This window comes from Pezoporus wallicus, unplaced genomic scaffold (assembly GCF_028554395.1).
Source record: "Pezoporus wallicus isolate ANWC-B61680 ecotype Strahan unplaced genomic scaffold, APGP_CSIRO_Pwel_v1 contig_3573, whole genome shotgun sequence".
Classification (NCBI taxonomy): domain Eukaryota; kingdom Metazoa; phylum Chordata; class Aves; order Psittaciformes; family Psittacidae; genus Pezoporus; species Pezoporus wallicus.
The window spans coordinates 447,732-556,750 of record NW_026642425.1 but is presented as its reverse complement, the minus strand read 5'-3'; the positions used below and the strand labels follow the sequence as shown (position 1 = coordinate 556,750).

At 45.8% G+C, this 109,019-nt stretch overlaps 6 protein-coding genes and 1 non-coding gene across 12 annotated transcripts; 4 read left to right on the top strand and 3 right to left on the bottom strand.

Moving 5' to 3' along the window:
• Positions 1-1,901: 1,901 nt before the first annotated feature.
• Positions 1,902-16,369, bottom strand: PSME3IP1 (proteasome activator subunit 3 interacting protein 1). Of its 3 annotated transcripts, none has more exons than XM_057430441.1 (7): positions 16,218-16,369; positions 12,742-12,887; positions 12,455-12,553; positions 9,976-10,102; positions 5,770-5,898; positions 3,696-3,760; positions 1,902-2,631 (listed from the first exon to the last, which is right to left on the bottom strand). In XM_057430441.1, the coding sequence occupies exons 2-7, from the start codon at positions 12,869-12,871 to the stop codon at positions 2,414-2,416; spliced, it is 768 nt and encodes a 255-aa protein (XP_057286424.1). In that variant the 5' UTR covers positions 12,872-12,887; positions 16,218-16,369; the 3' UTR covers positions 1,902-2,413. The 3 variants fall into 3 exon arrangements, with proteins under 3 accessions (XP_057286424.1, XP_057286422.1, XP_057286423.1); XM_057430439.1 differs by having other exon boundaries at positions 1,902-2,647; positions 3,697-3,760; XM_057430440.1 differs by lacking the exon at positions 16,218-16,369 and adding an exon at positions 14,619-14,683 and having other exon boundaries at positions 1,902-2,647; positions 3,697-3,760.
• A 12,661-nt stretch (positions 16,370-29,030) lies between these two features.
• Positions 29,031-56,151, top strand: RSPRY1 (ring finger and SPRY domain containing 1). 4 transcript variants are annotated; one of them, XM_057430417.1, is made up of 16 exons: positions 29,033-29,186; positions 30,666-30,790; positions 31,288-31,785; positions 35,541-35,593; positions 37,044-37,156; positions 39,868-39,994; positions 41,792-41,850; positions 42,200-42,266; positions 42,942-43,073; positions 44,334-44,449; positions 45,548-45,691; positions 48,444-48,555; positions 49,555-49,657; positions 51,782-51,934; positions 53,502-53,606; positions 54,620-56,151. In XM_057430417.1, exons 3-16 carry the CDS (start codon positions 31,439-31,441, stop codon positions 54,714-54,716), a joined length of 1,728 nt encoding a protein of 575 aa, XP_057286400.1. In that variant the 5' UTR covers positions 29,033-29,186; positions 30,666-30,790; positions 31,288-31,438; the 3' UTR covers positions 54,717-56,151. The 4 variants fall into 4 exon arrangements, with proteins under 4 accessions (XP_057286403.1, XP_057286400.1, XP_057286401.1 ...); XM_057430420.1 differs by lacking the exons at positions 53,502-53,606; positions 54,620-56,151 and adding an exon at positions 49,735-49,829 and having other exon boundaries at positions 29,031-29,186; positions 51,782-51,917; XM_057430418.1 differs by lacking the exon at positions 30,666-30,790.
• A 1,537-nt stretch (positions 56,152-57,688) lies between these two features.
• On the top strand, positions 57,689-68,848 carry ARL2BP (ADP ribosylation factor like GTPase 2 binding protein). Its single transcript, XM_057430445.1, has 7 exons — positions 57,689-57,699; positions 58,505-58,618; positions 61,143-61,204; positions 65,037-65,143; positions 65,797-65,882; positions 67,323-67,419; positions 68,542-68,848. The coding sequence occupies exons 2-7, from the start codon at positions 58,581-58,583 to the stop codon at positions 68,620-68,622; spliced, it is 471 nt and encodes a 156-aa protein (XP_057286428.1). The 5' UTR covers positions 57,689-57,699; positions 58,505-58,580; the 3' UTR covers positions 68,623-68,848.
• A 1,277-nt stretch (positions 68,849-70,125) lies between these two features.
• Positions 70,126-74,573, bottom strand: PLLP (plasmolipin). Its single transcript, XM_057430444.1, has 4 exons — positions 74,417-74,573; positions 71,389-71,562; positions 70,849-70,968; positions 70,126-70,770 (listed from the first exon to the last, which is right to left on the bottom strand). The coding sequence occupies exons 1-4, from the start codon at positions 74,519-74,521 to the stop codon at positions 70,657-70,659; spliced, it is 513 nt and encodes a 170-aa protein (XP_057286427.1). The 5' UTR covers positions 74,522-74,573; the 3' UTR covers positions 70,126-70,656.
• Positions 74,574-75,845: 1,272 nt separating this feature from the next.
• TRNAL-CAG (transfer RNA leucine (anticodon CAG)) lies at positions 75,846-75,928 on the bottom strand. The gene has a single exon. It is a non-coding gene; the product is annotated as a tRNA-Leu (tRNA).
• A 9,120-nt stretch (positions 75,929-85,048) lies between these two features.
• LOC130610493 (uncharacterized) lies at positions 85,049-90,142 on the top strand. The gene is made up of 3 exons (XM_057430457.1): positions 85,049-85,387; positions 88,076-88,196; positions 89,105-90,142. The coding sequence occupies exons 1-3, from the start codon at positions 85,321-85,323 to the stop codon at positions 90,099-90,101; spliced, it is 1,185 nt and encodes a 394-aa protein (XP_057286440.1). The 5' UTR covers positions 85,049-85,320; the 3' UTR covers positions 90,102-90,142.
• A 12,364-nt stretch (positions 90,143-102,506) lies between these two features.
• On the top strand, positions 102,507-104,131 carry LOC130610500 (C-C motif chemokine 5-like). The gene is given in 3 exon segments (XM_057430466.1): positions 102,507-102,757; positions 103,360-103,465; positions 103,841-104,131. Coding segments are annotated over 3 exon segments (327 nt in total). The 5' UTR covers positions 102,507-102,690; the 3' UTR covers positions 103,995-104,131.
• The last annotated feature ends 4,888 nt before the right edge of the window (positions 104,132-109,019 follow it).

Below are 109,019 nucleotides of genomic sequence, written 5' to 3'. Positions count from 1 at the left end.
AAAATGTGTTTTTTTCTTTCCACAGGAGAACCTCCCATGCAGCTGCACCAGCCAGCAAGCTCTTCTGCTAGTAGAGTGTACTTTTTTTCCCCCACCTTTGTGAAGCTTTAACAGCTAGCACAGACAACATGCCATTTACAAAGCTATCCCTGGGGAGGGGGTGAAGCACATACTATGCAGTCATGTTTTTTCCTAAATAATAAATCCACCACAGACTGCCGGCATTGCTGGAGCCAGCTCTTCTCCAGCACATCAGCCCTGGGGCAAGGTTACTGCCACAGCTGCTGATTTATCCTCTACCCCTTGCACTCCTCATGCCCCAGCGCGCCTCTCAGAGCCCTTAAGTATTTTATCAGATGACTTCTGACTGCAAGGCAAATGGGACCAACTGACAGAACAAGGAGCTGCGCCAGCTCTGCAGTTTGTTGACACAGGCCAGGCCATGAGAACAGCAGAGGTGGCTCACCCAAAGGTTTCTGTGAGTTCCCCAAATGCCTTATTCCTGTTTCTGGAACAAGAGGAAAACAGAGGGCTCCCACACCTGCTTTTACTGAATTACATCTCCTGGCTTTGCAAAGTCCAACATCCCCTCCTGATCTCACCTGCAGTCCCTGTGGACCACCATCATGACATCTGCTGCAATTGACTGGCAATTCCCCTGAAGAAGACATCCAAATCAGCCCTTTTCACAGCAGCTGTGTGAAATGTCACTCAGGAAAATGACCCCAGCATGTTCACAGCCAGGCCAGGCTGTTCCAACTCTCTCAATAGAGATTATTCATACAGCTTAATAATGCCAGGGAGACACCTTCATCTCTCACACCGACTGCTCAAGGCTCCTACAAATTCAATTTTCACGAGAAACAGGCATTTTTTGGTGCACCCTTTCCATTCCACTCCATAGCTAAGTACGATGAAAATCATCAAAACCAATGGATTAGGGAGGCAGCAAGAGCTCTAGCTGTGCCATAATTATAGTAGCTACAGAAGAGGTAGGAGCAACTGGAGCAAACACAAGAGGCGACGGGCAACCCAGAACAGGGGAGGAATTAGTGTTTTAAGGATCTGATTGTGGAACAGTGTTGTCAAATAAAAAGGGTGTTTGGCTAAGGATAGCTTCACTGTGAGCATAACTCCTCTTGTTTCCTCTGTGGAAGTTCAACACTCAAGCTAAGATGTCAATCCAACTAAAGGCCTTCAGCTTTCCCTTCTTTTATCCCAGCTGCTCTTACCAGTTGCTCAGCATCACACTCAGGTAACTCCTCACTAGTATGCACCCATTGGCTGTCTTCTCAGCATCACATACACCAAGTGCAGTACCAAGAGCACGACAGCTGTGAGACTGTCACAAAGGCATTTTCACCTCCAAGTGCCTCAGCTGAGCTGTTCCAACCCACTGACCTCCCACCCACGCTGTCTGCATACAGAGATTAAAAGGATGGGCCCTCAGCTTCCACAGCCAGTACTTCTCTACTCCTGCCTGGCTCCTTGGTCCACAGCACCCAGAAACATGCCTAAGTAAGGTTTCTTAAATCCAAAACAAATTCAAAACCCACTGACTGCAAAGGAATGTGGAGCTCCCAGCTTCTGCACAAAGAGATTTGGCTGCAATGGGGAATCGCACCTACTCTGGACTCATGCTGGTCAGGATGCTGCTGCATAAAAGCTGACCGACTTGTCAAATGCAGGTGCAGGAGCAATGGCCTTGGAGCAGAACAGTCAACTGCAGCTCCCACCAGTTCACTCGGAACAAGAGCTTCCCCTCACCCTCTGTACTCACATGAGGCTGGCTTGCACCTCTCCTGGAGGTTGGGTTGAGGAAGGGGCTGGTTGGGTAGTGCAGAAATTGATTAATGGAATGGGAACAATTATGAATGGCACAAGCCAAGATAAAAAAAAAATGCGTTCAGAATATCTTTAATCATGTAACACAAACTTCTTTACAGTGTCATGGCAATCTACACTTCACCATCTGCTTGAATTTTGTTCTTCCCCTATTTCTCTAATACAGAATAAAACCGGCATTTTAAAACAGAACACATGGCTCTTTCTACAAGACTTCACTGCTTCAAGTGAGTATTTTTTGCCTGTTAGTCTTGTGCAAACTTCTTAGATCATAAGAGCTCATTCTTTCTGTAAAAATTTTAAAGATAAGACTTTCTCCTCCCTACCCGCAGGCCTTCACTAAGTTACTAGGTTTAGGATTGCAGCCCTTCTTACAGGCTAAGTATACACCCCAGAAATGGAAAGGTGGTGGTGGGGGGTAAATATTATGAGTTATTTTAGGAGTAGCTGAGTGTATTAAAGTTGAGAGGTTAGCTATAAAGATTATATTTGGGGCAGAAGGATGCATCAAGCATCCATCAGGGCTTTAGAAGATACACTGCACTACATTACACACGGAAGGATTTCATTATGGACCATCAAAGAAATTGTTGCTACGGAAGACAGAAGAAACGATCTTCCCAGTGGAATTAATAGTGCCTTCACTATCTGAGCTGGACTCGGAGTCACTGCTGCCAGAGTAGGCGCCCAGGCCAGGTAGGATCCCAATGCACACGGCTGCTGACGGACAGTGGACTGTGGAGCCTCCCGCTGAGCTGCTCCCCAGGGGAACACAGGATGGTTTTTCTGAAAGAGAAGTACCCAAGTCAAAAATGAGAGTGCAGGAAAAGGGCTTATAATCAGCCTCATGTCAATCACCTGCTACTGTCACAGCAGTAGATGATTGCAGGATTTAATCAAAGCATAAGGCAGCTTTATGTTGCAATGAAGCTATTCTGACAGGAAGAACTTGCTGTCTCAGGGGATTTTTTATTCCCCCCCCCCCCATCACTCATTTAAGTCCAGCTCTATGCTGGCATTACAGATTTTCATTCTAAAGCTGTCAGTTTAATGCTCGTCAAGTACCAAACCCACTAAATGAGAATAAATAGCCCTGCTTTGTGTAATTGAGGATTTTTCTGTGATGTAACAGCATAGTTGAAGAAAAAGCTTTAGTCCATCATTCTGTAGTCAACATCTCTCATCTTCCACTGCTAACTAATTATTTCCAGTGTTCTGAAAGTATACTGAACAGACGGAGATTCAGGAAGCACCTTGGGTTGCTATTACACAATTGCAGCTCACCCTATTTGTGTCAGAGTATCTTGACAGCAGGCAACTGCAGCCCTGACAGCTAAGACTGAAATGCAACTCAATTTTCTTCTAATTAATAGCTAATAGTGGATATATACATCAAATGCTGCTGTGAACAGGAAGGGAATGATCTGTTCTCCACATTTCCTCTTGACAGAGCAAGCATTAGGCTCAAAATGCAGCCAAGAAGACTCCTATCAGCTATCAGGTAGAACTCCTTAAAGGTAGTATCAGTTAAGTATTAGAATAAACTGCCTAAGTAGGGTGAATAAACTCTTATCTACGGAGATTTAAGAGCAGCTATCAGGAATGGTTTAGACAGGGGATAGAATGATGATCCGTAGAGGTTCCCTCCAGCCCTATTTTCTATCAAGGCTGCTGTCAGCACCTATAGTTACTGTTTCTGCTGCTTTAAGAGAGAATATGCCAACTGCAGCCTGTGCTGTCTTGCATAATAAAGGACCAGACAAGCAATTCCTCTATCAGATTTAACACCAAGTCAGTTGCTGTTCAGGTGAGAGACAGCCAGCTTCCCACATGCAGAAATCAGGACATACCTTGATTCTTTTCATCATGATCAGTATCTAGTTTCAACCTCTTCACACTGTTACCACCATCTGAACTGTGGACAAAATAAAGTGTCTTGTTCTTCATAAGGTAACCATTTAATTACTGTGAAGTTAAAGTTGCATCTTTGCCTCGAACGCTATAACAAATGCCAGTGGGATCCCCTGATGACCATCACCACTTCTAACTGCTGTTAACTGGGGCTTCTCAGGGAACATGCAGGATCCTAGACAGAGCCAACACCTATGTTGCAAGTAGGTTAACCTGGGAAACAGACAGGGACTCTGGGAGTCTGGGAGTCGAAGTCTCCCAGACTTGGAGTCTGGGAGTCGAAGTCAGACCTCTTGCACAGAAACCCAGAGCTGCCTATTCATCTGGAAGTACCTTAAAGGAGATCAAGAATGACAGCCTGAGCTTCAGCCACCCCATATGCCCACAGGCTAGCTCATGCAGATGACTACCACAGTTGCTGGTGCAACACCTATGTCTCTTCCCTTCCAGGGTTTCCTTCCCCTCCTTTAAGCACCTAGAGAACCTGTTCAAAAACATCTGGAAGTCTTGCACCCAGTAAGAAGCCCAGAAGGGTTTGCAGCAATTCACAATGGCAGTGTCTGACCTAAAAAAGAAAGGGGTCCTGTTGAGAAAAGGAGCATGACTTCGACTTGGACTCTGCAGAGCTTCTATAGGTCTTTCTTGTCACTGCTCAGCTTCTTTTCCCCGCTCTTGCATGTTCCCAGTCCTAAGCCATTCACATAAACAAATGCTTCCCAGCTTCAGCTGTGATGAATCAAAGTGATGAAGCATGAGCATCCTTACGCACTAACTCTTTGCTGTCCTGTCAGAGCGTGCAGTAGAGATGAAGGTTTTAATAACAATACATCCTTTCCAGGAAACTACAAAGCTCAGAGAGCAGATGTTGATCTCATGCTACACTTGGTTTTGGACAGTTTGCAATAAAAGATAAGACAACAAAAACAGAACACTGCACACAGTGCAAGCCTGTGATGGCACTGACATGTCAGTTAAGCTGCTCTCTTCAAACAGATGCCACCTGCAGACTTCAGATGTGCCATTAAGCACATACCAGCTGTTTCTCTACATTCTACAGTGTTAAGTATTAGTAGTTACATGAAAGGAAAAAAAAAATTAAAAAAAAATCCAACCCCAAAACATTTTTGGCTGCTTGTTATCAGTTCAGGGCTTTTCTTTTCTGCCTTCTGAAAACCCAAACAACTACCCAACCCCACACATATTAGGTAGTGGAAGTGCTTACTTCAGTTTTCAGACATGCAATTACTGCTGTACAGGAAGCTAAACATCACCCTACAAGATAAACTTCTAAAATAATCTCTCATTCTCTGGGACTAAAACATTGACTGAATTTTGAGATGTCAGTAATCATCTGAAGTATTAGATGATTCATCTGTGGAAAATAAGCCTAGTCCCATGTGCCTAATTTTCCATAACCTGTAGCACACCAGCAGCTGCATTTGCAGACCATGATCAAAACAGCAAAGAGGTCACAAACCCAGCTGCCATCTCCCTGGTATGGAAAGGGTGTTGATGTATCAGTGCTAATCAGTGAGGAACAAGGGAAATTTGCCTGATGTCCTCAAGATCAAATTGGTACACCAACCTCCTCTCTTGTAACCTCCGTCTCCCTCACGATGCCCCCAGCAGCAATTATAACACAGATAAAATCAGCTGATATATTATGCAAACCTGAATGAAATCACATAAGTGAGCCAACACTGATATCTATAAATAGAGATGTAAAGTAGATTCCCTCTAGATCTCCAACGAGGATTGCCCAACCCTGGCAGTCTAGAATGAAGAGCCTACCCACTTGCTTTTACACATGCTTATCTATTTAAATTGCTTCATGTTTTTCCCACAGTTTGGGAGAGCCTATGGAAACAAGGCTGGTCTTTTCTTCTACCTCCCCCCTTTTTTCTTTAGGGCTAAGGTTCACAGCTCACTCTCTGAAGGCAGTTTTGGCCTGCCTCCCTTTACACTGCTTTCTGGGTTCTGTTCCTCATGAATTTATAGAGGTGTGAAACTAACCTTCTGTGTTTCACAGCTCCTGCCAACAGCTTTGCCTGAGAGAATTTGTTCTTGTTTTCCACTGACTTCATGGGCAACTTCTTCTCAGTTTCCTTCTTTGGGTCCATACTGACTCCCACTTTGGTGAGAGTGCTGTGAACTAAGGGTTAAGGCTCATCCAGGAAGGAATGGAGAGAACAGATACTTCCTCTCTTGATATATTTAGCCAGCTCTGCTGACAGCAGCAACTAAAGTTCATTCACATATTCTATCAAAATAACCTTATTTGTAATGACATTTAGCTGACACCTTCAGCCAAGACAGCAGAGACTTCATCCTCTGGGTTTGGAGCTCTCTCAGTATCAATACCATCTCTCCCTGAAAAGATGTTCAGGAAATGTTTTTCTGAAGGAAGAAAGGTGCAACACATGACACATCCAGCACCCATAAACATACCCAGCACCCTCTCTTTTCCTAAAGATCTTAGAAAAGCAAAAAGGTCAGACTGGACCAATGGGGGAAAGAAGAAGAAAAAAAAAAGGCAACACAATACTTCCCCCTTCTATGGGGATCAACACATTTGTAATTAAAGTTTGCTGCTTCAACCTCTAAACCCTTAAAAAAAAGAAAAAAAAAAAAAAGAAGTAGCAATATGTGGGCTCACTTTCACTCCTCCACCCCTTCTTTTGCTGAGCCCAGCAGACATCAGCCGGCCACAGCAAAACGGTTCAACTATCTCGTTGAACTTTAACTTTTTTCTTTAACTTTTCAGCTCATCTAAGGGCCACAAGGCTACTACTGCCAGTTTGAACAACAAACCCAAACAAAAGGAGGCACATCTGACTAAAGGTGCATGGGGCTCAAGATTCACCCAAAAAGACTGTGACAGCACAGAAAATCTTAAGTCACATAAAACAGTGTTAGAATGGTGGGACAGCTGAAACCTATAATGAGGTGGAGAAGCTTAAGCAGGTTCTCAGACAGGATAAGGAGGAGCTTGATCTGTTATTAAGGCACACTCACACTGCACACATACCAAACAGGTCTCCTTCTGTGCAGGACCTACTCCTGTCCCTGACAACTGTTCATGTCCAGCTGTTCCTGATGAAGCAATATCCTGTTTGTTAATGAGCTTCTGCAAAACTTTTAAACTGCAAACATAGCAAAGGCAAATCAAGCCAGTTTAAAAGGACATTTGTTTATAATCCTAAATCTAACCTGACCACAATTCTACAAGACATCACCACAAGCTGGAGTTTCACAGGTGCCCCAGTTACTGCAGACAAATTGGACAGTGAATTTCATATAAATGGACCATATATTTGACATCAACTTTTTTCCCCACTGAACATCTGCAAATCAAAAACCCCTTACAACTTCCTTTGAAGTGACACACTCAAAAACTCCAATCGCTTTACAATTAACAGCATTCAGATGCCATTCCTTATTGAATTTTCCTAAGGATACAGCAGTAACCTAGATTGCTCCCTACCTCAACTGAAAGCTGCCTCAGCCAAAACCCCTGCTCAGATTTATTTTAGCTTGCACAGGAGTGCCATCCCGTGGCTATCAAAAGCAGTCTGAAAGCTCATTGTGTCAAACATGGTTTGATGTTGCAATACATGATTCCACACATCAGTGATCAGCTTCCACGTGTCTGTTCATTACCTTGCTGTATTCTAACACTGCACTACAAAAGCCAGGCTGAGGAACCCAAGGACTTTTCTTTCCAATGATACCAAACTACAGGCTTTCCACTCCTATCCAGGAAGTGTTCTCCTGACACTCCTCAACTACCAGAGTCAACACCATGCATTTTTAACGGAGATCTTCTATGTGCTGCTGCCATTAGCAAATGTAACACTAAACAAGAAGCATTCCCTCTCAGGAAGTCTACATTAGAAATACACCTCCTGATCTTAAATATAAGTGCATTTAAAAAGCTGTTCTACAGTAGAGCCTGCTTCTTGGGAGTCGGACTTTTCCTACATTTGGACAGGATTTAAGACAAGAGAATGTTGTTCTCGAACACTTCTTGTGAACAGCTTAAAAAAAAAAAAATAATTAAACACTGTCAAACCAGTGGGGTCTGGACAGGGCAAGAAGTAAAAACCTCTAGTTGTTCATGTAGTAGAAGTAAAATTCCTATGCATCCATGCATAGGAATTTCTAATGCTTGAGAATGCATTAAAATATTCCAAGGCATGTTTATTCTTTAAGATACTAGATTTCATTTACGTTGTTTTTGCCCTGAAGTTAATGCCTCTGGGTAGCTTAAATTGGGTGTTATACCAAGCAAAAGACCAAATAATCAAACCCATGGCGTTGACATTCTTCTTACTGGTTTGGAAGAGCCAATTGGTTTGAGCAGTGCCTATAGATCCAGCACATTTACCTAGCATCGACTGGTTTTCATCACTGATAAACCAATACTAAAACCCTGAAGATATAAAAACGCCTTTTCTGTTTCAAAAGCATACTACCAAGCTTTCAAAACACAGGTGAGTCATTTTGCAAGTTTCCTTGAGGCTGCTTGAAATAGAATGCTTGAATTAAAAAAAACAAACAAAAACAAATGGAAAGGAACAAGCAAAACTCCTCAGTTCCTCATGAGATGAGGTGACTATAAAACATTCTCCCTATGCCCACTCCATCAGCAATAAGTTCTGCAGTTCAATTTACAGCAAGACTGCAGATACAAAGCCAAACAGTATTTCTAAGACTGCAAAGACTGAGGTTAGGTGGCATGTACATCTTGAACAGGCCCTGCTCAGTAAATTCAGGGATCCATGTGTTATGTGGCTAATTCAAGACAATGTAAGATTCCTTCTGGGCTGGTACGGTTCACCTCTGATATATGTGACCTAACTAGAGCTGTCAGCTGCTTCCACAGCACAATCTTATATGGCACATCTCCACACCAGCCAGACCTCCAAGCAACAATCGCCAAAACTAAATATATCCCACATGAACATCCCATCCTGCAAATCAAGAAAACATTCCAAGTCATTCAATCAACTACAGTATATTTCTCAAGTGAAAAAAATGCACAAGCATTGCCAAGTTGGAGGCGTCTTGGAGCAACCTGTCCTAGTGAAAAGTATCCCTGCCCATGGCATGAGCTTGGAACTTTAAGGTCCCTTAGAACTCAAACCATTTTAGGATTCTAGGATCATTGCTTTTTCATAATCACAGTGCTGAGGTAACTTAGGTGCTCTTCTCAGAACACATGCTCTAACTTGCACGTCATTAACAGATACAAGGTAATGCAGATCTTTGTTGCTTTGGTACGATTCAGCTTCACTTGCTGACTGCTTTTAGTTACCTCCTTGTGCCGAAAAACTCTTTCATTTATACTCAAGCATCCTGGAGAGCTTGTGCTTTGCTCACTGATGACTTAAAAGCAATGGATTTCATCAGGAGGCAAGACACCATCAGGTTCTGCACAGATTCAGTAAACCTCAAAAACCCAACACTTAGCTTAGCACAGAAATCCTCAAATCATTCCAACCTCCCCTAACTGGCATGCTCAGAGAGGAAAAGCATCTTGTATAATTTTCTAGCACATTTTCATGAAAATTTGGCATTTAACAGCAAAGCCAAGCCATCCTGCTCTTAGTACTGCCTGAAAGTCTGTATTACCCAAAGGAGCTGAGTCTCCATGGGCACTGACTTCCTAGAAGAAAGGTAGCACATCTGCACAGACGTATGTAATTTCTCATCCTGCAGTTATTAGCAAGGGAGAAAGTAGCTAAGACTTCAGAAAAAAATAACACAGACATTCAAACATTATTTCAAACAGCAAACGTTAAAAACAGCCAATATACAGTTAAAAAAAAACCCAACCAAACAAGGACATTTACTTTTCAATAAGAAGGCAAAACAAAAAGATTAGAAGTAATAGGCTGATCTTCCTCTGTGTTCTTTTTCTCTTTTTAGCTATGGTATTTCATGCCCTCCATAACAGGGAAAACAAAACCGAAATCCCAAACAACTTGGAGGGAGAGAAGAAAAGTACCAAAGATATGCGGGGGTTGAGGGGGAGGGAGGATCATCAAAAGTTACAGTGGGAGATCCAAGTTACAATGAAAACATTAAATGTTAAAAAGTCTATCACAGTACAGGTTCTCTAAGGCAGTTCTATAGAAACAATGTCTATCACAGAATAAAACTACTGCCCCATCTCTTCTCCTCCTCTATACAACCACCAGCCATTTTAATGTAAAGGATATTCTGTATTCGTTTAGTTCTTTCAGCTCTTCTTCTCTTCGTTGCTTTTCTAGTAGCTCCTGCTGCCGAGACACCTCATCAAGGAAATGTGTCTCATCTTCATCTAAGCCTCTTACCATATTTTCTGAGCAAAGGAAAAGCATGCATGTTGATAAGCTATAAAACCACTTAGGAAGCAGCTGAATTCTGCTGGATTCTGTAATTAAGGAGTAAAAATACTTCCCTGTGAATGATACTGGATGTTAACAAACTGAAAATCTTACACCTTCAAGCATATGAACTACAACAAACTAACACAGTTTGAACACAACACTATTACTACAGAGGAAAGCAAGACACAATTCATAGGAAACCATTAAATGCTATTAGACTTGCTGATACAACTAAGGAAAATCAATCACTGCAGGTCTGGAATGCCATCTGGAACAGCTTTCACAAAACAAGGAATAACCACAGTAAGCAATATCTTTATTGTTTTGGTTTCAGGCACCAAGTTTAAGCCTGTCTCCTCAGAATCTGTTCTTAAGCCATCAATAACTGGAAAAAAACCTCACATAACTCTCTCCATAAATCTTACCTCAAAATAGGAAGTACATTTCCTTAGAGCAAACAATTAGTATCTTCTCTGAGATTAACATCTGTGGTTTTGTTTTTTTTTTAAGTAGAACCAGGATAATTCCTAACTTCCAAACAAAACTAAATTCCTTAGCTGCCCTAAGGATAGTGCACGCTAGGTCTTTAATTTTCTGTCCTGTAAATGTTCAATGTCTTTCAATCAAACGATTTAGTTGAAAGGTAATAAAAAAATCTTTTTTAGAAAGACAGGCTTGCTGTCTGTAGTCATTATTCCCTACTAAATACTATACAGTACAGTTTGTCCTCCAGGTTACCAGATATGTTATTCTGCAGTGGTTGCCTTAAAGGGAGCAGTTGGTTTACCTCTCAGTTACTCTCTCTCAGGGATGCTTTTGATTCCAGTACTTGGCTTATAGGTTTCCTGAACCAACGGGAAGACAGTACAGATCTAATATAACTGGGCAAGGGTAACAATCAATTTAGACAGTTACCAGAAGTCTTTCCCATCCAGGTTGCCAGCAGTCAGTTTCCTGGTGGCTACCTGGACAAGAATTGCTTAGTCACATCACCAACAATGACCTGGATCAAGAGTTTGCTTCAGTAAACTGGAAACTCTCCAGCTGGAAAGAATCCTGTAGGTATAGTTGGCGACTTTGATGCATTCATGCTTCTATCTGTCGTTTACACTTTTCACCACCAAAAACAGAAATTACATTTGAGAGACAGGAAATAACTTCCATTTCTCCTTATTTTAGTTACATGATCATTCAGAAAGAAAATTTTGAAAGTTGCATTATAAAGAATGGAAAAAAATTCTTCCCTGTGAGGGTGGTGAGGTCCTGGCACAGGTTGCCCAGAGAAGCTGTGGCTGCCCCATCCCTGGCAGTGTTCAAGGCCAGGCTGGATGGGGCTTGGAGCAACCTGCTCTAGTGGAAGGTGCCCCTGCCCTTCGTAGGAGGTTCTACTGGATGAGCTTTAAGGCTCCTTCCAATCCAAACCAGTCTACAGTTCTATGATTACTCTTCATTTAAAACGCTGTTAACAGTCTACTAAGATTACTTTACTTTGAAAAGGAAGACACTCTTGTGATACTGAATAACCCAGCAGAAAGAACTGCTAGTCTGTGTACCGATTTTTATCTGCACAAAAAGTTTAGAGCGTAGCTAAATTTGCTTGTTTATGCAAACACAACTCTTCAGCATTAATATGTTTCTCCTCCCACATCCCATTATCAATTCTGACAGATAGGAATGACAGCGCACCAAAATAATTTTCTACTCTTCCAAAATTCCCACGGATAGAAAAATATTTTATGAACATTTTAAGGCAAATTCAAGCATATTAGCGGACAAATTTTGTCACAAGTGGCCAAACTGGGCTGAAATCTGATAATGTAAACTAGTGGTCCACAGTCAACCCAACACTGATCTTTAGTTAGTCAGTTCCTCCCACTCACCTTCTCCCAAAGAAATTTGGCTACAGGAATAATTCTAAAAGCATCTACTACAAAACAGAAAAGGCAGTCATGGTCATCAGCGCCATACTTGATAGCACCTGCAGGGGCTGGGAGCGTTACCTAACAGAACTCATATCATCCCACAGATAAAGATAAAACATGATTTTGTCACATCAGATATACAAGAAAAATTCTAGACAGGATCCAGCTATGCAAACTGAAGCTTAAAGAACACAATCATTTAAGGGTAAGGCTTCCAGCCAAAGAACCAAAATGGATCAGAATCCACCTTAAAAAGGACTTTCACAGTATCCTCCTCACTTCTCTTTAGATAAGAGCCAATAGCAATAGATACGTCCCTCAGTCAGATGTTGTACACAGCTGTTGCACACAAATACGCAGCTTGCTGGGGTTTGTTTCAAAATATGAACTACTGGTGCTTACTGAATTTAAACTGCTCCTCAAACTCCTGCTGCTTTTTTTCTCTCTGTTCCTGCAGTCTTTCATACAAGGAACGTGGGTCATATGCCTCCTCTGGGCATTCTGAAAGGAAGGAATAAATTGGGAAATGAGACCATATCTTAGGAATACTAAATCACAAACAGATCTTAGTTTTTTTATGTAGAAACCTTCTGAAATTGCAGAATACAAACTATTATCTTTTATTTCTGTTTTCCATGAAAGCAAAATATTCTCAGATCACCTTCCCATAATTAAAATCTATCCCATACCTTCTGGATCCCCAGGTTTTCGGACCTTTTCCCATTCCTCTTGCCTCCTCTTCCGTCGCTCTTCTAGCTCTGATTCAGACACAAACCTCTTGTTAATCACAAGGTCAGCAGTACCACCTGCCCCATCCATTATGGAACAGCCCGTCCTAAAAAAACAGTACAAAAGACATCAGAGGCCTGTTTTCACTTGTCAGTGAACAAGACATTACTACACTACATCCTGAAAAACAGACCTGCAGGACTTGCAGAGATTTCAGTTCTCAAAAGACCACCACACAGTAAGCACTGATTGAGATACCTACTCACTGCATAACTGCAATAGCACCACCTGTTACTCCTTCTTTACTTTTTTTTCCTAATTATGTCTCAGGCTGCTTTCCTGAAAGTCATATTTTAATGGACTTTTCCCCACTCCACTTCTGATTTACCTCACTTAAATAAATATATATATATACATATAAATCCCCCTAAAACGTTAAAACCCACCCCTACACTCAAAACCTTTCATTTCAGTTCTTGTAACTTTCTGTTCTGGAGAAAGGATTTGACACTCTGCTCTCACTTTTCCCAAGTTCTTTTCACCTACTGAGAAAGCTGGCCTGTTTCCAGTGTCTTGGATACATGTATTTACAAGTGGTTAACACTGAGATTTCAGAAGTTAGCAACCAATCTCTCTAACCTTCAAAAGCACGCTGCACCTCTTTGCAGCTCTGGGGTAAGCTAGGCTTGGACACATGATGCTGGGGGCTGTCTGTCAGGGTTACACAGAGCTTGAGGTAAGTGAAAGAGGGAACTCCCTTGGGCTAAAATGGAGCTGGAAACAGAAAACAGGAGCAGCCCTTGTGACCAAGTGAACACAGCTCCTTCTCTCTGCTTCAACAGATCCTAGTACTGAGTACTGGCCAGGTCCCTATTTCAATACTTGGCAAAGGGTGGAGATGCTCCAAGGAGTCATCCTAAGAAGGAAACTCAAAGTCTTGACAGCTGTAAGCCCAGGATGAAACAAACTGCTTCTGCCAGTCTTATGTGGCTTCTTTCAATATTTACCCTGAAAGTTCCATGCTATAGAACTTTCCTGTTTTGGCTGGAATAGTTACTTCTATTCCTAGTGGCTGGTACAGTGCTGTGTTTGGACTTTAGCCTCAAAACAAAGCTGATAACACACCAACGGTTTAGTTGTTGCTCAGTAGCACTCACCCTGATCAAGGATTTTTCAGTCTCACATTCTGCCAGTGAGGAGGGGCACAAGAGGCCAGGAAGCAGCAGAGACAGGACACCCAACCCAAACTAGCCAAAGGGGTATTCCATATCACAGCACATCATGTCCAGTATATAAACTGGGGGGAGTCACCTGGAAGGGACTGTTCACTCCTTGGGTCCAGCTAGGTATCAGTCAGAAGGTGCTGAGCAATTGTATTGGGCATCACTTGGGTTTCTTGGGTTTTACTCCTCTCATTCCCCCCTCCGCCCTTACTATATTTTACTTTATATCAATTATTAAACTGTTCTTATCTCAACCCCCAGGTTTTACTTTTTTCCAGTTCTCCTCCCCAGCCCACTGGGGTGTGGGCAGGGAGTCAAGAGTCAGTGAGCAGCCTTGTGGTACTTCGCTGCCAGATAGGGTTAAACCATGACAAGAATGGAGCATTAATGCCTATTTTTGCTTCTTACACCAAGCCTGTATAGGCAAGTACAAGGTAAACACAACCTAAAGCTGTTCATTTAAAGTCATGCTAATGCTATTTTCTTCTAGTTTCTTATTTCCTTGTTATAACTTCAGCAGACACCTCAAGGACTACAGACACTGCCAAGAATTATTCACTTAGGATATCAGCTGCCTGCATTTCAGCACTGGAAGAGAACCCAGGAACACCTACTCTTCCAGAGAGGGAAGGATGCAGTAATCCAGGTAATGGAAAGACTTAGTTTATCCCTCCTTTGTACCATCAGGAACCACTCCTGCAGGAAGCAGAGTCTCAAAGTTCCTACAAAAACTGGCACTTTTGTGAGGCACTGTTTACAATACAAATGACAAATAGACATCTCAGAATACATCCAGCTTAAGGCACTGGACAAATATTTGTTACACGAGGGGGCATTCTTAAGATGGGAATTATTAAGAGAAGACAAAAGGATCCTCTTAAATGTTAGGGAAAGGAAGGTCAGGCCAAGGACAATTATTTTTTCTAACTTTCTTTTTTAATAGTTAACAAAAATTCACCCAGTCCCTTTTCCAGAAAGCACAGAACACCCACACTTTGAGTGTCATTTCTGAAGGTGGTTCAAGCTGGAAACATATACAGAAAATGAGAACTGAATCTCCCTATAAGTCCTAATCACACACAGCCAACTTTCCTGCTCATGCGCTGTAAAACCAAGATAACCTGGTTCTCCACGTGTGTCACCTAAGCCAGTCCATTTAAAGAAGAAATAAAAGGTTCCAACGCAATTGTGACAGAAAGTCATAAAAAAAATAAAATAAAATGAAAAAGAAGGATTCAGCAAGAGCACAGTATCATCTCAGACTACAGCCTTCAACAGCAAACCATCTGCCTCCTGGATCAGCCGGTTCACTTAGACATTGTATTTTAAGACACCTAAAGTGGACTAAGGTTTTGACATACTGTTAGGATGTTTTCACTGCGGTCCTGGGAACCAGTCCCTGAACAAATGCATTTCAGCAAATAACAACTTAACTGACAACCACCTGCTGGAGCACAAAGGTGTGGGGGAAAAAAACAAACTTGCACTTAGGACTGTGTTCTAGCGAGTGACACCCTGTCAGGGTGAATGACAAATGTTCACGTTGCACCAGTGAACTGTTTCCAGGATCAAAACAAAACAGAACAAAACCTGTACAAACCTCGCCACCGCTAAGGCTGGAAGGGTTCTGGAGCCGTTGCTGGGTAACCCTGTGCAGCTCCCGACACCCTCCGAGCTCATTCAACAGCAGGGCCGCTGCCCACCATTGCAACACAGCCGGCGGCGCTTCCTGCACCCTGCCGCACATCAAACCCGGAGCAATGTGCCGAGCTTGGAGGCACCGCAGAGCCAGGACGAGGCGTTGTTCCCACCACAGTGTACCCAGGCCGAAACCCGCCACCGGGATCCGGCCTCGACGCTGCCGGTACCGCTCGGAGCTGGTGAGCCCCCCCCAGCCCAGGCCTGGTGTGTGGCGCCGAAGCGTGCTTCAGCCTCCACCGCCGAGCCCTCACCCCACCTTCCTCCCGCCGCCACTGGCTCCGGAAGTGGCTACCCCCACGGCGCGACCCGGCCCACCGCGCTCGCAGGGCCTGGGCCCGGCCCTCTCCACCCGTGCACCCGAAGGGCCCCGCAGCCCGGGCACGGCCGGCTTCCTCGCTCTGCCCGCACTGCCCCAGCCCTGCCGCAGTTCCTGCCGCGCCCGCAAGGACCAGGCCCTGCCATAGGTCTCGCCGCCACCCCCCGGGGCCCGGGCCGCAGCTGCCCGCACGTACCGCAGCCACCGACCAGTCACAGCGAAAAGCGCGGCCCAACCCAGCGCGCCGCCATTGATCCCCTCTTGCAGCCCGCCCCGGCTCGCTATCTGCCGCCGGCCGCACCGCCCCTTCCACCGGTGAGAGCCAACCGAATAAGCTCTTCTTTAAGCGTCTCCTCCCCTCCGATAGCCAGTACCCCGTAGCTCCTGCGGAAGGAAGAGGAACACGCAGGAGACAAGTGACATCAGGGCGGCTCCGCGCCCCGATTGGGTAAAGCACTCGTGCCCGGGGTGTGGCTGGTCGCCGGGGAGACGGCGGGGGGCGGGACTGGGAGGGGCGGGGCGGGCTGTGCGTCGCCTCCATCTTTTCGCCGTCCGCTGCCGCGGCACAAAGGAGCGGTGGAGGTGTGCTGGGCTGGAGAGTGTAGGTTTTGCTGCACTTTGTTAGTGCTGAGGTTAGCTGCGTGCGGGACTGCCGTGGGGTGGGGAGAGCCGCGCTCTTGGGCTGTACCGGCGGGGTGGAATTGTTTGCCTGCCTGCGGCGGGGCTGAGGTGGAGTGGGGCGGCCAGTGGGCTGGTGCTGAGGGGAAGGGGCAGCGCTGGGTTGGGCTGTGGTCGTGGCGGGTCTGGTATGCTGGAGCCCGCCTCGGGTTAATGGGGGGAAGGCGCGGTGCTTGTCCCCACTCCGCCCTCCGCCTTCCCGCGTGTGCTGCTGCAGCTGTCGGGGCAGGGTCGACGGGGAGGTTACGTTGAGGACTGCAACCTGGTGCGAGGTAGCGGCCGGGCCTGAGGCAGCGGTTGCGCTGCGCCTCCCTCGCTCTTGGGGCAGCGTGCTGCTTCTCCGGGGTCTCCCGTAACCCCCGGGAACGGCAGCCGTTGGGAAGAAACTGCTGCACGCCAGGTTCTTCTCGTCCTAGTCGGGGAGGCCCTGGAGCCGGTGAGATCGGGGCTGACGTGCAAGCAAAAGAAAGCAGCGAAACTGGGATGAAACGGGAGTTTGGTGGAATCAGGCGCCCCGGGCACGGGGGCGTTTGGTGTTGTGGCATGTGCCGAGAGCTCGTCCTGGAGCCTCAATGACTTGCACATCACGGGCTTTGTTGCAGCAGTCCCGGGCGGGCTGGGGGCGAGGTGACCCGCTCTTCCGGGATCTCCTGGGAGCTCAGAAGAATCATGTTGAGTCCTGGGATTTTCTTATGTCGAGGTAAAAAGTCAGAATCCTATAACTTTTTACCACTATCACTGTAAAAATACTGCTGCAGAGCAAGTTACGCTCTTACAGAGAAAATACGAAAATGTAGAGTGAACTACCACGTGCAGCCCTTTAACTTAGGGGTTCTGGTTTGGGCACTGGGTTGGGCAGCAGTAACGCCAGGGTGCTGCTTTGCCCTTAGTTCACAGTTTACAAAGCAGGTCTTTGCACCGCCTGCATTGTGCCGATATCAAGCATGTATTTCTCTTTTAAGCCCTTTGATTCTGTCCTGCTGATCACTGTTTCTATTTCGCGTATCTTCATTGCTCCTGTTTCTTTAATATTGCTGTTTCTTACCTTTTGTTGTGCAGGAGTAGGTGTAGAGTCTTAATGTCAAGGAGACATTACTGAGGATGACTGTAGTTATCCTGGGTTTCATTTTCTATTATATTATTGCAAAATCTTGCTCTGAAGCTCTTGGTATCCACCCGACCACAGAGCTGGTTCTGTTTGCAGCCTGCACTTGTCAGTGTTTCTCACGCAGGGGAGCTTTGCTCCATGGAAGCACCGACAAAAGAGCTGCCTTTTCTCTTCTGAACTTACTCAGCCTTGTAGATAATTGCACTGTTTTCTGAATGCTGGTGTGTTTGGTAGCTTGTTTTTTCTTTTTAGTTTTGTGTCAATGTTTGTTTTTTTCAACATACGAGAGGGTTTTTTTTCTGTTTAGCACTGGCTTTGCCTCATATTTTTAATTTTTCTGTTATTTGTCTCACAGTGAATGCATTTGTACAGGTACGGGTTTTTTTCTCTCATGCTGGTCCTTGATTCAGTTTTTCCACCTTAAAATGTTCTGTACATGGATCAGCAGTATGAGATTATTGTCACTTGGAGACCTGCATCCGTTTGATTGAGCCCCCATTTACTTCTCAGGCTTAAAACTTTCACTGTTTCCCTGCTGAACTGTAGAAATCTGTTCACAGTGGATGTTGTCAGCACCTACGCGCCATTGGAAATATTCACTCACATCTTGTCTCCTCTTTGACACCAGTATTTGACTGTGGGTTTCTGCAGGACTGTGCAAAAAAACAACTTAAGTCTCTTACTTTTTTAAGAATCCAGGATGCTGCTAAATGTGTTTTCCTTGCATTTATCCAAACGCAAAAATTGATCTCTTTGAGCTAAATCTGGCCCTTTCTTCTGCAAGTGCTTTTATATGTGTCTGTTCTCTGAGGAAGCCCACTCAGCAAACGAGGCCCCCTCTCTGCTGGCACCTGTTCCTGTGTCTCTTCCTTTAGGACGTTAACTGTTACTCCTTCGTGCACTAATCTCTGCTATTTGTTCTCCTAGGTCTGGTTGAATATACTGTGTATTTCTCCTGGTGTGAGTTTGGCTTATTGGGTTCTTTTTTATCAGATGCATGAAACTCTTGTATTTACATGAGCATTTCTTGCTGTCTCTCCCCTTTTCATCCAAATACTCTCTTGAGGTTTCTGCTAACAGAAAGTGTTCGGCATGTGCTGTCACCTGCCTGGGAAGCTCCTTCAGGATCTTTTACTGCAGAGTCTTGCATTCTGCACACGTCTTGCCGTTACTCTTACTATTGTTGATTGTTAGCTTAGTTTCTGTTCTCTACTTGCTCTTAGATTGCTGATACTCAGCTAGTCCCCATGCCTCCCTCAGCTTTGGTACTGATGTATGTTTCTGTGTAGGTGGGGTGATCGGTTTCCTTGAAGCCTGTGAGTTTCCTTTTTGTTGGCCTTTACCTCCTATTTATGGAGTTTGGCTGCAGTGCTTCATGTTGGTCACTCTGGTATACTCCATGGCCTTGGAATTCAGTGATCTGTCCATGGCTCCCTTCATCTTGCTGTTAACTTTGTTCTGTGCTTTTAATAATGCTCCTTTTTTTTTTTTTCCTCTTAGAAGGGGTGTGATAGTTTTCTGCACAATTTCAGTGCTCTTCCTTGGTTGTTTTTTTTTTTTTCAGTAATTTCACACTAGAGGTCTGGCTCTCTGCATGCTTCATTTGCTGTAAGCCTAAAAAATAGGCTGAAATAGATTACTTACAACATTTTGGTTCCCTCCTGTAAAGTAAGACATCTTTCATACTCTGTCCATAAAGTGATACCAATGTCTATTTCCCTCAAGCTTTCTGCTAGTTTGTGAAAATTAAGGAATAAAAGGTGGATATTTAGTGGTGTAAGCAATAAGTTAGTGTTATCAGTAATCAGTGATTACTGATAAAGATGGTAGTTTGTCATGATATGCTACCTCGCATTCTGTTCATTAAGCTTTGTTCAGACTTCCTTTCACATCCATCTCCTTTAGCTGCCAGCATACTGTGCTTTAAAATGTCTCCTCTTGGTCTCTAAGTCACTTCAACATGTGTTGCTACCTTCAGAGTGGAGCAGAGCTTATCCTATGCGCTGCTTGGTTTCCCTGTTAACACAGGAGCATCAAGCTAAAACGCTGTCACCTTGTAGTAAATTAAAGGCAAGCTAATGTGATAAAGTTTGTCCTGTTCTGCTGCATCGTCAACATGTTGTGTTCAGCATTTTAAACTTTTTGGTTTTGTGGTGGTGGTGTTTTTTGGTTTTCCCACTCCTGAGCTCATGATTGCTCAGTAGACTTTGAATTTATTCCTTGGTTTAATGTAGTGCAGGCAGAGGTACTGTGCTGGGATTTTGTCTTTATAATTCTAATTAAATTTGTGTTGTGTTGCTGTGTTTTGTGTTTCCTTGTGTCCTGCCAATTCCCAGTTTTTATGTGGGGGCTGTGAAGCTGGTGTGTCACAGCAGCACCTGTGCCAGCATAATCTTTATTGTATTTTCTATTATTCATTATGGTGTTGAGGTCTAATGGAAGTCAAATGTTCACATGTGACTGACTGATACATCGTCATCTCTCTTCAGCCCTGCTTGTAATTACTTGAAACCTTGACCTACTGTTACTGTGGCCAGACTTGTGCTTTAGAAGCACACCTCCTCCAAGGGAACTCTGTGTTTGATAGGTTTTATCCATTCTGGAGAAGAGAAGGCTCTGGGGAGACCATAGAGCAGCTTCCAGTGCCTAGAGGGGCTACAAGAAACGTGTAGAGGAGCTTTGGGCAAGGGCCTGTAAGGACAGGACAAGGGGGAATGGCTTTAACTTGACAAAGGGGAGATTGAGATTAGACATTATTCAGAAGTTCTTCCCTGTGAGGTTGGTGAGGCCCTGGCACAGGTTGCCCAGAGAAGCTGTAGCTGCCCCATCCCTGGCAGTGTTCGAGGCCAGGTTGGGCAGGGCTTGAAGGAACCTGGTCTAGTGGAAAGTGTCCCTGCCCATGGCAGGGAGTTAGAACTGGATAAGCTTTAAGGTCTCTTCCAGCACGCACCTTTCTAGGAGTCTATGGAGATACCTGACAGTTCAAAATCTGGGGTGCCTCATTGTTAATGTATGCTTATTAATGGGGGTTCAGCGGCTCACCATAATCAGTGACAGGTAGGCCATCCTTTATCTGATACATCTCTCCCTTTGGGAGAAGATGCATGCAAAACACTTGCAACTGTAGTTATTTTTCTTCCTTTCTGAGGCTTCTTTTGCCACAGGGAATACTTTACTCTTGCTGTTAAGTTTCTGAATATCTTGATGTTTTGCTAGGCATGAGGAGAAGGACAAGAACTGAGGATGTTTTGGTTTGAAGTATTGGTGTAGCTTTTGGAATTGCTTGCTTCAGTGCTCATGCACAAACTATTAATATAGCTTTAAACACAGGTTCGAGGATAGCCAGTGAACCACATGCTGGAAGGCTAAGCCACTAGTTTGTATTTTATGTGCTCTTACAGACAGTGGGATGTGCTAGAAAGCGATACTGCAAAATGATATACTGATGCTCATTTTTATTTAAAAGCAAAGCTGTCTGGTGGCATGCAAAAAGCTTAGAGTTCTTCAGTGCGTCAAAAAACATTCACCTAATGATGCGTGAAGAATCGTGTGTGTGTTTGCACCCAGACTCTGGTCAATGTATCAGTCCTGGAATGAAAGGTTAAAAAGTATTATGAGACCAATGGGTGAGTTCTCTTTAAATTTTTAACCCTCTGGAACACTTAGTAAAATAGCATCTAAGTGTAATTATCAAAAGAATTTAATCTTAATTCTCCTAGAAGTCCCAAATGATGGTGACTTTATGTTCCTTATGTAATTACAGCTTTTTGAAATCTGTTTAAATTGCTTTGTGCTTTCTTCCTTTTTTGATGTTCAGCAATAAACTAAATGGCTACACACTCTTGTTTAAGCTATTTTTTAGACTGTCTTATGAAATACATACGTGTTTGTCTTCATCCCCCTTCCTAACCCCTTTGCTCTTGTCCAAGTCTTGGGCAGTCAGTCCCCTTCCTCTTCTTGGCCACGGGAGCTGTGAAACCTATTGACCAACTTCCTCTGAGTTTCTACATACCAATGGAGGTCTTAGAACACTAAAAAAATAAATGCCCCAGCTCAGTGGTAGGAACAGGATACCTATGAGACCTGGAGTCAGTGGCTGTGCTGCTGACGGAAGCACTTGTCATGCATGGTTGGCTATTCCACATCAGGATCCTCCTGCATTTTGCTTGCCTGGTAGACTTGCAGCAGGGCAGAGAGAAGAAGTCCCCAAGGCAGAACCTGAAGAGACAAACGGGTAGAAACAAAACTGGGCTCTTTTGTGGGGTTTTGTTGTATTTTTTGTTTTGTTTTGAATGGATGAGATAAGGGGTTTCAGTGACCTGCCCAGAGCTGTGCATCAAGTTCTGTAGATTTCAGCTTTAGAAGCCCCAGACAAATTGGTACACCCAACACCAGATTGAGCCATCCTCCAGTGTTGCTTCAGTTAATCAGGAATAGTTTTCTTCAGCCTGTTTCCTGCTGCACTGTTAGGTTTTTCAGGTTTGATATCACCAGTGTCACAAAGTGACAAATTTGATGAGGCTGAGAATAGGAGGGTGTAGACATTGCTCTGCTTAGCTCTCCAAGGCAGTTGTCAAACAGCTGAAAATGCAGGCTTACCACTGAGGCATCACTGAATTCTTCAGCAACGTTATCAAAATCTTTCACACATTCAAAACTGTTTTCAGTGTTTTATGCACTCGTAGTAGCTTAGTCATGCTGTCTAGTGGGGTTCCTTTCTACGGTCTACAGCAGGAAGCTGTTCTGCCTTCTGCAGAGTAGTTCTGTACCTGACTTCCTTTGAAAACAAGCCCAGCTCTGACTTAGAAGAAACAAAAGCACTGAGATTAGTTTACAGACAAGAAACAGCTCAACTCTGGGCTGTCACTGTGCCAGCTCAGTTACATGAAGCTGGTGGTTTGCTGACAAGGATCTGCCCCTGCTTCCAGCACACCTTGCTTGTAGCAACTTTCTGTAGCCCATGGGATGATTACCTGGGTGTCAACCCAAGATCTAGTTTCCACAGCAGGACTACCCTTTGTGACTGTTTGAGCTGCTTGGTCTCTTGATTTGTCCCTCCAAAATGTTTTTATGGTTTATATTTTATTAATGTATGAGGTGCTTTAAGTATGTATTACTGCAGTTTACTACAAGGAGTTGATCTCCCCATAATTTGAGAGAACTTTCATTGGTTTTTGGGTAGTAATATAGGTAAAGCCTTATTCTTTCTGAAGACTATTATTTAAATTTACTAGAAAAAAACTTAAAAGCCAGTGGATTGTGTTTGCGGTGTTTATTTGTGATTCTGTGCCTCTCTTTGGTACCCAAAGACTCCACACTTTCCTCCCATCACTGTCTGTTCTGAAATGTCGTGATTATTATGGTTTTTTTTTCCCCTTAAATTTTGAATGCTGGTATTGGAGATCTTTTTGTCAATGTTTAGCTAATTAATTTATTGTTAAGGTCTGTAACTTTCAGGGCAACAAGAAAGATTAACTTGAATTAATTGAAGGATTTATATTTAAGCCTCGAAATGAATATGCCAAAACTTGATATGGTATAGCTTTCAATTTTATTCCATGTGCTTGTATCCCTTAAGGCTGTCAGATTACATCTGCAGGGCATTATCCTTATTCTCCTGCCACTTTTGAAGCAGTGCATTATACTCTTTCCTTGGGCAACTGCTGGGATCATACAGCTTTTCCACACGATGTCAGCCTGCTGGAGTCAACTCTTGTTCAGTTGCACCAGAGCTGTCAAATACCACTATCTGGTTGAAAGATCCTTATCTCAGAAGTGTAGTAATCTGCCTCAAAGCATAACACACCCCCCCCCCCCGCACACACACACAGAAGTTTGAGTTGGAAGGGACCTTAAAGATCATTTCGTTCCAAGCCTCTTGGCCTGGCCAGGGACACCTTCCACTAGACCAGGTTGCTCCAAGCCCTGTTCAACCTGGTCTTGAATGCTGCCAGGGATGGGGCAGCCACAGCTTCTCTAGGCAGCCTGTGCAAGTGCCTCACAGGGATGAAAGTCTTCCCAGTATCTAATCTAAATCTACCCTTTTTCAGTTTAAAGCCATTCATTCCCCTTTGTCCTATCCCTACATGCCCTTGCAAAAAACCTCCCCAGAATCAAGAGGACTGAAGCAGATGAACGGCTAAACTTTGAGCTTTGTCTCTGAAAAGAAATATAATGACCTGTGGACAGTTTGGGGAGATAAGAACCTGGAAGCATGACTGATACCAGCATTGAATGGGTGACTTAGACATAAAGCGAAGCTCAGGTTTTCTGGAGGCTGGGGTACACAGTTCCACGTAAGTAATTGTGAGGAAACAAATTAGGACTCTCAAATGGGGAAGCTCAGAAAGTGATAACTGCTTCAGTTTCTTCTTTGGAAAGAGCTGTAGCAGAACAGTCTCTGGTGCCTGTGGAGCCCTGAGCATGGGTGTCTCTGTACCCAGGGAAAACCTGGCCAGGACAGGAGTCTCTTTACTACGCCTGTTTTGGAGGTACCAGTTTAAGAGATAAAGTGAAGTTGACTTTAAATCCATGTTGCATTTTTAGCATTTCTGTACCAGCTTAATAAATGGATTTAAGGCAAGTAAAAAGACAAAGTAGTACAGTGTACAGGTGATGATAACCTCTGACTTTCACAGTGAGTCTACATAGGAAGAATCACAGAATCCCAGACTGATTTTGGTTGGAAGGGGCCTTAAGGCTCATCCAATTCCAGCCTCCTGCCAAAGGGAGGGACACCTTCCACTAGATCAGATTGCTCCAAGCCCCATCCAGCCTGGCCTTGAACACTGTCAGGGATGGGGCAGCCACAGCTTCTCTGGGCAACCTGTGCCAGTGCCTTACCACCCTCACAGGGAGGAAACTACTGTGGTGGTACTTGGTGTCTACTGCATCTTCCTCCTTTGACTGTTAAGTCAAATGAGAGATCAAATCCTTCAGCTACTTGGTGTTTCTGACCATGCTACAATCACCTAGAGGAGACTGCAGGAGTAAAGCCCTATTAAAGAGTAAGCCCTGCACACCCCTTTGGGGTTTTACTGACACATACCTTGGCAGAAGCTGGAAAGCTTCCAGAAATGATCAGTCTCTTTACCTTTACGTGAAACAGGCATAGTCAGTCTGCTTTCAGTTTAGGGTGCTCTGATTACAGCAGGGGAACAAATGATTGTGGTAATGGCTTTGTGCGTCAGATGGTGACATACCGCTCGCCAATAAATGCTGTCTCCCATTGAGTTTTTATACCAGCTCTAACCCTCCAGGATATTTGAAAAGAAATAGAGTTGAATTAAGGATTTGCTTCCAATTACACAATCCAGTGCTTGGTTACTGCGTGCACAAGGACTCTCACAGCATTTACTTGCTCCTCCTGAAGGCTGTTGTCCACTTACACGTGTGCTGTGTGATAGCCACGTTGGATGCCAAGTAGTTAACTTCTCTTTAGTTGCACAAGTCTTACAATTGAAAGGTTGACCTCTGATGTCAGTGTGATCTTCTGAGAGAGTCTCAGTTTCACACTATAATTACAAGGTCCTGTGCCTGAGTTGGGGCAATCCCAAGCACAAGCACAGGCTGGGGAGAGACTGGATGGAGAAGGATTTGGGGGTGTTGGGTGGGGAGAAGCTTCCCATGACCTGGCTTCAATGTGAGCTTGAGCCCGAATCTCCCCCATGTTCTGGGCTGCATCGCCAGAGTGGGAGCAGCAGGTCAAGGGAGGGGATTCTGCCCCTCTACAGTGCTGTGGGGAGACCCCCCCCCTGCAGTCCTTGTAGCTGTGTCCAACTTTGGGACAACAACACAAGGATTTGGAGGGAGTTTAGAGGAGGCCATGAAGATGCTGCGAGTGCTGAAGCCTCTCTGCTCTGGAGACAGGCTGAGAGGGCTGGGCTTGTTCAGCCTGGAGAACAGAAGGCTCTGGGAGAACTTGGAGCAGCTTCAGTGCCTAAAGGAGCTACAAGAAATCTGGAGATGAGCTTTGGATAAGGGCCTGTAGGGAAAGGACAAGGGGGAATGGCTTTAACCTGACAGAGGGGAGACTGAGATGAGATCTTAGGCAGAATTTCTTCCCTGTGAGGGTGCTGAGGCCCTGGCACAGGCTGCCCAGAGAAGCTGTGGCTGCCTCATTCGTGGCAGTGTTCAAGGCCAGGTTGGACGGGGCTTGAAGCAACCTGGTCTAGTGGAAGGTGTCCCTGCCTGTGGCAGGTGGTTGGAACTGGATGAGCTTTAAGGTCCCTTCCAATCCAAACCAGTCTGGGATTCTATGGTTCTATGATAATTGTATTTATTTTCCTGGAAATTCTTGGTTTTCATCACCTCCCCAGTCATTTCCACCCTGATATCCCTTCCATGTTCTAAAAGCTTCTTCTTGCAAACAGGCTTCTTCCCCCTCTGATTCCTGTATTGAAGACTATTATCTTGCAGCAGTTCATCAGCTATGTTTCCTTCTTGGTGTTTGAACTTTTCACCCGGTGTCGCAAGTATTTCCATCTTTTCCCTTGTAGGAGCATTGTGTCTTTGGGAAAGAAATCCTCAGGAAATATTTCTAATTATTTTATCTCTTTAATTGGAAGCTGCTGACCGAAACTGCTTTGCATTTGAAAACCTGTTAACTTCAGTATGTGGTTTGCTGACTGAGCTCCTGTGTTACTTTGCTCTTGAGAAATTGTTCATCTTATTCCTGTAACAGTGGCAGAAGCTGGAAAAGCAGTTCTGGTGGCTGAAACCTTCCCTATTTATTTATATGTGTGAAGTTCTTTTTGTTTGCTTGGCAATACACTCCCATTTCATGGAAAGGAAAGGCATTTTCCATCATGAGGCAGTATTATGATTGGCTGTAAGCAAATATTTGAGGGGATGAATCACTGGCTCTTGGACTGCACATTGCAGAGAGAAGGAGCTTAATGCCACTTGGAGCTGACTTCTCCATGGATGTGCTCCATGGCCTGGTGCAGAGGAGGCCTCCTTTGGGTTGGCTGGGTATCCTCACTGCCCTGCAGGTGCAAATCTGCTCAGCAGTTGTTCCGCTGGAGGATGAGCTCATCTTGCCCACTTGGGCTTTTTGCAGTAGTAAGCTCATCAGTCTGTGCAGATTGCAGCTCCTTCATGCATCCGTGTATGTGCTTGAGCCTTCCAGGAGAGCGGTTGCTTTGTTGTGGCAGGGATGCTCGCAATGGCTGGTAGCACAAGTAGCATCTTGTGATCATAATTCAGGGTGAATAGATGGCCCTGCCTGTTGGAAAGCAGGCGGTGGCTGCTGCTACCTTTACTGTTTTTGCGCTTCAAAACATGGGTCCAGCTTTTTTTTTTGCTTTTTTTAAGAAAATGGTGCTATTGCTTAGTTGAATCATAGCTGTCAGCTCACAACGTTTGGGTTAAAGTGTGTTTGGAGGGGATGTTCAAACATTCAAAGTAAATGTTGCAAGCCACACAAAATTCTCCGATAGCATAATTTATGAGGAAACTGGGACTCTTTGGTTAACAGTAGGTCATGGTCTTATCATGGAAGACTGCTGAATTTTCAGAGCAGTTGCAGAGACTCAACTGTGTAACTGCTGAACCCTAGGAAATTGCCTGTTTATTAGCATGTGCTTGCTGTTAAGCCTGGCTTTAAGTGTCTGCTGCTGGGTAGGATAGGAGGCTTTTCTTGGCCTCTCTTGATGCTGCTTTTGTAACATTCTTTCTTTGCTCCTTGAAATTTTTTTCTTCTTTTAGACAATGTCTTTAAAAAAACACTCATATTTTATTCTCACAGTATTTGCAAGTGGACTGTGAAGTATTTTTAGAATTAAAAGCCAAAACAAAACATTTTTGTGTCAAAATTTTACTGAGAGGAGAGATTTTTCAAAAATGAGGCTAGAAGTTAAATTTTAAAATTTCTTTCTATCTCTGTATGCAAAGATTGTTACATCATATTGAAACAATAATATATTTCATCTTTCATGATGTACAAAATGTTTTTGGTTTTGTGTGTTTGCAGTGTCTCTGAGCTTGGACAGAAGCAGAATTGTTCACTCATCACTTGCATCTCCCTCTCTACTGTATTTCCCCCTCTGTTCCATCCTGCAGCTGACCTGAAGTTTGATGCATTCATCATCTTCAGTTGGGGTGAGGGAATCAGGATGGCCTCTGGCAGCCAAATGATGAAGTTCATTATGTTGTAAAGCTGCCTGAGAAAAATGCCACAGCTCTAATGCAATCCAGTACATCACTGTTTTAAAAGCCTTCTCTTGGAAAGCTTTTCCTCTGCACTTCAGAACCTCTCCTCACACATTGGTACTGTGTTGCTCATTTGCAAGGCAGATCTGTAGCAGTCTTTTCTTCATAGAATCACAGATTGGGAGGGATACCTCCCACTAGACCAGGTTCCTTCAAGCCCTGTTCAACTTGACCTCGAACACTGCCAGAGATGGGGCAGGCACAGCTTCTCTGGGCAGCCTGTGCCAGGGCCTCAGCACCCTCACAGGGAAGAAATTCTGCCTAAGATCTCATCTCAGTCTCTCCTCTGTCAGGTTAAAGCCATTCGCCTTCATCCTGTCCCTACAGGCCCTTATCCAAAGCTCATCTCCAGCTTTCTTGTAGCCCCTTCAGGCACTGGAAGCTGCTCTAAGGTGTCCCCAGAGCCCTCTGTTCTCCAGGCTGAAGCAGCCCAGCTCAGCCTTCTACCTTATGTTCCTGATTACTGAGCCTCCTAGTTTGTCTGACGCTTTACAATTAACTCCTTGTACATGATGGTAAGCAACAGCCAAGGGAGCACTGTTGAGCTCAGTTTCTACTAAATAAGGGAAGCTTACCCTGTCGTTTCTCTCTTCCCCTTCATCTAATCAAGTTTTATAGTCTGCTTGCATTTATGTTCTGCTGTCCCTACTTGAGGGTGACCTGGAGCAGATACTGTTTTGCTCCTCTTCTTGTAAGCAGTGATTTGAAGTGAGGAGTTGGTCACTGCTGTGCACTTGGTGCTGTGGTGTCTGGAGTACCAAGGCTGTAAAAACGGATTGTGCTTTTCTGTAGCTGTGCCTAGTCCTAAAGCTAGTAGGTGGCAAACTGGTTTTTGAAGCCTCAGGAGCATTTATCTTCTAAGGCTGAATGTAGCTGAAAATAACAGCATGGCTTGATGTCATGGGGGGTGTAGGGAGGAGGTTGAAAACATCTACCTTAGAGGCAGTTTCCAAGTGAATTGTTTGTTCTTTTCCATCTGTCTTCAGGGACTCTTCAGCGTAGTTCCTAAAAGTGAAAGCAGAGTCAGCCCTGATGACTCACTTCTCGCCATAAAGGCTTACAGAGTGCTGCTTCCAGATACAACTGCATCTGCACCCTGAAGTACAGTCCACTCACACAGCTCTGTGTGAGCAAGCCCATCTGTTCCTGAGCCAAACAAACCTAAGGGTGAGTTGTCCAGAACCACTTGTTCTTATTCATGCTTTAAGTTGTTGACCAGAAAAAAATAGGTTTCACTTAACTGGTTTTGATCTTGTCTTATGTCTGTTTTGGTCCTTAGGTAGGTTCTTACTGCTAATCCATAAAATACAGCTTTTCCTTGCTCATTTTGATGAGAAGGGATTCACTATGTTAGTATTTTTTGTAAGCTACAGAACAGCTTAATTCGGATTCTAAATCTGTAACCGTTTTACATTTTAGTATTATGTTACTAAAATGCCCTTAAATGATCTAGATTCATAGATCCATGCATATTATTTTGCTTGGGAAGACATATTTCATGTTTAATATAACTAGTCCATTTTAAAAAATAACTCTTACCAGGTACCCCCCAACCTTTCAAAGTCATCTGAACCTGTTGTGATCTTGTACAATTCTGTTTAAGATCCATGCAATCTTTGTTGGCTCCCTCACATGCACTTTTGACTGGCTGACTATGAAGCCAACAGCTGTGTAGGCTCAGGTGGAAGGGCTCCTGAGCCTTGTGTCTCACCACTTGTTGTAGTCCAACTGCTTAAGAGAGTAAGGCAAGCACATTGTGGTGCCAGAACCCTTCTAATGATCTGTGGTTTAGGAATTTCTTGAACAAGTTGTCCAGATCTTGTAATTTTTTTGCAGTTAATATCCCTTGAGGGATTTTTTTCTTCCCTAGTTAGCCTTCAGTTAATTTCCTAATACAGAACCTTTCACTGTGCTAGAAGAAGTTAACATAGCTCAAACTAGAAAAGAGTCTGAGAGCTTGCTTGCAGTGCTCTCCAGTGACATCTGGACATCCAGAGACTTGCTTATATGACCAGTGTCTGGCTTCCCAAGTAATGTTGTTATGATCTTGTCCCAATGGCAGCCTTTCATGTTTGAAAGGTCTTTGCCTTTTTTTTAACTTTATGGTGCCACATGCATACTGTTAAATTATTTAATGATTGTATAATAATAATAACCTGTTACAGGATATTCAGCATGACTTCTACCTTAAATCAGGTTAAACGATTCTTAAAAGAGTAACATGTGCTTAGTCTTAAAGTTACTTATTTATTCTGGTATGCCTGAAGTGCTTAAGTAGTGAAATGATGTCTTTTGTAAGGTTTTATTTTAGGTGAAACTTTAATGATCTATAGAAAAACACCCTATGGCTTGAAAAATCACTTCTGATGAAATGGGGGTCTGAATCTTCTTGCTCTTACTAGCATTCTCAATGTATGGTTTGGAGAGACTACCCTACAGTCTTGGTTGCTAGTGGGCCTGTATTTGGTCCAAACCAGTTGAATAAAGAACAAAAGAATGATTGAATTAGTTTTTGTTCCCAAAAAGGGAAGATTGGTTTGACACTAGATCTGAGCAAGCATAAACCTGCATGGAAAACACCCTGTTCAAAATTCCAGTTAGATCTGTAGGCATTAAAATGTTGTCTGTAATTCCTGTTTATTTCAGGGTCACTACTTGGTGCTTCTTTGAGGATCCAGTTGATGTAGACACGTTCCAGAAGATATGTTTATGCACAGATGGACTAAACAGTTAACTGTTAAATCTACAGTTTGTTGAGATATGCCATTACTGTAAGTTCAGCTCTTCACAATTTTGGCTATTTTGTAGACTCTTTCTGGAAATGATACTGAATGATACTGAATAATCCTGATAAGAAACAAGACCTTTAAGAGTTCAGCCTTTATTTGGGTGGCCTAAGCATTATGTCTTTATAAAGAACAGACAAAATTGGTTTGGTAATAATACTTAGTACTTAAAGGGTAGCAGTGTGCTCGATTTAAAGTGTGCTAGGCACTGCTAGACAAAGTTGTTCCTCTGTATCCAAAAACCGTGGAAGAAATGGGAAATAATAGGTAGTATAGAAAAGAATAATGTGTGGGCAAGAGCTACTTTACCCAGGGCACTTCCTCTTCCTTCCTTTCCCCCTCCCTGCAATAGATTTCAGGTACAAACTTTGTTTCTGAGGTGCTTTATCCATCAAGACTGATTCTGTTGACTATAATAGGAATTCTTCTGCTATTCATTAGAAGTAGAAACACTGACTCCTGTTTTGGATTTGCTTTTTCAGACCTCCTTCTGGATGACCAATGTGTATTTTAACTGATTGTAACAGAAACTAAGTCTCCGATTTCCCATTCAGTCCATCTGGTAACAACACTTATAATGCAAAAAAAATCACGATTCAGGATCCCACAAACATTACTCTTAAAGCTTTCTAGATGATTGTAGTTGCTTTTGTTGTGTTCTATGCTAGCAGAAGCCTTTTTCAAGGTTTACTGTTGACTCTAGAGCACCACATTCCCTGCTTACTGGGAGCCCTGAGGGCTGGCAGTATGGGAAACTCGTGTGTTTGCCGCGATGACAGTGGAGCAGAAGACAACGTGGAATCTCGGAGTTGGCAAACGGAGAACAGTAGAGTACATGTTCCTGAAGCAAGAAGCCACCCAAGGGACCCTGTCCGTCCACCCAGGAGGGGTCGAGGGCCTCATGAGCCAAGAAGGAAAAAACAGAATGTGGATGGGCTAGTACTTGACACGCTGGCTGTAATTCGGACATTAGTAGATAAGTAAGTACCTCCTCAAGGAATAATCCAACATGAATGAAAATGTTCTTGTCTCCTCTCAAACTGTGGCTCCATCCTCTCACTGATCTACACCTGACCATCCCTGAAACAGTCACATGTTTCCATCTGGAGACTTTGGAGAGGAGCACCTTTCCTAGGTAACAGAAGTAGCTCCTAAGTGTACAGGTACAGACTCTTCCAAGAGCTGAGAGCTTTTTCACAGTTCCTGTCTGGCGCTACACCCAGGTGGGATGAGGAATGTGCTCAGTGTTTCTTATGTGGCATAGATACACAGTTTAGGAAGCAACAAACACTCCAGAGTTTGGGAACTTCTGTCCTAAAAATTGGTGGTTGTGCAAGATTTTTGTTTTCAGGCTGTATTTACTTCTTTGGAAATGGTTAAGCAAAACTAAGAGCTCTGATCTTTGTTAGCTTATACAAACAGACTGAGGTTTTCTCTCCAGTTTTAAGTGACTGCATGTTGTGACTGTTCAACTCCTGATCCCACTATTGTGTTCTTTGCATGCTCAAAGCATCTATTAAGGGTGTTGGGGATATTTATGGTTTAGTCCTATTTTGTTTGTTTTGCATTGCTTTCTACGAAGCTTTAAAAGGACCTTTCAAATGATAGGATAAATTAACTCATCATCTTTTGGGTTAGGTGCAGGCTAGGAATTGCAAGGCCAAAACAGAAGGAAAAGAACTGTTCTAGCTTCACAGCTGGGGTTTGAGTTTAAGGTCTGTGAGGATCAGAATGTGAGCCTTGATTCATACACCTGCTTTTTACTTTGGAATGTGCCTGCAGAGGAGGAGCTTGCCTTCCTGCTGTAAAATGCCTTAAATGGAAATACCAGCATTTTTTTCCTGAACATTTAAATCTGAAGGCTTTGGTTTTTTTAACCAGGTTTTATTCTGTGGTCTGTCTTCAAATCATAAAGGTAAAACTGTTTTGAAAGCCTTTCCCTAATCTCGCATGCTTTTGCCTCAGTTCAGCTTCTTAAGTTGTTTCACAACACTTCATGCATAGCTGATCCTGTTCCTGTGGATCTTGCAATCAGTTCTGTACTCTTGTAAGTGCTTTCCTACGCTACTGAGGGACAATAAGCGGTTATTTTGCTGATCCTGGAGTCCTCTTTCTGACAAATTTCTGAAGCTGTGTTTCTTAGTTAACACAGGCTCCAGTGAAATACTTTCAGACTCCCATAACCATGTGAGTGGGAAGGGACCTCATGAAGCTCGTCCACCCAGCCTCCCACTTAAAACCCAGGTCTAGCAGGAGCAGGTGGCTCATGATTTTATCCAGTCAAATGCTGGAACATCTTCAGGATACAGAGAATCCTCCACCTCTTTGGGTCCCAGTTCTAGTGTTTGACCATGCCCATGGCTTAAATAGTTTTAAAAGCTGGAATTTCCCATATTCTAACACATGCATGCTGTGTGCACTCTGGAAAGCCTGACTCTGCTCTTTCTTTCCTATTGCACAGTTGCAGACAGCAGTATGATACCTCCTCCTTTCTACTACTCTCCCTTAAGGATAAGCAAACCTATTTCTCATAGCTTATGTTTCTGTGTCATGTTCTTTAGCCACCAACCATCTTGGAAGTCCTCTGCTAGACCCATTTCCTTGTATGATACCTGGATGTGGGGAGCTCAAAAATGAGTTTCACTTGGTTTGTATTAAGGCAGCTGGTAAACCCCAGCTGGTTTTATAATGCAGCTAAGTATTACAAGCTCTTGCAGAAAGACAGAAAGCTATGGCTATGAATAATGGAGGAGTCTGTTCATAAGGCAAACTCTCTAAATGTGTCTGAAAAAATTTAAGGAGCTCTTCTGCTGGACTTGAAGCTGATGATAAGCCCTTGTTAGATTAATAGGAATGCTTGCTTGGGGGAAAAAAAGTCACATCTGGAAGTCTTGGTTTTCAGTGTAGGTGCAACACTGTAGGAGTAAGTATGTTCTGTTGTCACCTGTTCCTCCTAGAACCTGATTTTTTCAGTTTTGAAAGCACTACAATGGAAGGAAATGGTAGGGAAGCTGACAAATCTCTTTGCATGTCAAAAAATGTGCCAGAATAAAGTCATGCTAATGTGAAACTATGTAAATAACAGCAGGTTGGAGATACGGGTTTCAGTGTGACAGTAGAGCCTTGGAAAGCAGAAGGCAGCAGTCCAAAGAACAGAAATCAAACCCATTCTTCTGACATTCTTTTCCAAAATCTGTACTCAAAGTTAATGCATGGAACACTCTGAAATGAAGTGTAAGTAAGTTGTTACCCTGTGATCTACAATGAATTCTGGTTTGCTTCAGTTTTATGTTAGCTTTCAATCTCAAAGTTTGGACCTAAACCATATTTGACAAGTGCTATTTTTCACCTTGTGTCTAGAGATACCTCTTTTCTACAAGGAAAGAAGTTTCATTTCCTAGCCTCAGAAGAATAAGTGCTAATTTTTTGGAGTTTATACGAAGTGCTGCTTTGCAAATTAAGAAATTACAAGAATGACTGCTCTGTTTCTAAATGAGGAAGCTCATCTGGAAAAAACTCTTCCCCATCAGGGTGGTGGGACACTGGCGCAGGTTGCCCAGAGAAGCTGTGGCTGTCCCATTCCTGGGAGTGTTCAAGGCCAAGTTAGATGGGGCTTGGAGCAATCTGGTCTAGTTGAAGGTGTTCCTGCCTGTGGCAGGGGTTGGAACTGCATGAGCTTTAAGGTCCCTTCCAACCCAAACCAGTCTGGGATTCTGTGAAACTTCATTTTAGCCTTGCCTTGTGGAAATAGTCAAGATTGTGTTAATTTGCTTGGTACGAAAAACATGTGCTCACAGTGAATCTCTTTAGTCACAACCGATTTTTCTCTTCTAATTAATCTCTCCAAAGTAGGTAGTTTTATTATCTGCATGATTAATCTGTGTTGAAAGTGTCTAAAATTCTGTATTTCACATTTCCAATTTAATTTCAGGCCTCTATGATAGAAATTGAGTGTGGCAGGTACCATTCTAAGCCTGGGGTTAATCCACAGTGCCCAAATAAGGTGTTTAGGACATGCTGCAGTGTCTGATTTCTGTGCTGCTTACTAAGTAAGATTTTGAGATCTTGCTTTAGGTATTCCCAGCAGCAGTGCATGCTCAGATGGACAGACCTGGCCATAGCTTCTTGTCCTTGGTCCATCACTGAGTCTCAGGAACTGATCTAATTTGAACTCTTTATGGTTTTCATGTTTGAAAGGTGACTGGGTTAAATAGCTTCTATTCAACTGCCTTACTTCTTAACAGCTTGTTACTGAGTTTGAAGTCTGTGATCCTCGCAAGTGGCTCACCTTTCAGTTTTGTGGATGGTTTTTGTTTTGTTCTCTTTTAGTATTTATATATTTAGCAGAGAATTTCTGGGGGAAAGTATGTTTAAGCTGCGTCCCTTGTGCACTGCTCTTGGCTCACTTCACAACCTCGGACACAGTCTCTTGCTTCATACTCTGAGGAACCCTGCTGAGCAGCACTTAGCCTAAGGATTATGTTCAGCCTTTCAACATGCAGATACGGATCACCCTTTTATTCATCAGCTATTGTGGATATGGAGATGTTGACTTTGAGCCAGAGAAATCTCCATTCCCATCTGTGTTTCAGATCTGAAAGTGGTATTAGCAGTCTGCAGCCTATGTAACTTCCTTTTGTTAAATACTGGAGTCATTTTCTGTCTGTGTATTATCATTTGGTGTATTATGTTGATAATTGTGCATAAATTTTGACCTGTGTAATATCTCTTTCAGTGACCAGGAGCCTCCTTATTCAATGATCACGTTGCATGAAATGGCAGAAACAGGTATCAAGGCATTGTGTTGGGCATTTAAGTTGTGATTCCAAAGCAAACAAACAAAAAACAAACCAACAAAAAAAAACCCAAACAACAAAATAAAACCAAAACAAAACAAAGAACCCACCAAAAGAACAAAGCCACAACTCTCCTTTTCTTTGCAAAGATGAATGCATGTGAGCAGCATGAGTTACAACTTGGTGTAGCTCTAGAGAGGTGGGATCCAAAATACAGTTCTACTAGTTCTACCCTCAGAAGCTCATTGCATTTGCCTCAGCTTTGAACTCTGTTAAACTTTCCATGTGAACTCTCCAGAAGCAGCCAATGATTGTCCACAAACTTCTTGTAATGGCCTTAAACCATAAGACACAAAGCATTTTCATCCGCAGCAAGGCGGAGCCAACCTAGATGCATATGGTAGACATGGTTTAAACCCATGTGCTCCCATACAGGCAAACAGTATGTACATTTGTTTGGGGTTTTTCTATCCTTACCTCTGCTTTATTGATGTAGCCGTTCCAACCCTGTCCCTAAGTTCTCAGGCAGTATGAGCTGTGTCAACGTGGGCTGTTTCAACTTTGTCACAGTAGGAGAAATTCTCCCATCTCAAGATCTCCACTAAATTTCTGATTTAGGTGATTTTTTTGTCTTTTGGTAGAGTTGCTACTGGTCTTAGGAAATATATTTCTAGATCATAATAAATTAATCAACCTGATTAGATATTACAGCACTTCAGAAAAATGTTTTTCAGGGGAATGTGCAAACAAAAACTCCAGTGTATGACCTATTTACTTGTCACTGTTGAAGGGAGCACTAGGTCTTCTTAACCTCACTCTTACATGCAGGCACTTTGAAGGGAACTACGTTCTTGTAAATCCAAATGTTTACTTTGTTGGTAGTTTAACATCTTATATGTGGCTTATTGTATACTTTCATATAGAAGCTGTTGTCTACTCATTAAGCGATGAGAGCTGTTCCTTAGGAAAACACATTTTCTTCAGACCACCAGGCATGGGACAAGCTAATGTAGTTCCTCAGAGACCCATGTCTTCCCATTTGAGGGAACTTGGGAAGAGTCCTCCAGTTCTGGCTGGAAGAAATACTTCCTCGGTGTCATCAGGAATGCAGTATATAACACTTAAGAGTTGACACTGGACACTGAACTCTTGAGTACCACAGTGAAATAAAGTGCTTGTCCATATTGGTTCCCTCCTAATACCAGTGTGAGCTCACAAGTGCTCTGGCCTGGGCTAGATTTTTTTCCAAATAAGAGAGGGGTTCACTAGTAGCTAAGCTGCTGTAAACTTTTTGCCCTGAATTGAAACTTCTTTTTAAACAACAGAAGAAGAAACAACCAAAACTGTTGGGTTGTTCTTCAGTTTATATTTAGGGATGTATTTTGAGCACTTCAGGATTGCAGTGTTAAGTCTGAGCGTTACTTCTGTTTTGTGTTTGACAGATGAAGGCTGGTTGGAAGTGGTCCAGTCTTTAATTAGAGTTATTCCATTAGAAGATCCCTTGGGACCAGCTGTTATAACTCTGCTACTTGATGAATGTCCACTGCCAACAAAAGTGAGTCTAAAGCAGATGTATTTATCTGTGGCTGAATTTCAGTTACTCATGGTTGTCACACCCATTGACAGCTCCTGGGAGGGTTTCACCAGTGACACAAGACTGTGAGTTGTTCAGAAAGTGGCTGTGACTTGCAATTTGGAGTATTTTGTGGTGACTTGATATATAATTGCCACTTAAGGCTAGAAGCTTGGGAGGGGGAGTGGGTGGGTGGAGGGTGGGGGGGAGATGGTGGGGAAATGTGGCCCGTGGAGAGGAACAGGAGGCCTTTGGTCTTTAGCTGTTTTTCTTGCTGTCATCTCCTGCCTCATGGTACATGCATGCTATGCAGATGCCATAAAAGTAATCCAAGTTGTGCCTTTTTGTTCTCCAGTTCTGGAAGCTGCACATTTACAAGTCACTACTGAATTTGTTCTTGCCCTGTGCATAAGAAATGTAATACCAGTGTGTGTTAAGTTAAATACATAAGGTGTTTTTAACTATGAAATATCTAGTTAGAGTTTTGGCAAATTTCAATACTTTTCAATGACCACTGATCTGTTTTTTGGATGAGAGTGTGACCCTAGGTGTTCTTACAGCACTTTTGTGGGTGTTTTAGCCGGGGCCTTGGGATGCTAACTGCTGTTGAATCATAGAGTCACAAAGTGGCTTGGATTGGAAGGGACCTTAAAGCTCATCCAGTTCCAAAACACCCTGCCACAGGCAGGGACACCTTCCACTAGACCAGGTTGCTCAAGGCCCTAAATACCTTTAAATGTGGTGATTGTACAGAGAACCTGTATGCTTGTCATGATGTAATTTCATCAGAAGCTGATGATGCCCTCACTGCAGTTTTCGTTTAAGGATCTACTTATGCTGTCAATTCTAGTTGTTTGTTGGCATTGTTAGGGATATAAGACAGTCGTAGCTTTGTCTTGCATAAACGCATGAGTGGCTGGAGAGCTAGTCAAGTGATTTTGTTTCCTCTAGCAAATATCCTAGAGCCATCTGAGACTTCTGATCAAGTTAAGCGTTGTATGATGGCTGTCACATGAACTGCAAAATGATTTTGAAAACAAAGCTATGACAAGAAATTTTGCCTTCTTTGAAAAAGTCAGGCAGTGGAGACACTGAGTGTGCCACGTGAAGAGTGGCTTTGTATTTTTTGTTCAGCTGTACAATGCAGCTAGGGATCAAATGATTTAGTTTTTGAAAGCCACATGACTTCTATTAACTTTAAGGAGTTAGCTATTAAATAGTTGACCTTAACAAGACAATTGAAATAAGCTGTTTCTAGGGCACACAGAGCTTTTTATTCCTGTAGAATCTCTGTATGGCACAAGTTGTGGGATCTGCTGGTCACAGGTAGCCTGGTAAACTGCTGCTGTTTGTTTTCTTTCTGTTCAGGTTAATTTAAAGATCTTGTTCTTAAGGGTTTTAAGTCAGTGCTCCATTTCTGTGACAGCTGCAGAACAGCAGCAAGTTGTATTTAATTTTCTATTATTCTAGGCTATGAAGTCCATGAAGTTTAAAATGGCAGTGTAGTAAACTGTTTATAAAGTCTTTGTTTAACTCAAAAGAGTTGCTCTCTGTGACATTTCTAGTAGTGGCTGAAAGCAGTATCAGTATGTCGAGAATCTAATTTTAGTGAAGCTTTTCCATCTGAGGCTTGTGGCTCAGTCGTCCTTTCTCTATTCCTTCCATGTAGTGTCAGTCCTGTTCATCAGTTCTGGATTTGTGGTTTTTCCTTTGGGAACAGAACTACTTTTCAGTGTGATCTCCGTACAGACCTCAGGCCCTAACACAGTAAACTGATTTGAGTGTGGCTCAGTACACAATTCAAAAAAACCATACATATTCAACTTGAGCAGTACTCATTTTTCTCCAAATGGCCTGCTGATGACTTCAATATGAACAGTTATTCTATTTTAATTAGATCTTAGCCTCAGATTGTGCAATTTCAATCTGAATTAGCTGAAACTTTCATGAAGTCTGGAAAGTTGAGGGGCATTTGTAACTTTGGGGGTGGGGGTTCTCCCTGTGGAGAACTTGTTCTGGCTCTAGATTAACCCCTAACTACTCTGAAAACAGGGTATTTTATAGATCTGTATCTTGAACCTTATCCATACCATACTGCCTGAATGAAGCAAGTCAAAGTATGGCATTTTAGATTTATTACCCTCAGTGGTGACTTACTAAATCAGTGTGACTGCAGGAAGCCATTTATGCTCTCAAGAATACCATTTATGACATCCTGCAAAGCTGACAGCTTCCTAAATTTATGATGGGGATTGTGGCCTCTTTTGTGGGGAGTTTATATCTTTAGTCCTGAATTCTATAGTCTAAAACTGCCATTTTAGCTTGGAAAGGGTGTGAATTTTAGGGTACTGGAAACAGAATAGATGGTGTGCCACATGTGCTGGTTGGTAGTTTGCCTTTGTCTACTAGTCTAGTTCTTGCTATATAGGTAGGTTAGTTGTCTGTGTCCCGAGTGTCCAGAACTGTTGATCACACTAATGACCAACCTGGTAGTAATTGTAAAGTTAAGTTGAACTTTTCTTCCCATTTGGTCTTTGTTATATTCTTATCTTTAAAGATAACCATCCTAAGCTGTCTGTGATATGATGCTGACTTTAGTAATACAGTATAAAAATAATTGGTGGTATTATATTTAGTTGGGAGGAAAGCTCTATTTGTCAGTGACGGTGAGAGTTCTGATTTTTCTTTTTCAGGATGCATTACAGAGGTTAACTGAAATATTAAACTTAAGTGGAGCTGCTGCTTGCCAGGATGCTTGTCAACCTGCCAGACACCGGAATACAACGGCCGTGCTGGGCTGCTTAGCAGAGAAGCTAGCAGGTAAAGCAGTGGGATTCTTCAGGAAACTTGCACTTTGCTCACTGAGGCACCGTCTGCTGTAGCACCCACTCTGCAAATGAGTTCAGAAACATTCTTAGAACTGAATAATGTTTTGCATTGAGGGGAGACCTCATGTGACAATCTACTGTGTAATTAGAACATTGAGTGCTCCGTAGCTTGGGTCTGAATGAGATATTCACAATCCCACATACTTAAAGCTCAGATCGTTCTGATGCATAGTTAGTAATGGTGGATTGGTGTGTATTTATGGTATATTGCTTCAGCACTGGTTACTAGTCTCTTCTGTGTACCTACTCTGGCTGTGCATGAATTACTGAGGACAAGTAGTTCTTTTGCCAGTAGACAGAAGTATCAAATTAGTAGACTTCTAAGCTATAGAGAAACAAAAAATACATGTTTCTTTTTTTTTTTTCCTGCTAAACATGTATTGCTCTGTTGTAGGTCACAGAAAAGATTTTCTCATCTATGTTACTTGAAAGAAAATTGCTATTTTCTTTGTATGCTATTTAAAGGTGTCTTCTCATATAGAAAAAAAGTTTTATTCCCTGCCATTTCTAGTACCCTGCTGGAAACTAATGATTAAGTTTCCTTCCCACTGATGGTTGGGTTTCTATCTAGTTTTTTGCTCCTTTTCTGAAAGTGGACAGGAAAAGTAGCAAAAGTGGTTGTCTGGTATCACCTACTGGTTATTAGAAAAATACAGTATTTCTGTCAAAAAAAAAAAGTAAAGAAATAGGACAGGAAGCTTTTTCGTACAATAATACTTCTACCCTGTTATACAAAGTCAAAATGAGATACTATCTCTGCTTTCATCTTAGTGGACAGAGATCTTTATGTATCAGCTCAGGTAGCAAATCCGTTAATGCTGTGTTGGAGCCCACTGCAATTTGTTTGAGTTCATAGATATCAGAGTTGGATTCCCATGTACTTCTCTTGATAAAGGAGACAGTATTTCAGGGTTGGTTTTTTTCTTTTTTTAATTGGTTGCTTGCTGCGGTGCTGCTGCAAGTTGTCAGGTAGGCTACATTAGATGCTCAGTTTTACTTACTTTGGGCTGCTGATCAGTAGAGCTGATCTTTATGTGTTGATTCTGGAAGTAAAAGGGAGCCAGTCTTTTTTGAAAAGTAATGAGCATGAAAATACTAAGCAGAGGCTGGTGGAGTCTTTATTTAAAATCTCAGAAGTATGGATAGAACTCTGCCCATTTACAGCAGGTAAACTGAATATGTTTGTAATTTGTCAGTAGCTGTGTAATTAAATGTATACCAAATATTTGTCTGGAAACAATGACAGGCTGAGAGCTGGGCTTGTTCAGCCTGGAGAAGGCTCCTTAAGGGGAGACCTTAGAGCAGCTCCAGTGCCTAAAGGGGCTACAAGAAATCTGGGGAGGGACTTCAGACTTTTAGGGACAGGACGAGGGACAATGGCTTTAACCTGAGAGAGGGAGATTAAGATTAGACAGCAGGTGGTGAGGATGGTGAGGTGCTAGCCCAGGCTGCCCAGAGAAGCTGTGGCTGCCCCATCCCTGGCAGTGTTCAAGGCCAGGTTGGACAGGGCTTGGAGCAACCTGGTCTAGTGGAAGTTGTCCCTGCCTTGGACACCTTGGGCATTGGAATTGGATGAGCTTTAAGGTCTGTTCTAACACAAACCATTCAATGATTCTACATTATAGTTCTGCTTTGGTGAAAAGTTCTTTAATTTTTGTCTTATGTTTAAAAGATCTGTGCCGTGAAGAGTAGTTCCCATGGATGTGTTTAACTTTTAATGTTCTTGTAGGTCCTGCGAGCATAGGCTTACTCAGCCCAGGCATATTGGAATATTTACTTCAGAGCCTGGTAAGTGTCTTCCATCTTTTTGTATGTATCCATACATAGCAATTATAATGCATTTTGTTGTTGTTACTGTGAAAAGTTAGGGTCATATGTAGTAAATACTGGTTATATATGTTACAGAAAGTTGAGATTCCAGAGAGTCCCTAGGATCTCCAGCCTTGGAGATAATTAGAAGTTAACAGGACAAAGCACTGAGCAGCTTGATCTCAAACCAGCTCTCCACAGGAGGCTGAACCAAAGGAGCTGTGGAGCTCCCCTTCAACCTAAAAGCATTCTGTGACAGACTAACAGGTTCTCCTACCCATCTGTGCTGGGTATTTATTAAATAACTTTTCTTCCTGCCCATGTTTAGAACTTCCAGTCCCATCCGACAGTGATGCTTTTTGCACTAATAGCACTGGAGAAGTTTGCACAAACAAGTAAGTATTAGCCTGATACTGCTCATAACAGCCATACTATGGCTTCTACTGTGTAATTGTCAGTTGGGAGCATGAGAGGCTGGGTTGGTGTGAACACAAACACGGAAGAGAAATTTTTGTCCACTTACAGACAAGAAGTAGTTATTGCTTTAGTGACATCCCTCTACCCCTGCAGACTCTTGAGATATTTGCTGAAACTCAGTGCAGTACTTTCCAGTTGGAAATTGCTATAGAAGGTCTTAGGCCATGAGGCCTTTGTCACTGAAATAAATCTATTACAGGTGGAGAACAGGTACTTGTAGGCATGAAAAAATACTTATTGCTTTAATGACACCCCACCCACAAACCATTAAGAGATTTGTGGAAACTCAGTCCTTCTCAGCTTAGAAATCGCTGAAGACTTAGGACATGAGACCTTTGTTATTTGAAAGGAAATAAATGTCTATTAGAGAAACGGAGAACAGCTGTGATATAATAGTCTCTTGATGCAGCTCTGTGCTGAAGAGTGGTATATCTGAGCACAAAGTTAATTCGTGTCTGCTTGGTGAAAGAATTTCATACTGTTTGTAATACTGAGGTTTAAAGGGGGGATTCTACTGTATTTGCAGAATGTTGCTGATTTTAACTGAACTTTTCACCAGTTTATAGCATTTATTCTTTTTGCTGTCATTGCAGGTGAAAATAAAATAACAGTTTCTCAATCATGTATTAGTGACCAGCTGATCCTGCTCGAGAAATGGGCAGATAATCCGGACTATTTAAAACGCCAGGTTGGGTTCTGTGCCCAGTGGAGTTTAGACAATCTGTGTAAGTATAAGAAAGGGATGGATTCATTTAATATTAATCAATTCTCCAAAGAGATGGAGGGCTACTTTTGTGTTTGTTTTGTATAAGCACTTACTGTAGATATACCAGATTGCATTTGTAACCACTCTCCTTCAAAAGGGGAAAAAAAAAAAAAGAAAAGGGGGGAGAGGGGGTAGGGAGGTGGGCAAATAGATCCAATGGAATTGCATAGAAAGGAAATTTTGGCAAGAAAAATTTTTGTGAAAGGAAGTAGTTTAAACTCTGCAGGTTGAAGCTGCAATGAAAATTCTTCTTTGCACCTTGTTTTCTGTAACCCATGCTTCAGCAGATGTGCTGAATAGCTAAGTAGTGCAACTCTCTCTCTGGAATGGCAGGATTACTGATGTCCTGGTGACCGTCACTAGTGTGATCACATCCCAGCAGTGCAGTCTCAAAGCATTATTAAAGACATCTTAAAGTAAAGATACAGTCTTGTGATCAAAAGTGAAAAAGTGTTTGAGAAAGCACTTGATGAGATCTGCCCTTTAGGATGATGAATAATCATCAGATTTGCTTGTTTAGTTGTAATTTGCAGGGTGCAACTCTAAAGACCCTGTAGATTCTAATGCCTTTTGGGTAAATTTGAGTAAAAGGTCTTGTTGGTCTTTAGCTAGCGTATGGAAGGCCAATGTCAGTTGTGTTTCGTAAATGTCGGTGTAAGTGTGTAGCAAGCTTGGGACATCTGAAGTGTCTTAGTTTACAAATCTGAGATCTTACTGTGCATGTGTCAGCAACTTGACACCTGGCAAGATAAATACTTCTGATACTTCCATGTGAAAAGGGGATACAGGGAGAAAGAGCTGCTTTGGCTCAGTTGAAGTTTCTTGTTTTCCCTTTTCTGTCCTTCCCCATGGCCAAAATCTTGTCCACTGGTGAATCAGAAGAACTCTGCCCCGCTGAATATACAAATACAATTCTAAATCCTGAAGCAGTGGCTCCTTGGTATGAACTTGGATGCCTTGCAGTTGCCTGTGTGTTTCCTGAAAGTAGGAACTAGACAGTAGGAACTCTAGTCAGAGGTCTAGGTTGTACACTCATGTTTAGATATATTTAGCATGCAGTTTTTTGGAAGTGATACTGTTTTCGTGTTGGCAAAATGTCAATATCTTATTCAGATATGCTAAAAATTAACTGGATCCTAGAGAGATTGATTGCCCAGGTGTGAAATAATTAAAATAAAGGATTGCTGCAGCTGTGATTAAAACAAGCGTTCTTTTGCAGTTTTAAAAGAAGGCAGGCAGTTTACATATGAGAAGGTTGACTTGACCAACATTAGGGCTATGCTGAACAGTAATGATGTCAGTGAATACCTGAAGATCTCTCCACATGGATTAGAGGTAGGATATATTTTCATGATTCCAAGCTAAAAAGGAGCCTGAAGAAAAAGACAGTTTTAAACTCTTTTGGATTGCTATTTGCTCCTGTTATTTTCTGGAATGAATTAAAATTCTCTGTTTAGAAAGCTTTGTTTAGAACCTTTGCTTTGTCAGACGGCCCTAACATTGCTACACTGATCTCAGCTGGAGAAATGTTCGCACTAAAGTAACACCTGTATCTGTGCCCCAAAACTTTGGAAGAGTGAGGACGATCCTAAAATCCCAGATTGGTTTGGATTGGAAGGGACCTTAAAGCTCACCCAGTTCCAAACCCCTCCCATTGGCAGGGACACTTTCCACTAGACGAGGTTGCTCAAAGCCACATTCAGCATGGCCTTGAACGCCAGGGATGGGGCAGCCACAGCTTCTCTGGGCAACCTGTGCCAGGGCCTCAGCACCCTCACAGGGAAGAACTTCTTTCTAAGATCTGTTCTCAGTCTCCCCTCTATCAGGTTAAAGTTATTCCCTCTTGTCCTGTCAGTAGAGGCCCTTGTACAAAGTCCCTCTCCAAGGATGCTGAAGAGACAGCTGGCTTTTCATGCATTTTGATTAAAATTGTTCATAAAATACAATTCCTATTGTTTGTCCTGTTTAGTCTTGAAAAGCCCATAGCAGCAGGAGTTTTGGCTCAGCCACAAGTCGTTTTTTACCTTCCACCTGCCCCCACCTTTTTCTAAGAACTTGTTTGACTACTTACAGGTGGATCTTCATGCTTTAACATTCAATACCTCTTTGTCTTTCAAACCAGGAGTCAGCTAACAACCAGTGACCTGGGTCTTTCTGTCCTGGCTGTCTTAGTCTTAAAATGGACTCTGTCAACTTTCTACTTTTTTTTTATTTATTTATTTTTTTAATTTCCTTTGTGGTTTACCACTGAACAGTTCTCAGTTTTGCCTATTCATGAGTTCGTGACAATGATTGCTGTAAAGAGAGATCACTTTCTGTCTGAAATGCCTCTAAAATTATGTTGGTGTATTCTTATATGCAAGAAACCTGTTCCAGAGAAGAAAGGGGCTTGCTAATTTTGTAGAAACTTAATTTTTGGTTTGGTTTTGATAGGCTCGATGTGATGCCTCATCCTTTGAAAGCGTTAGATGTACATTCTGCGTTGATTCTGGCGTTTGGTACTATGAAGTTACAGTTATTACTTCAGGAGTGATGCAGATAGGATGGGCTACCAGAGACAGCAAATTTCTCAATCATGTGAGTACACGTAATGTTGTCTAGCTGATGATGTAACTTCTGTATTTTCCTATTTACACTCGGGAGCATAGCTCTGGTTATTCTGTGGCAGTACTGAACATTCGTGCATTTCCTTTGATACTTCTGTACTTTTGTGAAGCTTTCTTTTGCTGAACACAGCGGTACAAGAGAAGGCTATGTTTTCACTGACTGAAACTGTTCATGCAAGTTGCACATAGCTGCTAGCAGTGGCAGCATGTTACTGACTTGCTGTTGTGTGAAAGCTTCAGGAAAATAACTTCTTGTGGCTTAGTCTCTTGGAAATTCTTTAGATAAGTGGTTGTTGCTGTCCTTTGTTTTTGGAAGTAAACCATTACTCATGAGGAAACAGCAGATTACCACGTGCTTTGCCTTACACAGGTCATCAAGCAGCCATTTCATTACCCTCTTTAACGCAAGGGAAATCATTTCAATGCATGGTATCATTGGATCTGTTGGTAACAGCAATATGATATGGTTTGGCTGTGACAGCTTTTTTTTTTTAAGAAAATAAGGATTAAGAAAAGATGAAACCCTTCTTGCCTTTATTCTGATAATACAGCTTAAGTACACTTAATTTATAGTTCACTTTCATCTTCCTCTCATCCAGATAACTTAGTATCTTATTCTAAGTATTCTTCCTACTATTTTACTTACTTTTATTTTACATTTATTTATTTATTTTATTTACTTTTATTTTATTATTTATTTTACTATTACTTACTATTTTACTTATTTTACTTACTTTTAAAATCAAGTACTTATTAGCATTAAAGCAAAATGTGCTACGTGCACATGGAAGCCCAAGCCTGTAGTCAAAGAATAATCTTGACTGTTAGCAGAGATGTAACTAGGACTTCTTTCTTCGTAAGTCTTCGTGGTAACTCTGTATGCCTGTTGTAAACTCAGTATGCTGTAGCATAATTTACTTCAGTATTTCCATAATACTAAGAAAGTGTAATGACTGCTACCCAAAAAACTTGTCTGCTTCAGCTTAGGGAAGACTTCCCCTATGATCAGCCTTCTGAACTTTAATGGAAGTTCATTCAAGTGCAAGGTAGAATTGTAGTACAGAAAGCGAGTATGGCCAGTCTACCACCACTGAGCACAGTGGAAATGTAGTGCTGGGACTTTAAGTTGACATTACTACTGGCTGAGCTTGAGTAAGAAATGTACCTGTAGCCTTTTATTGTTGTAATTGCATAGCTTTCTACTCCTACTTGGAATTTAATTTAGGAGAAGAACTATGTTTATATATTTAACATGGAGATAAGCAGTTAAAACTGCTCATTTCTGATTATTATAGAAAAAGTAATTCTGTATAGCTGGGTCAAATGCTAATATGGCTAATATGAAGATAGGCTAAAAGATACATGTGAGTAAATACTGATGGTGGGTGTATATAAGAGAAATGCATCATGGACATGAAACAAACACCAGTGGGAAGAAACCCAAGGAATGAGAGAGTAGCTTTTCTCACCATTTAATTTCAGTCTTCCTGTGAGTTCACTTGTCTTGCTCCATCTCTCCTAGTTACTCATGTAAATAGCATTGTTCTCTACTGGTGTATGACATGTACATCACATCCACAGTCCAGTCCTGCATTTCTAGCAGCTTCATACAGACCTGCCCTGAGCACAGACATTGCAGATGTTTAGTGTAATAGAAACTGAAATAAAAGGTGATGTGTCTGCTTTAGACTGCTAAGAGGCTTAAAAGATTTTTCCCACTTACTGGTAAGGAGCTTGGGGTAGATGCATTTTTCTGTCTGTGCTTCCTGTACATGGTATGAAAACAGAAAGTGTCACATCTGAGCAGGAGGATTTTTCTCTTACTACAGCTTGTTGGCTAAATGCTGTTGTTTAAACTCATTGTGTGTCTACCTGAAATACAGGATATTATCTTCTGGGTATGTTGCACATACAGTCATCAGACTAGCCATATGCTCTTTATTTAGAGCACATGTAACAAAAAGACTAGTCCTAAATATGACAGTAAACACCCATTAGCTAGGCTGAGCTTTAATTTGGGACATTGGAGGCTTGTGTAATTGGATGCTTTCTAATACTTGCGCTCCAGACAAACCATGCTGAGCACGAGGAAATTATCTTCCGTAGTGCTTTTGGGTTGCGTATTTGGGTTTTCCTACATGACAGATTCTTCTTCCACTCTGAAACTTCTACTTCTGCATTTGTCTCGGACCTTGGCACTATCACATGATAACTTCTTCACAAAATGAGCGAGGCTGGCACTGAAAGAGCTACACACAATATGCAGCAGATCCAGTGAAGGGACAGTGGATTTGTTCTCTGTGTTCTGTACGTTCTGGTGGCACTGGGATATCTTGGGTGGGAAGGTAATAGAGGTCTGGTAGTGGGATTTCAAGGTTAAGAAGGTGGTTACAGTTCTGTTTGATGTTTTAACATGCAAAAAATTAACCTAGCTATTTGGGTACTAGTCTTCTGATTTCTAAATATTTGAATAAACATGACTGATTTGAGCTCAGATAATGAAAAACACTTGGGAGACAATATCCCCTTCCTCCCCGCTGCTCACCTCAACAAGTCCTTTTGATGTGAAAATGAAACTTAAGACTAGGTGGAAAGAATTGTCTTTATGTAGGTGGGAGAACCCTTCCTGCTCTGGATGAGTAGTGTAGCTAAATAAAAATACACTTGACCACTTCTGTGTGAGGACTGCTTGCAGATTGAAATACTCTACTTTTTTTCTGAAGGAAGGTTATGGCATTGGGGACGATGAATACTCCTGTGCCTACGATGGCTGCCGGCAGCTGATTTGGTATAATGCCAGAAGTAAACCACATTCCCATCCCTGTTGGAAAGAAGGTATTCAGCCCATCTTCTGCTGTAGATCCTAGCTGGATTGCTGCACAGGATGTGCAGGTGTCTAAAAACCAGTTTGTTAATAGGTGCAAACAGAGCAGTTACTGCCTAATCCCGATGATACCAAAAGCTTAATAATTATTGTGCGTCTACTAGTATTTGCAGTGGCTTAAATGTACAAAGCAGCACCACGCCCTTGCTCCACAGTCTGTTTAAAGAGAACCTGTTGGCTAAATGTTTTGGGTGTTTGTTTTTTTTATGGGCAGAGTACAAATCATAGCACCAACTGACTGCTGGATGGGCATTTAATCATAAGGCTTCTGTCCAGATGTTTGTAGCCCTACAAAATAGGGTTGAAATCTTCCTTTCTGGGTTGAAAGGGTTATTTTAAAGAAGGGGAAAAAAAAAACAACCCTTATCTCTGAATTAGACTTTTGTTTGTCTTAAGGAGGTGTTGCACTGTCTTGCTTACTTTAAATTCTTGGATAACTACTTGGACAGCAAAGTTCTGTTCTTGATCTCAGCTTTAAAATCTTGGTAGGAGTCTGCATGCCATGCTTGTGTGAACTGTGCTGCCTTCTCTTCTGTTAAAAACTTCTCCCAAGGATGGCTAAATTAAAACACCTCTTAAATAGCACAAGTATGTTAGAAACTTAGATTTTGACAAGTATGTGTTCAGAGGATATTTTCAACAGGTGTAAACAGCCAGGGAGAGACAGAGTGGAGCTTTTTTCTGGCTTTGGCAAATACCCTGCAATACTTCTACAACTGTGTAGTATTAATGCTCTGGCAGACTAAAATATGCTAATTTTTTTTTTTTTCTCCTGTTTTTATCTGTCTACCCATCTATCTATCTATTTCTGTCAGTGTTTCTTCCCATATACTTTTGCAAACAATTCCTTTTAAGTGAGACAACTCATAGTGAGGTATGTGATATTTAAAACAGTAACTTTCAGCTGTTGGTATTTAACAACTGAAATCTTTCTTTGCTTTGCATGTGAGGAGACACAATAGGATTTCTACTAGACTTGCACGAAAAGCTAATGATCTTCTATTTAAATGGAAACCAGCTTCCTGCTGAGAAGCAAGTATTTTCATCTGCTATGTAAGTATGTGCTCACTTGGTAGGACAGTGACCTGCGTAATAATTGTTTTAATTACATGAAGTGTTTCCCATTTCAGATGTACATTCATATTTGCTTACTTGAAGCCATCATTAAGCAAGTTTCCCAATTGAAAGTTGCTTAGAAATCAGTGAGAAGGATATAATTTTACAGGTGGGTTTCAGGGTCCAAAGTAAATACTTTGAACTTTCCAAAGGTAGGCTCAACTTGATGTTTTCTACTGTCAAGCTAGCACAGCACCGAAATAGAATGCAGTTGTAGCAAAGATGAATGTATTTCTAGTAGTCCTTGAGGAATTTTTTATCTTTATATATATATATATATATATGTATCTAAATGTATATGTATGTATATATATGTGTATATATATATATATATATATATAAAGCCTCAGTCCCGCAAGTGCTGAAGAATGTCTGCTTACTTACTGCTGCTCACCGAGACCAGTTCCTGCAGTAACATATTGAATATTCATGGGAGGATGTCTTTTGGTATCATTACAGAAAGGTGTTAGGCTTATTTTGACAGCTCTGTTAAAATTAACACACGGCCAACTCCTGACACTCATGGAGAAGTTCAGCCTTTTAGTTCTGAAAAGATAAGCTGGTGTGATACTTGAGAAAGAAGCTTCTTGTGTAGCTAAAGTAAGCATTACAGTACTACATAAAGTAATATTGAGCTAATAATTTCATTCATGTTTTCTCCTTAAATTTTAAGTATGAGACGCAAGCATAGTTTGGTTTAAAGAGTTGCAGAGTGTCTTATCTATTCAGCTTGCAGTTCTTCATGTGGATTATGTCATTTATATACTCAACTGATTCTGTTACTTGATTAGAACTTAAGGTATTACTCAGCTCAGGCCCTTTCAGTAAATAAAACTGAAAGAAGTGATAGTTGTGGTGTTTTTACAAGGTGGCTGTGAAGAAAAGATGGCTGTCCTGAGGTAATCCTTCATGGGCAAGGAGGACCAGATGGGCATTGTGCTAAGAGTGGTCACACCTGGATTCATCCTGTGCAAGTTCCACACAAGTGTGTGAGCGTTGCAAGCTCTCCAGTTCCTGCCCGCTCATTTAAAGCAGAGGGAGTGGTGGATACGGAGGTGTCCCTTGCAGCTGGTGCTGCTCCTCACAGCTCTGCTAAACAGCAGTTGTTTAGAAGAAAAATGCTTCTGTCCAGTGCTGAAGGAGATATCTGAGCTGATCAGTGTAAAGAGGATTGGGCTGTAGGCTGTTCAAATGGATGTATCTGCTTTTAGTGCGACTAATGCTAACTGTAGAGTAAGCAGCCTTTATTGGCTGACTCAGAGTAAATTCAGCTGAACTCTGATAGTAAATTCAGAAGTTGAGAACTAAAGTGAACATGTGCAGCTGTAACTGGGTATGTTAGAGGCTTTTCTGGCAATTAGCTGTAGAACTGCCTATTGAAGTAACTTCTGTCTTTGTCATGGTTTAAGCCCAGCCAGTAATTCAGAACCACACAGCTGCTCACTCACTGCCTGCCGTTCTTTCTCCCCCTGCTCCCGAAGGGATGAAGGGCAGAATGGAAAGAATGTAACTCCCATGGGTGAAGATAAGAACAGTCCAGTAACTGAGGTATAACATAAAACCACTACTGCTACCACCAATAATAATAAAGATAAGGGAAATAACAAGGGAAGAGAATATAACCACTCACCACCCACCGACTGATACCCAGCACGACCTGAGCAGTGATCTCGCCCTTCCGGGTAACTCCCCCCAGTTTATATACTGGGCATGACGTGCTGTGGTATGCAATACCCCTTTGGCTAGTTTGGGTCAGGTATCCTCTCTGCTTCCTCCCGGCTTCCCCTCCTACCTGGCAGAGCATGAGACTCAAAAAGTTCTTGGTCAGAGTAAGCATTACTGAGCAACAACTGAAAACATCGGTGTTACCAGCACTGTTCCTAGGCTGAAAGTCAAAAACACAGCACTGCACCAGCTACTAAGAAGGAGAAAAATGATTGCTACTGCTGAACCCAGGACACTTTGTTTCAGGGTATATTTTTTGTCTGGTAATAGTAGTAACATGTCTGGAAAGCTCTCCTATTGTTTGTTACTCTAAAATGTCTGTTTCTCATATTGCAGATCTGGCTTTTTTGCCGCAGCTAGCTTCATGTCCTATCAACAATGTGAGTTCAACTTCGGGGCAAAACCTTTCAAGTACCCACCATCAATGAAGTTTAGTACCTTTAATGATTATGCCTTTCTGACAGAAGAAGAGAAGATCATTTTGCCCAGGTAATCCTGTCTAGTTTGATTGTGTTTGCATCTGGAGAAATAAAATGCATAGTCTTTATAGTTCCAAGTTGCATAGTCTTTATGTTATACTTGGCAATATTAATCTTACAGCGTCACACCTCCATAGGTTTCCTTTGGAAAAGGCTCCACTGCAACCTAATGAGAAGGGTAGGAGATACACAGCCAAAATCCATTAAATTACACACACACACCAAAAAAAAAAAAGCTAAACTTAAGTGGTCTACTACTGTATAGTAAACTTCTTAGTGAAAGTGCCCCTTGCTGTCTAAGAACTATTAGGTTGGTCAAGAAGGTATAGTCCTAATTAAAAAAAGATGTGTTATTTAAAATTGACCTAATTCATGATGTTGGCAGCATAGAGGTACTGAATGACTGGAAGTCTCTAAGTTGTCCTTTTCTGATCCAGATGAAAATGTCTCTATTTGTGAATGACAGTGCTGACAAAGGTTACTCAAATTTAGAAGTACTTTCCCTAACCATAAATCAAGGTAGATAAAAACAGGTTTGGATATATTCTTCCTTAATGTACCAAATTTCTGGCAGGAACGCAAACTAATGGCTTTTCTGGTTTAGGCTGTTAGTAATGAAATAACTTACTGGAACACAAGCAGTGTACCCCAGATTTGCTACTTGGATTAAAGCACCGCCTCTAGAGTGGTGCTGAGGTTTGTGGTTAAAAAAAATAAATCCTGTTGTTACACTTAAGGAAGTGTAACAACATTTCATCCAGTTCCCAATACCCTGGAGAGAAACCAGGGAAAACTCATTCCCTGTTCATGCCTGATAAAAAAAAATTGGCCTCTTGTGACAGAGCCTGTTTGCTATGTGATAGCACTGAAAGACTCCCTTCAAGGTGGGACACTTGTTCTTTGTTTACACGAATATTGTCCCTGCCCTACAGCCTGAACTGTTTGGAAACTATAAACCAATCCTAAATTAAAACATAGCATTGATCTTAAAAGTGATAGGGAATTAAAAAAAAAATCAAGGGCCTGAGTGGACCCAAGTTATCCATCACAGGACTTAATAGAGTTGTGCAGAATTTAATGTGTCCAGTGTTGGGGTATAGTCTGGGTTAGACACTCACCTTGCCATTGAACAGTTCTGATTGTGCAATGTGTGTGTTTCACATCTGAAATGTCTTATTTCATCAAATGGGGATTTTTTTTTCCATTTAAGCAACCCTGGGCTGTTGGTTTTATTTTTAATTTCTATTCTTTTAAACCGCTACATCATTGTAGGGTTTCTGAAATTTGTTGATATTTTGGTTTGTGTGGTTCATTTGTGTTTTTTTTTCCTTAACTCTTAAAAGTACACAGATGCCAAAGAACAATTTATTTTAAGTGTTCAGCTCTCTTTGTCCCCTTCTGACACACCAGAACAGGGAGTTGAAGACTCTTTCGAACATCTCTGAGTGTGTTAAGCTTTTTGGGGGGAAAGTTACAATTGATGTTTATCAGCAGTAGTGTTGAGTAGCACAGTCAGAGTAAGTGTGGATTTATTGTTTTGAGTCAAACTAATGGGGGGGTGGGGGTGTCTCCTTCAGACACAGGCGTCTGGCTTTGCTGAAGCAAGTGAGTATCCGAGAGAACTGCTGCACACTTTGCTGTGATGAGGTAGCAGACACAGAACTCAGGCCGTGTGGACACAGGTAAAACATTAAAAACAAACCAAACCCAAAGAAACAGGAAAAATGTGTTTGACATTCAGCTTAGGTGAAATCAGATGCAGTCCCTCCTTATCTTGATTGACTTCCAAGAGTAAAGGAAATAACCCCTTTTCTTCCAGATGTGACGGGGGTTAAGCATAGCATCCCCACTATTTCCCTCACTGTACACCTGAGATACAATCCCTAATTACATGTGTCTGGGGGCAGGGAAGTACTGCAGCAATGTACGTATGCTACCCCTGAGCTACTGAGTCTTTATTCCCTGATATCAAAGGTTTATTTAGAAACCTAGAATGGCTTGGGTTTGAAGGGACCTTAAAGCTCATCTGCTTCCAGCCCCCCTGCCATGGACAGGGACACCGTCCACTAGATCAGTGCCTGCTTAGTACGTGTGTAGTACTGGTGCTGTGAAATCCGGATCACATGAGGAGAGCAAAAAATTCATTATATGCCCAAATACTCATTAAATGTTCAACAAGTGGATTGTTTCAAGTAACAAATTTCTCTTAAGACATAAAAATGGGACAGCAGTGTGAGTAATATGATAATAGCATTTTCCTGCCTTTAAGGAGCCTACTACGAAATTAATTTAGCTAAATCCAGTTCCTTAGTGTTTTTAGAGCACTTGCGGATGGAAGCAGTCTTGCCGTGCATCTGGATGCTGGAAAGTTAAAATGAGGCGTGCCCTGTGCGTGTCCACAAGAAGTGGCAACAAGCCCCAGCAGGGCACTGGGACCACACTCCAGATCCAATGTCCAGATGAACAAAGTGTAATCCCAACCAATGGCACTGGATCTTTAAGATGCTGAGCAACAGGAGCACCACTCAAAGTCTGTAGATCCACAGCACCTGACTTGCAATTCCTAATCTCCATTCTGAAAGACTTGAGTGTGTTTTTAGGAGGCTAACTGAACTGCTTAGTGCTTGGGTTTTGTCTTGTTTTGTTGAGTTTTTCACACTGTAAATGCAGGCTTTAACTGATTTTTCTTCTGCAGTGACCTGTGTATGGAGTGTGCCTTGCAGCTGGAGACCTGCCCTTTGTGTCGACAGGAGATACAAACCCGAGTCAGACAGATCTCTCATATATCATGACACATGTGGAGAAATACCACAGACTTGTTTTCAATTAACTCAAACCAATGCTGAAAGGGGAAAGAATCTCTGACCGATCTTTACATGCATAAAACCATAGCCACAGCCAGATTTCATGCTAACCTGTTATCTGTTAATCTTAAAAATGAAATCTTTAATATTTCAAATTGCCAGCAGTGGGAACTGATTTCAAGAATAAGGAGAGCTGGTAGCTCAGTGTGCTATGGCTGTTGGTTCCTCCAAGCAAGACCATAGGAGGGTGTCTCTCTTCTTCCCCCTTTCCTTCTTGCCTGTCAAAAGTGCTGGAAAAATTTGCACTGGAAGTACATATACAATGCATTTTAGAAAAGAAGAGCAAATAATTATCTCCTAAACCAGGGCTGTTCTGTCTTGTGCTCGAAAGTCTCTTATTTTTGGCAGAAATCAGTACTAAAAAGAGAATGCCAGTGTTTTCCTGATCAATGTAGCCTCCTACTGGTCAGAGACTGTATTTTCCGACAGTGGATATTAAACTGCTCAGACTTAATCCGTACACAGTGATTTGAAAAGACAGTGTGGAGACCAGAGAGAAACTCACATTTTAATAACCTGGTGATTCCAAAGAATGTTCTAATTTGTCTTTAAACGTTAAAAGATCGTTGGTATTTTCGGGTTTATGATGCTTTTAACTTCAGTACCCACATTTTTTTGTAAGGATATAATTTTCAGGAGGTATTACTAACTAATTGTAACATTGGACTGGAATTAATTTGATATTCTGGGTATTTTTTAAGATATCGTCAAACATCTTTTTTTAATGTTGGTTTATAAAGTTATATTCACTTTGGAAATATTGAGCTATCTTAAAAGATTAGAGGAGAATTTGGGGCCAGTTTATTTTAAAAAATGTTATTTGGACAGGAAGTTGGGTCTAACTCTGCAACTCTTTAAAAATGCACCTTGCTTGCCATATGTCAGCCCTGCTCTGAGCACGTTTGGGGCCACACTTCATGTTTTGCTAGGGATCACCTGCTGGGAATCTGCTCCAGTTCAGTTACACACTTGTGATGTTTGTATGTTAAGAATTCATTTCAGCAGGCAGCTCTTAAGTGTTTTACTAGGTTCCTAGAAGGAACTGGGGTTCACAGCTGGTGTGAGTGAAGTAGCACAAAACCTGGTGGAGTTACACTTCTTGGCAGTGATTCAACAGCAAAGTATGTGGCAGTGAATTCTCATACTGCGATGTATCTTATCTTTAAAATCATGTATCTTTACTGTCAAGTAGTAACACAGCAGAGCTGAGGCTGCTTCTTCCTCTTGAGCACTTTTGCTTCCTACTAACTTAAATAAGAGCAAAGAGGTCTGCACGCAGGTACCATTCAAGCTCCCTGTTTCACCTGCTGCCTTTGCTAATGCAAGGGTGCTGAATTTTATCCAGAGATACACATGGGGGAGGAGGGGGGGGGGGGGAGCGTTTGTTTCTCTTGAACCTCTGGAGTACAATGTGTGAATTAGGACAGTTCTGTCCATCATTTTTCTTGTTGACTTTTTTCCAAATATAGATTGAATCCAAAACTGGAGTGGTGGTTAGTCTTTTTGCTAAAATGAGAATTATCTTCTGCCTAGGAATGCCTGTTTTGATTAGTCAGACTGGCAAATCTGTGCTGCAGGGACCTTATTTCCTTGCTGACTGTACTTTGAAAGGGTTTGCTGTAATCCATAGTGCCGGTCATGGCTTAGTACCTCCCTCCTCACTGCTGAATGTGCAAATGTGAGACCATCACTGCCATGAGGATGTTAGGATTTCAGAACCACTTGAAGTTTTTCAGTGCTTCCAAATGCAATGATAGGTTTTTATACCTAAGGTACGAAGAGACAAACCGTGCTTTAGGGAAGAAGTGGGACAGACCCATTTTGAACTCTGCCTTAATTGATTTTAGGAACTTCAGGGCTTTGGTTTCCCTGGCCAGGATTAACTGAGGTAAATTTTTCAGAAGCACAGAAGTGCCTAGGACTCCACATTCTGATCAACTGCTGTATGACATTAAGCATTTAAGGCCCAGGTCCACAATGGCTTCTAGATGTCTGGTATCCCCTTGAAATGGAGGTGACCGAAGAGCTTTGCTGCCTCTGTGGACACAGGACTAAGTGCCTGCGTTCTTTGTTGGAAAGATGTGAATGCTTTGAAAATTGTGCCCCAGATCGTCTACCGTGTAGCTGGTGCTGGGCAGAGAAAGCCAGTGGAGATGGAGGAGGGAGCTGTGTCCCAGAGAACTGTCCTGTTCATTTCACAAATGGAAAGATTGCACCGCTCGACTGGCTTTCTGCTGGAATTCAGTATGGGAGTGTCTTTGTAAAGCTCAATCCTCCACCACTGCTGCATTCTCTCCCCCTCGGTCCCTGCATTAACCAAAGGCTCTGGGACTGGGAGGGGAGGTGGTGGCTCTAGGTGCTCAGGAAGGGAAATAAATTGTAGTGAAGTCATCCATTCAACAATAAAGTCGTGAAAGCCATTTGCTGTTCTTTAATTCTTTGCTGCTGGTAAGTGCCGGGCTTCTAACTGCTAAGGTGCTGGAGGGTGATGCAGGCAGCTCTTGCACAAGGAGATGGCTCTCAGGCAGAAGGCCGAGGCCCGTGCAGAGCAGGGAAGTGGTGGAGCCCGCGGGGCACAGCCTTCTGCCAGATATACTGAACCCTCGGCTTAAGAGTGCTGCCCTCAGGCCCATGCTTTGTTAAGAGAAAACCCGCTTTAACACTGGCGGGGGAGCTGCGAGCACCATAAGAAAGCACGCTCTCTGCGTGCTTTCGTTTCTAGGGCACTCCCTTGCCGCACGGACACCTCTTAACGCCGCACGGCCGCCATTGACGGGGGCACCGCTTTCCCCAAGTGTGGGTGGGCCCTCCGCGGCCGCCTGCGCTCTTCGATTGGCTGAGGGCGGGGCGGAAGGAAGTGTTTCCGTGGAGACGGCCGGGCTGGGCGATGGCGGTGCTGTGACGGCGGGAGGTGCGGACATGGCTGGGGCCACGGGCCCCACTCGGGGCGGGTGGAAGGTGACGGGGGCCCGGGGAGAGGGGAGCTGACCGGAGCGGGTCATATGGGAGTCGTTTCAAGAGGGAAGGGGAAAGCCCGGCCCCTGGGGCCTCCTTGAGGAACGGTGAGGTAGGCGGGATGCCCCAGGGGGGACGGGGCTGGGGCTGTACTGAAGCGAGGACTGAGAAGGGGGAGGAGAGTGCCGCGCTCTTTCTTCCTCCTGTCCCATGGGGTGATGCCGTAGAGCTGGCTCCCGCCCTCGGCGCTGGGTCACCCAGCGGCGGGGAGGGGGAGAGCAGGGTGTCCCCGCGCCAGCCCGCCGGCGTGCAGTGGTCGTGGGGCGCCGTGTGCCCTGTCCTGCCTGTGTGAGGGGCTAGCGGCTGCTCCCAGCCACGTGCCGAGGGTCTGGCCAGGGCACAGCCCCTCGCTGGCCAGGTCTGGTCTGCGAGCTCCCCAGGACCCACTGGATCAGAGTAGCATCTTACCTGGCTTCATTTCCTTGTGTCTTTAATAGTCATAGGGTCTTCAGGAGAAAATGTGTAAAGGTCACCTGAAACCCCTTTATGGAGTCTAACTGCAGGTGTGTGCAGTTCTGAGCCTGTTCTCTGGGGGACAGAGTTCCTGGAGAACTCGGGTTACTACAGAAAAGAAGTAGCATTAACTGGAAGAACATGCCCTACCTCTAAAATTTCTGCCTCTGCAGTTCTGCTTTTTGGGAAGCATTTGGTAACTTAACAATTGAATTTGTATTAATGACAAGTCATATGTTGTTTCTTAGCGCTTTATCTGAAAAGAAGAAATAACCGGTAACAGCAGCAAGATTGTCTCTCCCCCACCCAGGCTATGCAGGAGCAATGGAGGATTCTGATGAAGAAACCTTTGATGTAGCCATGTGAGTATGCTATGATCTGCGTCAGACTTTCAATAAGCTTATTACTAGTTAAAAACTCTCCATAGGAATATAATTACACAAATGAATTTACACCCCACTGGTTTGCTGATTCTTCCTCTAGAAGAACAAGGGCGCAGAATGTCAAGCTGCAGGAGGGAATATCATAGTTCAGAGTTTAGTTGAAGTCAAACTAAAAGTAACTGCAATGGACATAGCACTAGGTCTTTCTGGCTGAGTGATCAAAATAAGCACTACAAGGCTGAACTGCTTTTTTTTTATGTTCACTTTAAAATTTCTGCCTCCTTTTCAAGAGCATATGTTGTCTTATGTCATAGATTCTAAGAAACTATTCCTCTGTGTTTAAATATGCTCCTTCTAGACATTTGAGACCATTTACAGCTGACCTCTGCTCTGGAGACAAGCTGAGGGATCTGGGTTTATTTGGCCTGTAGAAGAGAAGGCTCCAGAAAGACCTTAGAGCAGTTTCCAGTGCCTACAAGAAACCTGGAGAGGGGCTTTGGAAAAGGGCCTGTAAGGAGAGGACAAGGGGGAATGACTTTAACCTGACAGAGGGGAGATTGAGATGAGATGTTCTTCCCTGTGAGGGTGCTGAGGCGCTGGCACAGGTTGCCCAGAGAAGCTGTGGCTGCCCCATCCCTGGCAGTGGATGAAGCTTGGAGCAACCTGGTCTAGTGGAAGGTGTCCCTGGCTGTGGCAGAGGTTGGAACTGGATGAGCTTTAAGGTGCCTTCCAACCCAAACCAGTCTGGGATTCTATGACCTGAACCAAGTTTTACACTGATAAAATTTTACACTGCTTTGCCCCACATTTGGCTGACATACTCTTTTCCTGAGGCTTGTGGCAAAAGAGGATGTGTGCTTGTGCCTTGGTCTCTCTAGTTGCTTGTTCTTTCAGTGTACAGACTGTCACAAACGGCCACATGCTGGGGCTGCTGCAACAGCCCAGGTTGTGGTGGCCTAGTTGTACACAGTAAGGCTTAAACCACAAGATTGGTGAGCCTGTGTTTCTTTCGTATGCAGATGCACATGTGTTGTGTAGAGAGATGGAAATGCTGCTTTTTTGAAACAGATAAAACTCCCATTATTTGTCTTACAAGATTTAAATTAATACTTTAAATTTTCTATTGCTGTTAAATTAAGCTCTATAACTAGTAGTAGCTTTCATTTGGAGTAGGGAAAAGAGTGGAAATTACCTGTAGCAAAGTCCTTTTCTTGAATGTAAGCTAGAAGGGATGAGCCCTTTTGCCTGAATCCTTAACTTGATGTTCACGGCACCTCATGTTTCCACTGTTCTGTGCCAGCACCTCTCCTGATGGTGGTGTGCCCCCTCGTGGAAAAAGAGCCTTTTCAGTCTCTTGCCTTGGCTTTGCTCATCTCCCAAGGCTTAACAGATCAGGAATGGTGCTTCACTTGGTAATCAAATGCCTTTTTAAGTCAAATAGAGTTTTGTTTTTCCTGGTCAGAATGAGCCCTATGGCTCATTATAGTTGGTTAAAATGTTATTCAATTAATTTCACTAGAAAAGTAACTGTAATGAGTTTTTTAAAACCTATCCTGAAAGAGTGTTCTGCTCTATTTACCAAAGAGAAATTTGAGAGAGGCTTTTAATTTAATTTAAATGGTGCTTTCACTGATCAAAGCTATTTTTCTTCTTAAAGACAAATGTCCTATGAGTCTTGTTTCCCTCATGTGTGAAAACAAAACCCTGACTTTCATCTCCTGGAGAATATAGGAAGAGTTCATCCCCCACTAAAGGTGAACTGTGAATGCCAAGGAGATCCTGTGGATTATTTACTGTGACTGAACAAGCTGTGCAGTAATAGATTTAGCAGAGGGATCCAGAGTCCTGCAATGCTGGTACCAAAGGTTTCTTCCCTGGATTACTTCAGATCCATAATGAGGTTTAGTTTTTAAATTTACTCACTACAGAATGAGCATAGGAGATTAGGCCATTTACTTGTAGTGTGTAGAGATGTTTCTTGCATAAGAAGAATATTTAAATTGCTTCTGTTGTGTGGTATTTCTGTATCTATTGAATTTAAGTGCTTCCACAAGATCAAGTATTTCAAAATATTCTCTAGAATGTCTAGACTTCTGTGATCACTTTGCAGAGTTTACACATCGAAGTCAGCAGAAGGAAAGCTTGTGGTAGCAGCTGGGAAACACTGGGCTGGAAAACACTTAATTTCTTTTCTTCTAATTTCACTCTTTACATGCTTCTGCACCAGAACTGGAATTACCTTGGTAGTAATGCCAGTGAAACAACATGGGTTTTTTTTTTCAATTAGGCACCTTACTGGGTGAAATAGAGTAGAGGCCTGATGAGAGTCCTATGAAGCAGTCTTATCGTCAGTGCTGTGGATTATTTTGTAGGTTGAAACCAGGGAATTATTCAGTAATTTTTTAATTGCTACTGAAGTAGTTTTTAATTATAACTTTTAAACTTTTATTTCTGCTGTGCTAGAAATACAGCTTTATGCAGTATGGTCTTTCTTTGCTTTCAGCTCCTCCTTCTCTGATGCAGAGTTTGATGCAATTGTTGGGAATCTGGAGGATATCATAATGGGTAAGCTCTGCAGGTACTTGTAGACAACAAGATGCATGCTTCACATATTGTGCTGCTCTTCTGTTAGGAGACATACAGAACTAAAATAGCCCCTGCCTGCTTCATGGGAGTTTTTCTTCCTTTGTTCCCATGATCCCTAACTTAGTAGAATAGGAAAAATATACGCAAAATTCTTTTGTGTGTTGTTTGCACAACAGTGCACTTATTAATCTTGAAAGTTATTCTCTGTACAACTACAATATGTTGCTTCTTAAATAAGCAGTAAAGATAGTTGTAAATCTCACATAGAAAACAAAGCTGCCAGGGATTTTTATACGCTCTTCTAAAGGGGATGGCAGAGGCTGAGATGCAATGTTCCCTTCCTCAGCTCTTCCCAAACCTCTCCTACCTTGTTTGTTGGGATAGTCTTAAAAGCTGCAACAGTTTGTCCAGACAATTTGCTGTCATGCCTAGCTGTTGCTGCTGTAATCTGGAATATAAAGTGCCTGCCCTGCAGTTTTAACATGTTCCATGTTCTGTCTCTGCTGAACGTTGGGAACAGTTTATTTTCTCTGTTTCTGCAGCACCCCTGCATAGCTGGAGATGGGTGTCATCACATCTTGTCACTTTCCTCTTTTTGAGACTGTTCTTCCAAGTTGATTGTGTTGCCTGTAACATATGCATGCATACAGTCGTAAGGTGGCAGGAGCTGTTCACAGCAGGAACATGGAATGGTGTCAATCTCATCATGTTAGCTTAGGCAATTTTAGGTGCTAAATTCTCAGAACCGTCATGTTACCTGAGAAGTCAGTCTGCATGGAGGTACAAGATACCAAGACACAATTTGTGCCAGTCAGCCACCAGCTGTTTTATGAGAATAGCACATTAGCTTTCCGACCACATCCTTTCCAGAGAGAGGTAGATTCTGCAGCCTCAATTGCCTAGTGATGTGATTGAACCTGGAGAAATGCTAACAAACTGACTTTGAATATGCTAAGGTTTAGCAAGCTGAGACTGCTGTGTTTTAACACTGTGTTAAAGCAGTAAGCTCACTGCCCTGGACTTCAAGAGAGCAGACTTTGGCCTCTTCAGGAACCTGCTTAGTAAGATTCCATGGGAAACAGTCCTAGAGGGCAGAGAGGCCCAAGACTGCTGGTTGATACTCAAGGATCACCTGCTACAAGCTCAGGAGCATTGCATCCTGACTAGAAGGAAATGCAGCAGGAGGGCCAGGAGACCTCCATGGATGCATAAGGAGCTGCTGAAGAAACATAGAGGGGAATAAAGAAACTTATGAAAGGTGGAATCAAGGACAGGCGGCCTGGGAGGAATACAGGGACATTGTCTGGGAAGCTGGGGACCAGGTTAGGAAACCGAAGGCCCAGTTAGAATTAAATCTGGCAAGACTGTGAAAGATAACAGGCTTCTGTAGGTATGTAGCAAATAAAAGACAGGCTAGGGACAACGCAGGCCCCCTCCAGAAGCAATCAGCAGAACTGGCTACCCTGGATTTGGAGGATGCTGAGGTTCTGAATGACTTCTTTGCCTCAGTCTTCACTGGCAAATGCTCTGACCATACCACCCAAGTCTTGGAAGGCAGATGCAGGGACTGTGAGAATGAAGACCTTAGGCGCACTGTAGGAGAGAATCAGGTTCAAGATCATCTGAAGAACCTGGATGTACACAAGTGCCTGGGACCTGATGAAATCCATCCGCAGGTCCTAAAGGAGCTGGCAAATGAAGTTGCTAAGCCACTGTCCATCATATTTGAAAAATCATGGCAGTCAGGTGAAGTTCCCAACAACTGGAAAAAGGGAAATATAACCCCATTTTCAACAAGGGGAAAATGGATGACCAAGGGAATTACAGATCAGTCAGTCTCACCTCTGTGCCTGGCAAAATCTTGGAGCAGATTCTCCTGAAAGGCATGCTAAGGCACATGAAAAACAACAAGGTGCTTGGTGACAGCCAGCATGGCTTCACTGAGGGGAAATCCTGCCTGACCAATTTGGTGGCCTACTATGGTGGGGCTATGGAACTGATGGACAGGGGTAGAGCAGTTGATGTCATCTACCAGGACTTGTGCAGAGTGTTTGGTACTGTCCTGCACGACATCCTTGTCTCTGAACTGGAGAGACATCGATTTGATGGATGGACCACTGGGTGGATAAAGAACTGGCTGGGTGGCTGCATGCAGAGTTGTGGTCAGCGGCTCAGTGTCTGGCTGGAGACCAGTTATGATTGGTGTCTCTCAGGGATCGGTGTTGGGACAGATCTTGTTCAACATCTTTTTTGATGACATGGACAGTGGGATTGAGTGTGCCCTCAGCAAGTTTGCCGATGACACCAAGCTGTGTGGTTCGGTTGATACCATGGAGGGAAGGAATGCCATCCAGAGGGACCTTGACACGCTTGTGAGGTGGGCTGATCCACCCTTACGAGGTTTAACCATGACAAATGCAAGGTCCTACACCTGGGTCAGAGCAACCCCAGGCACAGCTACAGGTTGGGCAGAGAAGAGATTCAGAGCAGCCCTGCAGAGAAGGACTTGGGGGTGTTGGTCAATGAGAAAATGAACATGAGCCAGCTTCAGTGTGCACTCAGCCCAGAAAGCCAACTGCATCCTGGGCTGCATCAAAAGGAGCATGACCAGCAGGTCGAAGGAGGTGATCCTGCCCCTCTACTCTGCTCTTGTGAGACCTCACCTGGAGTATTACGTACAGTTCTGGTGTCCTCAACATAAAAAGGACATGGAGCAAGTTCAGAGGAGGGCCACGAGGATGATCAGGGGACTGGAGCACCTCCTGTATGAAGATAGGCTTAGAAAGTTGGGGCTGTTCAGCCTGGAGAAGAGAAGGCTGCGTGGAGACCTCATAGCAGCCTTCCAGTATCCAAAGGGGGCCTGTAAGGGTGCTAGGGAGGGACTCTTCATCAGGGACTGTAGCGACAGGACAAGGGGTAATGGGTTTAAACTTAATCAGGGGATGTTCAGGTTAGATATAAGGAGGAAATTCTTTACTGTGAGTGTGGTGAGACACTGGAATGGGTTGCCCAAAGAAGTTGTGAATGCTCCATCCCTGGCAGTATTCAGGGCCAGGGTGGATGCCATTGAGTGGCATGGTTTAGTGTGAGGTGTCCTTTCCCATGGCAGGGGGGTTGGAACTAGATTATCTTAAGGTCCTTTCTAACCCTAACCGTTGTATGATTCTGTAAGTAAACTTTACACTTATATCTGTTCTATTGAATTTGGTGGTCACCTACAACATTAATTTTTATTCTTGCTTCCTTCTACAACTGGAAGAGAATTCCCTAGCAATCAAAAATGAATCTGGGAATTCCATAAATATTTTTAATTCAAGAAAAAAAGAATTTTGAGATCTTGTAGTGAAGAATTTTAGTAATTTTATTAAAAAATACATATGTTTTGCTGACTTGAGCACCTGAACAAGAAGGTGTTTAGAATAAATAACCTTATTAATGAAGCATAGAGTAGGAGCACATCTTTGCTAATACTAAATGTAAGTGAAACTTCTGAGAAGTAATTATAGACCTTGTTAGGTGGATGTGTTGGTCCCATTCCATTCTGAATGCTGTCAGAACACAGATGTGCTGCTGTCCTGTTGACGCCGCTCTCTAGCTGGAGCAGCGCTGCTCTCCACCAGCAGTCTCGTGTCTTCTCACAGATGGGTCAGCAGTGGTGGCTCAGTAGCAGCTGTAGGACTGGTGTGCCGGACCCCGCACGTGTGCTGGGCTCTGTGGGTACAACAAGGGAGCAGAGGACTAGTGAATATGGGGTTTGTGTTCAGAAAGAATGACTGAACTAACTGTGTGATGCATTTTTGTTGTGGCCCAGATGACGATTTCCAGCTAATGCAGAGGACTTTTATGGAGAAGCACTACCAGGCATTTGATGACTCAGAAGAAAATAAGCTCATCTATACTTGTATTTTTAATGAATATGTAAGATACTATTTTCCTATTTTTTGCATGTATTATTTTTTACTTTTCTTGAGGCCAGTGTCAGTTCCTGTATTTCCCTCTTTATGAACTACTGGTTTTATATGGAGCAGAGCCAACATGCTGCCTGCTGTCTCCTTCTGACACAGTCATGATCTACAAGCAATATGTTTTCTGGAGGCCTGGTTCCTTGCCCTTTTTTTCACCTGAAAATTTCTATAGATGTTTTAGAAGTCGTATAACTCTCCTAAATAGAAATCTAGCCTGTTGCTGTAGTATGTACTGTGTGCATAACAAAGTTTGTTCTTTTCCAGTAGCAGTATTTCATGTACTGGACACTTCAGTTGCATTCTTCATGCCAAGCATAATTATGAAATTATAGCAGCCTACTATTCAGTACTATCCAATGAGTTAAAAATAATTTGTTGCTGGTACATATAGCATTTGTTGTCAGCAATATTACCAGAAAAAATGTTCAGCTCTGCCTCGGTGGTGGTCTAGCAATTCCCAGCCAAGGAATCTCCAGTTGTTTGCCCAGTGAGGATAATACAAAGTGCCAGTAAGGTGTCATTGTAAGGAAGATGTGCTGTTTTGGAATCTGCTCCTGAAATTTGTTATGTGATGTTATAGGGGTGGTTTGTTTGGTTTTTTTTTAGATCCGTTTAGTAGAGAAATACATTGAAGAAAAGTTGCTTGAACGGATTCCTGGTTTCAATATGACTGCTTTCATAATGTCACTGCAGTAAGTGTCTGCTTTGTTTTTGATTTGGGGATGATTTATGAGACTCTTAATTCTTTTTATCTACATTAAAGCTGTGGTTTCAAAGTTCTCCCTTTAGAAAGAGGTTCGTCATGAATTAAAAAAACAAGTATTCATGCAGGCAATGACTGACCACTTTTCTTGCCTTTAGCATGTCCTGCTACTCTGAATCTCTGAACTGTCATGCTGAAATATATCAGATTTTAAGGGGTAGGAAGAGAAATCAGAATGAGAACACTGGAGGCTTTTCATAATCACTGTCACTTTGAAGACAGGCCTTGAAAGGTTCCCTCTTGTTTATCACAGCTATAGTGTGGGACACTTAAATAGCCTGGTAGTCTTTTAAGAGGCTTGTGCTGAAATGCTTTTACTGAAATATTTCTTGTACAAAATATGCAGAGAAGACTTTGGTTTTTCTTAATCATTGCATTTGGTCACTTCAGTTTAACCAGCTTCATGAAGAGATCACTTCTGTAAGACCACTGGTTTTCCCCTTGAATAAGAGAATCAAATGTAGGTGAGAACTGAATATCTTAAAATATTAGATTCTTTTTTCTTGTAATAGGACATTAAGAAATTACTATGAACTCACTTAGACTGTTTAAGTTAAAGCTCCTTTTAAAGAAATTAATTAAATTTAATAAAATATAAAAAAAAAACCCACAACAATAAAACAATAAAAAAAACCAGCCTTAAACTATTAAGAAAGTCTTGTTGAAATATTTACAAGGGCCTGTAGGGACAGGACAAGGGGAATGGCTTTAACCTGCCAGAGGGGAGACTGAGATGAGCTCTTAGGCAGAAGTTCTTCCCTGTGAGGGTGCTGAGGCCCTGGCACAGGTTGCCCAGAGAAGCTGTGGCTGCCCCATCCCTGGCAGTGTTCAAGGCCAGGTTGGATGGGGCTTGGAGCAACTGAATGAGCTTTAAGGTCCCTTCCAACACAAACCAGTCTGGGATTCTGTGACAAGCTGAGAAGGGAGCACAAGAGCTTTCTTCCAAATGTTTTCATCAGAAGTCCTCTACCAAGTAGCATCAACACAGTCCCTCACTCTTAAGGGATGTGTATGATTCTATGCCTCTCCCCAACCTTTCCCACAGCTAAGGTGCTGTCTGGCGGGTTCAGGGCTAGGTAAAGGCTAGTTGAGTGTTACTTCCGTTGACTTACAGGTCAGTTTCTTTGTCTGGATTTCAGGGACTGATGTGAAACAGTTATGTCTTGGATTTAGATAAATGTAATGTATTAATGTACTTGGATGTGAAATACTGCAAGATAATATTTGGCTAAAGTTTTGCTTTATTTTAGACATTCTTGTTTAAATTTTGATATTGTCTACTCTTCCCAGTATCCCCTTTTACCCTCAAGCCATTTTAAAATAACTATCTCACACAATTTTCTAATTCCCCAAATTCTTCTCTCTATAGACAGCACAAAGATGAAATTGCAGGTGACATATTCGATATGCTTCTCACATTTATTGACTTTCTGGCTTTCAAAGAAATGTTTCTGGATTACAGAGCTGTAAGTATGTCACATTGTTTATTTTCACTGGTATAATGGCTGTTGGTTTTGTGTAGCTCTGTCTGAGAGTACCGAAGGTCATGTTACTATAGTAGGCAGCAGCATTTATTCAAAGGCTGTATCAGGGTCAAAAGGAAAAGAACTTCACTGAGTGGCTGTTTAAACACAAACCGCACTTTTAATGATTTCTAGAAAACATGAACGAAGCTGGTATGTGGAGCAGTTCTTCAGAAACACATTCTTTGTACATCTTTGAACATTGATTTCCAACTGAATTTCAGGAGACACTTTCTCACTGTGAGGGTGACCGAGCACTGACAGAGGTTGCCCAGGGAGACTGTGGAGTCTCCATTCTTGGAGATACTCAAAAGCAGTTTGGACATGGTCCTGCGTGGCCCTGCTTGAGCAGAGGGTTTGGACCAGGTGACCTCAAGAGCTCCCACCTTGACCATCCATACTTTTTTCTCTTCTTCCCACTCCCCACTCATCCAAACTTAGTTTTTTAAGCTTATTCCATTTGTATTTCTCTTCCTTTCTGTCCAGGCTGGAGAAACAAACAAAACAAAAGTATTAAGATTTTGGGATAAGCTTTTTCCTAGGGAAATGCAATACATGTAAAGGCTCTCCAGTCACACTACATGTCAAGCCACATTTGACAAAGGAGCAAAAGAGTCAAAGTTGCTGTCAGTTAAGCCTTCTGACGCCTCCTGCACCCCTTAAAGTGTCATGAAAATGAGGGCAGGTTGAGGAGGAAGAGGTAGTCCATGTCTCAGCAGCAGGTGTAGCTTCAGCTGGGGTTTGCACCTTTGAGGTCTCCTGAGAGGCAGACCACAGAAGCAAGATCTCCCTTGTTCCCTGAGTGCTGCCTGAGTGTTCTTGACTGATGTGAGCAAGAATCTGCTCTGCCCTGGCCAGCAGAGCAACAGTGACCTTGCTCCAGGGCTTCCTGCAGAACCTCTTCTTGAAGTTTGGATTCACATTCAATCTCAGATGCTCAGGTAATGTGTAATTTTATACTGATTTGGTGCAGCCAACAGAGTGTGTATTGCCCATTTTAGTTTTTTAACTGCTTATTCCAAAACAGCACTGAGTCACAGATTTCTTTTTCTCCCATGTTTCTAGGAAAAGGAAGGCCGAAGTGTGGATTTAAGCAGTGGGCTAGTGGTGACTTCACTAAACAAATCATCAATGTCCTCCTCCTAGAACAGTTTATGCAAGACTTTGCTTCTGCAGATGAAGAATCCTGGAACTTTAAAGGAATCCTGTTGACATATTTTGTAATTGTAGAGCTAAAGTAATGGTTTGCAGCTAAAATTGAAAATATCCTGTCACTGTTTTTATTGAAGTACATTTTCATTCTTTTTCTGTTGCAGTTGTTTCAATTAATTACTTCAGTCAATGGCAGTGTGAGTAAGTACCTCGGCAGTTACATTCTGTTAGGAGTTCTGCTGTATTTTAAACAAGGCCTCTTCTTAATTCAGAGGACACAAGGCATGGCTGGGGGTGAATTCTTTTGATGGGGAATTGTATCTTGGTGATCCCTGCAAGACCTGCCTGCCTCTGTGCTGCTTTCTCCTGTCTGTGTTCCTATGGGCCTCTGTTCCCAGGATAACTCGTCCCTCTGTGACATTCCTGTTACTCATCCCTGTTTCAATGTGCTTTCAATCAGGCAGAGATAATTCGTCCCTCTGTGACACTCCTGTTACTCATCCCCGTTTCAGTGTACTTTCAGTCAGGCAGAGGGGCTTTTTTAAAGAGATTAAATGTCTCTATATATGAACTACCTGTGTGGAAGCCTGGCTTCATGTTTAAGAGTTTTAATGTTGTCATAATAATGCTTGCAAAGGCTAATTTTCTTACTGTTACCAATTTATATATATATATAGTTGTGGAAATGTGACCCTTCATTTCACTCACTGAACACCAAGCAGAGACTGGTGTATCAGGGACTGATGCAGTTTGTCCAGTTCCTTTTCGGTTCACACCTTCCATTAATGCAATTACATTTTCTGAGCCTACCCCTGTTCAGGAGCTGTTAGACTTTCTCCTGTGTGGCACATGCAGTGCATTTTGCAGTGTGGCTCACTGTGCTCCAGCTTTCAGTGTAGCAAGATCTGGAAATAAATTGAACTTGTTCCATCTATTTTTATTAGCCTGTACGAGGAGGGTGTGAAGGGAAGAGCTGCTGTATTTGGCTGGGCATCACTTCTAGTTCTGACAATCACCAGCCCATGTCCCCAGAAAGCGGAAGGTGAATTTGTGATCTGCAGTGCAGGGGAACAGTATGGCTCCGTATTCTCCCAAGCACTGATCTGGGGTATGTTCCCAGAGCAGCTGCATGCATGGTTTTTATATTTGAAGACCACCTGCACCAAGGGGCAAAACTGACTTGCTGGTTCATAGGTGGTCCTGTGAGCTCCAGGCATGTGAGCGGTGGTGAGCCTAGACGAAGGAGTGCATCCAAGCCTTGGCACCTCTTCCACATTTTTGTGGTCTTGTATGCCCACTACATGTGTGTGTGCATGGATGTGAAACAAAGCAAGGTGAACCACACAGGCCTTCCTCCTCCTCCCTTCGGGCTGGGCTATAGGAAGGGGCAGTCCCCTCTTGCACTAACATTCCTGGTGCCCGCTCCATGCTGTGCTGTACCTGCCACCTTCTTACAAGAAAATGTCCTGAGAGACTCCAGTGCTGGATTTAGAGATGTTTTTATTTAAAGATATTTATTATTTAAGTAGATTTTAAAGATTTTTTTTTATTTAGCAGATTTCTTTGTTAAAGATTTATATATAATTTGTGCTTCAAATTGTTAGAAATCAATACAAGAACAGTTCACACTGCTTCCTTTGCTTAGGCTTCATCTTCCAGCTCTGCCACTGTTTATGTACCACATTAATTGTAATCACTTACACTGTATCTGGAACCAGAGCTTGATTTAGTGAATTTTAGTATGGGAATGACCCCTCCATGGAGCTGCTCCAGTGAGGATGAACTCAAAGGACAAGCAGGAGCTTCAGCCTCCAGCAAGTCCATGCTTTCCCAGCAAGGCTGTCGGTGACAGCACCAGTGAGTTTCTGCTATGGGTGCATCAGCAGGAAGCATCATCAGAGACCACAGAGCAGCATCCACGTGACCCGGTACTGACCATCGCTGCTCCAAGAGCAAGACCTGCTGGCATGTGAAGCTCCAAGCCTGGCACAAGCCAGAGTGGCCTGTGGCTGGGCTTTGCTGTCCTCCTTATGCGTGGTCAGTCACTTGGCTGGTGGCTGCATTGCTGCCAAGCCCTTTCCAGGCACGGAAGCTGAAGAAGGTACTTGCTCCATAGGCAACCATGGTGAGGCAGGCGAAGAACTGGAAGAGGAGCAGAGGCCATGGGTGAGTGCAGCGGCTACCTAGCCCTGTGGCCTTCCCCTGCCCACTGCTACTTACAGATGCCGCAGCTCTTCGGTTGTAATCCCACTGCCGCCAGGATGTTGGCTGAACCACAGCCGCGCACGTTATGAAGGCGGTGATGTATAGGACAGTTGCCACAGCGTTGAAGATCATCAGCTGGGGAAAGCAAAGAGGAGGTTGTGAGGTCTGTGTGCTAGGATGAGGGCAAAAGGCTCAGTTTCACGTTCCTCCCTCATCCCCAGGAGAAGCTGAAGAAAAGGGTTCAGCCCCTCATGCTGGGAACAAACCAAGATAACGTCTCATTACATGCACCCTGCACTGTGCTGAGAGATTTCTGGTTGGCATCATGCCTGCAGCAGCAACATGGTGGCTGTAACTTTCTGGATTGATTCAGGCCTCCCTGTTTTGAACATTTTCTAAGCAATTGAGGGGCAGAATGAAACAGTATCATTGTGCAAAGTGCAGGGGGCTTTGTTCCACCAGCCCAGAAGAGAGTGAAGTCCTCGCTCCTCTCTCAGCATCTCCCCAGTATGTTTTTCATTTAGGAACCCCACTCGCTTCCTCTTGGCTACGCACCACGAGGGACCAGGGGACCACGTAGAACTTGAGCTGAAGCTGTAGAAGGTAAGTCATGAAGAAAAGGACTGTTACTATCCAGAAGAAGATGGACACAAACATCACCCAGCTGTAGGCAGCGTGGAGGTAATAAGTCGTGTCAGCGATGAGAGTCCACACCAGTAAGCCCAGCACCTGTGAGGTGAAAGAGGGAAGAGTTCAGGTGATGGTTCCTGCAGAGCATTGCCCAGGAACCCTGGCTCACCTGCACCTCTGGCAGCTGGGTCCCTACAGTCAGCACAGCAGGGCTGGACTGAGGGACAGCTCAGGGCAGGGAGCTCACCTGTGACCCTCCTCGCTCACGGGTGAGCTCATGGTTGGTCCTGCTGCCCCAGGAGCTGCACAGGGATGTCCTGCAAGGCAGGAGGGGTGAAACATGAGCAACCTCAACACCAAAGGCCCCTGCTCCACCAAGAAGTCCCTATGCACAGGGCCAGTCTCTGCAGGGGCTGGCTCAGTGTTAAAGACAGCTCGTGGGCTGGATGAGAGCTGGATGTGTGAGGGCTCAGCCTTGAGCTCTCCCAGGTGCAGGAAACTTCTGGACTTTCTCCCACTGCTTGGTTTAGTCAGGTCTGGTTTGCACCTCCCATGTATGCTGCTCCTGGGGCTCAGCTTTCACTGTTCAACAGGTTTAACTGCATAGCAATTGCAGCATCGTGTGCCTGCAGAGTGATACACAATAAAACCCTGGGTAGGTGAGTCTGTTAGTGCCTTGCAGAGCCATGTTCTCCCCTCCTGGCACAGCTGGTGGGACAGGGAGCAGATCTCTGCCCTTGGCTGGCAGGTATGGAAGAGCCCAGCCCTGTGCTGTGTCCACCCCTGATCTTTGGGCTCTGGAGGAAATGCTGCTCTGCTTTACCCCCAGCTGCCCTCTCCACCATCCCCTTCCCAGGAAGCTGCCTGAAGCAGCAAGTTTGTGTGTACTTTTTTATTTAGAAAGCCTTTAACCCATGATGGAGCAAGCAAAGGATGAGACACCAGCACACAGCAGTGGGCCCTAGAAAGGAAAGGCTGTTGCAAACCAAATGGCACTTTCTGTGATTTCTGCAGTTTCTAACACAGCCTGTGCACTGGGATGCAGAACTAGGGCTCTGGCACCCAGAGGGGTGCTGGTGGGCCCCGCTTCACCCTCCTTCATCACCTCCTGGCTGCACCAGAGCAAAGCAGGATTGCTTCACACACACTTCCTGGGGAGATGTGAGGCTCCAGCCCTGCACCCTTCATGTTTCCCAGCACGACCAAACATGCCAGGGAGATGCCCATGGCAACGCTGGGGTAAGATGTGCCATAAACACAGCCACGACGTATTCTGGTTCCCAGCTGGGGTTCGGATCACAGATTCAAAGAATGGTTTGGGTTGGAAGGGACCTTAAAGCTCCTCCAGTTCCAACCCCTGCCACGGGAAGGGACACTTTCCCCTAGACCAGGTTGCTCCAAGCCCTGTCCAACCTGGCCTTGAACACTGCCAGGGATGGGGCAGCCACAGCTTCTCTGGGCAACCTGTGCCAGGGCCTCAGCACCCTCACAGGGAAGAACTTCTGCCTAAGAGCTCATCTCAGTCTCCCCTCTGTCAGGTTAAAGCCATTCCCCCTTGTCCTGTCCCTGCAGGCCCTTGTCCAAAGCCCCTCTCCAGCTTTCTTGTAGCCCCTTTAGGTACTGGAGCTGCTCTAAGGTTTCCCCAGAGCCCTCTCTTCCAGGCTGAACAAGCCCAGCTCTCTCAGCCTGAGATCTTGCTGGACAGAGCCAGGTGAAGCTGCCAGAACTGCCTGCACAAGCCCACATGGCTTATTGTCAGGGGAGAAACACAAGAGGCTTTGTCCTGCCTCAGGGCACTGCCCTGGTGCTCACTGCTGTGACAATGCTGCCTTGTCTGGCACATCCATTTCTAATGCTTGTGATCACAAAATATGCGCAGGGGAGAAATGTGTAGGAAAAAGTCCAGCTCTGGGAGCAGGAGGTGGCATGTGCAAGGTGCCCTGCCCTGGCTGTAAGGGGGGTGGAAAACATGAGCCTGTACAAATAGGTTCTGGGGAGCAGTGAGGTTCAGCAGATGGGAGCTGGGTAAGCATGTTTAATGGTATGGCCCTAGTAATGGGATCAGGTGTGGGGTTGGAGGGTCCCTTCTGCTAATATTGATTCCATCTCTCTTTCCTGATGCTCCTGCAAGATTCCCCCTGACAGTGTCCTTTCCATGCCCCTCCTTGAGCATTTGTTCTTATGTCACAATCATGCCCATGCCCAGGGTAGAACTCTGGAGCCAGGGAGCCAGCAATATGCCAGCTGCTGTGCATACTCAGTGCCCCAGGGAGAGGGGATGGGTAAGCAGGACCTCAACCACAGCAAGGCAGCTCACACTGGGACCCTTGTGCAACTAAGCACCCACTCCTGTGCACACGGGGCACCCAAAAGTCCCAGGAGGGAGCAGCAATAGAGTTTATTCAGCAGCTGCCTCCAATGCTGAAGCCATGGGAAGGTGACACTGCTGCTGCTCAATTTGAGGGTACAAAGACCCTTCTGCTTTTTTTAGAAAAGCCACCAAAGCCTGACACAGGGGAGGGCAACTGGAGGGCTGGGAGGGCCCAGGAAGGATGAGAACCCTGGGGAACTCCGGGAGCACTCACAGCACCCCACCTCAGTAGGGGCACCGTGCTCCCTAAGGCTTCTGGCCCCTCTGGCTTGTGCCCCGCAAGGATTGCCCACGCAGATCAACCGAGCTGGGTGCTGGGACCTGCCCGGCGTTGAGAGGAGTTCCAATTCGTATAAGAGTAAGGAGCGGAATTTTCCTCTGGCTTTAGAGAGGGAAGGAGGAGAGAGGGGGGCCGCGGTGTCTGAGGATCAGAGATTAATTGGGGTTAGAGAGCGAGCACAGGGCAGAGATGGCAGCCGAAGGAAAACCGGGCAGTATCCACCCAGGGCAACGAAGAAAAGCATCGGCCTCCACGCGCGTGTCGCCGTGCGCGCACCCGCCCCAGTGCCCCGCGGTACTCACGGCCTGTGCGCACATCAGCCCCCCGAGCGGCGAGAGCACGAAGGCGCCGTCCAGGGCTGGCAGGGCGGTGACTCGCGGGAACCCGCTGCGGGACAGCCCTGCCATGCCGCTGGCACTGGCCGCGCGCGGCCCCGGGGCTCCTCCGCCCCTCCCCGGGCGGCGCGCCGTAACACTCCGCGCCGCGCGGCAACCCCTGTGAAGTGGGCTTGCTGGCCCGGGTACATGGCTGGTCTTCTCTGCGCTCCCTTTTGTGGCCTTTCTGTGGCCCAGCGTGTCCCGGTGCCGGGGGCTGTTACTCCTGGCACGTCTCCTCTTTGAATCCCAGACTGGTTTGTGTTGGAAGGGACCTTAAAGCTCACCCAGTTCCAACCCCCTCCACGGGCAGGGACACCTTCCACTAGACCAGGTTGCTCCAAGCCCCGTCCAGCCTGGCCTTGAACACTGCCGGGGATGGGACATCTACTGCTGGTTGTCCCGAAATCACAGTTCTTCAGCCAGTGTGCAGAGAGGTGAGTAACACAGAGATTTGAGATACTGGAGCAGCCCTCTTCTGGAAACAGGCTGAGCGAGCTGGGCTTGCTCTGCCCGGAGAAGGCTCTAGGAGACCTTAGAGCAGCTCCGGTCCCTAAAGGGGCTACAAGAAACCTGGAGAGGGGCTTTGGACAAGGGCCTGTAGGGACAGGACAAGGGGGAATGGCTTTAACCTGACAGAGGGGAGGGAGATTGAGATTAAACCCTGGCACAAGTTGCCCAGAGAAGCTGTGGCTGCTCCATCCTTGGCAGTGTTCAAGGTCAGATTGGACGGGGCTTGGAGCAACCTGCTCTAGTGGAAGGTGTCCCTGTCCATGGACGGGGTTGGAATTGGGTGAGCTTTAAAGTCCTTTCCAACCCAACCCGTTCTGTGATTCTATGATATGAGTAGACATACGTGCAGTGTGAAGGCTCCAGTGTTTCCTCACGCTCCTGTCATGCAGCTGATGATGGCCCAGCATGTTATGCTGCCTGACGCTTCGTGTTATCGGGTGGCTGGGCCGTGGGCTGCTCCCGTTCACCCCATCCCCTGCCCCTGCGGCCCCTTCCCCGAGTGGTTCTGCTGGGAGGTGGGAGCCCCCCCATCCACTCTGCCCGGTGCCCCGCGGGTCGTGAGCAGCGGCGGCAGCGGGTTCTATAGTGCGGGGAAGGGGGGAGACAGCGCACGACGTTGCTGTCAAGATGGCCGAGCGGTCTGAGGCGCTGCGTTCAGGTCGCAGTCTGCCCTGGTAACCGTGGGTTCGAATCCCACTTCTGACAATAGGTAACTCTTTTGTGATATGATCTCACGTGTACCTTTAATTACAGTTAATTAGCTAATTCCGTTTAATTGCGGTGGGACATCTTTATGTCCTCCCTTTCAACCAAAACGGTGCCACCAGGCGGTGCAAAACGCAGCTGTCAGAAGTGGGATTCGAACCCACGCCTCCAGGGGAGACTGCGACCTGAACGCAGCGCCTTAGACCGCTCGGCCATCCTGACCGCCCGTTTCAGTTGTCTTAGTGACCTCCGTGTTGTCACTTGCCCGGACTCACCACTCATTCGACTGCGATAGCCTCGGAGTGATCATGGTATGAGCAGGAGAGGTGCCCGCGAGACAGCGGGTGTCACCCCCACTGCCAATGGGCCGCCATAGAGTTAGGGGCCGGCCAGCCTCTCACCCACCCCGGGAGTCATAGAATCAGAAAATCGTGTGGATGGGAAGGGACTTTAACGCTCATCCAGTTCCAACTCACTGTCATGGGCAGGGACGCCACTAGAGCCGGTTGCTTCAAGCCCCGCCCAACCTGGCCTTGAACACTGCCGGGGATGGGGCAGCCACAGCTCCTCTGGGCACACAGCCAGCAGTGTCCCCCGGAGGCTTTGACAGAGGCCAACTCTTCACTATGCAGGCCAGTTGCAGGGATGTCAGTGCTTGGTCTCCACTACAGAAAAACACAAACCCTCTTAGCACCTTTTGGCAGCTTCTGCTGCTTCTCCAAACTATTTAATATTGATCAGAGCAGTTGTGCCTGCGCCATGTTCTATGATGCCAATGCCCCATTCTGCCAACAAGTACATCTGTTAGTCCTCTCCCCATCTATTTATCCCCACCTCACTCTGTGTGTAAGTCCATGATCTCTCTTGAAGGCTGCTGATCTTTAAATGGGGAAAAAAACCCACTCACCCTTCAAATAAATTCCAGCATTTGCTCTGTTCCAGACTGCTCCTTGCTCCAAAGCAAGCACACGGGCTGACAGGGTGATGCTGAATCGGGGTTTGGGTGGTGGGGCAGTGCTTACACGACAGCTTGTTTGGTGCAGCAGTGTTCAGTCCTACCAATTTGGAGGCCACTCTGTACTGACCGGACTGCAGCCTCCTACCCCTTCCTGCCCACGGATACAGCTCAGAAGAGTTGTTTGTATGTGCTGTTGCTATGAAAGAAAGGTGGGAGAGCAGCCAGGGAGGGGAGGAGTGAACGGGGGTCAGAAGGGGAAAAGCCACATAAACAGCCAGCAGAGAAAGCTGTTTTTTGAACAGTTCAGACAGCCCATTGTCCTGCGGTGAAAGTCCCAGCAGCCGCGGAGTGGAGATGTTTATCTGCATCCATCCATGTGCTGCATCTCAACAAGCAAAAAATGATACAGCAGCACTGAAATCATCTCCTCCGCATGGCCTCTCGAGGTACAGAATCTGCAGGAGCCTGGTACCTCCATGGACTGGGCTTCTCCCAGGAAGTCCCTTTCCTGCGCCACAGCAGAAGCCTGTCCAGCACTCACGAGAAGGTGTTTGGGAGCGCTGGTCCACCTATACCGGCTCTGAGTTACCAGCACCCACCTAGGGGATCTCCTGTAGTATGGAATCATGTCAACAGGGCAGAGGGGTGTGCTAATTAACTCCAGGGCGGAAGCAGCGATTCTCAGAGTGGATGCTTCAACCGAGTAGGTAATAACCACCGCACGATGGCGTTGTCTGCTGCAGCAAGAGGCAGAGGCCAGTCCAGCTCAGGAAACCCTACGGGGGCCTTCCCGTCCCCACCTCATGGCCCCTGTCACCTTGGGGCTGACAGAGCCAGTAGCTGGGGGCACACTGAATGGGTTTGTCCTTTATCAGCCCTCCGGTGGGTACCCAGGGGAAGCGGCACATCCCGTGCTGATGGGGTCTTTCCTCTCGACGGATGCCTGTCGGTGGCGGCCGGGGTCTCACGAGGGCGTGCTGCACCGCCACCCTGCGCCCCTCCCACAGCCAGCCTTTGCGCCAGCACTCGCCGGTGCTCCCCCATCCCTTCTGTCACAGCTCTGGGGGCCCTCCTCACCTCTGCTTTTTTAGTTCTCCTTTGCTGCCTCCTGAGTTGATAGGAGGAATCATAGCCCAGGGGGGTAATATCCCATATCCTTACCCCCAGCAATCCCTTTTTTAACTATGCCCTGGCAACACCAAAATGCTAATGACAAGCGTCTGTAGCCTGTTTCTTTTAGGAAACAAGACAGCTACACTGACCCTAAAAACACACCTCACAGCTATCAGAACTGGTCAGGAGAGCGAGAGGAGCTTTTGCAGCAGATGGTGGGGTAGGTGTAATGCTGTCACGGTCCCAGAAAGAAAATCAGAGGAAGGTAGAAATGTTGGGACCAAGCTGACTGGTCATCTAAATACACTGGTGAGGGAGCAGGTCACTGGTTGGGTGACAGCTGAAACCCATACTGAGCATGCAGGCTCTGGGCAGAAGCAGAGAAGGAGACACCATGTTCTTACAATGTGGGGTGCAGCAAAGCTGGGGTGGGAAAGGGAAGGGGTCTGGTCACTCCCTGTTCTCTTTGTTGAGCCAGCAAGGCTTGAAAAGGCTCAGGCAGAGAAATGCGTGTTCAGGACTGTTTCCCTGCCCAGCCCAAGCATGTTTATTGTGTTAGTGCTGTAAAGGCTTGTTGGTGTTGGAAGCCCTGTTGGGCTCCTGGGGCTGTTCGCTGCTGCTTGTGTGTGTCCCTGGGCACTGGCGGGGAGCTTGGCACATACCCATGGCTGAGGCTTGGCAGAGAGCTCCACCTAAACGAGCTGTGTAACAGCTCTGGTTTGGAGACCTCTGATGTCCCATTTCTACAGGAGACTGGCTGGGATTCAAAAGCTTGCAGGATGGGAGGGCTTAGCTCAGACTTCGAGGTGGAGATGGCCACAGCACAGACACATCTAGTGCATCATAGCACCACATGTGGCAGCTCTTTAAGCCCTTTGGTGCTGGCCCGCAGGTTGCCACTTTCTCCTCCAGAGACACAGTTGGGGGTAAGTCCCAGCAGCAACACTAGAGTTTTCTGTATCTCTCCACCCACCATCATGACTTAATTCACGTCAAACTGTTTCCACACCCACTGTTGGAAGTTCTGTGGAGACAGGAAAAGGTGAGCCTTTCCAAAAAGGCAATAAACAGAGCCACTTCTGGTAAGCTTCTTTCTTGGAGACTGGCAGGATTCATGTGCAAACATGTTGGATGGAGAAGTGAGAAGTGGGGATGTGGAGAAGTGATGAAGGTGGTGGCCCACGCATGCTGTTGGATGGCACCAAAGGGCTGTATCTGTGGTAGGCAGGAGCTCCCTCTGTCCCTGAGCAAAGGGCTGGGGTCAGGACCCAGCAATTCCTACCAGGAGAAAGGCCCCTCCAGGACAGGGGATTGCTGGCACAGATGCTTGCTGCTCCTGCTGTCACAGGAAGGGAGGAGGCAGTAACTGGGGCACTTGCCTTGTCCTCTCCTACAGCCAGGCTGGAGGCACTAGCCTGGCCCTTGGCTCTGGCAGAGGTGAAAGAGCAGAGCCATGGCATTTAGCTGCTCCCAGCCTCCTGCCTGTTCCACAATGGCCCTGGTAGGACCCCTTCCCATTATGTGAAGGAGAGGAGACCCTGGGTACCACCCTGGGGTGCGGCACAGCACAGCCACATCAAGGGAAAGCCTGACTGCAGGTCCCACAACAGCCATGGCCTCCTGTGGTGCGTGGAGGTTTCTGTCATGCCCATCCTGACCTCTCCCCTCTCTTCTCCGCAGTGCAGTGATGAGAGATGTCCCTTTCAGGGATCATCTGTCTCTCCTTTATCACACCAGCTCCATGGAAATGGTGCCTTCAGGACCTGCAGTTATGCAAAAGGTTTGTAAGATCAAGATGTCCCTCTGGCTCTGCAGGGACTTGGTAAGACCCAGGGGCCCGCTGTGCTCAGGCAAGCCTGTTCTAGAGGAGCAGAACTCCTTCACCTCATCTGAAAAGCTGCCCTGATTTCTTCTATGTCACCCAGGCACATCTCCCCACAAGAGCCTTGCTTGTTTCCTGTCACAGGGAAGAGTTGCACCCAGTGGCTGCATTGCTCTGTGGGGGACAGATGACTCTTGTCTAGGAAAAGCTTAAGTGTGTTGCAGACTAAGCAGCCCTGTGTTTGTTTCTTTGCACTTAGTATTTTCAACAAAATTAAATCTTGTTTATTGCAGCAGCTGTTGCAAGCCTTGGCAGTCTCCATGGGACAGTTGCAGAATGAGTTATCCTCTGTTCTGTCAGCTCTGGCTGCAGAAGAAAGGCACGAATCCCCACTGCAGCTGTACACCTTTCCATGTGTGTCCCACTGGGATCAGCCATCAGCCTGCAGCTCAGCTGTGGTGCTGCCAGAGGGAAGAGCCCTGTCCCACAGCCTGGCTGGCTCAGGATGCTGACTGGGCTGTGGGCTGCCTCGCTGTGGGAAAACAGAATATCAGCATTTTGCACTGTGTGCTAATGACCAGATTTGCTCTTATTTACAAGGGAAAATCTGTTCAGAGAACTGAGAGCCTGTGTGATGTCATCTGCTGGTTTTGGAAATGTTTTCTAAGTGAGCAGTTTCCCTAAAAACACAAGCCCTGCTATGGTCGATACTTCCCAAGTAAGAGTTGTTCCATCTCCTGTGGAGGCACTGGCTACAGACAGCTCCAGACTGCTTCTCATTTCCTGCCCTTTTCTTGAATGTGGGAAACTCAAAGCTGTGCAGTGCCAAACAGATTTAATGGATCCCATCATTTAATTTCCTCCCGTATAATAGTAATGGCTCAAGAGAACTACATTAAGCACAGGTTGAGAGCATCTACAGCATGGGAGGCCCATGTAGCTCCAAGAAACCATTGCCTGAATGTGTCACTGGTTGCCTTGGCAAGGAGAGGGGAGGTTGTTGGGCTGGTCTGGACTGCTCTGTGCCATACCAACCAGTGCCATGTCATTGGAAAAGCCATTGGGAGTTTCTCCAGATTGAAGCCTGGAAATCTGGTCCTACACATCAAGGACCAACTGACCTCATCTGTAGTCTGTGCACCATTGGTCTCCCATGTCCTGGCTTACAGACTTTGCTGCATATATACTCCTTGAGAGAACTGGAGAAGTCCAGTACTAGCAAGCATGGAAGCTCTGCTACAGGGGTGGTGCTTCAGCTCCCTTGAGTTTAATGCTCTTGGGCTGCAGTAAAAGGGGGATTGTGCAAGAGCAGTGGCTGAGCTGCCACTGGGGAGGGGTGAGGGTAGTGAAAACATGAGCTGCAACAAGGCAGGCTTAGCTGGGGAAAGAAAATCTCATCATACACCCAGAGCTGGAGTCCTGTGTCAGCCTGTCTTCTCAGTAGCATCAAGCCCAGCTGGGTCTTCCCAAAAGCTAAATGTTCCTGCTGCCTCTTTCCAGCAAGCCTCTGGGACAGAGGGCAGCAAAGGGTGCTGTTAATACCTACTGCTGGGGGTGCTGGGCTTCCTTGCTCCACAAAAACTGACTCCTGAGGTCTTGGTTGCCCCTGAACACACCATACAGTGAAAATCTTCATCGTTTCTTTGGATCAGCTCTGGCATCTCTCTTCCAGGTCATACAGCCTCCTAAGATCTCACTGACCTTTTTTTCCAGTCACCATGTGACTTCCAGGAAGATAAACATACTGTAACAAACATTTCCAGCACGGAAACACCCTGGAGGATGCCATGTTCTGGGGCTGTTTCCTTTTTGTCTGGGACGCAGGCCTTATTCTCTTTGTATATCTTTTGCATATTGTCTTTTCAGGGCTAAGTTGCTTCTTGCCTTCAAGAGCAATTCCCCAGCATTAGTCGTATGTTCCTTCCACCTGTGAGGTCTTTGAACAGAATTGAAGAGCTTGCCTGCAAACGGTCCTGGCAAAGCTGCAGTGGGTGGAAAATGCTGGAACTACTACTGGGGAAGATGGGATCTGGCCCTTTGATCTGTGCTATCTATCATTCAGAGCAATAAGCTCTCTGGCCAATGGTTGCCAGTGAACAACCAAAGGTTAGAGCTTCTGAGTGTGCCTTGTGCTGTAAACCAACGTTCAGGCCACCCCAGACCTTATTCTAACTTTCTCCACAGCAGACCAAGACCAAGACCTAAGTAGCAGAACATCCATCCTGATATGAAACTGCCCTTAGAGCAGGGCAGGAACTGGAGCCGGGGAGCCCAGACTCCAGCCTTGACATCGAACTGCCTGGCTTGAGCCACAAAGTGCTTCTGGGGGTGCTGAGGATCAATCCTGGAGCTGTGTTAGGTGGCCCAGGGTCTGCAACTCCAGCAGTAGCAAGTGGCCTGTGCATGGTCCCTCTACCCACACTTGGTAGCATGTGCACAGATTGTAGAATCAGCCTTAAACCCTGGAAAAGACCTTTAAGATCAAGTCCAACCGTTCCCCAACACTACCAAGGCCACCACCGAACCATGTCACTAAGGCCCTCCTCTACACAGTTTGTCAACACTTCCAGGAGTGGTAATTCTACCACTGCCCTGAGCAGCCTGTTCCAATGCCTGAGCGCCCTCCAGGAAAGAAACTGTCCCTAGTCTCCAGTCTAAACCTCCCCTGGTGCAGCTTGAGGCCATTTTTCCTTGTCTTATCCCTTGTTCCTTGGGAGCAGAGACCAGCCACCTCCTGGCTCCGTCCTCCTTTCAGGTAGTTGTAGAGAGTGATAAGGTCCCCCTGAGCCTTCTCTTCTCCAGTCTAAATACCCCCAGTTCCTTCAGATGTAGATTTGCTTATGTTTTTTTCCTTTCCATGTTTCAGATCAGCCTAATGTCCTTCCTCATTCATACTGCAGTTAAAAGTTACATGGGAAAAATCCCAAATCTCTTCCTAGTATCTACTGCTTTTTGTCAGTGCTGTACCACCCCTTCAGAGAGCCTTTGGGTGCTAAGAGTAACCTTAAGAAGCCTTCTTCTCATCCTTCTGTGGAGGAATGGGGTACAGTTGCGAGGAGCTGCCCCAGCTCACAGTCACTGGAAGGATATGACATTCATGGCAGGCTTTCTTCCTCCTCAGTTGTGGTCTGCTTGGTTTCATTTCCTACATTTGCTTAGCACAGCCTGTGTTCCCTGGTTCCCAGTAATTAATTTTTTTCTGCACTTTGTTTCCTGAAAGCCAGATGCCCCTGACTTGCAGGGTTGCAGACTCCATTGCTCAGCTGCTGTGATTCATGTTTATGGACTGCGATTGCTGGTGTCCTTCCCTGCCTGCCCTCATCCACATCACAATATATCATATATCATATATCATATATATGTAATATATATTTTAGATATATATACAGTCCCATACCCACTCTGAATAACTAACTACTTCCTATTCCTACAAACTAAAGCAAAGCCAAATCAAATTGACAGCAGCAATTGCCTGGAAAATTTCTATCGTAACTAAAGAAGCTAAAACCAGCTGAAGCCAAGACAAGCCCAGAGAATCACAGAATCCCAGCCTGATTTGTGTTAGATGGGGCCTTAAAGCTCATCCAGCTTATCCTGCCACGGGCCAGGACACCTTCCGCTAGAGCAGGTTGCTCCAGGTCCCATCCCACCTGGCTGTGTCCTGAGACTGTTCACGGTCAGATCAATACAATACCTATGGTTTATTGAGATGTACAACAGAAATATCTCCTGGGCTACAGCAGGTCCTCTGACTTCGGGGTTTTCAGTGCTGAAAAACCTAAAAGAATTGCAGCGAGCAGATGTGCAGGGGGACAGGGAGGGTGGTATAGGAAGTGGATTGGGAGCAATGGTTCCACTTTTCTGTCAGCTGCAGGCCACATTTTTTGCCCGCTCCCATTGGAGTCAGTTGATGTGCCTCTGTGTCCTGCTCTCAGGAGGAAGATCCAAGGTTTACCTTAGGCCCACACCTCTGCCTGCACTTGGCTTGCCATGACCCAGGGAGCTGTGCTGAGGTGCTGCTGTCCTCCAGCCTCGTACATATGCCACCTCCAAATCCAGCTGCCAACCTCACTGGGAGCAACTGGAGGTCTCTAAGAGTGTCCTGTAGGAGCTCCCTACCAGGACTGCCATGAGCCCTGGCTGCACAGGAAAAGCAGCTGCATTGAGCTCTTCCCGCCTTAAAACAACACCTGTGGCTTTAGCAAACAGAACACTCACCCTCCCACACTGTATGCACACTTGGAGCCCTTCCATCAGTTTTTCCCGTCACTGGCAGTAAGCCCTTTGCAGGTGGAGCAGAGCCCATTTCTTCAGGGGAGATGTGAGCATGTGTGGGCCATGCTACCACTTCCAGCATCCAAAACACCAACAGTCTCAGGCAACGCCAGTTCCTGGGTACAAGAGAAAACATCATCTGTGGAAGGGGCCTGAAAAAGTCCCAACAGATGCAGCGTGTTCTGTTCTGGCTGGATCAAACAGACTATTTCAAGGTCTTAATTTTTATTTTCATTTCCTTGAAATGGGTTTTATCTTCTATTACAATATAAGTAAAGGCTGAAGTTACAGGCTGGAAGTTTCACCAAATGTTCTAAAAATATACCCTATGGAAACCTAGGGGGGTTCAGTGTTTAGGAATAAAATCCTAACTGGAACTGTTGGAATTTCCCCCAGCACAGAAAAGCCCTGTTTCCATCAGCCCTATGAAAACTGTGGGGAAAAAAATATTTCAGAGGCAGCCACACTGTCTCAGATTTGATCTTATCTTCATCTTTCAGCTGTGGGAGTTGGCAGGGAAAATTGCCATGTACTCTGCTGGGATCTGAGATGAAAGAGAGAGTGAAGGTGCAGGATGTGACTGCCATGTCCGTATGTCTACTGCCGACCTGGCTTCATGCTGCTGCAGGAAGCAACCTGGCCAGCCCAGTTGCTTGGAGATCTGGGTGCCTTGTACTCCTGCTCTCAGCATCAGCAATACCCCAAGGGCTGAGACCGTAATGTATACCCGAAGTCAGGGCTGTAGTGACAAGCGTGCTTCACAGACAGTGTTTTCAGCGAACACGGAGCTGCCTGGGGAGGCCACTGAGTCCCCGCTCACCTCTGGCTTTAGTGATGCTCCCAAGAGGCAGCCTGACTTGGGCTCACCAGTCCCGCTGATGAACTTGTAATCCGGATTAGCACATTCTGCCTCTTTTAGCCTAACGACCTATGCTGCTGTTACAAGATGACCACCAAAAAAGGAAAGGAATGCTTTTGCATCTGAGGCAAAGAATGAGCTTAGTGCACCGGGCAGCTGTGGTTTGGAGGTGGGGAGAGCTTTATAAGCCTGAGGACAGTGGTGCCTCTCCCCAGTGGGAGAGGAGGATGGAGGTGACTCCTGGAAGTCCCTCCATGACTGAATGAGTCATCAAGGAGCTGCGGCTGATTTACATGCCCTAAGGAAAGCCGATGCGAGTGCAGGCGGGGAATTCCAGGAGCTGTCTATCTCTGGAGCAGGCGACATTCCCTCCCCTGTCCCACTCCTCCTTCCAACTCCTGTGTCGTCACCCTGGTATGTGTCTGTGGGAGCTAAGTAACAGTTGAAACTCCCACCTCAAGGCTTCATAATCCTGGAATGAACTGCAGCAACGTGTTGCTCCGAAGGACACAATAAGCAGTCGGGAGCAGGAAATAACTGCCAGTAATCCTTCCCTGCATGCCCTTCCTGCTGCCGACCACGGGAACATGAAGGTTGTTTCTCTCCAGGTCCTGTTTGTGCTGAGGGTCCTATGCCTGGTGGCCCGGGCTGGAGGTGAGCCGCTGCTCTGCGTCCCTGCGGTCTCCCCAGCGGAGCAGCCACGTTCACACGGGTGAGGTGAAGTGCTCGGGGGGGAGGAGAAGCAGCGCTGGATCAGGCAGTGGGCAGCAGGAGACCTTCATGGGCTGTGTGAGATGTCATGACAGGATCAGGCTGGGTTTGAAAAGGGGCAGAGGGAGCCTACAGCAGTTATCATGGCAGCAGTGATCTCCAAGCAGCCCATGATGGCTTTTATCACTCCTGAGGGTAGGTGGGAAGAACGTCGGAGGGACTTTCTGATCATCCTCATTAGAAAAGAAGTATAATGCACTTCTTTTCCCCTTTTCCCATGTCCCCAAGGGATATGACATGGGGGTAGACCACAGCCTGTCCAGGGCTGGATGTCTGTCTGCACAGGATGCTGTGCTCCCGTCACTGTGAGGCACAGGGGCACTCTGCTCTGGGGTGGGCTGGAGGATGGGGAAGAGGTGGGCACACTACTCCCTAGGCTGGTCTTGGTTTAAGATCTGTGGCACAGATCAGTAATTGCTGCCCCAGGTAGCAATTAAGCAGGGGGCATTGCTTCCAGGCTGTCAGAAAGCTGCTCAGCAGCAAAGGCAAATTTGGACTTTGCCCAGGACATAGGGATGATCTGTTCTCACCAAGAGAAGGGTAAGTGGCAAAAAGCCCTTAGGATATGTGCCCTGCTGCCACCAGACCAGAGAAAGACAGGCAGCAAAGGCAGCTAGGGATGGAGCTTCTTCCTCTCCTCATACCTCTGTTCAGGTTCTCCAGATCTGGCATGAGTAAACTGGGCACAGGGACATCAAGCAGCTTACCCGGGCCTTAGAATCCACTGCCTGCTTTGTCACTGCCTAGCTCTGCTGCCCTGTGGCCAAGTGTCCATCTGCTCTGAAGTGATGGAATCAGATGGGCTCTGAATAAAGAAAGGCTGGTGGCACTCCTTGCCTGGGATCTCTTGAGAAACCATGCTGAAAAGCAAGTACCAGTGGCTCCCACGAGTGGTGCTTCTGAGCAGCAGTGGTTCTGGATGGAAAGTCTCTCAGGTCCCAGGTGTCCCTGCGGTCCCTTTGGCAAAGACTGAGATGTAGCCCAGAGAAGCAGGGTTGTGTGCCCCAGGAGGAGGAGGACAGCTAGGGTTGGCTTCATGCTCCCTCTAACACTGCTTTGTCCTTGAAAGGGGCTTTCCAAGCTCCTTGTCTTAGGGAAAAACACACCAGGAATTCCGCTAATTGCAGACCATTTGCATTGGTGCCCATAACTGGAAAATCAGTTAATGGTTATCAGAGGAGAAGGGCCTTTGGAAGCAGTCCCCAGCCACTCCCTGCCATGCACCTCCATCCACAGGGATGGCTCTGCCTCTCTTGTTGCTATGCCTGCTTTGTTGAACAGTGCTTCAGAAAGTGGGGGACACCAGCAGTATGTCCTCTGGCTACAGAGAGTTAATTGGGAAGCTGGTCTCCCCTGAACAGGTATACTTGACCCTACAGTGCCAGAAAACACATTATTGTGTGAACAAATGGCTTTGCTTTAGCATTACAGAGGTTGAAATGTGCTTCTGTAAAAGGGCCATGCGGGATTTGCTTGTGATTTCTTTGCAATGGGTTACCTCAGTAAATGGATCAAAAGAGCTGAGGGTGTTCCTGTTGTGATGTTCATTCTTGCTCCTGATGGCTGGATCATTCCCAAATGAACTGCATCAAATTCACCAAATTCATTTGGGAAACTGAGACAATATTTTGTAGAGACTGGCTGATCTAAACCAGCCTCCAGCTCCTTTCTTCTAAGAGGGGCTAAGATAAATCAGGGCTTTTTTAAGTAAGTCTTGACTCCTGGGATGTCAGAAACAAATTGCCAAGATGCGTTGTGCAACCTTGGCAAATGTGTTGTTAGAGGCTGGGGTAGGAGCAAGACCAAAGGGTCCCTTGTGCTGTGACTGGCTTTCCCCCTTGAAGGGGTCAAGTGAGGTTTATTTTTACACTTCACAAAATTAAAACCCAATATTCTGGAGGAGATAGAAGAGATGTTTGGTGAGAAACTGCTGTGAAGCTGGGCTGCTGAAATATCTAATGGAGCAATGAAGCAATTCACCAAAATGTTCTTTCTCCGCAGCCTTTCTCTGAGTTCAGGTGGCATTCAGAGATCACATATAAGCAGAGAGGCAGGATGCTCACCTGGAGGGGAACTCCCACCAGAGGAATTGCTATGTCTGATCCAGAGAAGGAGAGGACAGGCCCTCTGGTCTGCATTGCCTGTACCAAGAGCCTGTTGGTGACAGTTTAGCAGGTCTTTTGGGGACGAAGAAATGCGTCTTCTGGGCACTATGCAAGAGCAGTCTTCCTGTGACCCAAAGAGGAGGGGACCTGCAGGACTAGGTCCTTGCACAAAGGTCCTCCAGGCAGTGCTTGTGGATCCTGTAAGGCAAGCTGCAGTGGTGGCCCAAGAGCCCCACAATTTTCACAGTGCTTTTTTTTGTAGTTTTCTCGGCATTTTATTGCCTGTTTGGGTGATACAGAAACTTGTGGCCCTGATGGGATTTTTCTTCATCTCATTTTAGCAGGGATTGGAAACTTCATGGCAAGCTCTGGACTCCTGCCCAGAGAAGAGAAAAGAGAAACAGTGCCAGTTTTTATAGTAGCAGATAAAAAGCCAGTGTTTAATATGTTGAATACTTTATTTCAGGGCAACCTAAAGCACCTCTGAAGTGTTCAACTGAGTGTGGTGGTTTTGCATCTGGCATAGCAGCAAAGCGGATAAGGAGCTACCGCAGGACTGAGCCCCGCTGCACCAAACAAGCTGTCATGTAAGCACTGCCCCATCACCCAAACCCCGATTCAGCATCACCCTGTCATCCCATGCCCTTGCTTTGGAGCAAGGAGCAGTTGTGAAACCTTATTTGAAGGGTGGGTGGGTTTTTTTCACCTCATTTAAAGATCAGCAGCCTCCAAGTGAGATCATGGGCTCACACACAGAGTGAGGTGGGGATAAAGAGATGGGAAAAGGACTGACAGATGTACTTGTTGGCAGAAGGGGGCATTGGAATCGTAGAATCATAGGCTCACAGATGGCTTTTGGTTGGAAGGGAGCTTAAAGCTCATCCAGTTCCAGCACTTCAAGGGAAGCATGCAGGATGAGAGCTCACTATGAGAGCTTTCTATGAAAGCAGTTGTTTTCTCTGGAGACAGATTAAGACTTGGAGCTTGACTAAGGATGAATAAAGCTTCATTCCCCTTTAGGATAATTGTTGTTTTCAGCTTATCCTGAAACTGAGGCACTATTAAGACCATTTTGTTGAAGCCCAGAAGGTTGCTTCGAAGTGAACCCGCTGGGCTGACCTTGCAAAGTCTCATCTCACTCAGTAAACCAGAGGATTTTGTCTTCACATATGCTTGCCCATGGGCAACTGATGCTTGAGGAGCTTCCTGCCCTGAGCACTGGAGGCAAACACTGCATCCAAACATCAGGACAATGCTTTCAAAGGAGGAAGACTTCTTCTGGGAATCCCTTCACTCATGAGTAATGTTCAGCTGCTCAACATTCAGTCAGATCTCAGAGGCACCTGCTCTTCCTGAAATAAACAATCCATCCAGCCCCCGTGGTGTTTTCTATGGGCTTGAGAGAGACTGTTGCTGTCTGCATGCCTTCCCTGTCACGCTGATCATCTAAACCACTGTTTGCTTTATCCACTAAGTGATCCCTTTTTATTTTCAGATTTATTACTCTGAAGTCTATAGAGATTTGTGCAGATCCAGAGGCAAAGTGGGTGAAGAAGATTGTAGAGAAACTGGACCAGAAAAAGGCTGAAGCCTCTCTGCTTTCACATGGTGCCACCTCAGCAGCAGCTCCAGAAGAGCCTGGTATTTTCCAGAAACATGTTGGCCTTACAGTAACAGCTCCATCTCAGGCTACTGCCCCCTCTGAAGTCAGTCCAGAATCAAACAGAGATTCCTTAAAATCTCCTGCGCCTTCAACAACTTCTTCAATAGGCATTGTCTCCAGCCAGCCCACCCCATTCCACAAGGCTCTTGTGCATAGTTTTGACAATGCTGTAGGATCTACAGAAGAACCTGTAGGGCATACTGCAAATGCTATGTCTGATGTTCGAGATGTGACTTCTCCTAGCTCAAATTCAGACCCCGTGGCCATTTCTAAAGGATCAGACCACCCTGTACTTCCTACAAATGAATCCCTGGATCCTGCAACTGCAAAAACCAATACACCAGACACTGATTATAGGGGTTCAGATACCCCCTCCATCCTGGACAGCATGCAGACTGCTTCAGTTCCTACTCTAAACTCTACAACTGCCACAGACAAAGGTCCTTCTGTCCATACCAACAAGGTTTTCAGTTCCTCTGTAGGTGCTTTTGGTACCACAACATTTGATTATTCATCGCCTGTAGGAAAGCAAGAGCCTTCAGATATGTTACTTTTCACTAGTCAAGCATTCTTAGGCGAAGCCGGAGTACAGACGACTACAGAAAGGCCAAATGCTCTGCCTCTTCCCACCTTCTTGTCAACATCTCAAATGCATTTTGTCATTCCAGTTTCTGTGGTGTGCAGTCTGATGGTTGGCAGTGTTGCTGCTGTATGGCTGTATCTAAAATTTGGAGTCATAAGAGATGAAATGTCAAGAGAAATGGTTCAGGGCTTGCTTTACGTGCAACAGAGACATCAAAATAATATCTATCCAATGGAAGTAATCTGAATGCTTTATGGCATGGATATTTTTGGCCCAAACCGTGTGTTACTGCAGATAAGTTTATATTGAGCTGGTGACCTGCCGGAAGGAAAGCAGGAAATAAAAATACCAGAGAAAACTGATTTTTTTTTTTTTTTCTTGCAGAGCAGAATGTAAAAAAAAAATTAATCTTTGACCAATTTTGGAAATAAATTAGACCCTTTTTCCTTCTGGCACTGCTACATACAAAGGCTGTTGCTGTTCTAGAGCTGCATGGTGGCTCTTTGCCAGGTGGTGGGCAGATGTGACTTTCCAAATCACTGTTGGGGATTATGCTGCATTTCATCATGGCCCAGCTGAGAAGATGTTGACTCACGCACGTTGCTGGGCTCAGGCTCAGCCACCTTGGGTAACTTTAACCAAATTAACCAAACCCACACAGCTTGCCCTTAACAAGCCCTCTGCAGCTGTTTTCTTTGCACTTCATTGGCTTCTTGGTCAGACCAAGATTGATGCCTGTGGTCAGCTGGGTGTTGGCTCTCCTTCAGCTAATCAAATAATCCATTTACTCTTGCTGGAGACATGAAGGGTGGCCTAGCTTTTCAGACTGAGGTGATGAAAACTGCATCTGATTTGGGGATTGAAAGTCTGTGCTTCATGTTCAGATTTCATGTTCAGAGGAGCTGGCAACCCACAATGTATCTCCTTGAAATCAGGCCACCTTTCTGGCTAACAGCTATGGGAATTTCTTCTTGTGAATTTAGTCTGAGACCTGTTTCTTGGCAAGTCAACTGCAATAAAACCCTTCTGCCAGCTGATGGGCCATGCCCAGCTTTGTGCAGCACTGGGGCAGGATAATGTGGATGAGCCTTTACAAATGGGGAAAAAACAAGAAGTGACCCAATAATTTTGCTGTTCTTATGATACCATTGGAGGGGCTTTGCTCTTCTCTGCAAGCACAAAAGCCAGGAAGTACACTCTTAGAGCAACTAAGGGCACTTCTGGATTTAGTCACCTAGAATTACACAGCAGATGTATCATCCTTCTGGTCCCATATTCTCTCTAGAAATAAGCATGTTTGCTGTCCACAAGAAAGGACAAAATGTCTTTTCCAGTATGAATTTTGCTGGAGTGTGCAAAGATCTTCACAATATGATGCTTTGTAGATAAGTTATCAAAGGTCAGATCCTCCTTTAACCAACCTCAGTGAATCAGAAGTATAAATATGCATGCAGAAAAAACCACATAGTAAGGAACATAATCAAAGCAAAAAGGACAGGCCAGCTGTAAAGCAGAGCTGGAGGAAGGTGGCCTATTAGATCCATCAGATTGCACCATCAGGGCATCCATCCAGCCCCGGAGGTGGGGAGGATAGACTGCAAAGGTGTTTGTTTTCTGCCATCATTCAATCCCTTATTTCTGTGTTTTGTTGACTTGAGAAAGGGGAGGCAGGGCTTGATCTCAGGCTTTGCAAGTGCAGAACACAATCAAATTAACTGTAATCAGGAATTTGGGGTGACAGCCCAGCTGTGTGACATTGGCTGGGGTTGACTTATCTGGAGGGTCAGTCAGGGGCTGTCAGTGGTCCCTGCCCTACTCCTGCACAGCTGAGCTCTCAGCCTTGCACCTTGTGAGGTCATGTCCTGTGGCATTATTTTTATATGAAGCACATAGAGAAGAAATGTTACTTTTGCAGTGAAGTTTTCTAGTGTCTTGAGTGTATGTAATGTCCTGTCCTTGCTACTGGAGCATTGTGGAATCAAGGCCTTTCTGGGAACACTGGAAAACATTGTGCCTTGTCTATTTTCTTGCTTGGCTTGGATGGCTTGTGCATATCCAAGGGAACTGGGTTGCTCTACAGGCACTACAGCAAATGGAACGGACACTTGTCTTGTCTGGCTACAGATGATGTCCTCAGCTGGAGGCAATGCTGGGAAGATGAATGAGCACCAAGTGATGTGATTGCTTCGATCAGTGTTTGTAAGGACACTATTCTGGTTTCAGCTTCAAGGCTTAAGGTGTCATTTGCTGTACAGTGTGGTGACTGTCAAGCTCTGATTCATTGCTGTATCATGTGTATCTGAGTGTGTGCACAAGATATCTGTTCTATATGTTTTTATAAAAGTAATAAGGTCTTTCTGTTAACTCTTGTCCTCCGGGTGTTCAGCCCAGGGCTGAATTCCCAAGCCTGGTCCCTGCAGAGCTTTAGAGATGCACGTGTGTGATTAAGCACCATAAGAGGTATCCCAGCATCACCAAGAGACAGCAAAGCAGGCACAGCTGATATGGCTGGACTATTGCTGCAGCCTTTTGTTGGACTATTGCTCCAGGCTGTTGCTTAAGGGCTTCAGTCTTGCCAAAAATTTGCAGAGAGTATGTTTTCTCACAGGGAATTGCATTTCCATCCTGCTAAAGCAGAACTGAATAAACAGCCAGGGTTTTGCTTTGTTTAAGCAAAGCTATGGCCAAGCAACAATCCATAGAAATCAAACATTATTCTCCAAGTGTGTTCTGTGAGGGAGTAAAAGCCCACGGGCTGAGCTGGAACCTCTCCCAGCCAGGGCTTGGGCTGCCCTTGTGTGTCCCTCTCTAGTGCTGGGAAGAGAGGTGGGAAAGGCAACACAATACAAGAGTGAATGCCCAGGGACTTGCCACTTTCACTTCTGACACATAGAGCAAGCACCAGCATGGGACCACCGTGGGCTGTGGCTCCTGGGGAGCACTGGAATGTGTGGACGGTTCTTTGTCCAGCTGGAGGCATATGCTCGCCAGCTTTGCTGCTGCTCCCCGGCTTCTCTAAGTCTGGCAGTGCAGAGAAAAGACCCTGTGCACAGGATGTCCAACCATGCACCTTCCCGTGCTCATCGTGGAGGTGCATGGGCTGCCACAGGTGTAGAATTTGGTCCAGGAGATAACTAATGCCAAGTCTGTCATGCTCAGGTGGGATAAGGCTTGTCTTCTGCAGCGACTGTGCCAGACACATGCTTCTTGCTTCTGCCTCAAGGTTTCCCCACAACCCGTGCGAGAGAGGGGGGCCACGGTCATGGCATGCCCCTTCTGGTCCCTTCCTGACCTTCGTTGTTTTACAGGTCCACACTAGTGCAACCCTCTCCACCACTTCATTATCTTGCTGTTTCAGTTGACCTTATGAGAACAAGGTATCACTGGGGCTTCACATAAGCTCACCTCCATGCCTTCACATCCCCACAGGATACATCAGATGGCACAGTGGCAGGCCTTGAGGGCACTAATTGGCCTTAATCACCCTGATAACCTTCACCTGGGGATGAGCACCTCCTCCCTCTGCCCAAACTCCAGGAGCCCCACTTACGCTCAGGCTTGAGTCTCTAATACCTGCTTTGGATTTGTTGTAAAGTGCTCATCTGATATCCTGGCCCTGCTATTGGATAGACCTTGGACCTGTGCTGTAGGTTACTTGTCTCCTGGCTGGCTAGACTCTTCGGTGCTGTAGTCCTGTCTCTCTTCCCTTCTGTGGCTGGTGAGTGGATGCCCTAAGCCTCCCAAGTAGGTCATGGACCTAGTTTCTCACTTTGGTGTGTCTAGGACCATAGATAGGCCCTGTTACCAGCACCTGCTCTGCCACTGTGCTTAGACGCTGTGGGACCTCACTGGTGAGGACACTGCCTGTGGTGGGGTTATAGAATCACAGAATCCCAGCCTGGTTTGGGTTGGAAGGCACCTTAAATCTTGTCCAGTTCCAATCCCTGCCACAGGCAGGGACACCTTCCACTTGACCAGGTTGCTCCAAGCCCCATCCAAACTGGCCTTGAACACTGCCATGAATGGGGCAGCCACAGCTTCTCTGGGCAACCAGTGCCAGGGCCTCACCACCCTCACAGGGAAGAACTTCTTCCTGAGATCTCATCTCAGTGTCCCCTCTGTCAGGTTAAAGCCATTCCCCCTTGTCCTGTCCCTACAGGCCCTTGTCCAAAGCCCCTCTCCAGGTTTCTTGTAGCCCCTTTAGGCACTGGAGTTGCTCTAAGGCCTCCCCTTAAGGAGCCTTCTCTTCTCCAGGCTGAACCAGCCCAGCTCTCTCAGCCTGTCTCCAGAGCAGAGCTGCTCTGGCCCTTGCAACATCTCTGTGGCTTCCTCTGGACTCACTTGAGTAGGTCCACATCCCTTTTGTGTTGGTCACTTTTGGCTCATGGCTTGTCCCCTCTTACTGCTCCCTGCAGTCTGGACCTCTGCCATTGCCTTCTCCAAGCCCTGACTTGTTTCCAGGGTGATGTGTGAGGGGCACAGTTATTCCTGTGAAGCAGAGATCCAGCAGTCTCCATCCTCTCTGGTTTGAGACTTGCACTGTGATGTATGAAATGTCTGTTCCTGCTTGGCATGGTGGTTTTTCATGTGAAATGTTGCATCAGCATGCTGGTGCTTAGGCCATCTTCCCATCAAGCTAACTGCCACTGCTTTCATGATGCTGGCTTGGCAGAATGCACGATGCCCTCTTAGCTGCTTTGGCTCTCCAATTGCACAGCTGCAGTTCTGCTGTGTAGCTGTGGTTCTTCCATGATCTGGGTTTTCTTAATCTCCACTTTTATGAGGATTGTGTCCCTGTTCACCTCACTGCAAGGGCTGCTCTTGCAGCTGAGCTCCCCCTTGGGTAACCAAGAGAGGCTGTGGGGACTCTCCAGGGTCATACCCCTTCAGTGACCATCTCAGGTGACAGAAGTGAGCAACAAGGCTTCACATCATTGCCTTTGCCTCTAGGAGCTCAAAAAAGGTCAGGGTTGAAAAAAGGAGGCTAAAGTCCTCACCTAACATCCTTGTCTTTGAGTGCTACCTGACACAGAAACCTCTCCAGCACAGTCTCCTTCAGGAGCAGCAGCTCCTCCTGACACCCCAGATCCAACCTTTACTTAACCTCCACTCAGTTGATCAACCTCATTGGAGAAAAAATGGAAAAAAATCTCCTTTTCCAGTGCATTTGAAAAATGCTCAAAAACCAGCATCACAAACTGGTTTTGTTTCCTTAGTGAAGTGGCTGCTTCCCATTCAGGTGTATCCTCCCTCCTGCTTCTCTGCTTGGCTGTTGTGGTGAGGGTTCCCTACCTGGCCATGGTGGATTTCTGCTCTGTCCCCTGTTCTGGTGGGTAAGCTTGCCCAGTAATTTAGTGCAGATAATCCCCTGGGAAAGGGCTTCTGGACATGTGCCTCCTGCAATCTCTGTGTCTTGTGGCACCGGGGAAGATTTACTTACTGCACAGGATGCGGTTTGGATCATCAGCTTCCAGTACTTGCTTGTCCCCAGTGTCCAGCTGTAGGAAGCAGGCTTTGGAAGAGACTTTTGTTTTCCTCTTTTCAAATTGTCTTTCCAGGATGTAGGACATGGCACAGTCCTACCTGGAGTCACGGTGAACACTGACTCCGGGAAGGAATGAGAGCATTACTTTTGGTTTGTGATTTCATCCTGAGTCAACCAGAGCTTCAAAATGGAGCTGGGGAGACCCTTGAGTGAGCACCATAAAGACTTATGAAGGGGCTTTACACTCAGAAAGCTGAGGTTTAAATAGCAGAAAACCTAGAATGTTTCATATTCTAAATGGAGAAGATTCAAAGTGACTGGGTAAGAAGATAATAGTGAAAAGCTTATTCCTAACCATCCCACTGCCTCCCTGGGGACAGGTTTCAGACACTCGGTGATGCTCAGCCAATACCTCTCCTGCCGTGGCAGCCCAGCTTCCTCTGCAGTGCGTTCCTGAGCAGCACAGTGCCAGTGTGGCTGTTGTTGAGCACAGCTGGGTGTGCTCGGTTACTTGCTGAGAGCCTATTTCCAAGCATGAAGCATGTTCTGCCCGGCTCTTTCCTCCCTCCACTGGCACGATTTCTGGCAAAGGCTGCACATGAGGTGCCATCAAGCTTTCCTCCTCTTCCTCCTCTTGCAGGATCAAGAGGACACTGTTTTCTGTTTGGTTTCTTTTTGGGTTGGTTTGTTTGTTTTTAAATGTAAACAAGCAAATTCTCCAGAGCCCAGCCAAATGAAGGCGGATCTTGGCCCAGCAGTGGGGCTTTCCAGCACTCATCAGTTAATGACAGCACATTAGACTTTCCCTTCCCAAAAAGTAAAAGAATAAACATCAGAGGGTCTCCAGGGAATTGTGAATTGTCTGGCTGCAACAGTGATGGTTTGAAGACCTGAGAAATGGGAAGCAGAACATCCCAGGCCGGACCTTCTGCCAGACAAGTAGGCACAACCCTGTAGAAGAAGGCCCCCACTAGTAGTTTTAATTCTCAAGGTCTTCTCCATACAGAGTAGTCCCTTCCCTGATCCTAGCTGCAGGGAGCTCCTGTACTTGTTCAGCCACCAGGGCCGTCCACCCAAAGCACCCTCTGTAAATGGAATGATTGGGTGAAGCCCCAGGCCATGGGGAGACAGGAGACATGCCATGGTCTTGCAGCAGATCCATCCCCAAAATCATTCTGTGTTGATCAGGGTCCAGCCCTCAGGTAGTGGCTTTGTCCCAGGCATGGTTAAGGCAGGCTGTGAGCTCCCTTGGCCTGTGACTGCAGGGGAGCATGCATTCTCCCAGCTTTAGGACATCTGCCATGGGTATGACAGCATCACGCCACCTGCACTTGGTGGCCCTGATCCTGTGCACACCACAGGCAAGAGAAAAATGCATCATGAGGAGCAATATGGCCCATGTCCTCAGCTCAGTGTTGCCAGTTCGGCTGCAGCTGAGAGCACTGTGGTCACCAAAAGGCTATGTGCTGGGATGGTCTTGTGGGATGGGAGGCTGCATTGGTCCCAGGAGCCATGGCCCAGGTCTGGGGAGAGGCTCTTGTAGAGGTACACAAGTCTGCAGGAAAGGAGCCCCAGGCAAAGCAGAGGTGGGAAGGTGGCTGAGAAGGGAAGGAAGCACCCACAAAGTGGGAGAAAGGAAAGATGCTTTTCGGGATCAGCAGGAGGGCATGAGTTTATTACAGCCCAGGGAGACACTGAGTTACTGGGCTGAATGCACACAGGAAGGAGCAGAACTGTCCAGAAATGCTTTGGTTTTAGTCTTCTGGCTGCTACACAGCATAGATGGCCTCATGCTAGCTCCTCCTGGGCTAAGCTATGCTTCTGAGATGAAGAGACTCCATCTCTCCACAGGACTTGAGCAAAAGCACAGCAGCTACAGGCATCTGAGTGTGTATTTTAATCATGTCTGCTAGGCTGGGAAGAGCTTTGTCATACCCTGCCTAAGCTCCTTGAGCCATAGTCAGCAGATGTGTCTCCGACTGCAGCTGGGGTTAAGGGGACCTGGGAATGACCAGGGCATTTCTCAGCATTGGGTGGGTTTCCCCAAGCTTTTAAAAACGTGTTCAGGGATGATGCAGTCCCAAGCATAATGCCCTGCTCCAAAGGGGCAGAGGGGTGACAATGTGAAGAAGGGCTTGAGGTGCCCCCTTGAGTAGCTCACAGCGGATGAGGGGGGACTATGGTGCTGAGGGATCTGCATGGGATGCTGCTGCTCCATACATCCGCTTACAGCCTGGAAAAAACTAGGCAATGAGACAACAAGCTTCAGAGAAGGGGTTGTGCATGCCTGGATGCTTGGCAAGGAGCTGCAGAAAGGGTCTGGTGCTCTGAGTGGCTGAGTGAGGAAGGGAAGTTGAGCACAGTGTGGGGAAGCTGTCCCCAGATTAGCACAGAGAAGCTGACCACCTTTCTGCAGGTCCCCGAAGGCTTCAAGTCTGTGAATGGAGGAAGACGTTGGAAAAACACCTTAGAACTGTGGACACCAGCTTTTCCTTCCACTTCTCTCAGCCTAGTTCAGCCTCCTGCCCCGAAGCCAATGGACTAAGTCAGCCTCATCTGCAAGAGAGGGCTTGACAGCACCCCCTTCTCCCTTCACCCCATGCTTCCCATCTATAAACAGAGATGTTTGGTGGAAAGCTTGTGTTCCTCTCCATAGGAACAGCATGGAATGCAATGCAATTTCTGGTGTCATTTGACATCTTGCAGCTTTTGAGCCACAGAGGGCTGATGGCAGCAGTGGTCACTGTGTTTTACTTACACTTCCTGTCGAGTTCAGAAGCCATCCAGCCAACTCCAGCACGTCTGTGTTTGCTCTGGGGCTAACAAGTGGCTTTGCAGGGAAAGTCAGGCTTTGCCTTTCCTGCTGTCACAAATCCTCTCTATGTGGGTTTGAGAGCCCACTTGTGTTTGGGTTTATGCCTCTGCAGAGGAGGATTTCACTTCCCTTGCACACCCTGTGGCTTTCCCTCAATGTAGAACATTCTTTCTAGATATCACCAGAGTCAGTAACCCTGAAGATTCCACGTGATGTGGAAATCCTCTGGGTCAAAGGAAACCCACAGGGCTTTCACTTGAAGTTGGTCAAAATTCTTTGGAAAAGGCTTACTGTAGCACCACCTTGCCTGAGCTCACAGCTGAGCTCCAAGGAGGAAGGCAGAGCAGCACCCTTGAGGAAGAGCACTCACGCTGCCCCCATGCTCAATGAAAGGATGGTCCTGGTGCTCACCACACTATTCACCCTTTCCCCGTGCTCTGATGCAGGTAAAGCTCTTCATGGGCCCCTGCTGTGGGTCAGGGCTGAGGGTTGTCCTGTTGGGGAGGTCTGCACACTGAAACTGCACACAAGAAACTGCAGCGTGAAGCACAGACAGTGCTGAGGGCAAGAGGAACAACTCCCTGGTGGGGCTAGCAGCATCCCAGAAGCTGGTGCCCAGTTGTGCAGGGCTCTGGGGAGTCAGTGCCCATGGGGATGGGCTGCAGAGGTCCTCACTGCTGAGGGTGGGCACTAACTCCCCAGAGCCCTGCACCAGAATGACCAGCTGGGCACCAGCTCCTGGGGTGCTGCTGGCCCCACCCGCATGCTGAGCACAGCCACCAAATAAAGGTTTAGTTCATGTGGTGGTAGCATTTCTCCTCCTGGCCCCAGCAAGTGTGCTGCTGCCTGTTCTGTCGAGGCATGGAGCCAGCCAAGGGGCTGGGGTGCAATGGGAGCTCTTCCTGCTGCCTCCCCGGGAGCCCCAGGAGGTAATTCAGTTTGAGGAAACCTTTGAAACCATCGCCTTTACTCTCCAGGGCCATAGAGAGACCCTCTTTTCTTGGTCTTGGTGCCCTCTCCTGGCAGCTATGGCATGGACGCAGCACCTACCCCAGGGCTCTGTGCGGGGACGTCCAGCCCGGCACTGTGCAGGGGGTGAGCGCAGCGTGCCCGGGATCCCAGCGCCTCACCTCCAGCCTGTTTTTCAATCCGCCTTCCCAGCATTGGCTCCTGACAGAGATGTGCCAGCATATAACCAGCATCATCATAACTTCAGCCCTAGCTTAACCCATTGAAAGGTCTCTTGCCCTGTCCCATGGTTTATGTGGGTCCCTGCCATCTCCATGGTATCCAGTACAGTGGAGCTTGGGCCATCCTTCAGAGCTGACTTCTCCAACCAGCACAGACCTCTGCATCTGCTGTCACCTGTGGATAGGAATAGCAACGGGGCTGTGAGGCTATGATGTGCATTAGAAGCCTCCAACAGAGGGTACAGACCCAGGACTGGAGAAGTGCACCTGTCTGGGACAGTGGTGGTGGGTTCTATGGGAAGATCAGGGTAACCCAGGATCAGCTGTCCTAGAAGACCTCAGCACAGCTGGCAGGGGAGGGCTACAAGACAGAGTGGAGACCAAGACAGACTCTGGAGACAGGCTGAGGAGAAACTTCCTGTTCAGCCTGGAGAAGGCTCCATGGAGACCTCAGAGCAGCTCCAGTGCCTAAAGGGGCTACAAGAAATCTGGGGAGGGGTTTTGGACAAGGGCCTGTAGGGACAGGACAAAGGGGAATGGCTTTAACCTGACAGAGGGGAGACTGAGATGAGATCTTAGGCAGAAGTTCTTCCCTGTGAGGGGTGTGAGGTGCTGGCACAGGGTGCCCAGAGAAGCTGTGGCTGCCCCATCCCTGGCAGTGTTCAAGGCCAGGTTGGACAGGGCTTGGAGCAATCTGGTCTAGTGGAAGGTGTCCCTGCCTGTGGCAGGGGTTGGAACTGGATGAGCTTTAAGGTCCCTTCCAACCCAAACCAGGCTGGGATTCTGTTATTGAAGAGTTGGTTTTCTTTGGCTTTAATTCCTTTTTTCTACATCCATTTCCATTGCCATCAGCTTTCTCTTTGTTCTGGTATTGCCCACTGCTTAGACATACAATCTCAGCACAACCAGTAATGAGTTGAACAGACATGAGGGTTAATACTATAGCCGTTAGCCCTATACGTAACGGATTTGAACAACATTTTAAGTACACTTGCAAACCATGCCTGGTGTCAACCTCCCCCAGAAAAAGGGGTGGGTTCTGAATGTTATGAAAAACTTTTAGGTGGCTTTGGATTGTCATTACATCTGTTTCTATTCTTCTGTCTTGTTCTACAGGTGTTAATGAGAGCACAAACCCCTCCATTGGCCTCTAATAGATCATCTAGTGCTAATTGGCTTTGTATCAGCACTTGAGATCTAAATTTGACCTCTATTTGTAAGGTCTTTCTGCTGTATGGCCTCTACCATACAGTTTGTTATGCTATTTTCCTTGACACATTGCCTTTTCCAATTCTCTTGTTCCTAGCCATAGCACTGGAAGAAGGCTCTGGTGAATTTCTGAAAGCTGGTTATTGTTACAGTTTTGCCTTTGCCTTTTTTGGCCATGGTTGGTGGTGATGAAGGTTTCATCTAGAGAGGGCTGCATTCAACAATAGTGAGGTTGCAGTTGTTGTAGACATCAATAAAATCATGTGCACAGCCTGTGCCTCCTCTTCTCTCTACACAGATGGCTCCTGCCTTTGCACTTGCCTAACCAGGAAACCTGGGGGAGGCCTTGGAGCTCCCAACATGGGGAGGAGACTCTGCCATTGGTGGGGATGGCCTGGGATTTTGCTGGGAGCACCCGAATGTGGCAGTTTGGAAGGGGCTGGAGAAGACTGAAGCAAAGCTCAAAGGTCCACAGCTGGGGCACTGATACCAGGGGAAAGTCCAGTTCTCCAGAGAGCCTCTTGGGACCTCTCCAGGCCTTCAAATACCCCACATGCACTCATTTGCTTTATGAGGAACAGATAGTGGAGGCGTTTACTAATGCTTCTGATGGGGCAAGGTTAATTAGCTAGCAAAAGGGACAGTGGCTGTGTGCCTCAGATGAGCCTGAAAAGTGAGCTCAGAGCTTGGCATATGAAGATTTCTACGTGAGATGTTGGCTGGAGAAAGCCATCAGATCAGCTCTCCCTTAATTACAGCCCTTTGCTTTTAACCAATGTCTGGGAGGTGGTGTGACCCTGGTGGCTTGTTGGGCTCGAGGGTCTGTACACTGGGGAGGAGCTGCAAAAGTGCAGGCTAGGGGATGCAGAAGCTGTGGAAGGGGGCTCAGGGACTGTGTATCAGGTGTCTTCTCCCTGCAGAGACCTTGCCTGAGGAAAGTGTCATGAGAAACCAGCAGTGCTGTGCCCAGTTTTCCATGCCCACCTGCTACTGTGCCAGGTCACCAGACCCAATGGCCTGCGGACCATCCTTCCAAAACACAGTCATAAGCACATTTGATTTGTTTCCTTCTCCTTTCTTCTTCTAGTGAAGTCACACAAGCATGAAATAATCTTCAAAGAAGTCCATTTCCACCTGTCTCTCCTTCAAGAAGCCCTGCCTCGCCTCATTCCCAAGCCACAGCCAGGTCCTCTCCCATGCTCCCATTCAGTATCATCCTTTGTGGGTTCCCACTAGGTCCTCACCCCCTCTTTGCAGCTACATCTCACCTTGCCAGGAAGCAGGTCTTTGCTTGGAAGCTGGGCTAATGTCCACCAGTACTGCATGGTGCTGCCCTCGGGGTCCTCTCTGGGGTCTGGGATGACACTCTGACCTTCCCATGTCAATCCCATCACTGGCATGGGAGCTGGAGGCAATGCTTGGCCTCAGTCTTGGGCTCAGACACAGACACTCCACTTCCTTTGCCCCATTTCCTCCTCTTCTATAAAGTCTCCTGAACCCACCAAAAACATCTCTGTCACCACTTGCTCTGGGATCCCTCCTAGTTTGGTCCAGTGTGGCTTTTTCATCCCATCCCATCCCATCCCATCCCATGTTGAGTGCTTCAATGCCTAACCCAATGCCCTTGGTATGGGCAGGGTGGTTGGGGAGGCTTGTTTGGAGGGGACTCATCAGTCACTCACCTTTGACAACTCAGGCAAACCAGCTAAACCTGTCACTGACCTGCAGCTGCTTAGAGATTTTGTGTTGTCTCTCCTGATAGAAATGAAGAAGAAAGCATTAGACTTTACATTTTGTCATCACAGAAAGCTTGTTTATAATCTGCTTTCCTGAGTAAATTTCGCTTCCCCTGAAGCCTCCTGGAAGCCCCTCTCAGCCCTGTGGCTCTTTCGCAGAAAGCAGAAGTGGCCACCCCACTCCTCACCCTCTTCGACCCACCACTGGATGTGCTGCCAGAATAAACGACAGAAATCCCCTTGTCTAAGAGGCTTCTTAGAACGTGTCTGAAATTTGGGGAAAAGTGGTTAAAGTGGGTGGCATGCAGAGGTTAAATTACAGCGTGGTGAGAGCCAAAGGCATAGACACAGGGCAAGGTAGCACAAGACAGGACGGAGGAAGAGCCCTCGCACTGCCACCATGTTTGCTGCAAGGACAGTCCTGCTGCTCACCCTGCTCCTCACTTTCTCCCTGCACCACATCGCAGGTAAGGCACCCCATGGGCCACTGTTGCAGGCTGGGTTCAGCCTGTCCCCAGTGGGGAGGTCAGGGCAAGAAACCCTGGTGGGAAGCATGGATGGTGCTGCTGGCAGGAAGTGCACCCCCCTGGCCAGGGTGGGGCGGCACATCCTGGGGTGCAGGGAAGGATGGAGAGGGTGCTGAGTGACCTCAGCAAAGCCGACCCTGCAGAGATGCTGCAGGAGCTTGGAGGAACCTCTGACAGCCGTTTCCCAGGTCTCAGCTGGATGAGCAAGTGCTTGGACGTGGGGGAGCCTGTTGCAGTGGTTTGGAGACTCCCAAAATACCTTGCAAATTGTGACCCCAGCCTGGAAACCCCCAATACCTCTTCTCCAGGCTGGGCACCCTGACCTCACCATACACTGCAGCAGTGTGGGCTGTGGTCTCACGTTCCCCTCCCCACTACTGTCCACGTTTCCCATTCCTGTGCTTGCTGCCACAAAGGGAAAACAATCCATGCTGTGGAAGTTGCCAAGAAGCTCCACAGCCCCCATCACATATTCAATATCCTGCAGCGTAGCTGTCTTGTGATTCAGTTAGGGCATTCACATCTCTCCTTTCCCTTGACAGCCCACACATTGCCCAGAGAATGCTGTGACAGGTACGCACGGAAAACTGTCCAACATGTGAAGAGCTTCTACAAGACTCCCCAAGGATGCCATCTGTCTGCAGTTGTGTGAGTACTCTCGGGGTCTGCACTGCAGCACAGCTGAGCTGAGAGCTAAAGCAGCTTCTTCCATCCCTACCAACTTGTCTGTGCTACCAGCTTGGTCACAGCTGGTAGCACAGAGCTGGGCAGGGCTGTGGTAGGAAAACAGTTCTGTGGGGTGGACAAAAGGGGAAAAAAACTTGGTTTTGGTGCTTTCTGCTAATGCCAGTGATTTGGGAAGACTCAGACATAGACCATCAGCCTGAGGAGGGCACAGGCTGTTGGAGATGGCTTCAAGCTTCCATCCAGGATGGGGCTGCACACAGGGAGGGGAGAACTAGTGCCTGGGAAACAACAGCTCACAGTTCATGTTTTTACTCTTTCCTCATTTTCTCAATGCAGGCTTGTGGCTGCCAGTGGTGACAAAGTCTGCGCCAACCCCAAGAAGCCCTGGGTGAAGAGAGCCATAGAAAAGCTTCAAAGGAAAAAATGAAATCCCCCTTCTGCTGCCCACCATCTGACCTGCCCATCCAGTCCTGTCTCTGGAGGAAGCTGACAGTGCTCGTGGCACTTCTCCAAAGGGTCCCATGGCAGTGGGCACCATCACTGCAGGTGGAGCCAGCCCAGACCATTCCAGGACCAGTGTAATGGTGGCCACCAAGTTGCTCCGCTGTCACTGCCCTGCCAAGATGTACCCAGTGGAGCAAATATTTATAATAAATATATAAATATAGTACTAAAGACTCATTGCCACAAGTTGCTCTTTGAGTTTTTTTCTGATTCTTCAGCCCAAGGACACATCCTGCAAGCCCAGGGCATGGTGTGATTTAAAGCCCCTTTTGCCACGGGCTCATGTTTCTTCAAGCTTGGTGCAAACTGTGCCGGATCACTGCATCCTGCTTTGGGAATGTCATGGTGGGGCCAGGTCTTGACCCATGGGTGAGGTTACCCTTACCCATAGGTAAGTCTGCTTGTCCTTACAGCACACTCTCTGGCCTCCTAGGCATTGCAGGCACTCCAAAATTAGGTGGTTGGAGTGGAGGGTTTGAGGAGAAGATCTAGGTCCTTTATCAACTTCCAAATATGCTGGTGGCTGCTGCAAAGTGAGGCAGATAAAAACCAATGTCTGCAGTGCCCACAGGGTGAGGATGCAACCCCCTGAGTGGCAAGTGTCATGGACTGATCCTTAGGCTAAAGCCTCATCAGTGTTTCATGCTCACGACTAGAAAACAAGCAGGGCTGTTATTTTCTAGAGTACTGAATGTAGGCAGAGGACAGGAAAAACCCATCCCATAGATCTTAAGCACCATGGGATGATGCAGCAGTGGAAAGCTGAAGCAGAATCAGATTTCTGGGGACAAACATCTCGTGGGTAGCTGTTTATAGACATAAAGCTCCCAAGTTACACCTTGGAAGCATGTAACACCGATGGCTGTGATGGCCAAGTTGTCTTCTGAAAGGAAAAGTGGATCTGGACCATATGTAATGCAAAGGTAGTAAGCTCATGGATAGAAAGCCCCAGCCTGTATTTCAGAGACTCTTTCATCATTTCCCTTACTAAGCAGCCTTTCCCAATCATTCACAGTGGAGGGCTGCAAAGATGATTTCCTCCATTTGTTTCGAACACTGCTGCAAATCAAAACCACACAGGCCCCCAAACAGAATATTACAAGTGGAGAACACAATGCTCAAGGAGAAAAAGCAATTCTTGCAACGGCACACTGCTAATCTGAAGTTTCTGACCTACAGCAAGAGCTGTGTTGCCGAAATGTGGAAGGTGTTACAAGATGCTGTTCCCAATGAGAGGTGAAAATGTTGAGAAGCCCCGTGCATGGGGCTGACAAAGCACACGGCTCCACACTGGCTCTTGCACAGGGATGTGTATTTTAATAAAAATAATTCTGTCAATATACAGCAGACTGTCAGTTTCTTTACCATAATTCCAGTATATTTTCATAGGCTTTTTCCCAGTTAAACCTCCCCCCTCCCCTTTTTGAAGTTTTCATGCGAAGCGTCAGATAACTTAATTCACAAATACTACGCTTAAACTGAACTAATGTGCACAATTTGTGTAATGTCCATTTAGGATGTACCAAAGAGAAGACTCCCCCTCTTGCCTCTGTAGGCGATGAGGGGATCTGCTCCATCACAGCCCAATGGTGGCCGCTCATCAAGGGCTGGTTGGAAACCTGCAAAGACCTCACGGCCCATGACCCAGCTCAGCATTTCACACCTGAGTTTTGAGCAACCAGCAGAAGAGAGTTTAACTGTATTGTGGGTAGGTCTTGGGGCTTGAACATGATGGTGCTGGCAGCCTCTTCCTGCCTGCCCCAGCTGGAGAGCTGTGAGGAATGTGCACAGGTAGGACCGAGAGTCAATCCCCATCAAAGGCATGTGCAGAGTCCTTGGTCCGGAAGTCACCACACATATATTTTTTAAAGTTTTCTTTACAATCCTGATTATCCCCAGAGTGGCTGCTTCTCCTTTCTCCACGTTTGAGCCTGTGAGGAGCCCAGCCTGTAAAACCACCCTGTGCTCCCACCTGGAGGAAGAATGCAGCTAAAGTTCTCCCAGGCAAAGCAGTCAGAGCACATGCCTGGACCCGAGTGGAGTGTCTGTCTGGCCAGAGGAAGATCAACAAGGAGCAGAGGTTTGCATGGTCTCCCGGAACATTTCCGTAGTGATGTGTGTGTAAACCCCACACAGGATTTGCTTCCTGCTAGCACAAGATAGTTAAGCCTCCCTCTTGGAAGAAAACCAGCTGGCAGGACGCACTCCTTAAGCCAGGATGAACCCTTGGCTTGCTGGGCTCTGAGCACTGGTGTGGGATGCAGGGAGAGAGGTAAACATGCCACATTCACTCATCCATCCCCTGCCACTTCTTGTTGCAGGGCAGGATGGTGGAGAGCAGCTAGTGCTTCCTCTGGAGGAGGCTGCTGGGCTCTCAACCACTCCCCTTTCCTTCCCAAATCTACTCTAACATACACACACACACGGCCCACCAACACTACCTCGAGCTCTCTGACCCACACAGCAGATGGGACATGACTCACAGACAAATTTTGCTTCTGTCTGGGAGCTGCTGGACTGGAGGTCCCTCCATCACTCAGTTTTTTGAGGGCAGAAGGGTCCCAGCAGCACACAGCACATCTCCTGTCATGGCCCCTGAACCGTTGTGCAATAACATCTAGGGATGGATATGTACAGCTGGAGCCCCACACCAGCTCTCTACAAGAGACCTACTCCACTGTGGATGCACAACTTGGGCTGCTGTAACACTGGCAGGGTTTGAAGGAAGCTATTCCTTCTGGGTGTACCAGGACCACCTTTTCAATGAATATGTTCCTTCTCTCATGCTGACCAGCTCCATGGGACTGAAGTGTGATGGACCTCTCTGCCTGTTGCCCCATGGGGCAGCTGAACTCTGCACACTGCTTCTTCATGGGAGGCACTTCCCAATACCAAACCACAGCAGCATCACAGCAATCCAACAAGGTTTGCTTTGCTGGAGGAGACAGTTCATCATCCCTGATTCCTAAGGAGGAAAATGATAAATTCAATACTCAGAGCTAGTTACACCAGCTCTGGTTGTTCCAGTTGTTTAAGGAAGCCTCAAGAACAAAGGTATTTAAAGAATGGTAAAGACACCTTGGTAAGAGTGAAAAATAAGGACACAGCTCAAGGACAGGTTGAGATGTCACTGAAAAAACAGAAGGAACAAGGAAGCAAATGGCAAAATGCCTGGTATACATGGCCAAAAGGAACAATGCTCCAAAGGGGCCCATTCTCCACACCAGTCACAGCTGCATCTCCCAGTGTCCACATCAGTTGGGCAGTAGGACAGTCAGCACCACAAGGATGTTGGAAATACAAACAGAGGACTTGGGGGTGTTGCTTGATGAGAAACTTAACATGAGCTTGCTTTGGTGTGTGCTTGCAGCCCAGAAAGCCAACCGTATCCTGGGCTGCATCAAAAGAAGCATGACCAGCAGGTCAAAGGAGGTGATCCTGCCCCTCTAGTCTGCTCTTGTGAGACCTCACTTGGAGTACTGTGTGTATTTCTGGTGTCCTCAGCATAAAAAGGACATGGAACTCTTGGAACAAGTTCAGAGGAGGGCCAAGAGGATGATCACGGGGCTGGAGCACCTCCTGTATGAAGACAGGCTGAGAAAGTTGGGGCTGGAGAACAGAAGCTGCATGGAGACCTCATAGCAGCCTTCCAGTATCTGAAGGGGGGCTATAGGGATGCTGGGGAGGGACTCTTCATTAGGGACATAGGACAAGGGGTAATGGTTCAAACTTAAACAGGGGAAGTTTAGATTGGATGTAAGAAGGAAGTTCTTTACTGTGAGTGTGGTTGAGACACTGGAATGGGTTGCCCAAGGAAGCTGTGAATGCTCCACCCCTGGCAGTGTTCCAGGCCAGGGTGGATGGAGTCTTGGGTGACATGGTTTAGTGCAAGGTGTCCCTGCCCAGGGCAAAGGGGGTGGAACTAGATGATCTTAAGGTTCTTTCTAACCCTAAGTATTCTATGATTCTATAGGACTGGTAACCACACACCTTCTGCTGTGTCCCACAGCAATGAGATGCAGTTCTGGTACATGTGGGGGGCTGCAAGGAAGGGAGAGCAGCCACTGGACAACCTCTCCCAAACAGCTGGACATCTCATACTTGGTGCTTACTTTGGAGGTCCCTCTCCATGGTGCTGGCCACACAGAAAGGCTCAATTCCTAACCAACTCCAGAAAAACAGAAGAAGTGCTAAACCCAGCTGAGCTGCAGGCCAATGGGTCCCTGTACTGTGACAAAAAGGGATGGTCACACACAGATCTGCTATTCAGGCCAGTGCAACAGAAAGAAGCCCAGGAAGAGTAGCTGGAGTTGCCATGTCCATGCTCAATGAAGATGCTGTAGGCATGAGCTGCAGCGTTGACCCTGGTCTCAAAGTAGCTTCTGCAGCACCAAACACCATAGATACCACCTCTGGTAGTCCCACAGATGAGAGAACACTGGGATTGTGCAAGGCAAAGGAGCAAGAAAGGATATCTAAGAGCAGTAAGAGCTTTCCCCAAACAAGCTGGCTCTGAGAGTACACCTAAGTTTGGATAGGAAACAGACTGCTGCCTTGCCTGCTCACAGGATAGCCTGACTGAGAGTTCACCCAACCCTGCAAGTCTTGTATCAGCTTTTCTTAAATACCTGCTAGGATAGGATCATGGAGCCACAGGAGGAGTCATTCAGAACAAGATGGCTCTAAGAGAAACAAGAACAAGAAGATTTGGCTTCCTTGGTACAGGAGAAATGGCCCTGGAATGCATCCAGCAGAGGCCACTAAGATGGTCAGAACTGGAATATAAGGTATATGAGGTGGATACACCTCCCAGAAGCATTTTTCCCAGCTACTCCAACGCATCCACCTCTTGAATCAATCACCCCGAAGTTCTCCCATGTTACTGTTGATATGACTGCACTCACTGCTTATGGGGACAGCACAGACCCTTGTCTGTGAGGAGAGAAGCCTGGTGATGTAATTCAGCTCCATGATGCTCCCTACACAGAAGCCCCAAAGAACACTTTAACCA

What these genes read in the sequence shown, in the direction of transcription:
- LOC130610493 (XM_057430457.1), top strand. Translation starts at nt 85,321, where the DNA reads ATGAAGGTTGTTTCTCTCCAGGTCCTGTTTGTGCTGAGGGTCCTATGC. An exon ending in CCTGGTGGCCCGGGCTGGAG is followed by an intron (nt 85,388 to 88,075) that starts GTGAGCCGCTGC and finishes ACTTTATTTCAG; the next exon opens with GGCAACCTAAAGCACCTCTG. An exon ending in TGCACCAAACAAGCTGTCAT is followed by an intron (nt 88,197 to 89,104) that starts GTAAGCACTGCC and finishes TTTTATTTTCAG; the next exon opens with ATTTATTACTCTGAAGTCTA.
- PLLP (XM_057430444.1), bottom strand. Translation starts at nt 74,521, where the DNA reads ATGGCAGGGCTGTCCCGCAGCGGGTTCCCGCGAGTCACCGCCCTGCCA. An exon ending in GGCTGATGTGCGCACAGGCC is followed by an intron (nt 71,563 to 74,416) that starts GTGAGTACCGCG and finishes TTCACCTCACAG; the next exon opens with GTGCTGGGCTTACTGGTGTG. An exon ending in ACCGAAGAGCTGCGGCATCT is followed by an intron (nt 70,771 to 70,848) that starts GTAAGTAGCAGT and finishes CTCCTCTTCCAG; the next exon opens with TTCTTCGCCTGCCTCACCAT.
- RSPRY1 (XM_057430418.1), top strand. Translation starts at nt 31,439, where the DNA reads ATGATTGTAGTTGCTTTTGTTGTGTTCTATGCTAGCAGAAGCCTTTTT. An exon ending in AATATTTACTTCAGAGCCTG is followed by an intron (nt 41,851 to 42,199) that starts GTAAGTGTCTTC and finishes GCCCATGTTTAG; the next exon opens with AACTTCCAGTCCCATCCGAC. An exon ending in GGAGAAGTTTGCACAAACAA is followed by an intron (nt 42,267 to 42,941) that starts GTAAGTATTAGC and finishes CTGTCATTGCAG; the next exon opens with GTGAAAATAAAATAACAGTT.
- ARL2BP (XM_057430445.1), top strand. Translation starts at nt 58,581, where the DNA reads ATGGAGGATTCTGATGAAGAAACCTTTGATGTAGCCAT. An exon ending in GAAACCTTTGATGTAGCCAT is followed by an intron (nt 58,619 to 61,142) that starts GTGAGTATGCTA and finishes CTTTGCTTTCAG; the next exon opens with CTCCTCCTTCTCTGATGCAG. An exon ending in CTTGTATTTTTAATGAATAT is followed by an intron (nt 65,144 to 65,796) that starts GTAAGATACTAT and finishes GTTTTTTTTTAG; the next exon opens with ATCCGTTTAGTAGAGAAATA.
- PSME3IP1 (XM_057430439.1), bottom strand. Translation starts at nt 12,871, where the DNA reads ATGGATGGGGCAGGTGGTACTGCTGACCTTGTGATTAACAAGAGGTTT. An exon ending in TGAGGAGCAGTTTAAATTCA is followed by an intron (nt 10,103 to 12,454) that starts GTAAGCACCAGT and finishes TCCTTTGCTCAG; the next exon opens with AAAATATGGTAAGAGGCTTA. An exon ending in GGAGCTGTGAAACACAGAAG is followed by an intron (nt 3,761 to 5,769) that starts GTTAGTTTCACA and finishes TTTTGTCCACAG; the next exon opens with TTCAGATGGTGGTAACAGTG.